The following is a 125,808-nucleotide window of genomic DNA, read 5'->3' on the forward strand; positions in this document are numbered from 1 at the left end:
TAATTTTTTATCACTTTTAAAAATTTTCAAGATTATTTGAGCATTTTGCACATAATACTGAGATCATTTTTTTTTGGGTGAAAATAAAACAATGAAAATTTAAACAAAAATTTTTCAAAAAAAAAAAGAGAAGGGCAAGAAGAGTCTTTATATTTGCATCGCTTACATATGCATCACAAGAAAGACATTCGTATTTGCATCACTTGCATTGGCATTTGTATAAGATATTTGTATTCACACCATAAGAAGAATTTACATTTGCATCATGGCATCTGCATCCTAAGAAAAAATATTTGTAGGGGCATCTACATGAAAAGGACATTGTCATTTGCATTGTGAAAAAAGTCAAATGTATAAGGCATTTGCATTCTAACGTTGGCATTGACATTTGCATCGACATTTCCATTAGCATTATTTGATGATAATAGACATTTGTATTATATTTGCATTTATCAACTTTGTAAGTATTAAAAACAAAAAAAAATGGGGCATGTTTTTAAAGTTTTAAAGTCTCTGTTTAAGAAAAATCGTTCTCAATCAAGATTACAAAGCCTCTGTTTAAAAGGAACCAATTAATCAAGATTTCAAAGCCTCTGTTTAGAGGGAACCATCTTCAAAAAAGACTTTTAGAGTCTCAAAATATCTGATTAGGCGAAAGCCATGTTTTAAAAGATTTTTAAATTTTTAAAATTTCATTGCCTCTGATTATGAGGAGCATTCAAAGATTTTGAGATTTGTAAGACTTTTGGGCATAATCTCTAAAAACTTCCAGGCATAACTTTCAAGACCTCCGGGCATAAATTCGATTCACGGTGTTATCCAAATAGATTTTTTATCTTTTGACTTGTGGAGTTATTCCAATTGATTCTGTAAGACCTCCGAACATGATTTTGTAAGACCTTTGGGTATAATCTCTAAGACCTCCAGGCACAACTTTCAAGACCTACGAGCATAAATTCGATTCGTGGTATTATCCCGATCGATTCTTTATCTTTTGACTTGTGGTGTTATTTCGATCGATTCTGTAAGACCTCCGGGCATGATTCTGTAAGACTTCCAAGCATAATCTCTAAGACCTCCAGGCATAACTTTCAAGATTTTTAGGCATAAATTCGAGTCACAGTGTTATCCTGATCGATTTTTTATCTTTTGACTTATGGTGTTATTCCAATTGATTCTATAAGACCTCCGAACATGATTCTGTAATACTTTCGGGCATAATCTCTAAGACCTTCGGGTATAACTTTCAAGACCTCTGGGCATAAATTCGATTCATGATGTTATCCTGATCAATTCTTTATTTTTTGACTTGTGGTGTTATTCCAATCGATTCTGTAAGACCTCCGGACATGATTCTGTAAGACCTCCAGGCATAACTTTAAAGACCTCCGGGCATAAATTCGATTCGCGGTGTTATCTCGATTGATTCTTTATCTTTTGACTTGTGGTGTTATCCCAATCGATTCTATAAGACCTCCGGGCATGATTTCTAAGACCTCCAGGCATAAATTCAATTCACGGTGTTATTTCGATTGATTCTTTATCTTTTGACTTATGATGTTATCCTAATCGATTATGTAAGACCTTCAGGCATGATTTCTAAGACCTCCATACATAAATTCGATTCGCGATATTATCCCGATCGATTCTTTATCTTTTGACTTGTGATGTTATCCCAGTTGATTCTGTAAGACCTTCGGGCATGATTCTGTAAGACCTCCAGGCATGATTTCTAAGACCTCCGGGTATAAATTCGATTCGTGGTGTTATCTCGATCGATTCTTTATCTTTCGACTTGTGGTGTTATCTCAGTCGATTCTATAAGACCTTCGGGCATGCTGTCTAAGACTTTCGGGCATAAATTTGATTCGTGATGTTATCTTGATCGATTTTTTATTTTTCAACTTACGGTATTATCCCAATCAATTCTGTAAGACCTCCGAGCATGATTTGTAAGACCTTCGGACATAAATTCGATTCGCGATATTATCTCAATCGATTCATTATTTTTCGACTTGAGGTGTCATCTCAATCGTTTTGTGTTTTTAAAAAAAAAAACGATTTGCTTTCGGACAAAATCATTGTCTTTGTCTTTGCCCTATTCTTGATTCTCGATAATATGCAAAGAGGGGCAGCTGTAGACATCGATTTTGTCCGAGTCTACTATTTTCATTTCATTATAATATTATTATTAATAATAATATTAATAATAATAATAATTTAATAAAAAATAAAATAAAATAATTATTAATAAACAAAAAAACAAAAAAAAATAGAAAAACAGAAAGTAAGGTGGCTGGCGCTACTGTCGCCCCCGACCAGCCACCCTACAGCCCTTTGACCAGCCTCTTGTCTACCCACGCTCACCAACCTACAGCCACCCTACAGCGACCTTGGAGTTCTTTAAAATCCTCAGCCCATCTCCCCTTTAACTCTCGGACCCCCCTCTCAAGAAAAAAGAAAGCCTTCGAGCAGACCCCTCTCGAAAAACCTTCAAACAGAACCTCGAAACCTTCAAGCCTCTTCCTTCAACAACCTCAAACACCACACCAAACCCATACCCAAACAGAAACGCAAAAAACAAAGAAAAACAGTCCTTCCCGTAAAGAGGAACCTCAGCACCGAGCTCCCTACAAGAACAAAAAAAATCAGATCAACCTTCGTTTTACAAAAAAAAAATTGAAAACAGTAAACTCAAAAAAGTTCAAACCCCGATCTATGACGATCGGGGCTTGTCCTCATAAAAAAGAAATCGGATCTGAACTTAAGAGGCCGAGAGGAGCATCGCAATGAATTTTGGTAATTTTTCGACAACCGACAACCACCGATAATGACCGTCGAAGGTGACCTAGACGGCGATCGATGCGGTAGTCCAACCATCGGACAACGAGAGCCCGGATCTCTCCCCCAGAGCTCTCTCTCTCTCTCTCTCTCTCTCTCTCTTTTTGAAACAAAAAATAATTAACCAAAAAAAAATCTTGAGTTATATATATGAAAGCTAAACTCAAAACGACGTCGTTTAGGGAAAGACCCAAAACAATGTCGTTTTAATCGAGGAAGATTCGTGCATGGACCCGGATCTCACTCGAGACTCGTGCAACCCGAACCGTCAACCCGCTTCAGCCAACCTTGAACCAGTCCAGACAAACCACCAGTGAATCGGTCTGAGCCATTGGACTGCCCGAACAGCAGCTTGAACCGTCGAACCGGTCCAAACCAGCATTGACTGGTCTGATTTAGGTAAAAAAGTTTTTTTTTTTAATTTTTTGAATTTTTTTATATTATTATTTTTGTTATTTTGAGTTTGTTTTATTTATTCTTACATGATAAATTTCTAAATTTGTTAGAATAAATGTCTCATTGTTTTAATAATAATAAAAATAAAAACGATTAAAAATATATATTAAAAATGTTCAAAAAAATATTTATTATTATTATTATTTTTCCTGCCTAGATGTTGGAAAATTATTATTAATAAATTTTCATAAAAAATAAATATATGAGAAATTATTGATTAATTTTTAAAAATAATAAAATCAAACTTGCTTCAAAAATTCGCCTAAATGTTGGAGATTTTTAGATATGTTCGTATTTTTTTAAAAAACGAAACCTTAAGCACTAATTCTTAATTTTCAAAATCCTAGGTTTCTAAAACCCTTAAAATCCAAAATCTCCTAAAATCCAAAATCCTAAAATTCGAAACCCCTAAAATTCAAAACCCCCCAAAATCTGAAATTTCAAACCTTTAAACTTTTAAATCCAAACCTCAAAATCCAAAATCCCTAAAATCCAAACCCTTAAATCAAAACCCCAAACCTCAAAATTCAAACCGTAAAATCTCCAAACTCTAAAATCAAAACTCTAAACCTTCCATAGTCTAAAATTCAAGCTTTAAAACCCTCTAAACCTTAAAACCAAACCTTCAAAACATCTATTCAAGCCCTTACTCAAAACCTCCTAAAAATCCTAAGGACACGTGTGAAAATTTCATTTAAAGCAATTTGTTCCCAAATACCGCCTAGATGATGGGGTATTTAAGAAATTTTACTCCGTTAAGTCTTTTCACATAATTTCTTAATTCGCTTTAATAATAAGATTAATAAATAAAAAGTGAAACAATAAATTAGGATCTTAAATATAAACAGTAGCACCTAAGCTCTGTCTAGATGTTGGAGAGTCGGGGTGGCCCTATTATACTTAAGAATCCAACTTTTAAATTGCATCTCATCCTGCATAACATTCATTGACATACATACGTTAGCATGTTATTATCATTATTTATTTGCGCTATTCTATCTTTAATTTTTATTTACTACTTGGTGATAAAATATTTTATAATAAAAAAGAATAATACATTTTAAAAAAAAATTGATATTATAAAATAAAATAAAAATAACATTCCAAAAGAAATAATTCTGGGTACTTTGCCTAGATGTTGGAAAGTTGCTAACAATTATTTTCTATAAAAATTGTTATTTCATTTTAAGGATTATTGTGTTAAATCTTAAGCGAAAAGAGTTATTTTAAATTCTGTCTAGATGTTGAAGAATTTTAAGATAATTCTTTAACTTAAAGATTTTTTCAATATTTCTAAATAAATATTTTAGCAAAATTTTATTTTTCCAAATGAAGGGAATTAGTATTAAATTTCAAATTAAAACTATTTTTATCCAACATCGAAAATAGCGCGTAATTAAATGGTATCAATTTATGGGCGTTGTGGGGGTGCTAATCCTTTCCTACACATAACCGACTCCTGGATCCAACCTGGTTTTTCGTAGATCAAAATTTATCTTTTTGATAAACTTTAAACTCGTTTTTATAGTTTTATTAAAAGGATAAACTTTTGGGTGGCCAATCACACCCTAACAAAGATTGGTGGTGACTCCTCCTTTTTATTTTTCTTGATTTTAAAATTTGTCTGGCGATCCCAAAACCGTTACGATAATCCCTTCTCAGCTTCCTACAGTGCACTTGGATATGTCCTTTTTCACCATAATAATAACATTCTATATCACTGTAATCTCTATCTCTTAACTTAGATCTCCCTCTTGATCCATCAATCCTCTTTTGAGTCCTCTCTTGATCAAAACCCTCTACAACTAGTGTACTCCATCCAGGTAATGAGTTATATGCTCCCATAAACCTTTCGTTCTCACGTAATAAGGTAGTCACATCATCCAACTTTAAAGTAGACCTACCCACCAACAAAGTTTGAACTAAATACTTATAAGACTTAAGTAAAGATGATAGCAAAATTAAAGCCTTTTTCTTCATCTTTTAACTCATCAACAGAAATTACCAATAATTGAGAAATCAATTTATTAAGCTCATTCAGATGATTATGAAGACTCATACCTTCTTTCATCTTTAGAAAATACAGATCCATCTTTAAACATAATCTATTAGTAAATGACTTTGAAGTATAAATACCTTCAAGTTTATCTTACAAACTCTTCAGAGTACTTTCAGTCAATACATTATACTTTACCTCTAGAGCTAGCATCAATCTAATAGTACTAATAGCTTTCTTCTTAATCATATTTCAATTACTATCAGACATTCCCTCAGGCTTACTACTTTTTAATGCCTGATCCAACCCTTGTTGTACTAACAAATCTTGAATCATACTTTACCATAACATAAAATTACTATTTCCATCAAATAACGAAATCTTAAACTTAGGTATAGGCATACTAAACATGCATTCTTTAGACATCTTTAAACACTGCTTCATAATCATTGTAGCTACAACTTGGTATATACCTTATATGATGAACCGTCCTAACAATCCCATTATGAGATCTAAGACGAACACTCCCAATGTCTTGAATCTGTACTTTTCATTGTTGGCAACCACAATATCCTCATACTACTCATTTTCATCCAACTCCATAAAGTAACTCTTATCATTGTAAATATGAACTATAGCAGTTGAATCTAAAACTCAACCTTTATCACATTTTAAAGTTTGAGTCTCATCCACACAAGTCGTTAAAATGACATTATCATCATTAGACACAATGGCAACAGGATCACTCTTTTCTTCATTTGATTTCTTCTCATCATTTACCTTTTTGAAAGTAGCCATATCCATTCTCAGCTTCCTGCAGTGCACTTGGATATGTCTTTTTTCACCACAATAATAACATTCTATATCATTGTAATCTCTATCTCTTGACTCAGATCTCTCTCTTGATCCATCAATCTTCTTTTGAGTCCTTTCTTGATCAAAATCTTCTACAGCTAGTGTACTCCCTCCATATGATGAGTTATGTACTCTCATAAACCTTTTGTTCTCACATAACAAGACAGTTACATTATCCAACTTCAAAATAGACTTACCCACCAACAAAGTCTAAACTAAAGACCTATAAGACTTGAGCAAAGATTATAGCAAAATTAAAGCCTTCTCTTTATTTTTTAACTCATCAATAAAAATTGCTAACAATTGAAAAACCAATCTATTAAACTCTTTCAGATGATTATAAAGCCTCGTACCTTCTTCTATCTTTAGAAACTATATATCCATCTTCAAACATAATCTATTAGTCAACGACTTCGAAGTATAAATACCTTCAAGTTTATCTCATAAACTCTTCAGAATACTCTCAGTTAATATATTGTACTTTACCTCTGGAGCTAGTGCCAATCTAATAGTACTAACAGCTTTCTTTTGAATCCTATTCTAATTACCATCAAACATTCCCTCAGGCTTACTACTCTCTAATGCCTGATCCAACCCTTGTTGTACTAACAAATCTTGAATCGTACTTTTTCATAACATAAAATTACTCTTTTCATCAAATAACGAAATCCCAAACTTAGGTATAGGTATACTAAACATACCTTCTTCAGACATCTTTAAACACTGCTTCATAATCTTTGTAGCTACAACTTGGTACATACCTTACATGACGAAACGTCCTAACAACACCATTGTGAGATCTATGGCGAACACTTTTAATGCTTTAAATCTGTACCTTTTTATTATTGGCAACCACAATATCTCCATACTTCTCATTTTCATCCAACTGCATAAAGTAACTCTTATCATTGCAAACATGAACTATAACAGTTGAATCTAGAATCAAACCTTTATCACCTTTCAAAGTTTGAGTCTTATCCACACAAGTCATCAAAATGACATCATCATCATTAGACATAATAGCAATAGTATCACTCTTTTCTTCATCTAATTTCTTTTTATCATTCACTATTTTGAAAGCAGCCATATCCCTTCTCAACTTCCTGCAGCGTACTTGGATATGTCTTTTTTTACCACAATAATAATACTCTATATCACTGTAATCTTTATCTTTTGACTTAGATCTCTCTTTTGATCCATCAATCCTCTTTTGAGTCCTCTCCTGATCAAAACCCTCTACAGCTAGTGTACTCCTTCCAGGTGATGAGTTCTATGCTCCCATAAACCTTTCATTTTCACGTAACAAGACAGTCACATTATCCAACTTTAAAGTAGACCTACCCACCAACAAAGTTTGAACTAAAAGTCTATAAGACTTGAGCAAAGATGATAGCAAAATTAAAGCCTTCTCTTTATCTTTTAACTCATCAATAGAAATTACCAACAATTGAGAAACCAATCTATTAAACTCATTCAGATGATTATGAAGACTCATACCTTTTTTTATCTTCAAAGAATACAGATCCATCTTCAAACATAATCTATTAGTCAATGACTTCGAAGTATAAATACCTTCAAGTTTATCCCATAAATTCTTCAGAGTACTCTCAGTTAACACATTATACTTTACCTCTAGAGCTAGCGCCAATCTAATAATACTAACAGCTTTCTTTTGAATCCTATTCCAATTACCATCAGACATTCACTCAGGCTTACTACTCTCTAATGCCTGATCTAACTTTTATTGTACTAACAGATCTTGAATTATACTTTGCCATAACATAAATTACTCTTTCCATCAAATAACAGAATCTCAAACTTAGGTATAGGCATATTAGACATACCCTCTTCAGACATTTTTAAACACTGCTTCATGATCTCTTAGGCCCATGAACCTTAAACCTTGAACTTCGCTCTGATATCACTTGTTGGAGATCATACAGCTCTGATACCACTTGTTGGGAAATTAACACCCACACAGCTCTGATACCACTTGTTGAAAAATTAACACCCACATGTAAAATCCTCACATAAAATAGCAAACTTAAATCAAGAATGAGAACACACAAATATATTTGTTTCGGCCCAACTCAAAATGGTCTACTTCAAACTTAATCCACTATCAAATAAATATTTACAATTGAGAGACTTTTAGAATGAGAAAAGTCTCCAAAAACTCATTACTCAAAACTTAACCCAAACCCAATTACACCTTTTTAATAGCCTACTCACCTAGCTATTGTCTAACTATCTAAAGCACCCAAACCAAAACTAGAACATCTTATTTATAAGGGTGAAATCCCTTATACATTTACTAAACTCTCGATGTGTGATACAAGACAAACTCAAAGCTCTTATAACTTTCGATGTGAGATTATGAGATTCAAGATAAATCCCAACAATTCTATCAGAAGAACTATCCATCTAATGATCAATTGTGGCCAACAAAGCCATAAGAAAAATGATGTTGCAGAATATTTGTAAACAATTTAACCTAGTTGAAATATGATATGAAGTATCACAAAATCCTTGCAATGCATGCAGATGGCTCGAAAGTGGTGCATAAGATAACCATATCAATTTACACAAAACCTAGTAAACCGACTACATTACCTAGATATAGCATAAACCTTTGCTTGAATTACATACTTGCTAATCACAATGACAGGAAAAAAGGTTATACTAATTAAGATTTATTTTTAGATAAAAAAATAACTCTTTTCTGAGAAAAATAAATGATAAATTTTATAATACTATTTATACATACATACACAAACATAAGTGCAGGAAATAAACTCATATACGAGATAACAAAATAAACAAAAAGAAAAAAAATACATTGATATACTACATATAGAATAACTTAGGAAATAAGAAACAATTTCCATTGGCCTGTTGGGCTGCTCTCATGCGGTAAAAGTGTAAGAGATCTTAGATTCGAGCCATAGTTGTCGGTGAACCAAAAGAAATTGCAGTGACCATCCTTCAACGCTAGATATGCATCCAATATCCATGTGTAGGGGACATGGACATGGTTTGACTTTTCAAGCATTATAATTTTTATGGTACAGCTTTATGCAGAATGGACAATGACTAAGTCATAACCAGCATCCTACGACTATAATTATGGGTTCTCTGATCAATCCTCCACCACTCAAACCAATGACACAACAATATCCTACAACTAAAACGGTTCCTTTCTAGAATTCATCATATAGAAAAAGGAATAGGCAACATGCTGCTATTAAATATCCTATAAAACCTTGAAACGGATCACCTATAAGGAATAAACAGCATCCTAGAATTAAAATGCTAATTTTGACATCCGATAAGCAAAACTCATGAATGTCATTAAAAGGAAAACTGAAAATAGATTGATAACTATAATTGCTAAATAAGTTGGTGCTAGATTTGATTCATTGAAGCATATAGCAAGAAACGCAAGAAGTGTCTGAAGAGCAGTCCTGAAACTACGAGGAAAAGGTTTAAAGAGGTTCAATGTTAGGAAAAACGCTACTATGAAGACAGCAGAGGTTGGAATGTAGAAATAAAGAAAACTAATTTCATCCATGACTGACTTCCGAGGTACTTTTTTGTTCATTTCCTTTATTGGTGTGGAATTTGAGGAACTGTCTCCCTGCCAAACATTACCACAGGCGGGCTAACACTGGCTTGATAGGTTGTTGTTAAAAGCAGTCCTAGAATTACTAGTAAAGCATTGCGGACCTCAATTGATATATTATCCATGTCATGAAAAATTACGGTCGATGCCTTTGTCACATACTGGAAAAATTGTTTCTGCAATTTATACTTAATTGTTGAAACTCTTGGAATAAAGCAACCATGCAGAATTCTAATGCTTTCTCTATTATTAATTAAGTTGTTGTGCAATATCCAGTGCCGTTGAACCAGCCTGATTGGTCGCATGTTTGTCAGCCTTGCATTTCATTAGTAGTTTGAGCATCTATTTAATCAAGAGTTTGATGAGATTATACAATCTAAAAAGAATCTATTTCTTTTGCTAAAACCACTATTAATTAGAGCAGATGAGCAGAACCTCATGTAGATTATCTCGAGCAGCTATGTGCAAGGCAGTGTCCCCATTCCTATCTTTCTGATTCACCACATCCTCACCATAGTCAGTCTTATTAAGCATTCCGCATGGGAGTTTGAGAGCTTCTAAGTCTTTGTTTTGTGTTGCAATGTGTAAAGCAGTCTGGTTCATAGTTGTCACATCTCGGATGCATTCGGGACAAGCCTCCAGAAATCTAGCTATGAGATCAAGGTTGCGTTCTCTAGTTATTGCATAGTGCAAAGGAGTCTCACCCTGCTTCCCTTTGACACGGACCAGACCTTTATCATTTTCCAGGTAAAGTAGCACTAGCTCTTTATGCGCTTTCTCCACTGCAAGATGAATGGGGCTTAAGCCTTGTTGGTTTAGTTTCCTAGCAAATGATGTCTTCAAGCTCATTATCTCCATTGCAAGCTCAATGCACCGTTCACCTGCAGCTATGGGTAATGGAGTGTCGATAAACTAAACCTTGTCAATTCGCTCAAAACATTTCCATCTTCCTGCATTAATCTATAAAATTAACTAACATTTCCTTCCCCAGCAGCCTTTCTCAAGCTCATCCATGGCAAGAGGACCAAATGACAATAGGATGAGGAAAATTGAAACGGTTTAAGGCCAATTACAACAATTAATTTAAACATTATAAAAACAGAATAACCAGAATATATCAATTGAGGACTGCAATTTAATTGAAGGCGCACAGTAACTTTCTATTGCACTTAACTTGTTGGGCTGGAATTGGGGTCAACATCACTTTCTAAACCAACGTCCATAATCCAAATTTAATGTTTCAATCTTTTTCATCAATGGAAAACCAACAAGTTGACTGTAGATAATCTCTCTTTCTTAGAAATTTTTTAAAGACTGTTGTTTATTTATTTGGATTATAAAATTATCTAAGGCAATAATATTATAATTTTCATTTGGACGTCATTGACCTCATCTTGTTAATAATTCAATACCCAATGGGTAAGAGTCACTTTCCTATAATTTAAAATAATTAGAATGAAGAGTTGATAGTTTGCTTTTCGTTTTCATTCAAAAGGACTGAGTTTGTAACAGCTTTCTTTCATAATTGTTGGAATCGCAAGATTCGGGATAATTCCTTCTAATCAACACAATGAAAGATGTTAAAATTCTAAAGAATAACTACTAATTTGACTAAACATCAAACTGACAGAATTTTATAATTTTAAAGAAATTTCCAAAGATTAGTTGCAGGGCTAGCAAATTTTCTAAATGATGAAGATGGATACCTTATAGGATTTAAATCAATGAGACAACAGGATGCTACATTAAACCATTTCACGATCGAGAAATTTAAGGAAAGGTTTCAAGACATGTATTTTTTTAAGGTTTTATTTGTTTCACTGTTTAATTATTTGGTATGCAAAAAAATTTCTAAAGATAAATTTCAAAAATACAATCAAGCTCAGTGATTAATTATATTTTGCATCCACTAAAATTCACTAGCTTAATAACATAATTATTTGATTAGGCTAAAGAAACTTTGCAGAAGATTATTTTATGTTTTGTTTTATGTATAGAATGTTTTTCAAAGGGATTGTGTTATTAGAGCTTGAGGAACCTTTGGTTCCTAAAGTTTTAAAAATTTTAACATATGTATTTATTGGTCTCAAATTAAAATCGTCTTTTTATATTTTTATAATTAATTTTATGGATTATTACAATTAAAGGGAGTTAGAATTATATTACTATTTGTTTATTTGCTGTATCAAGTAATAATTACTTTAAAAAATTTTAAATTAAGGGATTTGTCACAGATTTTAACTCACAATCATTTGAACTAAATAAAATCAAATTAATTTTTCAGTTTTCTCAATAACACTTTAATTTCCAACAAAATATCAATTTTTTTTATTTCTTTCTAGCTTACTTCAATTCCCATTTTCATATGATTTTTTTTTTAATTTTTTTTCAGATATTTATCTAATACTATCCTACAATCCTTTTTTCAAAATAAAAATAACATTCGAACCTCTTTAAAAAAAAATCATAATTTTTAATCTCAAATTTTAAACTTTAGTTTTTAAAATTATATTTATTTTTCTTGTTTTGATAGAAAATTATTATTTAACTATTGATTTATTTATACTCTTTTATTTCAATTTTTAATTATCAAAAAAAAAAATTCAATAAGTCATTGAAAGACTATATATTTAGTAATTCTACTATTAATTAGAAAGTGTTATTCTTAAAATTTTTAATACTATCATAGTAATATGTTTATTTTTACAATTTTATGTGCTTGTTTATTTTTTATTAGTATATTTTATGTGCTTGTTTATTTTTTATTAGTATATTTTATGTGCTTGATTATTTTTTGTTAGTATATATATGTGATAAAAATCTTATAAAAATAAAATAAAATATTATTAATTGACTTCCTCAAAAATAAATGTCAAGATCCATTGATCCGCTACTGCTTATCCTATCTGATTTATGTTAATGGAAGAAATATTGAGGGCAGTCAGTTGTCTAAAATAAAATGGGAAAGTTTTGAGACACCTGGATCAGGATGAGTGTGCTGCTGCTCCATTACATATAGCTGCAGCTGCAGGGCACACAGATTTTGTAATGGAGATTATGAACTTAAAAGTTAAAACCATCACTTTCTAGGAAGCTGAACCACGATGGCTTTAGCCCTATTCACCTGGCCTTGCAAAATGGGGTTCTTGGATTTAATTTCTCAGAATAAGACAGTATTTTTGTTGATCTAAATGGTTTAAGCACAAGATGAACTTGAAAGAATAAAGTATAAATCTTTTCTTCTTTTACTTTTCCTTTTTTCCTTTTCTTTTTTTTTTAATTATGAAATTAATCAACTTTTTAAAATAACAAAATATAAAAGAAACGTAAATCATACATGTCAAATTTTAATTAAGACAAGATGCTAATGGCATGAGTAAAGGGAAAGTAAAGAATTTAAGAAAGCAAATTTTTTTTTCAACCTTTGAAGATTAATCTTAATATTGAAAATTTTCAAGATGCTCAATCAAAAAAAAAAAAAAGAGCAATCTGCTTTTTCCTATTTATTTATTATTTTTAAATATATGTATAAATAAATACCAAAAGAATGGAATAACTTAGAAGTGAGGAAATTTGGAGCATCTAAAGGCTACCCATTAAAAGTAAAAAAAAAAAAAAAAAATTATACTCTCATATTTTATTTTTAATGTAATTACTTTCTCTTTTCTCACAAGATTGGTATAAATAATAAAGAGTCATATTCTTATGGAGGATAACACGCTTGTGTTTGTTCATCTAAATAATTCAAGCAAACATAAAGTAAAATTCTTTTCTTTTTCTTTTTCTTTTTCTTTTGCTTTTCCTCTTTTTTACTTTTTTTTTTTTATTTTCCTTTTATTTCTTCGTTCCAAGGTGATAATCTATCCATACTTATTTGTTTTTATTAAATATAAGTGAAAGATTAGTTACTATTTTTATAATAAAAATAAAAATTATCTATGTCAAAGATCTATATAGAATATATAGAAATTGCTTGATTTTGTTTTATAAAATATATTTTTAAAAGTAATCATTTTCATTATACTATTAACCATGACAAATTTTGAAATTAGAGACATTAACATTGCAATTGTGTTCCAACTCATACTTTTTAATTTTGACAATTAAAATATTAATATATTAATTGTTTGGAGCATGTTTATAATTAATTTTAATTTAGACACCATGGGAAACATGGTGGTAACTTAATTTTAAAAAAAAAAAAAAAAACACGATGAATGTTAAGATAAATCTTGATATAGATTGGAAAGTGAATAAATCTCTCCCATTTATAATTGATTGTTATTTTTTTAAAGTAGAAAAATATATATATCCTAAAGAGAAAGAAAAGAATCCAATAAACAATTTTTCATTCTCATCTAGTGGAACAATATAAATATTTTAACCATAGGCTTAGCTTCCGTTAACCCATTTTGCTTCTTAATTACCCGCAAACTTTACATAGAAACACAAAAAGATAGCAGAAATGGAGCTTCAACATTTTAGCCATAAACATCCACTGGTGTTCGTTGAAGAGCGGAGCCATGAAAGTGACAAGGTATATTGCTCAGGATGTGGGGAGTTGGTGATTGGTCCAAGCTTCAGTTGTACCGAATGCGGGTTTTACCTTGACAAGCAGTGCGCTGAGGTACCCCGTGAGATGAATCACCCGTTCCATCGCAATCACAGTCTTAATCTTCTAGTAAGTGCACCTTATAAAGATGGGGCTTTTATTTGTGATTTCTGCGACAAAATGGGTGAGAGGTTTGTTTATCATTGTTCTTGTGGATTAGACTTTCATATCAAATGTGCTTTGCTTTCATATAACATTGCTGAAAAAAGAATTGCAGAGTTTCAACATATTCCCCGTATAGATCCATTGATCTCTACGGAAAATCAAATTGAAACACTCAAAAAAGCTAAGTGTTTTGCCTGCTGGAAGCCATTACTAGAGCCTGTATACTTTTCTCCTGATTGTGGCTTTTACCTACATGCAAAATGCGCTGATCTATCAGCAGAAGTCAATCACCTATTGCACCATCAGCATCCTCTCATTTTACAATTTAACAGTCAACGTCTGTCTTGCAACTTATGCCAAGAAATCCAAAGTCGGGGGCTTGTTTACTGTTGTTCACTTTGCATGTTCATCCTTCATATTGAGTGTGCTGCAATACCTACTCAAATCAATAATCCTTTCCACCGCAAACATCCTCTTATTCTTCAGTTTAAACATGACGGTGATCTCCCCTGCCAGATATGTCAAGAAACCAAACATAAGCAAATCCTTTATTGTTGTTTAGTTTGCAAGTTTGCTCTTCACATTGAGTGTGCATCACCACCACCAGTTATTGAAGATAAAAATCATCCGCACCCTTTCATCTTGTTTTGGAGACATTTCTCATTCATTTGTGATGCGTGTGGCATGCCAGGGAATCATGTATCCTACATTTGTTCTACATGTGGCCTTCTAGTCCATAACAAATGCATTTCATTGCCACGCACCCTCAAACACCCAATGCATCCTGAACACCCCATTTCCCACACCTATTTCCTTGGGCAGTATGAGGTTGAATCATGGGAATGCAGAATTTGCCATCTAGAGGATGTGAATTCAAAGCATGGAGGCTACTACTGTTCTGATTGCAATTATATTTCCCATGTGAATTGTGCAATAGAAGATTATAATTGGTATGAAATTGATGAGTCTGAAAGAGATGAGAATCTTGAAGAAAATTCAGCATTATTGCTACCATATTCTATTGTTAAGGAGACCAAAGATGGAGAAAATGTGGTAGCCGCAGAGATAAAACATTTTACCCATGAGCACAATTTAGTTTTAAGCAATGACATCAAGGATGATAAATGTTGTGACGGTTGCGTGCTAACCATCTTTACTTCTTATTACTATTGTCCTCAATGTGATTTTTGTCTTCACAAAGGTTGTGCTGAATTACCTAGGAAGAAGCATCTTTGGTTTGACCCGCACCCAAAGCTTCATCCACTTACTTTAGGTGGCATTTTTCGATGTGATTTGTGTGATTATGAAACTAGTGGTTTTGCCTACACCTGTGATAAATGCGACAGTAGTTTTTGTATTAAATGTGCTCCAGTCTCCGACGTTGCCAGATGTGAAGGACATAAACACCCCCTCTTTTTTTATGGCAAGTATGAAGGATTGTGCAATGCTTGTGGTGATTCTATAAATAACGCACACAGATGTAAGAGTTGCAATTTTAATTTGGATGACATTTGTCTGACATTGCCACTTATAGCTCAACACAAGTATGATGAGCATCCTTTGAAACTCACATATCATGATAATAACAACTACTCAGAATGTGATTATTGTGACATTTGTGAGGAAGAAAGAAACCCAAGTCATTGGTTTTATCATTGTGCAATTTGTAACAATTCGGCTCATCCCAAATGCGTCCTTGGAAAATACTCATTTATCAAGCTCGGGAGCATTTACAAAGAGGGAGATCATACACACCCTATCACTTTTGTCCAGAAAGTTCATTATTATCCAGAATGCCATAAATGCAATAAGCCCTGCCTTGATCTGGCTCTTGAATGTAAAACGTTTGGATGCAGCTATATTGTTCACTGGAAGTGTATAAAACCTGATTCACTTAAAGAAGAGGAAGAAGAAGATGAAGAGGAAGAAAAAGAGGAAGATGAGGAAGAAGAATAATGTTGTCCAAGGAAGGATGAGACCAAAAAATATTGCTTTTACTGGTTGATTCTAAACTATTTGCAGTTATCTGTAATAATTTGTGTCATATATTGTTTGATTATAAGGCTTGATAGAAGTACATATATCTAATGTAATTGGAATTAATTTAAGATATTTCTATCTCATAATTGAATATTGCAAGAATATTTTATAATTGATTTTGTTAGGCTAAAAAGTCTCAATCCAATTATATCAGCTGAAGCGAATCAAATAATCAATCAATCACACAAAAAATAATAATTTAATATTGTTCAACCCAATCAATCTATGTTTATGGATGAGAAATAAGATCTACTAGTTGTAAAGAATTACAAATATACATCAAATCAACTACTCAACAATAAATATCCATAGGCCTTCTCAATCTCCTCTAATCCACTCACATTTATCATACTTATGTGAACTTTTTCAGTCTCCTCTAATCCACTTATAAATATTTAACCACTCAACAATCAATACCCATAGACCCTCTCAATCTCCTTTAATCCTATGGAGTATTCTCAACTCAAACAAATACATACTCATATACACCATTTCCACATAAACAAACACATGCCTATAGTACGTACTCATTCATATATCATATCTATGTGAACTCTTTCAGTCTTCTCTAGTCCACTCACATTTATCACACTCTCAGTCTCCTTTAGTTCACTTACAAATATTCAAACATATACATCCATAAGACATAAATCTTCAATAGTCTTAGGAGGTGTCTACCCATAAAACCCTACAACTCTATTAAATATTTTACTCATACTTAACTCTACAGATACTTCACCTATTTATAACTATCTAATAAGAATTTTTCAAAAATTTTTTTCCTCTTAAAATTTTTTATTCTGCAAATCAAACTTATTTATTAAAAATTCAATCAAACTTACATATTAAAAATTCCTTTCATTTAAAAGTTCAATCAAAATTATCTATTAAAAATCCCTTGCCTATTAAAAATCCCTTCATATTAAAAGTTCAATCAAATTTATCTATTAAAAATAAAATTTAACTATTAAAAATGTATTTCTTTTTATCCTTTTCTTTTTACGAATGTTCTTATCCATTAAACAATATCCAACAAATCTCATTTAATCAAACTTACCTATTAAAAATTATCTATACGAATGTTCTTATCATTAAACAATATCCAACAAATCTAGTATCCTACAAATCCCATAATCCCGCAAATCCAATATCCAACAAATCTCGTAATCCCGCAATAAACAGCGCAAATCCAATATCCGACAAGTCTCGTAATCCCGCAATAAACAGCTATCATAGTCCTCTTGGTTTACCTATCTCAATAAAGTCTATGATTGGTTCGAAAAATGCCTCGAGATTCAGGCGATTGCAGATGATATAACTAGTAAATATGTTCCTCATGTTAACATATTTTATTGTCTGGGAGGAATTACGCTTACTTGTTTTTTGGTACAAGTAGCTACAAGATTTGCTATGACTTTTTACTATCGTCCAACCGTTACTGAGGCTTTTACTTCTGTTCAATACATAATGACTGAAGCTAACTTTGGTTGGTTAATCCGATCAGTTCATCGATGGTCGGCAAGTATGATGATCTTAATGATGATTCTGCACGTATTTCGTGTCTATCTCACTGGTGATTTTAAAAAACCTCGCGAATTGACTTGGATTACAGGCGTGGTTCTGGCTGTGTTGACTGCATCTTTTGGTGTAACAGGTTATTCCTTACCTTGGGACCAAATTGGTTATTGGGTAATCAAAATCGTAACAGGCGTTCCGAAAGCTATTCCGATAATAGGATCGCCTTTGGTAGAGTTCCGGAAGCTATTCCGATAATAGGATCACCTTTGGTAGAGTTATTGCATGGAAGTGCTAGTGTGGGACAATCCACTTTGATCCGTTTTTATAGTTTACACACTTTTGTATTACCCCTTCTTACTGCTGTATTTATGTTAATGCATTTCCTAATGATACGTAAACAAGGCATTTCTGGTCCTTTATAGACCATAGCTATATTATAACCAATCATTTATCTTATTACTTGCGAATCATTTTTCTTATTATTTGGGGGAGGAACAATAGTATTTCATTGCTACAAACATGGATTGTTGAAAAAAAAAAAATAAGACATGTATTTGGATATTTCCTTTTTAACTTCACAATATTCTATTATTTATTTGATATGACATGAATAGTTGAAGAAAATTCCCCGAAGAAAAAATGGATTATGGGAGTGTGACTTGAACTATTGATTGGGCCATGCGAAAATATGCCTTTATCTACTCCGTTACATTGGAATTCACAACTAAATGTGTCTTTGTTCCAACCACCGTTACATTGGAATTCACAACTAAATGTGTCTTTGTTCCAACCACCGTGTAAGCCCCATACAAAAGATAGGCTGGTTCGTCGCCTAACGATGTCGTGTATGAACAGGGCTCCTACATTCATTTCTTCTGCATCGACCCAATTTATTTTTATTATACTATCGGAGTGAAACAAGAGATCTAAAGAGATCTAAAGAAGCCGACATGTCCCGTAATCCCGGAATAAACAGCCATCACAACATACACACATGCTGGTAAGGGCACAGCAATTCTTCCTTTCACACTCACCGCACAACTTGGGCATTACCACGCCATTTGCGCTTTTAGATATAGAAGTTGGTTGGAGTGTACTTTTATTTTCTTAGCAATGTGGGATTGTGCTTTTATTTTCCTGAGATCTTTTAAAAGTAGCTGTTTCTGGCTGTATTCCATACGTTTTTTCCTTCTCTTTTTGAAGGATTGCTTCACGAAATTAATACTTTAATACCTGATTGTTGGCCTATTCTATGATGAAATTAGATGTTTTGAACCAAGTCTGCACCAAAACATTATTATTTGTCCTGGTCCACAGGCTACTCCTTCGCATTCAATCTTTAAAATATTCAATCAAGCTAGGCAATTTTCATAACAACATATAGTAACTTTTACGATCTATTTGCAAGAACAATTTTTAGTACACAACCTATAGATTTGTCATGAATTTTGCATTTTTTTGTCGAAAATTGGACAAAAACTACCCATAATTTCTCTTACATATATTAATATCATATAACTCATCACTTTACAAATTCAAGACTCCATTTGGGAGACGAATAGGAAGGCTCCCACCGCACCAGATGCGTTTTACGGCTAGAACCTTTGTCTAAATCATACCTCCCAAGTGAAGATAAATACTCAATACCATAAACATAGAAAAATAGAGTACTGAAAGACACCATTTAGCATCTCTTACAAAGTACTAATACTAGCTATGGACGTGAGACATTTGCCCTCTTCCCAAGGAAGACATCAGTAAGCACAGTCTTCGACTGCAACGATGCCTCGAGCAATTTCACAGCCTGACAGAGCAGCAAAACAAAATTTCAATTCTGTTACCATCAGCAAACTCTAGTTCACTTGAAAATGTAAAGCAGTTAACCAGGAATAAAGGGTGCTTAGTGCTTACCTCATCCATGCCAATTTTGATCGTTTTCTCTTCAAGTGCACCAACGTTTTTGACATTGAACCTGTTGAGCAAAGCTATGCTGGAAATAGTTGACATTGGCTTCACCATAAGATCATCCATGACCGTATATGTAACCACTCCTTTCACAAAACCTCCCTCAGCATCGGATGATGAAGTTGAAGATGAAGACGAAAATTTTTTCTCTGTCTCAACAAGTTTTACCTGGTTGTACATTGTACTACGACAAATAGGACAAATAGCCCCCGGATCCTCTGCAATATAAGAGAGAGAGCCATAGCAGTTACACCTGTAAAAACCTTTGTGCTTTGAATCTTTCGACGACTCAATATTAGGCAACAACTGAGGCAAGTTTGTTGCGCCAGAGGTTAAAAGTTTAGGCTTCAACAGGTCGTCCTTGTCCTGAAATGGTTGCATGTAAACATCACTCAAGGTTTCAATGCTTTGATAAAGGTTTCCAAGGGAGCCCACCATGCCTTCCTTGTTAAGGAGTCTTACAATAGTGCCAACAGGCAATGACATTATGTTGAAAAGGAAATCAACAAAGTCCTTAACAGCTTCCGCAAACAAAACTCTTTGGCCTCCCACATCAACCAGAAGCTTCAGGCTCATTTGAGTGGCTGCCATTGATACAGAGTCCAGTTCCGAGCTTAGATAAGTAGGATCAGTGAATAGATTCTCTGGTATGCTGAATGTGTCAGAGCTGTTGTTTGCCCTTCTGCTCATAACATTTTATCTTTGAGTGTGGAGAATATCTAAGCTTAAATAGATAAATGGTTGCTTATCATTCAAGGACCTTAGAATTGAAAAAAAAAAAAAAAAACTAAAACTAAAATCTAAAAGTTGGGTGAATTACTCTTTATGATCACTTGAAATGAGACAGATGAGATTTGAATTCTAATTGAAAATCATTTTTAAACAAGATTGTACGAACCAACTAAACTAAGCTTCATAAGTTTCATTACCATGTGCTCTTTCACTATGTAACATGCAAAAAGAAAAGGATTTCCCAGTACGTTCGTTTCCACGATTCTGAATTCCTATAGGTTCTTGAATAAATGGCATTTAAATTTAAAAAGGAAAAGGATTACTTGGTAAGTACAGTACCCTCAATTCAATCTCTTGGCACGTCTTGAACCAAAGGGTATTTTCAATTTTCTTTACCATATCTCCTATGCATAACTTAACCAGACTGTCGATTACCTTCAAAATAAAGAAATCAAAGTAATATTAAATTTTAGACCCAAGATTGAAGTTAAGAAGGTTTCAATTATATAGGTTAAAACATGGACAATCAATTTGTTTTGGACAGACATGTACCAAAGCTCTTTTTTCTTTTTTTTTACAAAAAAAAACCACTTGAAGATAAGGTTAAAAGGTTGCAAGTGTCAAGATTTGAAATATGATCAATGAATTTGTTATTGACTGTATTTGCAAAATGGTAAGGATTTTGATCAGTGCCTGATTGCTAGGATCTTTTAGATAATTAGACTTAAAAACTCATTAAAGACCAAAAAAAAAAAACTCATAAAAGAGGAAGATTACTATGTGCTGCTATTCCACCGCTCTATTTGCTCATGTACAAATTCTGGCCATGTCAACTTTACTTCAAAGAAAAAGGAACCCAAATTTGAGTAAAGGTTATGTTCACCTTGCAAAAAGGAAAAGGGTTTAAAATACATCTCTTCCACGGCCCTCTCTATTGGTTAATTCTTGAATGAATGCCCTTTAACTTTAAAAAAAGAAAAAGATATCTATAGATCATAATTCACTCCTTTGCTTAGGGGGATCTTGAAAGAATGCTATTTCCAATTTTCTTTATGTTTCCAAGTAATTATATATCTCCTATATATAAGCACAATACCTTCAGTATCAGGAAATCCAACGACTGCTTATGCTCAAGAGCTTTGAGGATTTGAAAGAGGTCCCAGTTATACAATTTGCACTGACATGCTTGAAAGTTCAATTTACAAATTAAATATATCAATTGGAGAGCATGACATATCATTTGCAGCCTAATGGGAAAATTGCAGGAACACCAGACCAATTCTCAATCTGATACTATATAATTTCCATGTTTTCGATGTTTGTTAATTTGATACTTTGGTTTCCCGTCTTCAGTGTTCAAGTTGCATGAACCCAAGGATAGGAATATAAAAAGCCTTTGAGGCTTAGAAACAGGTACCAGTTAAAGCTTAAAAGTCATAGATTTGGGCTGTCATATTTGAATCAGGCTTGATGAATGCTATATATATGAAGCAAACAACGAAGCAACTGATATTTGGGATCAACGATCCGCACTCCTCCAATAAGCCAAAAGATTTTAGTAGTAAATAGGTTCAGATATGGGAGGTCTCTAAAACCACCATTATTACATAACAAAAGGCTCAGGGCAATTCTCGCACAAACTGCTTAAGTTTGAGCAGAAATCAATAAGCATCCACTACTACACTGAGACTCACTGAAAATCAATCAGCTTTTCCTAAATCGCGATTGAAAGCACTGCACTAGAATTGCTAGTGCTAACATCACTTTGGCCCGCCTTCTTCCCGAGGAACACGTCGATGAGCACAGTCTTGGACTGCAAAGATGCCTTTAGCAATTTCACACGCTAGAGCAGAAAAGCAAGCCAATGTTTTCTTATCATCAATGAAAGAGTGCCACATTCTTAAGGTTTTCTCTTTTCATGTAGAAACTAACATCTCAAAGTACTTAAAATTAAGGCAGCAAAAGAAATGGGGTAATTTCTCACCTCATTCGTTCCTATATCAATCACTTTCTCTTTAAGAATCCCTACATCCTTGATATTGAACTTGTTGAGTAAAGTGAGACAAGAAATAGTTGACATAAGCCTTACGGCCAGATCATCCTTGATCATGTAAGTAATAACCCCTTTGACATAAGCTCCCTCATGCGAGGATGAAGCCTTCTTTGTTGGTGGATTAACAACGGTTGCGATTTGGCTCATAATATTGTTGCAGGAAGGACAAATGGATTTCGAATCGTTTGCCACATAGATACCACAGCTGCCACGATTGCAACTATTGACACACATATAAAGGTTGGTGGATGTTGATGATTGAATGATTGGCAACAGGGGAGGCACATTTGCATCATGGTTGGAAACCGTAGACTTCAAAAGGGTGTCTTTATTCTCCATTGGCTGCAGGTTGGTGGATGTTGATGATTGAATGACTGGCAACAAGGAAGGCCCATTTGCATCATGGTTGGAAACCGTAGACTTCAAAAGGGTGTCTTCATTCTCCATTGGCAGCATGTAAGTATCACGAAGATTTTCAAGGCTCTCGTAAAGGCTTCCAAGGCACCCAACCATGTTTTCTTTGGTAAGAAGCCCTAATACAGTGCCAACAGGCAATGACAGAATGTTGAACAGAAAACCAACAAAATCTTTCCCAGCTTCTGCAAACAGGACTCTTTGGCTTGTTGAATCTACCAGAAGCTTCAAGCTAACAATGGTGGGAGCCATGAATGGAACACTGTTGTAAGAAGTAGGAGTTTCACAGATCTTTACTACAATTACTGTCTTGTTAAATTTTGTGGAGTCTGTGCTCTATATTGAAAACAACCAATGGCACAGATACAGCTGAAGTGAGTTGCAAGGGATTCTTTCCATTACTTTCAAGTCTCCTATATTTCTTTTTTCTTTTTTTTTTTAAATGAGATCACGGCCTGTGATAAGAAAGTGATTGCGAGCATTAATATTTGAATTCCAGAGCTATTGGATGACATCTTTTTACGCAACTGCATGAACCATTGAACTATTACGACAAGTGGAATAATTTTTAGATTACTTAGCTATACTATAGCCTAATATTTTTAACTTTTCTATTTTCTTTTTCCTGATTTTGATTTGGGGAAGAGAAATTCGAAACCTGCTCAAAGAGCAGATGATAAATTAACCAACCAATGTGCAAACTTTTCAATCATCTTTCCCTGAAGAGATCTGCTACCTCCAATAGCAGGAAATCAAAACATTGTTTAGACCCCAAGAACGAGGTTATAAGTAATGGTTCGAGGATTTATACAAGTGGACTCACATGCTTGTAATTTAATTTACAAAAACAAAACAAGTTAACAACAGAACCCATTATTTTTATCAATCGGAGAGACACAATTGCAAGAACACCAGACCACTTCTCAGTTTGATACTTGCTGGTTTCAATGTTTAAAATGTGATATTTCAATGCTGTTTTGCAAATAATGAAATATTTTGAAAGTATAAATCTAGAAGAATTCAGTGAATAGGTTTTGGCTTCAAAGGACTCTAAAACCAGAAAAGGATGGATAACAAGTTTCCCCAATTACATAACAAAAGGCTCAAAGCAAGTCTGTCTGAACTGCTAAAGTATGAACTTTGAAGTTTGAAAATAGACCAACAAGCATCTACTCCTACACTAAGATTTTACTGTCTGCAAATCTAAATCAAACCATCATTTACTAAATCACATCTGCAATAGCAGTAAGCACCTCCTTGACATTTAACCTGTTGAACAAATTGCATTATTAAGTTTCAAGTTAACATCGGTGGAAGCCATGACTAGAAACATAATAGTATATTAAAAAAATGCGGCTTATGTTTCTTAATAGTTTAGAGAAAAAAGTTTCTTAATAGTTTAGAGAAAAAAATCAAAGATTATAGAGAAATGAATATGACCAAGATAAATTCTTTGGTAAACAGCCCTCTAAAAATAACCAAAATTCTTTGACTCAAATAGAAAGGCCGTTCAACGAGAAACAGCCCTCCAAAAATAAGAAACAGCGCTCCAAAAAAAAGCATACGCCGCTGAGAGCAACGAACACACGGTATTTTTTAGTAAAAGGCGAAAGAATAGTTCGCTCTCTGTTCACTATACGGCTCCATGCTCCTTGAATTTGATTTGTAGTTGCGATTTTGTTTATAGAAGTTGCTTGACGTTCACTTGTTTGTCTTTTAGAAATGCGGGATTCTGTTTCTGCCCTTAGCTCTTGCAGTTCACTATTCTACCAAGCCACACATTTTTCGATCACATTTCCTCTCACCGTTCATGCTTTTATTTTATAAAATATGGTACCTTTGAACTTGTAGCATTTTTTTTTTCTTCCTTATTGAAGCATTTCTTCCTCGAGTCATCATTTTCACCATTGAGCTTGAATGTGATGAAAAGGGTTGTTGAAAACCCTGCCTGCCGGCTTAGCCAAGTTCAAATCCTTATAAAATATAGTACCTTTTTCAAACAACAATGTAGAAAATTTAAACGCTAGGTTTTCCTTCCTTTTTACATTAGACAACCAACGAATTTAGGCTATGAAAAAATCGTAAAGATGTGCTTATTTTTGCCAACAGCTGTGTGATCTATTGATTAAGTGATAAACTTAATTTCAATTAATAATCAGAATTTAAATCCTCGAGTGTAAAATAAAAAATAAATTATTAGGCTATGGCAATCTTGTAAAAGGATCAAGACCAAACATAGCCAAGTTCAATTCCTCAGACTGATGGGCAAATATAAAACTCATAAATGGCAGAATGATATCATCTATAAGCAAAAGCGAGGAAGAAATCTATCCAGCTTTGGAATCCAGCATTTGCCTTTGAAAGTTCATGTTAGCACCTGTCTCTACAGAAAGTTTTCAATTTAACAGTTATGGGAATTAGGGAAAAAAGAAAAAAGTAACCCACAGAAGGGAAATTACGGTGTATCTATTTTGGCTGGAACTAGCCTTCAGAACTTGATTCTACTAACACTGAATATACAGTAACAGTGTGCGAAACAAATGATTATCGGTTATGATGGTGTTATGGTGCTGTAGAACCAGGTGAACTGCCACATGTCCAATGGTCTTTTCCAAAAGCAAGTACCTGCATACATCATACACTGTGAAACAAGCTATATCACAAAGATGAGAAAAATATACAAGTAAAATTTTCAGCTCATTGTACAATGACTAAACTAAACTGAAAATTCACTGAACTTCTCAGTCCAAACAGAAATCTAAGAAAGAAAACCACCATCCTAAATTGAGCCAAAACCTTGAAAATGATGGTGGTCAAAAGGCACTGGGCCATAATGGGCAAGAATCTCAATTTTTCAATGTTCAAAATTACATGCTTTTGCATCCATGGTGAATTTTTAAACATCTCTAAAGCATGGCTCCATAGGCAACATGTTCTGACTGACATCTTGCTCGTATCCTCTTCATGTACCATAACTGAAGTCTAATTAACAAGACACCTGGAAGTGAACTTTACAAGGACAACTTCCAGCTGAATAACATCCAAAGTAATGAGTAATCCAGAAAAGAAACATGCGAAAGACTAGCACAGCCAAATCAAAATAGTTGCGCGCATAGGTGTTATTCATGCTTTCATGTTAACAATGGGAGGGATATGCAAAAGTTTAGCTCTCAAGTAAACGCTGAAAAAGATGGGAAGGGAGAGAAAACAGAACAAGTTCCTGTGGTAATAAATTTTAATTAACATGTGGCATATGAAAAGATACCATGCTATGTTCTTTTCAAAAGAAATATTTTGATATTCTATCAGAACTATCCATCTAATGATCAATTGTGGCCAATAAAGCCATAAGAAAAACAATGTTGCAGAATATTTGCAAACAAGTTAAGAGTAGTTGAAATATGATATGGAGTGTCTTAAAATCCTTGCAATGCATGCAGATGGCCGGAAAGTGGTGCATAAGATAACCATACCAATCTGCACAAAAGCTACTAAACCGACTACATCACCCAGATATAGCATAAACCTTTCCTGGAATTACATACTGCCAGTCAGAAATGACAGGAAAAAAGGTTAACTACCTCCTTGGTTTTGCCATGGAAAATAAACTTCATGCCTGAAATTCCAGAGCTAATAAGCCATTTGAAGAAACAGGAAGATGATCTATAAACTATTGGCTTGCAGATCTCTCCTTATTTGCAGTAGAGCTACAATGTCCTCAGCAAAGCAAGAAATTCTGTTGGTTCTTCATCTTCTATGACAATCTGTTCATAATCATTATCCAAGATACATATTAGAAAGTTAAAAGGCACTACAGTTTATTTTCATCTCTTCTGCAGGCTGAATGCAAGAGAACATAACAAAATCAAACAGAATGTGCTGCAAAAGAGAGTTCACAGACAAATCTTATAAATTTCTCTCGTAGAGGTAAATAAGCATTCCACCTCTAGAAAAGCATCCAGAGAAAGACAAGTGGACACCTCAAACTTACCGTGGTATAAGAATAACTTGATCCTTTAATTTGATAGCAAATCAATTCCCCTCATACTATGAAATGGGTCTAATACTTGCCTAAACCGATAATCTAATAGACAGCCCAGCCCTTTAGTTAAAGTCACCAGAAGAATGGAAGTACTGGAATAGAACCAAAGTAGTACCTCTTTAAAAATCAGTTCCTTGACACACCCTAACCCCCTCCCTGCCCTCTTTCTATGGTATGAGGTTATCAGCAAATCAAACATAGATGTAGTTTCTATTTTTAAACAATAAATAAATAAAATTTTAAAAAGATAAGAATTAAGGTATGATATTCCCTAAAAATCTGATGTGCAACTTAAAGGCCTTCCAGTTTCATAATTATAAAACATCATTCTCATCTTTTCCCTCACACAAATGGTTCAAAAACATAGAAATAAGTATGAATTAGATATACAATTGTTGGTGCTTCAATCTTCTCAAAGGATTCAAAATCTTAAATCAGAAGCAAACATGACATAAAATATATGACATAAATCTGTACATAAACATGTAAAAATGACAAGAAGCAGCAAATAATATAATGCCAAAACTCCAAGCATTAATCCGTACCTTAACAGGGGTATCCTTTGGCAGACCCAATTGAGTTAGAACATCATAACCAACTTGGTTCCAGTCAATCTCTTCTCTATTCCCTATCACACTGCTGCTATCTAACTGAACCAAGCTTTTGACATGATGAAAAGACCTTCCTATCCAAAAATATAGAATCCTATCTTTGTTTTTGCCTATAGCCGTAGTAGGAGAAAAAATTGCAAATGCAGATTTTGAATCTAGATCACTTCTATTAAATTTGGTCATCCTCTCTATACTGGGCCAGCGACATACTAAAGGTTGAACTACACCATGACATGCTGGAATGCTTTCCTCCATCCTACTCAGAACAGCAGACACAAAACCATCCCGGGCACAATGATTTCTCTGAGGTTCACAACAACTATTAACAAAAGTACATTCCTTATCATATGAGTCAGCTATTCTACCTGCAGATATCTTCAAATCGGAACCTTGAGTCAAAATATCCCCTCCATTTCCAACACCACGTTTGGAATCAAAGACAATTTCAATATCCGACTCGCATGATGAGCTAATATTATCATTAATCCTGACTCCATCTGGCTTGACAAGAAAAAATGATGGACCATTTGTTACTCTTACATTATCCTTCATCCCTGGCAGCTTGAGTGACTTTGACAAAGTGCCTCGACGTTCCGCAAGGGAAAGTGAAACCTTTTTAAGGGGTGAATATCCAGTGTGAGAAAAAGGTTGAGAAGTGAGGTTGACACTGACAATTTCTGTGCTACGAGATTTGGGCTGAGAAGAAGTTTGAGATGAAACTAGAGACAAGTTAGAAAAGTTAGACAAAGTTGAAGAAACTGGAAGAGAACAGGAAACAGCTGAGGGTGAATCCAAAGAGGATTCAGAGAAGTACTTTGAACAAGTACTGGAATCAGAAGCTAGAGAATCAGGAGAGAGATAAGGAGGTGAGGAAGACGAAGATGAAGAGGTTGACGTTGATGACGGTGATGATGCATGAATTATCATCATGGAATCTGAATAAAACCTGGAGAGCAATATCTTTGGTGCTGAGACAAACTCCTTCATTACACCAGAGGCAAACTTACGTCTAAGCATGCTCCAACTGCTTTCTCTTGCAGGAAGGCGGGTTTCATGTTCATTCTCTGATGAAGCAAATGGAGGGACAAAACCTCCCTTTATAGCCTTCAAGAAAATCTCAAAATCAACATTATATGTATCCACTGTCCTCTCACCAGGGCAAATCTTGATTGCTGACTCCCCTAGCTCAACTTTATTTCTAGATTTATCCATCAAAGGTAAAAGGTTTGAAAAAGCATCCCAAAAATCAGCCGGTTCTTCTCCTTCCTTTATCATAATTATACGCCCCTGCACTCTCTCATAGCGAACAATCTGACAAACAGCACCTCGTGCATCCCTTTCCATGATAGATTCACAGTTTTTACCGATCCAAATATATATTGCATAAGGTATATGAACAATAAATGCACCTCTAGAATCCAGCACAGAAGGAGACGGATCATTCAGCATTTTAGGGACTAGATGCAAAGGATCATATGGTGAGTGAGGTGCAATTCTATACATCCTCAATAAGGAACTGGGGCTCAAAGGGAATGCATGTACCCTCTTTTGGCACTGTAACAACTGGCAAGCAAAACCCATATTCGGATCTGCAATTCCTCTGGCAGCCTTTACATACTGAAAGGCATCATCAAAACTCTGCCCCTCTCTCCACATAAGATACGCTATCACCAATGATGTGGACCTTGATACCCCCTGGCAGCAATGAACAAAAACCCTTCCACCCTGTTCCCTAACATCCTCAAAGTAATCAAAAACATCATAAAGTATACTAGTAATATCCTCTGATGGACTATCTTGCAACCATAAAGTTCTGTACACAAAATCAGCCTTGAAATACTCCGGACAAACAAAGCCCACACAATTTAAAACATGAGTAATCCCATTTTGTTTCAGTATTTCTCTGTCCCTTGCAACAGCATCTCCACCAAAACATATATGCTCTGCCACTTTTGAGCACTCTTTATCAAAGAAAGCAATCTTATCTCTCTTTAGAAGCCTGCCATTCTTATCATTATTCCGCTGAATTGATGATAAATCAAGCTTTAACCTCTCACCACTCTTGTTACCACTTGGGGTAGGTGGCTGTGGCCACTCACCAAGATCATCAGAACCAGCCATCGGCCACTCATCCAAACTCCTCCGTGCAATCGACAATGGCTGCAAAGGCGGCAAACATGACCTGGCCTTACAATTCTGTTGCGAGCGCGGGGTTAAAGGAGGAGGAGGAGGAGGAGGAAACCGGCGGGTTTGTCCAATATTGGTACCATCATTACCATTAGGATCTTCACCTAGATCTTCTTCCTCAGTTTCACGAATTTGGCCACTCGTTCGGGAAGAGGACCATGAAGCTGAACGCCAAAACATTTTCCTAGAACCAGAAAGCTGGCATGATGGAGCCCTAGGGTTAATGGGAGCATCCTCTTTGCCCACCATACCCACTTCAAAATATCACCTTTAGTAAAATCGCAAAACAAACACAAAGCTCCAACAAAACCCTACTACTGATTCACCATACTGCCACCATTACAAATATCACAATAAACTAATCAAACAAATATAACCCAAGTCCAAAAATCTAATTAAAACCCTAACTTTTCACCAGCTTCACCGTTTTCACCATGCCTACTTTCAACCCCTCGACATAAATCTTAATGCAAAACCTGGAACCATTAAAAAAAATTCCAACTTGGAAACAAAAAACCTTACTTGAAACGACAAGTGGACATGGAAAGAGAGAACTAACCCAAAAAATGTGAAGAAATCAAAAACCATGTCAGATCAAGCATGAGGAACAAGTAAAGTCACTGCAAATACACAAATTAAAGAGAAATCAAAATCCCATCTTATTAAAATTTAAAAAAAAAAAAAGAGCTCAATACAAGGCAAATTAATTAAACTGAAACAAAAAATGGAAAACCCAATCTGTAAATCTATATGGGTAACTTAGGGAAAAAAAAAAAACAAAAGTGTTTTAAAATCAGTAAAGAAAAACAGAAAAATCTTAAATTAGAAAGAGAGATAAGAGAGATTTGGGACTCACATGGAAGGTAAAGGAAGAAAAAGAAGCCATGGAAAGAGTGAAGCTGAAGAGAGAGAGGGAGGGAAAATGATAAAAATGAAAAGACGGGGAATGAAAGGAGAGGTGAAGAAGGGTGGTAGCAGTCTTTTTCAATAATTTTGCTTTCTTTATTTATTTGACTGAGAGAGAGAGAGAGAAAAGTGAGTATGTGAAGGCATGTGAATCTTTCAACATCTGCCCATTTTGATAATTTTTCTCCACAAACTAAAGAGCTGGTTAAAAAAGAAAAAGAAAATAAGCTCGACTCTGTGTTCAATATTAATAATTTATATATTTAATCAAGTTTAATTCGATTTAAAATTTTGAATCTCAAATTTATTTTAAGTTTGATTCAAATTAAAAAATAAATTTTAAATTTATTCGTTAAATTTAATTTATATAATAAAAAATTTAAAAATATATACTTAAATTTAATTTAATAAAATTATATTTAATTTATATATATTAAAAATAAAAATAAGTTTATTAAAATATATATAATTTTTATGTTTAATTTATATATATATGAATTAATTTTTATATAATTTACATATATATAAAAATAAAAAATGTATATATATAAATTTAGATAAAACTTGAGTTTTAAATTTTTTTCTCAAAATTTTGTTTAAAATTTAAACGAGACTAAAAATTATGTTTAAATTCATTAAATAAAATTTAATTTGTTGTTCAAATTTTTTCAAAATTTGGAAGGATCTTAGAGTTTTGATGGATAATTTGACTCTTAAACAGGATTATTTAAGAACACTTTAAAATTTTAAATTAAAAATTCTAATTTAAAAATTTTAGGTTTTGGAAAAGTGGGTAATTTTAAAAAAAGAGAAAAAATTTTATTTGAGCCCAATTTTTTCATTCAAATAAATAAAAAAATATATATGACATGTAAAATTGGTTTATGATTGCAAATAATAATAATAATAATAATAATGCTTTTAATGAAAATTTTGTGATGGCTAAAATCAAATTTTGAAGATTTTTAATGCATTATCTGTTTTTCTTTTTTTAGTCATGGGGCATAACACTTGGAATATAATAAAAATTAATTACTAAGGATTCAAAATCTTCAACAAGACATCTTAAGGTTAGAACTTTAAAAAATTCTAAGATTTGGTCTTTGGGTATTTCTTGATATCAAAGTTCAATTTTTTATTTTATCCTTTTAGGATAAGCTAAAGGCATAAATACATTATACTTTGCAAGTTACTTATGGTGAGAATAAAATTGTCTTTGAACAAATCTAGCTCAATAATTTAGATATTAAATCAAAAAAAAAAAAACAATTTTGCAGTCAAGAAAAAAAATTTGAATTCTATATTTTTGTATATTTAGATAATCAAGTTGTAGATATTTCAAATTGAGGAATTTATTGGATTTAATTAGATTTTGCTACATTTTTACCAAAAAGAAATGAACCATGTGTGCTATTAAAATTGTTTCGATAAAATTACTAAACTCACCCTTATTGTTGTTAGTTAATGAGCACTTTTTTTTTTTTTAACAAGGTAAAATAATTCATATTTTTTTATTAATTTCAATTTTTAAAATTTTACACTTAAATTTTGGCTAAATGGTTTAAAACAATATATTTTATTTAAAGAATTGAGTTCAAATTAATTTTTTTTAAAAAGAAAATCAACAATCACATAATTTATTAATAACACTATATTTTTAATTTTTGTTATTCAAATTCAAATATTATAGTTTCAAATTAAAAAAAAAATTGATAAATCTTTATTTATACTCCATATAAGATTCAAGACTTGAAGCTGGCTCCTTCAAGCAAGTTTTTCTTTTTTTGCCTAAATTTCTTGATTCATTCAAAAGGGAGAACCTTTAAACTTTGGGTTTACTTTAAATCTAGGAAGAACCAACAAGGTTCATAATTTACCATAGTGACAGATTCAAGTTTTTATTTATTTATTTATAATAAATTTATAAATTTTTTGATAAATTAGTTAATTTTGTTAATAAAAATAATATTTTATTATTAAATTTTCATATTTTTCAATATTTAAAATTATCGAAAAAATTTTAGGAGATGGCCAAAAATTTTTTCATTCAAATTTTTTTAATTTCAATATTGAAAAGCATTCATAAACATTTTTTTTATAAAAAGTGGATTTACCCCTAATTGATGGTCATCAAAAACAAACCAAAAGGTCAACTGTTAGCACATGTGGGGTGGAATTCAAACAAATGATTGACAGAAACATAGACTTACAAGTAAACAAGTCTTATTCTCATTATTCTTTGTTGTTTTTATTACAGGTTTTTCTGAATTATTTTACAAGTTAATTCAAGCTAGAATTCAGTTGGATATAGCAATTCAACCTTAAAATCTGTTTTTATTAAGGTATCCTATGTTTTCTTCTAGCAACACATTTACATTTGATTATGACAAGGAAAACTTTGTTTGAAAACCTTATTAATTAGCATTACTATTATCAGTCCTAAAATGTTTTGTCACGGGTTTGAAACTTTAGCCTAATAATTGTATATTTGAATCTCAAATATGTGTGAGTGTGCATGTGTGCGAGCTGTGACAGTATTATAAAGTTAGGTTTTGTAAAGAATTTTATGAGAAGGAAACCAATCAATCCAAATTTTTGGATTGCAATCAAGATTTTGGTTTTTGGCTATGATATGCAAAATTGAGATGACAAGCATGCAGTATTCTTTGCATGATTTGGTTTTGACCTATCAGGCCTTTTTTTTTTTTCGGTGCAGTCATGAAGAGTTGGTGAAGTATCATTTTCACATTTTTCTGGCAGAAACTATGGAAATAAAAAATAAAAAATAAAAAAAAACTATGGAAATCAAAGTTGCTGGTGCAATGGAGAAGACAAGGTTAAGCCATACCTGCTGTAGCCTACTGTTCAGACATTTGAAGTTAGGTCATTGATTGACTCATAGCACTGGTGTGATAAATACTTGGAAGTGTGACTATATTTATATATATATATATATATACGAAGAATAATTACAAATGTGAATAATTAAAGTAATTAATTTGCCATTGCTTATTAGTTTAGGTGTTTAAAGAGTTCAATTTTTTTTAAATGAAATTTTAATTTCGAATATTGTGAATAAAAAAATTAGATGTAAGGAGAATTTATTTCTCTTATAAGATTTGATTATGTTCGATTTATCAAAATCTAAAATAGCTACTAAACGTCAAGAGTCTTAGACAAAAAATAATAATAATAACTAATATGATAAATTGTGATAATCCAGCAATTACAAATCAAAGTGAGGGGAATCATGAATAGTTATCAGCTTCATTTTTGTTTTTCAAGGAATAAAGGGGTTGAAATTTCATTGAGAATTAATCCCTTTGAACCATCATCTGGAATGACCCCAGAAATCCTGCCAGGAAGTTAGTGAAGCAAAAGTTTTGCTCGATTAGAGGCAAAGCCGTCTGAATCAGTTTATGGAGCATGCATGCTTATGAATCAGGACTCAGAGTCTCTTTGCTGTTTCAAGTTTTTTTTTTTTTTTTCAAGCAACTGTGTCTTTTGATCTTACTTTCTTTAGTCAAATCCGACACTCAACAGCCAGTGTTTGGAATTCGAAGAAACTACAGACTTACAAACATAAAGCCAAGTCTAAATCTGCATCAATTTTCATTGTCTTGGGTAGGTTTTTCTAAATTATTGAACTAGTTAGATAAAGATGGAATTGGCTTGAAGTAACAATGAATGATTGGCTCAACTGATAAAAATATATATTTTTCTTTTTTTTGTTTGAATTTGAATCAACTTGTTATGAATTCCTTAAATCCATGGTAAATAAGTCTACTTATACTTAGATCGGCTTGAAAAATATGCATCCGGCAGAATCTAAAAATCTTCTACCATCTTCTACCGGTTAAAGAAATTGACTTGAAGATAAACCTAACGATTTGTAAATTTATATTATATAAAATATTAAATTTTGTATATTTATATTATATTTTATATAAAAATTATGTATTATAATTTATATTAATATAAAATTATAAAATATAAAATTTTTATTTTATTAAATATATATAATTATTATTATAATTTTAAATTATATTATATTTATATTTTATTTTTATATTATATTTATCTCATATTATCATATTATATTTTAAACTATCATATATATATATATATATATATATATATACTTAAAAGTAAAATTTCATACCTGTCATGTCTATAGATTCCTAAGTACCCTTTGTAGGATATGTTTGAAGTTGGCCAAACTTTGCCCGAGTCAAAAAAAAATTGCTAACATTTATTCTACTAGGAGTTGAAAAGTTACTCCATATAATTTAGAAGGGAATCTTCTTTACTATTGGTCAAAGGAAATCCTGTGAAGGGGAAAATTAAGTTTTTGAATGGACATTATAATTAGGGTTGGTAATCCAATCTCAATTCATTGGATTTCAGTTTAATCTAATTTTATAATATCGATTCTTTCTTTTTAAAAATCAAATCTCAGATCAAATAAGATTAAATTTTAAAAAATTGAAATTAAATCAGGATATATATAAATTTTTTATTTTTTATTTAATTTTATATTTATATTTAAAATTAATATTTTGTTAATTTTAGATCAAATTTAATAAATTATAATTTTATGCATATACAAATTAAATATAAAAAATAATATTTTAATATCAAATCAGATTGAATTAAAATATTTATTATATAGAATTGAGATGAATTCAAGATAAAAAATATTCGTACCAACCTAACCCGTTATCATCTCTAATTATAATATACAAGAGCACATGCAAGCAGCTTCACATCAACTATAGCAACCTGACATGTAACAAACAGAAGAGTTGTTACTCATAGCATGATCAAGGACCAGTTGGGGGTGTCGCGCGCGTATTCGTTTGTAACTGGAGCAGTTTGAACCACACGCCTTTTCAATAGGCATCTAAAGTAATGGAACCGAGGCAATGCAAATTAATATTTGGTGCAGATAATAGCCTCCCTCTTGCTCCACAAAAGCTCTATTGGAAGAAAAAATTGGAAGCAATGGCATTATTAAAAAATGAACTAGATGATGAAGATGCATCACTCACCTTTGATCAGTTGTGTTAATTTAAGGGACTAGAATGAAGATGCATCACTCACCTTTGAGTTGTGTCAATGTAAGGAACTAGAATGATTGAATTCTTCTAATACGCAATTTTTTTTCTTAATTTTTTGGATGAAAATTAAAATTTAAATTCAAATATTTTAATTTTAAAATCATATTCATCACTGAGCTAATGGTATATATGATAATACGTAATTTAGTTACTTACCCTAAATGCTTAACTGCATCTAACACAATATTACCTAAAAAGATAAAAATAATATATGCCAAATAGAGCCAAATACCAGGAACTTAATTAGTCATGTTAATGACAGTAATTCAAGCAATTTGGTTACTCTCTCTCCATTTACCTTAATATTTCCTTTGATCTCTTCCTTGCATAAGATAATTATTTTGTGGGATCCATAATCATTTTTCCCATCAAAAGCATTCACATGCACAACAAAAAGAAAGCAGATAGATAATCAAAAGCCATAACTCAAAAGGAAGGGCATTATAGCATACCAAATGCTAGAAATGATTTTCTTTCAATCCACAAAATATATAATAAGACATGTTTATCTAGGCAGATGATTAGAAAAAGGAGCTGCCTTGAAAAGTCATCTTCCAGCACATGTATTTGAAACAAGAGAAAAGTGCCAGATTGTTTTTGTTTGTCTATATCGATAATGTCTGACTTAGAAAAAAAAAAAGTGACATACTCATTGCTACTCTGAGGAACCTCTTAAATGAAATGATTTGACTTTCACTGGGGGTCCTTGAAAACCCCAAGTAATCGCTAATTTATTGGATCCTATGGACGGCCCTATGCTCCTAAGGTCTTCTTTTATAAATTTTATTAAAATTTTAAATCGAATCGCTTTTGTTTTTTTTTTTTTTATATAATTTTTATCGCGTCTTTAACGTTGTTGGGTCTGCTTGAAATGAAAAAGCATGACTCATTTGAGGTTAATGAGTGTTTATTCTTTCTAGTAGCTCAGCCTTCTGATCCCAAGGAAAAGACCTCGAGATGCCAGACCCACCTTAATTGCTGAAAATGCATTCCAAGCCTTTGGACAAACCCCAGGGCCCAACCTACAGATAAAATCAATGTTAAAACTTAAGTTTAAAACTCAACAGTTATGCACCACACACAGTGGATTAAGATTTGCAGAAAAAGCATTGAAGGTTTCTTCCTTGAGATGAAAAGTATTCTATAAATTTATGGAAACTGAAAAACCAGCAGCCTGTTTAAGGCAAGGGAAAGGGAATCTCTTATTCCCTTGTTGGTGAAGAAATAATGGAATCTTTACCTAACAAATACAATGGATTATTATGTTAAACCACTTAGCCACCATAACAAAAAGATAACGTTAATGTTGAATCTTGTCAAGGCATGCACTCAACAAACTAAAGAATTTGATACCATTCTTTGCATTAATACACAAAAATCTTCACATAACTGTTTTTGTGTTACAAAAGTTGCAGAGCTTTAAATTGAATTTGATATTTTTAGCATAACATTTCAAATCCAACTATAATTGTGGGTATTTATACATATGTTCCCTTATAAATTCTTGATTTGAAATAACCATATTGGAAATATATAAAGTTTCTTCCCTTTCCTTTTTCTTTTTTTTTTTTGGTGTTAATGTTCACCAAAAAGAAGTTCGAGCCACAATCGTATCATATCCTTCTCCCTCGGTGAATGTTTGTCTAGCAATATTGAGTTCACTTATTTGAAGGATTTTGCTAATCGATATTTTTTTATACAAAAAAATCATAATTTAAAAATAAGAGAATACTTCTAAAAGTAATATTATATTTCATTCAATGTATCAAAAACTATCAAATTACCTATTTACATACTCTTATCAATAATATCCTAACCAATGCCCATAATAAACTCATTAACAAAACCCTAATTTGATAGTTTTCATAAATGTCATGTTCTATATATGATCATGTAAAGTTTGTCAGAATGATATGAATCAAATTTGATAGATCATATATATATATATTTGCTTAATTTATAAAATTCAATTGTAAAGTGAGTTATTATATCAAGGCTTTTCCAAAACGGTTCAAATATGCCAAAAAGGCCATATGCCATGATCATGTGAAGTTGTGAAAATGATATCAAAGAATCAAACCCTAATATTATGGAAAATCAAAGGCAATAACAAAAAAAAAAAAAAAAAGAAATACATAGGAATCAAGTAATTGTCTAGAAAAGAAAAGCATGGAATGTCAAATTAGCAAGATTGGATTCAATTTTGTGTTTTATTCTTTTTCTTCTTTGCTTTAATTCCCTTGATTATTGGAGGTATGGTGCTTAGTAAAGGTTAATTTGATACCCATAATTACATGTATCTAATAAAAAGGGAAAAAACTCTATATACATATATGATGACGATGATGATGATGTTAATTTTGTTTTCATAAAAAAATTAAAAATTATCATAGGATAAAATGATTATTATTAAAAAGTGAAGTCACATACATTCATATGATAAGTTTTTTTTTTATTTCGTTTTCAAATTCGTCGGGTGGACACAAAACTATTACGACAGGCATGCACTCAACAAACTAAAGAATTTGATATCATTCTTTGCATTAATACCCAAAAATCTTCACATAACTGTTTTTGTGTTACAAAAGTTCCATAGCTTTAAATTGATATTTTTAGCATAACATTTCTATAATTGTGGGTATTTATACATATGTTCTCTTATAAATTCTTGATTTGAAATAACCATATGGGAAATATATAAAGTTTCTTCCCTTTCCCTTTTTCTTTTTTCGTGTTAATATTCACCAAAAAAAAGTTCGAGCCACAATCATATCATATCCTTCTCCTTTGATAAATGTTTGTCTAACAATATTGGGTTTAATTATTTGAAGGATTTTGCTAACCGATGATTTTTTATTAAAAAAAATTATAATTTAAAAATAATAAAATACTTTTAAAAGTAATATTATATTTTATCCAATGCATCAAAAAATATCAAATTACCTATTTACATACTCTTATCAATAATATCCCAACCAATGCCCTTAATGAGCTCATTAACAAAACCCTAATTTGATACTTTTCATAAATATCATGTTCTATATATGATCATGTAAAGTTTATCAGAATGATATGAATCAAATTTGCTAGATCATATATATATATATATATTTGCTTAATTTATAAAATTCAATTGTAAAGTGAGTTATTATATCAAGGCTTTTCCAAAACGGTTCAAATATGCCAAAAAAGGCCATATGCCATGATCATGTGAAGTTGTGAAAATGATATCAAAGAATCAAACCCTAATAGTATGGAAGATCAAAGGAAATAACCAAAAAAAAAAAAGAAAAAGAAATACATAGGAATCAAGTACTTGTCTAGAAAAGCATGGAATATCAAATTAGCAAGATTGGATTCAATTTTGTGTTTTGTTCTTTTTCTTCTTTGCTTTTAATTCCCTTGATTATTGGAGATACGGTGCTTAGTAAAGGTTAATTTGATACCCATAATTATATGTATCTAATAAAAAAAGGAAAAAAAAACACATATATATATATATATATATATGATGATGATGATGTTAATTTTGTTTTCATCTTGACAAAAAAATAAAAAAATAAAAAATTATCATATGATAAAGATGATTATTATTAAAAAGTGAAGTCACATGTTTATATGATAAGTATGTTATTACCTATGGATTATTAATATGTCGAGTCTATGAATTACGTGGTTGGAAGTATCTTTCTTTTTTTTTTCCAAAAAATCCAGGTTAGTTTTTAATTTTGAGTTAATGTAATTAAATTAGTCAAAATTTATTTTCCTGATATATTAACATGTAATCATTTACATATATATAATAAACACTCATTTAAAAGGGTTACTTATATTTGCCAAATATACATGTAAAGATTAAAATACCAATGACGTAGGGATGATTATAATAGTAAATAACTAGATATGTGTTATTATGTTATTCATTTATGTTAGATTCAAATAATTATAAAAAATTAATTGATGGATTTTGATAACAGATTTATTATTTATAATGGATTCATATAAGATATAAATAGTATCTTCTTAATATTTAATATTTAAATTTATTTAAATTTTAATATATAATGATGAATATCTAAATTTGTCAACCGTAAGATTTTATATCTAACTTTAACAAATAATCTGTCTTTGTTATTAATTAAAAATAAACTTGAATTTCAAATATAATGTTTGTTTATCTTATATTTTAACAAAAGAATTAAGTAATAGAATATTTTAATATATTCAATATTTAAATAAATAATATTTGTTTGTTTAAATTGATTCGAATTTATTTAAATAATAATATTATATTTAAATAAATTTAAATATCATGAATAGTAAATGAATTTGGATATTAATATCTAAAAAAATAAAAGCAAATATTGACAGTCATTGCTTTCACTAAATGCATGTTTGATTGTCTAAATTCAAATTTGCTAAAAGATTTTGATAAAAGATTTTGAGAAGATAAATTTTTATAAAGTTACCGGATCCAATTTAAATAAATTTATTTGAATTTATGTGAAAAAATATATCTGAACAAAATTTAAAAACTTTTTACAATAAAAAAAATTAAAATTAAATAAAAAATACCAATTTAAGTACTTGTAGTCAAAGATTATCAGCACACTCAAACTAGTCAAAAATAATCATTGCGAAAATTAAATAAAAAAGAAGTTTCATTGTCTCATTGGTTTAACCATTTCAAATGTCAGTTTCTTTGTTTTGACACTTTTTTCTTCTCCATAAATTTAAAATAAAACAAAAAACAAAGGGTGACAAGAATGAAATTGTTGTGGTCCCAAATTTAAAATTTATTTTCTTTGCCCGTCAAATATAAAAACAATAATTAATTCATTGATTAATCAAAAGTAGGGCCCACTGAGAGTTCCATCGTAGCAAAACAAAAATTTAACGATTGATTAACTTATGGTGTGGTATCTCCCAATGTCAGCAAGACGTGGCATTTTGTTATTGGTTAAAAAGTCATTCATCAACCAATAATCAATTGACAGTTCATCATATTTCTGAGATTATAGGATCGTTAATCGTATACTATCATTTTCAGTGGATAAAACTTGGGCCCACCGAACGAGTTTCATCTGAAGATTACGAAGAATCACGTGGCTAAGGTCACTATACTCCCGAGATTCACTTCCGTGAAATAAGTGATACCTACATTTGATTCCATATCTACCGTCCAAGTGTCCTTTCAAATTCCCACATGTATACCGACCCTCTATATATCTGCCCTTCACTCACACCCAACTTTTGTGGCCTATAAGAGATTTTCACATTCCCGAAATGCCCTAACCTTTCCTTCAAATTTCCAACCTCTACCCCTCAGATTAATTGAATAAAATAAAAGGGGAAAACCAATCTCAAACTTTATTTTTTCCTTAGGAAGGGTGAGCTGAAAAATGCTAGAGACGGTGGCGCGTGAAGCCGACGAAGAGCTGTCACTTTTGCCACATCAGAGCAACGGTGACCGCTCATGGCGGTTGAACTTCGAGGGTTTCCAGTTATCTTCTGAACACAAAGACAAAAAGCCTCCTCGTAGCCTCCATGATTGCCTCGGGGTTTTAGGTAATTTCCACAATTCCTTTTTCTTGTTGGATATCCGTATCCGAGATTTTGTCTATTTAATTTTAATTACCAATATTCTACTCTTTTTTGTGCTTGATTTTGAATTTACTTAAATGGATTTTTTTGTTTGTTTATTGTCTGTGGAGTGCTTTGGGTTTTTGGTAAAAATCACATTTTTATTTTCCCCTTTTGTGTTTTATATTAAAGTTTAAAACTTTTTTTGGTTCATTAGTTTTGTTGGGTATGTGGGATTTATTTATTTAGCTTTAATTGTCAATATTCGATCTTTTGTTATGCTTGGTTGTGAATTTACTGAAATGGTTTTTTTTTTTTTTTTTCAATTTTGATGAAAGTTTACCTTTTTATTTATTCTTTGTGTATGGCTACTATGAGTTTGAGTTATTCTTCAGTTTTTTTAAGCATCAAAACTTTAAAAAATTTAAGGAGAGAAAGATTGTGTTTTTGGGTCTTAAGATTTGAGCTCTAGATTTGTATTATGAGGTAAACTATGGTATGTGATTAAAGGTATGGGAATTCTTGTTTTTTGATGTTGTTTTAATCATGGGGTGTGCTTTATTGTTTGAGGTTTTGAACGGAAGTTATGGTAAAAGCTTGCTAATTTTCTTGATAAAGTGAAAATTGACAGTTAGATTTGCTTTATTTTGAGGTTGATGTTATATGATTTCTTGTTTATTTATGTTTTTTTCTGTGTTGGAAGTTTGCTTTAGTTTAAAGTTTTGCAAGGAAAGTTTGGTAAAATTGCCAGTTTTCTTGATCAAGTGAAGTGAACTTTGTCAGTTGGGTTCTTACTGCCTTTATTTCTTTCCATATATACATATGTAGAGTAGAGATCGCTTATATTAGTGTAAGTTTTACACTTTTTTTTTAATCCTTGGATCAAAATGGCTAAGATCCAAATTCGTCATGAATTTAATTTTGATCCAAAGGTCAAAATCGAGTGTAAAACTTACAAGTGGATCCCCACTCATATATATATATATATATAAGCTGCATGTATATGTGTGTGAATATAAAAGACTTGTTTGTGGAGTTACTTTAACCGTGTATATATTGAATTTATAAAATATTTAGGACTTTGTTTTTTTAGCTCTACTGTGGAAAGACTGGAGATTTTAGCTCTTTAGGATGTATATGGCATTTATATGAATTTTTTCCTTCTGAAATTTGTAAGGCTTCATTTGATTGGTGCATTTGCTTCTTGCTTTTTGCTTTTTCAATAGAGAGTGAAAAGCAAAAAATAAAATATGAACTGAAGACAAGGGACAAATAGCAAAAAGTAAAAAGCAAAAGCACCAACCAAATGGAGCCTAAGCATTTTTGCATTTTCTTTCACCATGCATAAGTTGTGTTGAGCTAACATGTTCTTTACCTTTTTGTGTATGATAGTTTTGCAGTAAGTGGAAAACCAAGTGAGTGGACAAAATCCTTTAGTTGGAATCGGAGATTACATATATAGCATAGAAAAATGCTCTTTGGTGAATGTGCCACAAATGCTGAATTATTCGTCAAATGACACAACAATTGCAAATGAACTAAATGAGTTACAAGAATGCATCTTAATAGTTTTCTTTGATGGTTTCAGGTCCAGAAGATAACGTGGCTGAATACTATCAGCAGCAGGTAGAAATGCTTGAGGGTTTTAGTGAAATGGATGCCTTAGCTGAGCGTGGATTTATTCCTGGAATGTCAAAGGTTTACTGTGATGTCTTGTGTTCTCTCTAGATTATAAAATTTGTGTACTTGAAGAAGTAATAGACTGAACTTTGTTGCTTTGATTGGCAGGAGGAGCAGGAAAAATTGGCTAGAAGTGAGACACTAGCCATTAGAATTTCCAATTTTGCAAATATGGTTCTTTTTGCTGCTAAAGTTTATGCTTCCATCAGAAGTGGCTCATTAGCTATAATTGCATCCACATTAGACTCTCTTCTTGATCTTCTGTCTGGCTTCATCCTATGGTTTACTGCATTCTCCATGTCAACACCAAACCCGTATCAGTACCCAATTGGAAAGAAAAGAATGCAGCCACTGGTCAGTATTCTTGCTATACCTTGTTGTAATAAATTTCCTGATCAGTGTTAGGGCATGATGAACGAAGTAGCATTTCCTAGCTAAGGTGCATCTAACTGCTGTACTTTCATTGTTCATTTTTATCATTTTGTGGACTGATCTTTTCTTCAATACCAATTATTTGGCAAGAAATGTGTTCTGTATTTATACCACAATATTGGCAAACATTGTCAGCTAAATTACCAATCTGCATGTTCTAAGGATAGTTCTAAATCTTTGAGTTCTTTTTTCTATTAATAACAGACATTAATTAATCCATTTGATTACCTATCTCAAGTCACCATGTATATAAGATGTTTATTAAAAAATGTTTAGCAACTTAGATAATTCCTACAAGGGGAGGGTAATACCGCATCTACTGGTTCTGAAGCAGCATTTGATCTGAGTTTGACATACTGAAAGCAAACTCTTGATAATTCATTACTTAACAGTGAACTGAGAGATTATTATCTCCTGTATTATACTGGCAAGAAGCTGGAGTATGAACATATTAGTTGACTTCTATCATATTTAAGCAGGTTTTTTTACCTTAGGCTTAGGATGCATTTTATTTTCTGAAGGCATCCAAGGGTCTTATCTTATAATCAATTCTAGATCTTAGTTGTTGAAGTTACTTCTTTGATAAGCGATAAAACATGATGATATGGTGGATGTTTTGATAATGCCTCTGTAACATTGATTTGGACACATGTAATCTTGCCACGTGAGGATGCTTAATATTAGCATAGACTGAAAGGCTAGTGATTAGATAGGAAACTGGAAATATGCATGCATGTTAGACGTAGGTTTACAGATATATATGCATCATTGTATTTATATTTGTGCATGTTCATATGCATCTTCTGCTGCTGCATAGCCATGGAAGTAAGAGTATTGGTTGGTTTGTCTCTATTTTCATGAAATAAAGTTTCAAAGTTTTATATAAGATGCATTAATGTTGTGAACTGTTGAAATGTAATAACAATCAAAACTTAAAACTGGTAAATTTTCTGCAGGGCATCCTTGTTTTTGCCTCTGTCATGGCAACTCTTGGACTTCAGATAATCTTGGAGTCAGTACGAACATTGGTTTCAGATGTGAGTCAACTTTGATTATGCATAAAGTTCTCTTCTCCATTCAATAGATCTTTTAATATATTTGAAGATGACTGCTTATATGGTTGGAATGACAATGACATGTTTCTTTCTTTTGCCTAGGAGGACGAATTCAACCTGACAAAAGAGCAAGAGAGGTGGGTTGTAGGCATAATGCTTGGAGTGACCTTGGTTAAGCTTTTCCTGGTGTTTTATTGCCGCACGTTCACCAATGAAATTGTTAAAGCTTATGCTCAGGATCATTTCTTTGATGTTATCACAAACATAATCGGCCTTGTTGCTATGCTACTTGCCAATTACATTGACGATTGGATGGACCCTGTTGGAGCTATCATTGTAAGTAAAATCTTATATATACAACAAAAAAATTGATGCTCCGATTGTAGATTTTTGGGAATCAATAATTCACAATCACATTTAACGGAAAAAAAGTTAGCACGAACTTGTGACTTACGATATAATCTTGGATATTGCAGCTGGCGTTGTACACTATCCGCACATGGTCAATGACAGTATTAGAGAATGTGAACTCACTGGTTGGAAGATCAGCTGCTCCAGAATATCTTCAGAAACTAACCTATCTCTGTTGGAACCACCACAAGGCCATAAGACATATCGATACAGTCCGAGCTTACACCTTTGGGTCTCACTACTTTGTGGAGGTTGATATTGTACTCCCAGCAAACATGCCATTGCAAGAAGCTCACGATATCGGAGAATCTCTGCAGGAGAAGCTTGAGCTACTGCCTGAGATTGAGCGTGCTTTTGTTCATCTCGATTATGAATTCAGTCACAAACCTGAACATGCACAAGCACATGCTTTGTAGGCAGCAGCCAGGAGGTATGAAGGTCTGTCTATAATGTTATATTTTTGTTGGTTATTTTTGTTTCTACCAACAAATTCTATGGTTGGAAAATTGAGCCATATGAAAAGACACATATATGTATGTGCATGTAACACGTGACGCACTCGTTCGCATGTATAAAAAGCAACATCTGCACGTATAAAATGCATGTGCAGATATTATTATTCAAATTTCAGATTTCTGCCTAAAATACTTTCCATGGATAATTGAGTTTGCTTCTACGTTCTAATAAGATGCATATTTCCTATGTTCATGGTGGCTTTAGTTTTAGTATCTTCCATTAATAGAGAATGTGCCAAAGAACTCTGCTTACCCCAAAGATAAAATTCTTTTGCCATTTTTTTTCTTGGGTAGATTTCCATTTTTCTTAAGTACTAATAGTTAAGAGATGAGATATACCATTGCACCGACGTTATGTGACTGTGGATGTGTGATAATATGTTTGGTAAATATAAGAAAAAAAAAAAAAGGAATATGAAAATGAAATATACAAGTCCATTTATTTTATTTCTTCTTATTTCACTTCTATTTATTTTATATTAATTACGTGTAAAATATAAAGATTATTATATATAATTCATGTCTAACACCAAGCACAAAATATATATATTTTTATTTTGTCAAATTTATATATAATTTTTATTAAAATTTTAAATAATATATTTTTCATATAATCTTTATATTGTATAAACATATTGTGTTTAAAATTATCAAATTTATTTCATCTTACACACCGACAGAAATTTGCTAAGGTGAATATAAAAAAAAGGTTAGCTGTTTGATTTAAAGAAGATTGGATTGCTATAACATATATCTATAATTTCTTTTAATGAAAAAAATCTAATCTTTGGCACATTCTAGCTGGATCCTGATAAGAAAAAAGAGCAAACAGAAGTAGTCTTCCTGGAATTGACACTTTGTTTGCAACTGAGGAATCAACAGGAAATTTGTATACAATTTTGCCATTTTCACTTAGAATTTGGGGTAAACCTCCAATTGTTTGTACAAAATTCTTTACATTTTTCCTGTGGATGAGTGATTTAGCAGTTCTACATACAGTTTTGATTCTTTTGAAACGACAAGAGTGACAGCTAATCTCTAGCTATAGGAAGATGATCAACAACACGAGTAAAACGTTTGTTGAGGGCATCACTGATGATAACCAAATTTGAAAATTGAAAATTTTAAGATTTGTTATAATTTTTTATGGTATTAGAGTTGTAATGATTGATTCCATATGCCAAATCAATATATTAAGTTCATAAATTTAAAGAATTTGAATTATATATGAAGCAATCAACTACTTCACTGTTGAGTGCATTTTAAATAAAAGAATTGATTATTTTATAACAAATCGATTATCTTATTTTTAAAAATATTTAAAAAATTAAAAATATAAAGAGATAATCAACTATCTTCTTAAGATAATTGAGTACTCTATATGAAAAGTTATCATTTTAAATAATATGAAAATTTTGATTATTCAAATGAATATTTATAATAAAAAAAGTTATTTTTAATTAAAGCAACACAATCTAATAGTCATCATCTTAAAATTCAAACTTTATAAATAGAGATTGATATTAGTTTATTTGATATCTAATTCATTTTTGGAATTACTCTATTCTTTTTCCTATTTTTTTCTCACTTAACGGTAAGTTGTTTTAGCATTGTCTGCTGCACAACAAACCTTGCAAAGACCAGGTTTTTCCATTCCTATTAAAATGTGTTTAGTGGTTTGTTATATTAGTATAAAGCACAAACAAACAATGCTTCATTGTATTTTGAAAGAGTTTCGATTCGCCCTTTTGTATACTATAACACGTTAGGGCGAAATAATTCTTAAGAAAAATGTCAATTGCACTACGTCTTAAAGCCATTTGGTTCGTGATTGGAGGTTCAGAATTGCTCAACCCCAACTACTTAATCAGAAGGCTACAAGGAAGTTCACAAGAAGATCAAGTATCCACAAATTATATCTTATAGTCTTGTAATCAATTAATTTTTCTAACCATTTTCACGTAAACAAGATACAAATATACAAATTGTTAGATCTACTTGTAATCCCCTCTCGGCCAATTATCACCAATCTCCCACGTGGGTCTCCTTGACCCATCCCCTCTGGCCTCCCCCTCTTTCGGTTGCTATACTTTGCTCTTGTGCACCCCCCAAAGTTTGCTCCATCATATTGCACCAGGATCTCATTTCCCTTTATCATCAAATTATACAAGCAAAAAAGAAAGAGTTTGGTTCAGGAAACAAGGATCAGAAGAATCATGGGGGATTCTTCTGCATCATATATTCACATGGTGATTTACACTATATTTGAGATGCTAGCTTGTAGGTTCTATAACTATGAAGTCTATTATTATTACAGTTTAATAGGTGACAAATTTTTGATGTTGTTGACAGGTGCATTATCTGATAGAAAAGTGTTTGATCTTCAACATGACAAAAGAAGAGTGCATGGAAGCACTCTCCAAGCATGCAAACATCAAACCTGTCATCACTTCTACTGGTTGGTTTTCCTTTTCCAACTCCTTCTTTTTCAATCTCCCTCCATGAAAAGAAAGCTGTCATCACTTCTACCATGAGAACTGTTGGATGATTCCAAAAACCCTGCAACAGAAACTGTCTCGGACATGATTTGCAGGTTTTGGCTTGGCTTATATCATGATCTTCAATAAGATTCTGATGCAGCTATAGCCAGTCACGTACATAAAGATATAGAACTTGGTGAATTAGATTTCAAAAGAAACCCTGTCAATTCATTTAGAATTCTGCTTGAGCTGTTCGTGGTTTCATCGTTTCTTCTGATCTTGCCCTATCAACCCAACAAGAAGTCAACCTCTGATCTTATAGCCTAGTAATAAGCTAGACTACAAGTTGAATCTATCAACCAAAGTAGGGTTCTGTTTTCCTTTTGGATTTACAGATCGTCCACTAAGACGACTGCTGGCAATAGGACTCGAATCTAGGCCTTACAAGCGAAGTATTTGAACTTTACCAACTCAACCAACCCCATTACCGTAAGGTTCTGCTTTAACTTTTGCTTTCTCGTATGTACCGTGATCATCTGAGACAACCTTTGATCAAGTTAAGCTGAGTAGCCTCCAGGAGAAATCTTGTCAAATCCAAGTATACATTTTCTGCCTAGGGTCGGCTCTTTTAATGATCCTGAATCACTTTCGAATTTTGATCAACCAAATATTACACCACCACTAAAACTATCAGGGTCTAATCTTGGCCTAAAATTTCAACATTCCTTTACAGAATTACAACTTCCAATCCTTTTATTTCTTCAATCATCAGCTTAGCTTGAATCTGTGCTTGGTTCATTTTTTCATTTACTTTCTCTTGGTTTTTACGTCATATGATCATGGTTAATATGTAACAAGTTAATTGTGTAAAGTTTGGAATGAGCTTGAAAAGGAAAACAAGGAATTCTTTGAAGCCTATGCACAATTTCAAAGCAAAAGACAAGTCAAATGATCTGATCCAGAAGATGGTCTTGATTCCTCTAAAGACACCGATGAATAATATTGCCATGGAAAATGATCTCTCCTTGGTGTTCAACTTGTTAGTTAGCATGTATGTGTCTCAGTGCCATCCTTTGTCTTTGAATAAATTTTTTTTGGTTTTGCTTTGTCGGATGGTATTGGTGGAGTGGCGTATATATGGCTGGTCACAGTCATGAATTTTATACTTCATTAAAGTATGTGAAGGTGATGTTAAGGGTCCTGGAGAAGTCAGTGGTCTGAAAGCATCCAATGCTTATCGGGTCCTTTAATGAATGGGAAGTTTGGTGCAATGACTTAAAACAGGGGCTGGGACAGGGGCTTGCAGTTCGTGGGCTGTGGGAACTGGTAATGGTCAGGGCTAACCCAAGGATTTTGCATCTACTAAACGATTAAAAAATGATCTTATATTTGTTTCTGGTTGGAACCATATCCAGCTTCATATGGTTGAAAATCAACTATTATTTGGAATTGTCATATGAAACATTATCAATACAAGACATGCTCGATACCGACAGTAGCATTGTGAAATGACCTCATCTTTCCATGACTCCACCATCTTTTAGAAGAGGGTTATCCATACAATGACATTTAACTATTGTAAAATATTCTATAAAATCTCTAATGTGATATATAAATTATAAATTTATTGACTAATAAGATATCAATTTTTAATATAATTAATTTCAAATGATAATATATAACGAACAAATAATTATTTAATTTTAAATATCATATTAATTAATACATTATAGTTTCATGTTAGAGATTTTATAAAATTCAAATATCGTAGTGACCTATAATTCAACCACCATTCGTAAAATTAACCCTTTAGAAGAAAATATCTCCCACCAACAAGCACACCCCTCTGATATACATACTCAGAGAAAGAAGAAGAAGAAGAATTGACGCTAATCAGTAATCACAATTTAACCTCAGACCAAAATTTACTAATTGATAATAGCATGTATTCTGGACTACAGATAGATTAAAACATTTATTAGATGACTGGAGCAACCAGTGTTCATCAGGTTTTACATAAGGTCTCACCCACTTCATAGTTCATGCTAAATGATTACATAACCTTAATAGTTTTGAACTAATTCAAGCATTGACCTTAGGCGCCCATCCGGTAATCACGTATTCCCTGGCAGCCTGTGTTTTCACGAAGGACTCCCAAGAGAAAATCGACTGCAAAATAAGATACAAGAAATATATTTGATCATTAGTCAACAGAAAGTTTAATTTAAAGAAAGACGGGGTTGCAAGTAACAAAAAATGATGCACGGTTAAAGAAATAAATGAAAAAGTTATTTTTTATAGAAATGAGTGACAAAAAAATTTAAAACTACGAGCTAATATAAGGCTTAATTTGTTGTTATTGTTGTAGAAAGTCTAATTTTCTTCTATATAGAGTCAATATTAGATGAACACAGGAAAGCAAACAGACATTTAAAGGTACACAAGTAGCAACAAAGAAGAGAGAATGATTCCGAAATTTAGTCAGCGAAAACTTGAAAATATTCATTAATAAGAAAAAAGTCAGGACAAAGATCGCCCCAAATCATTGAGCATCAATCAATTAAAACCATTATGTGAAGCCAAAAATTTATATAGTCAGAATTATGTTCATTTGTAGTGTATATAGTCAGTGAGGTATGATCATACTGCATTACTCCTAATCATGGTGTGTTATGATGCAAAAAGCTTAAAAAATGTGATAAAACAAAGACAAAAACCAATACAAATCAACAAAACAAGCTTCCAAGAAGGAAAAAAAAGCAGTAAATTGCAGAAAAAATGTTGATTGATGGTACAGCTGCAAACCTTCATGTAATTATGGACATGAGTCAAGCTTTCTGGAACAGTCCAATTCTTAAAATGGCCGAGAGCAATCTCAAGATGGTAGAGCTTTGGTCCTAAACCTAAATCAACAGCAGTGATCTTTTCCCCAGCAATGAATGGACCCTGATGCATATTCTAATAAATTAGAATCAACTTACATGGTTGGCATGTCAAATTTATTATCATTTACCTGTCCCTTAAGATGCTCATCCAATGCCTTTAGTTCATCAAGCAAAGCCTGCTCAGATCCATCATTTGCATCCTTGCTCTTCAATAATGTGACGAAAGTTCCAAATATCTTTGATCCACTGCAGTCACACAGTGACGAAAGATTAATAATCAACTGAGAGGTTTCAAGAACAAAATGATTAGTGAACTTTTCTAAGAAATGAAAGGCGAGAGGTAGCATACACAGAGGCAAATTCAGGTGGTGTCTTCAGGGAAGGCTCAGGGTACTTCTCTTCAAGAATTCCAACAATCACATCAGAATCGGGCACCCATTTGTCATCAAACTTCACCACTGGTACCTTTCCTCCTGGACTTATCTCCAAGAACCTAGCAAAATCAAAACAAATGAAAATTCACAAATTTACAGCAACCCATTTGCCTAAACACTCCAAACAACCCATCACCACCAAAAAAAGAATAAAAAAACCACAAAGTTCACAATTTTACGTAGAAGTTTACATGTTTTGTTATCTGATATATACCATTGAGGTTTGTCACTGAGATTGACAAGGTGCATCTTGTAAGAAACCTTCTTTTCCTCCAAAGTAAGAAGAACCCTTTGGCAGAATGGACCTGGAAAACATTAAAAAAGGCAAAAAAAAAAAAAACTTCAATCCAAATTCAAAACCCAGAAACAAAATCACCCAAAAAAAGAAAAAGATGAAATTTAACAAAGACAAGGTGAAAGACAGAGAAAGCATACAGTCTCCAAGAACATCAGGGGCACCAGCAGCAGCCTTGACACAGATCTCCAGAGCCATTTGAGAAAGATTTGGCAATCAAGATTGAACCTTTTTTGGTTTCAGATGCTAATAGTAGTAACTGAAGTGCTTGGGGAAGCAAAGAGCAATAAATAGCATACTGAAAGCAGTATTTGAGCATAGTACTACAAACTCCAAGATTTTAGGAGTGTCGATATTTATGGACCTGATTGATCAAAACATCATGGTCAATAGGCCATGTTGTTTAATTTAAATTGGGGCCAGCAACAATTGTCTATTCTAGCTTTGTAAAAGCTTCTACACCTCGAGAAAGCTCCATACTTTATTCCATCACCTAATGTGAAAATAAAAAGACATCAAATTTTACAACTTTATTACATCAATTGATTTCCACTATTGTTTCTTGTAGATTAAATAATATCATGAAAAAAAAATCTTAAATTTTTTATTGAAAGCAATGATATTAAAAGCAACAAGAAAATTTTCAAATTACCAAAATATCTTAGTTAAAGTTTGAAATTTGTTTGTAAGAAAGGCACAATTGAATGGAAAATAAAAATGGTCCATGCAGAAAGTTAGGTACAATTGTTTCTAATTTTCTAATCGTCATCTTTCCTTCGGAGAATCAATTCTTTTGTCATCATTTTTTCTTATTTCTTGGACAAACACCACACATTTCTCCATTTCCACAATGATAAAAGCCAAAGGCAATGTGGAGGAGCCTTTCATTTCATGGCTTTTTCTAAAGTGGAATAAATATCTCATGTACTGTTTTTTTTCTTTGTAAAATTCCATTAATTATTTTAAAAATATTTCTTGAATTTAAATTTTAAATTTTATATTCAAATTTTAACTCGTGTCGAATCAACTTTGTAAGCTTGACAAGCATTTGATTCATTGACATACTTTCTCTATTTTCGTTTTTCTCATTTTTATTGCTTTCACTCACTAATCATCTTGCCTTCGATACAAAAAATCAAAGCAACCTCTATGATTTGATTGTTCTTTGATGGCATTCTGAATTTAGAAGAGATTAAAATTTATAAAATTAGATTACGAAATACATAAATGTAAGAAATAAAAATAATATGATATTAATAAAGTATATGAAAAAATTATTTTTAATAAAAATGAATAGAAAAAAAATGTTTAATTTTGACTTAATATGAATTTTTTATTTTTTTATATAATCGAGCCTAAAATTATAAAATATAAAGGTTAGTTTGTTATTGTTGTATAATTTTGGTTTTTGTTTAAAAATGGTAATCATATGCAAATATAATCATGGTTTTCCTAATGCCACCAACTTTGCTTCCTCAATGCTTAATTGATAATTAATTTATTCCTTAACATTGGGTGAAAATATTACCCTTTTAATGCTATATATCCTTAAAATATGTTTTTTTTTTTTAAGTAAGAGATGCCTTTTGTTAGTTGAATTTATATAAGCATTAAAATTATATTATAAAAAAAATTCGTTCTTTTTTCATGCAAAGAAAGCATTACATTTTAATCTTAAAATTTTTATTCACTCTATCACACATGCCAAATGAATTTGGTCTTAGCTTTAGTTTGGATTTCACTCAGATGCGGTGTAGTATAATTGAGTTCATTATATTATCAATTAAAATTCAAATATTAATTTTAGTGATATTCATTCAATATAAATTTTTAAAATTTTTTTCACTCATAATTACATTAATTTTTTTGATCATTACTATAATAATTTTTATATTATCTTTAATTTTATCAAAATTAATCTCATCGTTTATCCAAACGTAATTTTAATATTATTTAATAGAAAATAAAAACAAATGTAGGACATACTCGTGCATAAAATATTTAGTTTAAAAATAAGCATATGTAAATCTTTGTTTAAAAGTTTGGTTCGGTTTTTTTCTTCAAAAAAAAAAATTATTATATCCTTAATTAATTGAGAAACGATTCTTTTTGTACCTCTTTTTTTTTTTACTTTTAATATTTTTAAATTAATTTTAAATGAAATTGTTTAATTACTTTTTTTTCTCTTAACATTCCCTTCCGCTTTTAAGTTGTAAATTCAAAAATTTTTTAAAGTTTCGAATTTGCATATCCAATTGTTTAAAATTTTTATAAAATTTTTTTTTCTCAAACCTAAATGTAACTCTTTTAAAAGCTTTCATATATGTATTTTCAATAAATTATATAATTTATTGAAAATGTATATCTAAATGCTTTAACATTAAAATAAAAAAGATAACTAAGTAATTTTAGTTGAAAAAAATTAAAATATATATATAAAGAAAATAATGAAAATGTATTTAGAACCACTCTTAATTGAGTTAAAACTTATGTAATGTACAAAAAATAAAGATCGAAATAGAAATAATATGCTTACAAGTTAAATTTAAAATTTAATTTAATTATTTATACAGTTATCTTCCGAAAATAGCATAAAAAAATTTTATAATTCAAATTTTAACAATCTCTTTTCCTACTAAAAAAATAATTTCAAGTATTTTACTACTATTCTCTCATCTATAACTTATATAGAAACTCATGATTAGAATTGACAATATGAAACATAATAAGGTAATATTACACAAAAATTATATAAATAAAAGAGACTAAAATAATACATTTAAAATTTTAATAAAAATTATAAATAGATTTAATAAAATTAAAAAATATATTATATATTTTTATATTAATATAAATTATTACACATAATTTTTTTATAAAATATAATATAAATATAATATTTTACATGACATAATAATAAAAATTGTTAGATCTATTATTGATTAAAAAAAAACCTTTTACGAACAAATAAAAAAATAAAAATGTTTTTTTTGGCGCGAAATACGCAAAAAACGACAGTTCCTGTTCGCGCGTAGTTTCGAAACAGCAAAACAACGCGAAAACATGTCCCCACTAAAACCTGACTCTTTTTCCCACTTTGTCTTGTTCTTCCTTCTTTCTCCCCCTTCTTCGAATCATCAAATTATTATCTCCAATTTTTTTCTTCCAAATTTAAAACTCTAATTCTTTATTTCTTTGAACTTTCGATTCAATCTCAAAAAGTCCTTCTCCCAGATTTTTTTTTTCCCTTTTAAACCGACCATTATTTGTTTTTTTGGCATGTAAAACTAGGTTTTCTTAAAGTTTTGAACAGCCAACTTGTTCATGTCGGCTTGTCTTTTTCTTTCTTGATTTATAAGCAAGACAAAATGATTTTGATCCCTTATGTTATAATATCCTTTTAATTAATTAATTTAAAAACACTCTGAAATGGAAGTGATTTAGCTGAAAGCTTTGTTGGGCATCTAAACACTCAAAATCAACAGCAGCATTTTCATTCATAAAACTTCTTAGGAAAAAAAAGGTCAGATCTTTTTTTTTTTTTTCCCTTTCTTGGTTCTTGTTTTCTGGGTTTTTCTTGATTTCATTAAGCTTTTGATGTTTGCTTCTTTTTATGTTATAGTTGGATTCTTTTGTTTCCTTTTCAATGCACCACATAATTTTTTTAAATGATTTTTTTTTGTTTCACTGACTATGATTCTTGTTAATCTGATAGTAAATGATTTGATTTTTATGGTAGTGATTGTTCTTTGATAGTAATTGATTGAATTTTATGGTTCTATGTTGGGGGAAGGGGATGTTTTACTATTTGATTTAGTATCAAAATTCTTTCTCTCTCTTTTTTAATGATGGGGTTGCACTTTAGACTTTGTTTTCATGCTTGTTCTGATTATTACTTTGCCAAAAAGAAGTTGTTTTTAATGATTTTGTTTCTTGCATGCCTATTGCTATGAGCCTTACTTTGTTTGCATTTATGAGTCTTCTAGAAACTTTATTTCTGGCTTTATTATATGCCCATATGACTTTAATTTTTGTTTTTGCTATTAAATTTTTAAAATATCAAGTTTGTTTCTCAGTGACTAAATGATTGTTTTCCTTTTCTTTTTTACTCTTCAAAGATGTTTCTAGTGCAAGTTTGTTTCCGAGAAAATTCCTAGTACTTTTCTTTTTCCTTTTTTAGTTGTCATTAGTTGAGGCTGAGCATCCAATATAGTTTATGCATATATGGAAAACTGTTATCACAGTTTCTTTTCTTTTGTAGATTTGAGTTTGTTTATTGAATATTAATGTGGCATTTCCTGGAAGCAGGGAGCTTTTGGATTTGAGTATTTGGTGGCTAGACTTTAGTTGTTGCTGTGGGAGTAGTATAAAGGAATATATGGTAAGTAAATCAGAAGCTATATCCTTCCTTTGAGGAGCTATGAATTTTGGTAGTTGTTTCACTAGTTTGTTTTGCTAGTATGTCAGTTTCAGGTAGATCCATTGAATTCTTTTTCTTTTCTTTGGAACCGACTATCGATATATTTTTGCATTTTGTAGAATGCTATTGAATTATAGGAGTGTTCATTTCAACTAGATGAAGAAATGTCAAAAAACATGGAATCAAAATCTACCACACCAAGTGTCATTGCAAGATTAATGGGTCTTGATGAACTCCCATATCAGCAACCTGTCAAGAAACAGAAGCAGCAAAGAGTGCTTTCAGATAATTATCTACGTAAAGTTGCATCTATAGGTGTTTGGGAGAAGCGGTCATGTGATGAACACCGTTCATTTCGGTTCAGCATGGAAGAGCAAAAGGAGTTCAAGGATGCATTTGAAGTGATAGAATCATTAGAGAGAGACAAGAGTAGAACTGATAGAGAAAATCCTAAATTGCTTCAAAAACTTGAGAATTGTTTTATAAAAGATTCCCATAGGAAATATGGACCTGATAGTACTTGTATGGTTCCTAGATTTCATCTTGAATCAAACAATGAGAGACGTTCTTCCTTTAAGAAAATTGTTGTTTTGAAACCAAAACCTAGAGAGGCAGAGAACACTACTAATTGTCTCTCTTCTCCTAGTTCATGTGAAGGTTCTTATTCAGGCAATAGGAAAGACAAAGGGTTCCTTAGTCATGGAAAAGGAAATTCACATGCTCAAGTTAAGGAGTTGAAGAACTTTTCCAATGGTGTGAAATCCACAGGGCATATATCTATCCTTTCCTGCAAAACTGAAAAGGAAATCATCAGAAAAACAAGGCATAACATAAGTAACATTTCTTTGGAGCCACCAAGTCCAGGATTCAGTGGTGTTCACAGTCTTGCAAAAAAGCCAGAGTTCATGATGGTTTCTTCCCCAAATAACTCTGATTTAAACAACTGGTTCAAGCCCTCATGTTACTACTTAGATGGATCATATGTGTCTCTGGAAGCAAAGAAGCAAATCTCAGAAGGATGGAGGAAGACTAAAGAGTTTCGAGAGAACGGACTCATTATTGGGGGTAGGGGCAGAAGTAGAACACTTGGTGAAATGCTTGCCTTGCCTGAACATGATAAGTGTGCAAACTTTCGTAGTCCTTTAGGCATTAGCAATAGAGATGGATGGAAAAATGGGGGTGTTGGAGACTTAATAAAGTCCAGATCTCCAGCATTTTCTACATCTGTTGAAAATCCTAAAATCAGGACCTATCACAAAGCTTTCCACGATGATTTGTATATGACTATGAGGCCAATGTTTTCTCTTAATTGGTCAAGACTGAAGTCAAGTAAGCATGGTTCCAATGGGAAAGATGATCTGGAACAAAGAAACTCAGGATCCATCTGCAAGAAGTCTCAATCTAGTTTATACCTAGAGTCAGAAAAGAATCACTCACTAGAAGACAAATCTGTTATCCATAATATGTTCATGAACAACCTTGAGAAGCAGGATCCTTCTGATGAAAATTCTATAGTTTCTAAGTCATTAAAGCATGATGTCGTTCACTCTGGTTCTGAAAATAAAATCACCCCAATTGATCAATGGAACGACATCAAGGATGGAAATATGTCTGCAGAGGGTTGTATGGTACCTGAGTCATCAATGTGCACTGCTGCATCACCAAGCATTGCCTCTGATATGGTGGTTATTGTAGAAACTGTGGGTGTTGCCTCTGAATCAACAAGCAGCACAATGTCAGACAAAGATTACAATTCTTCTCTTTGTATCCCTGATGCTTCGAGTCAACAGGTTTGATGCTCCTTCTCCTTTACTTATTAAGTTTCCAATATGTTTTATAGGATTAATACTAGTATTACGTAATACTCAAAAACTTAGACACTATTTTTAATCAAAGTTATATTGAAGCTGATATGTCAAACAACCTGATTGTATCTTAAGTAAAAAGGTGGATGTGCAATACAGTTAATGTGTATGTCCACACTATGTTTTGTCATTGATAAGTAAACTAATTTAAAATTTATAAAGAATTCCTTCTTATATACAGAGACCTTGTGCAGAGAAAATAAAAGGGGTGGGGGAGGTTTCATTTATGTCCAGAAACAAAAGTCTGTTACCTTGAATGAATTGAAGTAATACTAGGGTGCAGGATATGGCATGATTAATCAAAAACGAAATTGATGAATAGTCAAAACGTAATTCTCACTGTGGCAGCTGGGACTTAAGATATCACCTTTCCAAGAATATCAGTTCCTATTAGAAGCCAATCTAATCACCTTTCCAATAATGTCAGTTCATATTAGAAGCCATTCTAACTTTTATATTAGTTTCATTTTTTGTTGACAGAAATATTCATGATTGATCAAACATTGAAGAACACTTCTGTTTATGGTCTATCCTTATTTAGAAATTCCGTTGAGTCCTATCTGGCATCCCACAAGCTTGTTTCATCTTTCAACTAACATTTAATAACTTTCTGTGGATGTGTTTGTTCTCAGAATTTTTCTGCTGCAATTTTGAGCTACAGTTGTATAAAAAAATTGGATTTCATTAAATTTTCACCGTAATCTTGCAGGAAGACATGTCAACGAAAATATCTGAAGAGTGTGGCACAGACCCCGACTTTCTTGTGAACTTGGAGACAGCTTATCAGCCTAGTCCAGTTTCAGTTTTGGAAGCACCATTTGAAGAAGAGAATTTATTGAGCCCTAAATGCTTTCAAAGTGTCACTGATAGCTTACTTGGTTAGTAAGATAGAAGGATTCCTTGACCCTTTGATTCTTTGCCTCACCTTTTATATATCTAAATTCTTTTATGATCTTGTTTTCTAACAGATGTGAGGCGACATCTTGAATTTCTAAAATCAGAATCACTTAAAGGATACTCAGAAGGGCCTGGAATGGTTGTGTCAAGTGATGATGATGATGCTGGTGCAGTAGAAGAGTCTCTGGAGGACTGTGAAGTAAATGAAGATTTAACTAGGTTGTTTGGAGCTGAAGAGAGTAGGGATTTCTCCTATTTGGTTGATATAATGACTGAGGCAGGTTTTCATAGTAGGAACCAGGATATAGGCCTTAATGGATGGCACTCTCCAGAAATCCCAATAAGCCCTTCAGTTTTTGAGAAATTAGAGAAGAAGTATGGTGAACAGATACCTGGGAAGAGGTCAGCAAGGCGGCTACTTTTTGACTGCATAAATTCAGGTTTAATGGAAATTCTCCAACCATGCTTAGGAGAACCCATGTGGACAAAACCTGTTGCAAGAAGGCTTAGCTATAGGCAGAACTTAAAGGAGATTGAGGAAGAACTGTACATGTTCTTGGTTAGCCATGAAAAGGAAGCAAGAAATGACTCATCTGAGAAAGTATTGGGAAAGGATGATGGATGGTTATTCTTAGGATATGAAGTAGAGGTAATTGGTAGAGAAATAGAGAATTCATTGATTGATGAACTGGCAGCAGAGATTGTTAGCCTAGAGAGTTTTTGAAAGATAGTTTTCCCACTTTTTTCCCCTCATGGTTTTGGCAGATATTTATATGCGTCATCAAAACCACCAGTGAGTTTTTTTGTTTTTTTTGCTTTTTTCATTGGTATTTTGCATTAGCTTGTCAGTGAGAAAAAAAGAGAAGTATATAGGAAAATTTTTGATCTAGTGAGGTTTAAACTTTGTTGGTCATGTTAGTTTATTGAGATTGAAAAATACATTACATGGTTCATTCTTTGCATTGGTGTGGAAAGTCAAGATGTGTGGATAGATATGTTAGGCTGATGGCAGATACCATTAGCATTGCCATGCCTGGTATTGTATTCCTGTAAGTTAGTTTCTGAAATTGTTTGGTTCCAAAAAGAAAAAAAATGAAAAAAGATGGGAGATTTTATGTTAATACCATGTTATTTCCATTTTTTTTTCTTTTTCTTTCCCTAGCTCAATGATCAAGATCCTCTATGCAGTTATGTTATCTGTAAATGGTAAAGACATTACATTCTGCTGAACACTTGGATGGATTTCAGATTACCTTCAGGAAATTGATTATCAATGAATTTGATTTCAGATTAACAGAGGTGAAGCAACATATCATGCGTTGCAATCTCTTTTTTTTTATTTTTTAATAGTGAAAAACTGGCTGCAGTTGCAAAGTGGACGTAACTCTCATGTTGAGGGTGAACCACTACAAGTTTGGTGTGTTCCAATTTCATTTTGTATTTGTTTATTATCGCTTTTTGAAAACAGGGCTTTGATCATGAATTTCCAAGATAATTGTTTGTGCACAGCATGATGTCATTGATTTTGTTTCATTTCTTCCTTTGCTTGTTTTCTTCTTTCTCCTGATCTTATTTACAGGATGATAATACGTTCTTTTTGACAAACAGGATGATAATACTTCTATGGTAAATTAAGAAGTTAATCAATTTATGGCAAAATTTTTTGGATAGCCATTGATGACTATGAAGAACCACAGAGTAAAGAATTATATTCTCCCATTTGGTCCATATAAAAGAATATATAAAGTAGGCCGCAACTTAAGAATAGATGCAAGAATTATAAGTGTTGATCTGTCATATTTCATCTTTTAAAAATGATTGCATCAATTAATTGAATTAAGTTTCGGGTTAGGTTGACTGGTTTTTGGTATGAATAATCAACTTCTCTTTCTAGCTGGTTTAATTTTTCAGTTGAAAGCCTTTCTGGTATAAGTGGGAAAGGTTCCATGAAGTGAGCTAAACCATAGGCCACTATTCCAAATATTCCATCTCATCCACTTTCTGTAAAACTTGAAGCAGAACAGTTGAGATCCTAAACTAAACATTAGAAATAGAAAGAGTTCAACAACTCCATTTCTTCGGCTAGCTCCTGCTACAAAACTCAACCTATATATACATACTCTTACATATCCTTCAATCCATCAAGAAAAACACAAGCAAATCATCTTGAATTTCTAGCAGTTTTCCCTTGTCAGAACCATAGGATGGAAGCCTACAAACTCATTTGTATATCTCTCATCTTCACAATTGCATTCTCCACTTCAGCAAGAATGCTTGATGAGCAACCCTCAAACCCGGCCAACGCTGGTGTGACACCTGTCGCTAATGTACCATCATTGTCCACCCCATCAGGAACACTACCTAAACCTAGTGTGGCTGCAGCCACTGGTGCCAATCTTGGTAACCCTGACCCTGACCACACCCTAACCTTCTTCATGCATGACATCCTAGGAGGGTCAAACCCCAGTGCTCTAGCAGTGACTGGTGTTGTCAGCAACCCGGCAATCAATGGTCAACTTCCATTTGCCAAGCCAAATGGTGCAAACCTCCCAGTGAACAATGGAATAAACCAAAACAGTGGTAATACCGGCCTTATAAACAACAATAACGTTCCATTGCTCACTGGCCTTGGTGGCAACACGCAAGCTTTGTTGCAGAACAATGGCAACAACTTGAACAATGGGGCACTAAACTTCCCAATCACAGCTGGAGGCCAACTTCCTTCAGGGTCTACACTCCAAAAGCTCATGTTTGGAACCATGACTGTCATTGATGATGAGCTGACAATAGGGCATGAGCTAGGCTCTGGCTTCCTAGGCAAGGCACAAGGGTTCTATGTGGCTAGTTCAATTGATGGAACCAGTCAAACAATGGCATTTACAGCCATGTTCGAGAGTGGACACTATGCAGACAACCTTAGTTTCTTTGGGGTTCATCGCACTGGCGTATCGGAGTCTCATTTGGCCATCATGGGTGGTACTGGAAAATATGTTAACGCAAAAGGTTTTGCCATTGTTAAGACCATACCGGGGACTAATCAGCAGCAGGAGACTGATGGCTTTGAGACAGTGCTAGAGTTCACTGTTTATGTCACCTATTAGATGTGATTTGAGAGTCAAAAAAATATTGATTTTTAAGTCAAGCTGCCTAGAAAAGAAGTGAAATATGATGTGATTTATTTGGAAAGTTGCACTGTTATGAGTCTGAAAAAGAATGGAAAATTTACAATTTGTTTGTCTAATCTTTCAAAGAGGTTTTTTATCTGCTAACAGCTTACTGTTTTTTGTTTCTCCACTCATTTTCATTTGACTCCTCTCAAGCTCTCATTTTTATCTTTAAAAAATTCAATAAACTTCAGTTTATTCAACAACGAGTTGCTTTCTTTATTATTTTATGATTAATATTGGCAGAAGATACAATAATGGACAATGATGTTCAACTTTAAGGGAGATATGCTGCAAATTAAGGCAGTGAGAAATTGTTAGTATAAAAAAGAACAAAGTGATGATGAATGAACTTGAGACATGGAAACTGATCCATCTGATTCATACCAAGTTTTAAAAGAAAAAAGAAAACAACTCTAATAAACTGATAAATAAAATATTGTTTCATCTCTAACAAAGAGTCAAAATATAAAAAATTGACCAACAATGTTGGTTCAAGTGGCCAAGAGGAGAGTTTGCTCGTCTTTTGGTTGTTTGAGTTCGAATTGGTTAAGAGGCTATAGAAAGCTAATTTCTCATGAATTCATTAAACTTGATATAAATAAACTTACTTGAATCGGTCCTAAGAAAAATTGTACAAGGCGAAACCTAAAAGCCCATGCTGCTTAACAAAAAAAAATCCCCTTCTAATTAATTGATTTCTTACAACTTGAAATTTTTTTATTGATAATCAACTATAAATTGAAAATGCAACAATCAAGAATTCAAATTTGTTGGTTTATCTCATTCTCTATTTGCATTTTTTTCAATAACACTCAAAATTTTTTTGCACAATTGATAGAAAAGAAAATCAATTTTTTTATGAAGAAAAAGAAAAAAAATAATGAAAGAGGAAAGAATATTAGTTATATTCATGTTAGACAAGTGACTCATTGAGATATGTTAGTCCATTACATTACCGTGATTTTTCAGGTCAAAAATTAATTTAGTGCTTATCTTGAATCACCAAATCCATTGCAATCCAAAGAAAAAAAAAAGACTCAAAAGTTTCATTAAAGTTTCAATATTAAATGCTTCAAAGACACATGAAATCCACGCTTAATTGAACTGTTCCACCACACAAATCAAATTGCTAAACCATGAACCACCAGCCACAAGATGATCATCAGTAAGTAAGGTAAACATTGAAATGCAGGATTGTATCTACACCATCTGTTATGTGCTGATCCTCCTGGTGAAGAGTCTCAACCGTGGCATACCCTCTGGCATTCTCGTACTTCCCAGTTCCACCAACCACTGCAATCTGTGACTCCTGCGACACGGTCCTATGAACACCAAAGAAACTAATGGCATCCTCAAGTTCATGACCATGTTCACCTCCATGTAATAGAACAGTCAAAGCAATGGTTTGGCTAGTACCATCCAAAGAGCTAGCCAAGTAGAACCCTTGTGCTTTGCCTAGCACAGCTGACCCCAACTCATGGGCTTCAGTTAGTTCGTCATCTATGACAGTTATGGAGCCAAACATGAGCCTTTGAAGAGAGCCAGGTGGGAGCTGTCCGGCTGTGACAAAAGGTTGGCTGTTCCCATTAAGAACATTGTTGTTGTTTCCAGTGTTTTGTAATATAGCATTGGTTTGGGCACCAGCTAGGCCTGTTAGGAAAGGGACATTGTTGGGGTTAATGAGGTTGTTAATGTTGTTACCATTTAAGAGTGGGGCTCCACCTTGGAGTGGGAAAAGGTCATTGTTGGTCTTTGAGAAAGGGATGCCGCTGATTTCTGAGTTGGCGATGATACCAGTTACCACCCTGGCCGATGGATGGGATCCACCCAAGATGTCATGTATAAAAAAGGATAATACAGGGTCATGTGGGCCAGGTTTTGCCATTGTGGCACTTGTGGCTGAAGCCACTCCTCGCCCAGTTGTCGTTGGTGTGGCTGCGGGTCCGGCTGTTGATGCTGCCACACCAACAACAGGCACTGCAGGAGTAGCTACTGGTCCCTCATCAGCAGCAGGAGCTTCAGGAATTGGTGGATCACCACCATCATCCACCGGGCCACTTGGGTTGACATCAGGAACTTGGCCACTTAGCAAAGTGTTAGGAGTGACCATTGGTGCTGCCAGGTTCGATGGCTGTGGTATGTCATCGACAACTTGTGGTTGAGCTTCCACCTCATCAAGGACTCTTGCAGAGTTGGCACAAGTGAAGATGATGGCGAGGAATAACAGGTAGGGGGTGGCCTTGAATGTTTTGCTTGTGAGTATAGGAGTTTTAGCCATTTGGGTTGTCAAAGAACTTAAGATTGTTTAGCAAAAATAAACAACAAGATGGATTGAAAATTTTTTTTTTATTTTATGTTTTCCGGTATTTGACTTGATGGAGAATTGAGGGATCTTCATGGTTATATATTAGTTTAAAGAGTATGATGAGAAAGTGGATTCGATGATATGGAGTAGTTCCAAGCCCATTTTTGTGGGGGTGTGTTTCGGTTGGACAAACCTAATTCACATGATGATAGGTAGCTATTTGCTACCAAAGAAGAAAATATTATCATAAGATGGTTAGGACACTTGTCCAGATTATTTATAGTTGTTGGATTCTTTTCAATTTTCTGTGTTCTTAGTAAACCTCTTATCGGATTATTCATCTAAACTAAAAAATTCATTCAAAAATTGAGAGAATTTAAATATGAATATAGTTTATTAAATGAATTTAGACTTAAATTAAAGATTCGTTTAAAAAATGGATCGCATAGTAAAACGGGTTAGATTCAAATAGCTAATAAGATTCATATTCAGGCGAAACCAGGTCTAAATAAATTTAAAATTTATTAATATTTTATATGTATTTTAACTAAATTCAATCTAATCCAACTCACGAACAAATTTAATTTAGCGTTTTGTCTCTTTAAATATCTAACCCAACTCATGAACAGATATAGTTCTGAGTTTTGTCTCTTTAAATTATGTTTCCTGGTTGTGAAAGACTTATCATAGTTGGCAAAAAGAGTATGGTTCAAACTTTTTTATGAACAGAGAAAATGGTCTCGGAACTTTGTGTTACCATTGTTTTTTATTGGTTTACTGACCAGCGCCAAAAGTTCTCCAATTGGCTGTTCTGGAGCATTAGTTGTAACCTAGTCATTAACTCCAATTTCCACAATTAACCTAGGTTTGGATTTCATTGTATTTTTGGTATTGTATGATTGAGTTCATTATATCACTAGATGAATCCAAATGTTTTTTTAATAAGATTTATTTCGTATAAATTTTTTATTAAATTTTTTTTTAAAATTATAATTATAATAATTTTTATTATTATTTTTAATCTTACTGAAATCAGTCTCATCATCTATCTAAATAAAATCTTAGTCTAATTGTATATGCCTGACCATCCAAATGAGGGAATTGCCAAATAACAGTCACCAGTCAAGTTATTTGAACCTCCATTTGTTTGATTGTTTGTTTGTTTGTTTGGGTCTTTGGATTTCTAGAAAGTTGAATTTGGAATAGCTAAAATTTGACAATTCATATTCCAAATTAATGAAAATGCTATAAATTAAATTTGTTTGTCATTAAGTTTGAAATTTAAATTACATTTTATAATTCAATTTCTTTAACATATTTCACATTAAAAATAGATAATTTTTGAAGTAAATAACTCAATAAAGAAATGATATAAATTGATCCTAAAGTTTAGTTCAATTAATACATGAAATCACTTTCACAAAATAACATCTAAGAAATTTAGAATTCGAATATCAATATCTGTAATTCCATTAAATAAAATCACTTTTAAAAAAATGTTATTTGATAAATTTAAAATTTGAATTTCAATATTTGTAATTTTTTTTTCAAAATGCAATCTCTTATATAAAAAAAAATTAATTGCAACAATTTGTAACAGACTTTTTTTTTTTTCAATTTAAACACATCCAAGCTTGTATAAATATATATATATATATATATATATATATATATAATCTCAGGCCAACATCAACACTGTCTATAGAAATATGGCACTAATTTTTATTCCATATGTACAATTTACATCAGCTAATTGTAGTATTTGAGAGTGCCTAATCACTGATCTGTTCCTTCTCTTTTGAATATAACAGCTCATCATTTTGATGCTTCAATTCCCTCTCCAACCTCGAATTTCCGGATTTAGTTCTCTGGTTTAACCAGTTGATGATATCTGCAAACACAATCTCAATGTTTTCTGGTGTTTCCCCATATAGCAGGCCATGCCACATTCCAGGATACAGCTTGAATGTCTTGTCTGAACTTGCTGCCACATCATAGAGTTGTTGGCTAACAGCTTTATCTGTCACTTTGTCATCATCTCCGTGGAGAACTAGAAATGGTAATGAAACCTGATAAAAAACATAAATAAATAAAAAGATTGAGTTAATTCTTGTTTATTTGATTTTTTTTTGGGTAAAAAATTGATGGTTTAATATATTTTCAATTTTTAGTATACAAAAGAAGTCGTAGGTTAATGTAGAAAAAAATTTATAAATATTAAATTTTAAATTTATTGAATATCACTTCTTAAAAATATTTACAAAAATCAATTAAATTAAATTTTAATTTATATTTTCTTAAAATTTGCCTGAACCCTATCCGAACGATTTTATGAACAGACTCCCTATTGATATTTTTGTTCCTTTGTTTGTCATAATGAACAAACCTCATTAAGTCTTTGTTCAAGCTCCAAGCTGGTCTTTAGAAGTTCATTGCCTGTGTTCAAACGAGGACGTCCTTTGTAGCAATATGGGTTTGCTCTAACCTGTAAATTAATTAAATTATTGACATTAACAAACATATATATATTTCAATTTCTAAACAAAAAATAAAATAAAATCGCGACAATCATTTTTAAGATATATCTTTGAAATTTTGATTTGAAAGTTTCAAGCTAGAATCTTAAATTAAAAATTCAAATTTTTGTAGAAAAAATACCTGTGCTCTAATCTCAGGCTGTTTAAAAGCAGCATCAATGACATCTTGAACTGGAATTATTCTCCATTCTGGAATAAATTTGCAAAGCTTTTCCAAAACAGTAATAACAAGTGGATGTGGTTTCATTTCATCTGCAATCTGTGGATAAATTAATAACAATAATGTTAATATCCCTATAGTTTGAACCAATCTGGATCAGATCCAGATTAAGAATCTCTTCAGATAATTTTTTTTTTAATTATTTTTGGTCAGACTCATCAGGATTGGATATAGAACATGATAATTGCCAAAATTTTAAGCAAAAATGAGTGCAATAATCAAAGTACCTAAGATAATTTATTCCATTATAACAGCTGTTCAAAGCTGCAAGTAATGCCTTAACTTTTACTCTATTAATATGAACAATCTGTCCAAGGATTTCAAATTTGAGAAAATTAAATAAAACCCATCTAGAAGAATGTAAAATTAAAAATAAAATAATACATGTATCCGTTTCATAATCCTACTTATAAAATTAAAAAATTTCATTATCAGATATCAAAATCAAACTCATAATTAAATTATGTAATTGGCTGAATAATTCATGTTAATTATGTGAGGTAAGACTTGACATTGTAAAGTAATGGCCCAACTTGAAAGTCAGCAGCCATTAATACATGGCAAAGTAAGGTCACTTTACAACAACTGCCGCTAGATGGATAAGGACTTTGATCTTTTTCTCCTCAGATTTCATTTCAATTAAATCACTTTTTTTTTTCTATTCAAGCACAAAAATGTAATTACCTTCACTAAATGTGCCTAAGAATTAAGAATTCCAGTAGTTAATGAAATCTTATCTACCAAATTCCTAAATTGGGGCTCAAGAAAACCATTGGGGAGACTTTATTATAGTTCTAGGATTGAAATTTCAAAACAAAAGACTCACTGTACATAAACAGTAAAGAAAATAATAATAATATAATAATAATAATGGAAAATTGACATTTTTCAAGGCTATCTGCTCCATTTTTACAACCCTGGCATCTTGACTTTTCTGAGAAGAAAAACAAAAGTCACAATTGAAACTTACTACATGACGAATCGTACGTTTATATTACATTAAAATTTATATATTTATATCATATTTTTTAAAAATTACGAATTATAATTTATATTAGAATAAAATTTTAAATTATATATTTGTAGATTTTATTAAATTTATATATAATTATGATTAAAATTTATTTTTTTATCATATTTATATTATTTTACTATATCATATTTTAAATTATCAAATTTAAACTTAATACTTAAATGAAATTTCTTTGTCCTTTACAAAAAGGTTATTAAAACTTTTATTCAAATCTACATGCGTGCGTAATGTAAAAGGCTAGTTACCAAATGTGGTTCCCACATTAAAGGGGGTGAAATAGGACAAAAACCAGGCTTTAAAGAACACAAAAAGATAAAAGAAAGGCACATTACCTTACACATAGGTGCAACCAGGACTGCCCCATCCCAATAGTCTGGCTTTCTTCTGTGTACCAGTAGCAGCACTGCTCCACCCATGGATTCCCCTAACAAAAATCTCATCTTCTTTTTGTTCTCTTTTTTCTCTGAAAATTCCATTGAGAAAACAAGAAAATAAGTCATAATTGGAAAAATAGGATTGAAATTCCATAATTGGAAGGTGAAGGATTTGAGTTTTAACTCTTCTGTCATATTGACATATTATGGAAATAAAAATGGTAGTAATTAAAAAGAAAAAATTTAATATTTACCACATATTTGTGTGAAAAAGTTGGAGCAATCATCAACAACATTGTCAAAACTTGAGATATAGCCTTGCAGCCCTGATGATTTTCCATGGCCTTCATAATCTATTCCATAAACTGCAAATCCTGCTTTCACCAGCCGAATTGCAGTGCCTGAATTAATCAGAATCACATACATCAGAATCCAGATATTCAATTTTTCTCTGTGTTTTTTTTTATTATTATCTGCTTATATATAGAGGAAAAATATAGAACAGGATGTTGAAATATGCTTACTGTTCATGGTGATGCTGCATTCCATGGCATAGCCATGGCAGATGAAGATTAAACCTTTTGGTTCTTTATTCACTGGAATCCATTTGCATGTGAAAAGCTTTAACCCTCGAGAATTCATGATATATTCCTGGAAGATTAAAAAAAAAAGAAAAACAGTTCAGTGAATAAAAACATAATAAACGGATTGAAAAAACTGATAAAAAAAATTGTATGAGCACTAACCTCATCATATCGAACGGTTCCATTTTCAAGATCCTAAAAACATTAAAAACCAAACACAATAATCACAATCCATTAACACAACATGAAACTGATGTCTGATCATGTAAAAAAAGAAGAAGAAAAGATAGGGAGGGAAGAAGAAAATCAGAACAAACCATTTTGTCTTAGTCGAAGTTGGACTAGGAATTACAGAAAGTTATGGCTCAGCTTAGTTACCAAAAACTAAGGGAAGAGAAAGCGTATTGGAAACTGATGTGATAAAAAAATATATATACAAACAAAGCTGAATTTTGATGGGTTTGAGACAATTTTGTGATCAAAGTCTAAGTTATTTATATAATATAAATGGGATTTTAGCTACCCCACTTGGGATTCATGGGTTTCAATCTCTCAAAATCTAATAAACAAATTGTTAATTGAGTTGGAGGGGGAATTATCACAAGAATTCTTTTATCTAAGTTGTGGCTATTTATATATATATTTACATATATATATATATATATATATATATTTAACGGAGAGGAATAGTTTGAAAATAAGAGAATGAATTATCAAAATAAATATTATCTTTTAAATATGATTAAATAAATTAATTGAGTTAAATCGAAAATTTTTTATATATTTTTTTATTATAAAATTGATGTGATTTTGGGGTTGATTTCGGATGGATTTAGTATTCCTTGAAAAGTAAGAAATTGGCTTCAAATTTTATTACTTAAAAAGATAATAACTTGTTGAATTAATTTACAAGAAAGGAATGATGGGAAGACTAAACATTACATCATAGGAAAGATAAATTTGGTTCAAGATTTTTTTATTACTTAAAATAAATTAAATAAATACAAAATAGTAATGTAATAATTGAATTAAATAGTGAAGAGTGAGAATAATGAAGATGTATTGTTGGAAAATTAAGCACAAAAAAATTCTATTTATATGATGTCATTATTTTTTTTTTATTATTGATTATTTATTTTTTAATTGGTATCATAATTCACGTGTTTATAATTATATATGGCAAAGCTAATTTCATATTGATTTCCAATTTGCTAATTATACTCAAATTAATTAGTAGACATTAGTTAAATTTTTTTTTTCTTTTCATGGTGGATAATTAATTACTTATTATACTTCTTATAGTCTTAATTATCTTTTTGGCCAAAAAAAAACTTAATTATCTTAATAATTATTGCAGTTATATATTTTATTTTTGAAGCATATATAATATAATTTTAAAAAATGCTTACTTCTCTAATTTTATCTTTATTATATCATGCTAAATATTTAAATATAATTATCTATTTTAAAAAAATAGAAAATGTAAGATTTTGAATTTGAGTCTAAGTTATATTTTTTTATCCAAATTATAATATAAACTCTACTACCCAAATTTCCTTTTTCTTTCGCAATTTAGAAACAGTAATTCAAGCAATAACATCAATCGTCTCAAAAAAAAAAATCCCAAAACAAAAATTATATTGTACCAATTTGCTTTTAAAGCAAAATTAAACTTTTGATTTATTTTTGGGAAAACTTCACAAACACCCCTTGTAGTTTCTGACTTTCCTACTTATATTTCATGGAATTTTTTTTTTCATTTATAATTTTGTGATCGTTTTTGGTTACCAAAAGGGATAACTTCGTTAAAAATCAAGTGTTTTTAGAGGAAGCAGCTGCACAAACAAGGAAGTTTTCATAGCAGTAAGAGAAATAGCAATTGAATGGGTCCTAAAGACCAAATCATCAAAAAATTTGATTAGAAATTCTTCTAGGATGGCAGCTTTGACCAACCACTACTTCTCAAAGTCTCACATCGATGATGCTGATATATCCCTTTAGAAGTTTCTGCTTCGCCTTTCCTATTCATTTCACCACAATCGTCCATTTTTAAGATTTAATTATAATAATCTTTGAGTCAAAGACGTAAACCTACAGTTTTTTTTTTTTTTTTTGAATTTATAACATTACGAAACGTCAATGAGAGATCATTACGGTTTTAAATCTAAAATTTTTTTATTACTGATAAAAAATTTAGATTGAGATTTTTTGATACATTCAATTTGACATTATTCACGTATACGGCATTGGAATAGACTTCACTTCACATAAAGTGAATGACGAAATGATGAATAAATAGAAAAATAAAAGGAAAATGAATTCAGTCAATCTATATCGATGAGAAATATCGATCTACAATTTTTTTTTTTTCATTACAAAAAATAATTGAAGTAAAAGATGTGAAAGACTCCCATCTCAATCTTATCTCTATGGTACATCTAATTTGTGTCCGATATCAGCTTGTTTGTATTCAGACGCTCACTTTCTGGTACATGTTTGTTTGATTATTTGCTTGGACAAAGAAAAAAAAAAAGTTAAAACTTCACCAATCTTTCAAACACGAATTCAACACGGCAAAATAACTGTAGGGCCTGCTGAGAATTGAGCCGTTTGGCCATATTTTTTTGAATAATTTTATTTGTTTTTTTTTTTTCATGTGAACTTTTATTGGCTTTATATGATTGTCATTTTTTTCTTTTGTTTGTTCATCATTTAAAAAAAAAAAAAAAAAAACTGTAAGCATCCCATTCTCTCTGGGATTAATTTTTTGATTTATTATTTTTTTTAATTGTAAAAAAAATGAAAAAAGAAAAATCAGAAAAGCTTAAGCTGTTTGAGTTTATTTGGGACTATTTCTTTTGAGATTATAAAATTTGGGTTAAAATTATAGTTTGAAGTTGGAATTGAAGTGAAATTAAAACTCTTTTTTATTTAGAGCTCTTATAATTTGAATCCTATAAATATAAACCCATAATCAACAAAAAAAAAAAAAAACTCGATTTGGCAGAAAATATATGCAGCAAAAAAAGAGAAAGAGAGAAAGTACGCGCACAAGACCTTTTTTTTTTAGAAAAAATTTCTGGTAGAAAAAAATTTTTAGGGATTCAGAATTGAGGAAATTAGAATTGGTGTGGCTAGAAACTTTTAGAAGATTGAGAAAGAGATTTGGAAAAAAATTGATAAATTTAGTTTTTTTGTTTTTTCGTTTTTTCGTTTCTGGGTTTCTTGAACTTTCTGATGACCAAGTTCGAGTTTTCCACCAACATTTGGCTAGAATCCACATTTTTTCATCATAATCTAGGTTTTGTCGGGGTTTTCGGCTGGTGTTCATAGAATTTTAAAGATAGAGAGAGAGATAGAGAAAAGAAAGGAAAGAGAGAGTGTGGGTAGGAAAAATATGAGGAAAAGAAGAAAATTGGGCTTTTATTGTTTAAGAAAACGACGTCATTTTGATCATTTACAAATCCTTGCAGATCCGCACATCAACCCTCGAGAGCCATGCACCAACCCGACCCGCAACGCACGACTCGCTTACATCTCTTAGCTTCAGCTGAGCCGAGTCTGAGCTTTGAACCGTGAATCGTAAGCCGTGTTGTTCTTTTTTGCCTTGAGCCGTTATTCTTCAGCTGCCTAAGCCAAGCTATTTTCTTGGTACTTTTTTTGTTTTTCTCATTTATTTTATTTTATTTATGTTTAATTAATTATTTATTTGATTAGTTGTTTTCCATCTATTTTTTATTATTTTATTTATTGGTTATTTATTTATTTATTATTCATTTATCTATAAATATATTTTTTAAAAATTTTTTAAATAAAATAAAAAGAATCTCACCTTATTTATTGGTTTTTTATTTATTTGTTATTCATTTATATGTAAATATTTTTTTAAAAAAAATAAAAAAAATCTTACCAAACATATTGAAAGATTCAAATTGCTAAAAAAAAATATTTTTTTCATATAACAATGAATCTTACAAATATATTGAAAGATTTAAATTTTTAATAAATTGTTTTAATAAAATAAAAAGTCTTACCAATATATTGGAAGCCAATTTAATTTTTAAAATAAGATTTTACCAACATATTGGAGAATCTTATTAATTTTTTTATAAAAAATAAATTTCAAAAAAAAAAAAATTTTTAATAAAGCCTTACCAACATATTGAAAAATTTTATGATTTTTAAATAAAAATTAATTTTTAGAAAATAAATAATTTCTATAAAATCCTATTAACATATTGGAGGGTAATTTCTAGCAGAAAATCTTACCAATATATTGAAGAATATTTTTTGAAAATAAAAAGCATTTTCACAAAGTTAGATTTTGAATTTTTTATGATGGAATAACAATCTCTATGTAAATTTTTAGGTGAAATTTTTTTTCTAAATTTTACTAGCATATTAAAAAATTTAAAAAAGATTTTCAATATCAAGGTTATCACAAAAATGTCAATTATCACAAGTAAAAGTTTTTTACAAAAATTAAATGAATTCAACAATGAAATCTCTTCAAAACATAACAAATAATTTTCTTAAATACTTATGAGGTGAGAGGATGTTTTTGAATTATTATCAATATATTAGAGTAATTTATGAATAATTTTCAATATTAAATTACTTAAGTTTTTTTAGGCTTTCCGATAACATAAAATCAAGCTAGTACCATCTTATAGGTGGGCGATGTGAAAATGTTATAATTTTTTTTTATACATAACTGTACTCTCAAACTTAATTTTGGTTTTGTAAACATAAATCTATTAAGTAATCAATCACATTTAAATAAAAATATTAGTGATGATTTCTCTCCTTAAATCTAATTATACATCTATAAATTTACACGTTATGACAAAAACATATTTTTAATATCATCCTACTTCCATGTTATTGAAAGAAGACGCTTAGGCCTCGTTTAATATTGCGTGTGGGATTTCAAAACGTAGTTTTTAATGCAAAAACAAAGTTAAACACGTTATAATTTGAGTTAAAAACACATTTTCAATCGTTAAAAGTGTGTCAATCGTAAAAGGTAAAGGTAATTGGGAGATATAGTTGTAATTTGAAATTTATAGTTTAGAGACAAAATGATTAAATACCCACTCAAGTATTTATTTTTAACAAAATAGCAATTTTTTTTCTTTCTGACATCATGTCCTTTTTAGATATTTTAATTTTGCACAACAATACTAATCACTCAAAAATCTTAAACCATAAATTTTTATAGCACCTTTCAAATGCATTTTTTTCCTAACCAAGTTTTTTCAAATCACATTAGCAATATTAAACTAAGCCTTAAGCGGTTAATCAAAGCTACAGACTTTATCTTGAAGATCTCGGGTCCAAAATTTGGGATAAATTTTGATAACAATGACTTAAAGAAAATATATGGAACAAAACCTAATAATCTCATACTTCTAAAACATATATCATCACATGATAGCTTGTCCTTGATATTTTTCATGATTTTTTTCTTTAAGACTTCTATAATTTGAAAATGCTCATTTTTTATATGAAGAAATATGAGTAGGATAACATTTGACTGTAGATCATGGTGGTGTCTTTCGTTGGTGTAGTTGATTCTATCATTGACTAATCATTATTTGTTATCATCTATCTTTGAATCCCTAACTATATTTTTTCGTACTTTCTACGTTTAGTTTCTTATATTTTATCTCAAAACTTATGTGCGGTAGGCTTTTCATAGTTAGTTATATTTTGGATTCTTGTTTTGTGTATCTTGATTGCTCTTGGTTATCCTTGAGATTCGGTAACATGTTTTTTATTTATTTATTTATATTTAGGTGATCGTTGATATTCAAATAGGTTTGTATTGGTACTTGGGATTTTATCATTGTTAATCTTGATTAGCTTTGTAACTTTATGATTGCTTTAATAAAATTTAGCTTAGGAAAAAAAAAAAAGAGTAGCAATAGTAATTGCTCCATTTTCATTATCCACTTTTCATTTAATATAAAGATTAAAAAAAAATGGCATCTATTTAGCATTATATATGCAACAACATTTTGACATTTAAAAAATTTATTATTAGTATCCATTTAGATAGACGATAAAATTAATTCTTGTGATATTGAAAACAATAATTAAAGTAAGATTGATTACTGTGATGTAAGTGAGATTGGTTGTTCTGGTATAAGATTAAAATTAATAGTGAAAATATATATTTGAATTAAATATAACGATAGCGATAAATTAAATTATGATGAGAAAAAAAATTATCATTAAGAATATTAGATTAAAATTTATATGTAATAAAAATTTTAAATTATTTAATATTTATAAAATAAATAATTAAGTAATTAATTAACTATTAAACTATTTTTATGATGAATAATAATTTTATTAATAAAAACATTTAAAAAATAATGTTTTTATTATATTAATTAACAAAATTATTTTATAGTTTTAAACAAAAAATTAAAATGAAAAATAATAAATAAAATTATACAAATATTTTTATATCTTCTATATGATTGAAAGGGTAAAAAAATAAAAAAATAAAAAAAAAAGTAATCCAGCGTTGGATCATTGGACTAAAAACCACCGGTGAAAGATTTCGCACCACTCGCACCACAGCTCAAGCATCCAAAATGGAGTCCAGTGCGATTTGCACAAATTTTCATAGGAAACGTTGGGGTACGTTTGAATCCAAATCTAAGTTTTAGTGTCTATTTAATTTCAACGTATTTTCGGTATAATATAATTAAATTTATTATATCATCAGTTAAATTTAAATATTAATTTTAATAAAATTTATTTAATATAAATTTTTTATTTAAAATTTTTTAATCATAATTATAGTAATTTTTTTATATAATAATTGTAATAATTTTTATTATTATTTTTAATCTTATCCTAATTAATTTCACCATTCATTTAAATAAAACACTAATAAAAAGTGAACAAAAGATGAAAAAAGTTTGAAAACGTTAGATGTTTGAAAAATATAAAAAAAATATAGTTTTAAGACATGATATGACCATTATAATGTCAAAATGAACCAAAAATTATTATTACTTTATAAAAATAACCCTCAAATCAATTCAAAATGCCAAATGATAACCACAAAATCAATTCAAAACAAATTCCTTAATAAAATTAATCTAAATTATAATATTAAATAATGTTTGAATTTTAATTTTATTAATATTATTTATTAGTAAATTACTTTATGTTTAATCAAGTTAAATTATAATTTTAAAATTTTTATAAAACTTGCATTATTATTATGGGTGTGTTTAAAAATTAAACCAATATAAAAAACTAAATAATTTTTTAAAAAACCATTAAATACAATATAAAAAATCAAGAATAAAAACTTAATTGTCCTATATATATTTTAATGAATAGTACGTATTATAAATGTTTTTTTATCAAGCCAAGATGTGAAATAAGTACAAACATGCCTTCTCTGTCATGCTGGGCACACCGTGCCCGCATCGTCCAATAATCGTGTATTTGTATTAATACAATATTAAAATTTATATATTTATATTATATTTTATACAATAACAATAAAATATATCTTAAAAAATTTATAAATAAAAAAATTATAATAGTAATAAAATATACTTTAAAAAAATTTTATGTAAATCACATTACATTTATAGTTTTAAATTTGTAGAGAAATTTTTTAGTGATAATTATGATTAAATAAAAAAATTTAAAATTTTAAAATCAGTATAATAAATAATAAAAATAATATTAAAATTTTTTTGCATTTATTTGAAATATAATTGTGATAATTAGAGTTCAAATGAATATAATCATTTTGATAATCTTATTATTTAAATATTTAAGATGAAAATTTTTAAAATTTTAAAATCTTACATAAAATTGCTTATATTTTTAATGTTTTACATAAATTTTTTAAAAATATAATTTTTAAATCAAAATAAAAAAGATTGTTGAAAGATTTAGATAAACTAAATTTTTGTAATTTTTAAACATGTTTGAAACATTTTGATAATTAAATAATTTTTTAAATAAGGTTATTTGATAAACAACTAAAATTATTTATTAAAAAAATAAAATCTATATTTCATATTTTTAATTTTAGAATATATATCTCTAAATTAATTTAATTTTTAATTATAATTTGAATAATTTTGATATTTAAATAAATTTAAAATTATTTAATTTGTAATTAAAAAAATTATCTTATTATTTTAAAAAACTATCTTACATGTCATTTAAAAGAGTTATTCATATAGACTCATATGTGATAAATTTATTTATGTATGTTATTATATAATATATATATATATATATATTATATTAGATTAGATTAGATTTGAAATTAAAAATTTGAATTCAATTCTTTAAATAGCTATAAATAAATTGAAGTCAAACTAAGCCAATATCAAAAGATTTGATAAAACAAACAAACTTGACCTCACCAATTAAAGGCCAATAAATGTATTTAAATGAAAAATTAAGGTCAATGGAAGATATTTTTAGAAAAAAAAAATCTTTTTTACTATTTAAAAAATAATAAAATTTTTTAATGCTTTATTCAAACGTGAATAATGTATTTTTAATTAAATCTATTATTAAACTTTAATGATTTTAAATTAAATATAAGAATAATTTTGATCTAGAAAGAAAATCACTTTGGGCCAAATTTTTCATTCTTTTATGTTTGGAAAAAGAAAAATTAAAAAGTTTGTTTTTATATATTAGTTGTGTAATTTTTTAATTAAACAAATGGGATTAAGGGATATGAATAACAATAAAATAATAATACAATTTAAAATTTTAATAAAAATTATAAATAAAATTAATAAAATTAAAAATATATATTATTTTTTTTATCAACAACGTATAATTTTTATATAAAATATAATAAAAATTTATAACCTTTTAATATTTTACATAACAAAAATATATGAATTACCTTAGCTATCGCTAAACCAATAAAACAACCCCTTTTAGGCCCAAGTAAAATCCATTGATAAAATCCCTATACTTTTTTGATTTAGGGTTTCTTATTAGTCGACAGACAGCGAGAAGCCGCCTTTGCAGTGCGAGCAGAAGAAGCGCAAAAGAAGAAATGGGTAACTGTTCAAAACATATAACTTGCTTATATTTTTCTCACGTATTCTCGTTATTTTTAAAAAAATTGAACATGGGTTGTCCATGTTTTTTATTTTTGTTTCATGTTTTTGTATGTAAATCACAAAAAATAAAAAAACAGCGAGAATCAAGGTCCATGAGTTGAGACAGAAATCAAAAACCGAGCTTTTAGGTCAGTTGAAAGATCTCAAATCTGAACTTGCTGGTCTTCGCGTTGCTAAAGTTACCGGCGGTGCACCTAACAAGCTTTCCAAGATGTAACTCACTTGCTCTTTCTCTCTTTTGGTTTTTTTTATTGGTTTTCTTAAGTGTTAGCTATGGATCTAAACTATATGTTTAATTGGATATATAAAGTGGAATTTGATTTCTTAGTTTGTTTAGAGAAATGGGTATTTATTTGTTTTAACTAAGATTTTGATTGTTTGTTGGTTTTTTTCTTATTTGTTTTTGCTATGTAGTGAAAGTGAATGGTAGAAAGAAAGAATAATTATAATTGATTAATAATGAATAAATGGCTGAAACGAAATATTTCTTCTGATAAATTTGTCCAAATGTGTTTTTAGTAATAAAATTTCAAATAGTAATAGTTTTGAGGGATACAAAGTTAGAAATTGATTTTCTTGAATCAGAAGCTCTATGATTTTACTTTTATAAAGGACAATTATATATGAATTGATGTTTATTTTAGCAATATGCTCTCTTTTTTTTCTTGAATTAGATCTATTGGTAACTCTTTAAGAAGTGAAAAGAAAGTAGCGAAAGTGATTTTGAAATGGTTTGATGGACAAGTTAGGACTTATGTATATGTTGCTTTGCAAATTGTACATTTTGGATTGCTATATGAGGTTCATTTATGGCTTGTTATTTGAATATTTTAGGCTGTATTGATTTGGTTTCTGTGATGTTCTGGTTCTGGATTCATTGGTTTTGGTATGTTGTTCTGAGTCTGGTGTTTGTGTTGATGCAGAAAGGTGGTGAGATTGTCAATTGCTCAGGTGTTGACAGTGGTCTCACAGAAGCAGAAGGCTGCACTGAGGGAGGCATATAAGAAGAAAAAGTTCTTGCCCCTTGATCTGCGTCCCAAGAAGACCAGAGCCATAAGGAGAAGGCTTACCAAGCACCAGGTACTGACGTTCTTTTGATAATGCTGAATGCTATCTTCTACTTTTATCAAACAAGTTATCCCTAAAATCACGCCATTTTGGCTGATATGCTGTTTTTATCCATCATCTTGAATGCCTAGAACTTTGAATGACATGTTTTCAAGACTAATTGAGTAGATGTTACTTCTTTAATGTAAGTAGGAACTGTAAAACTTCCAAATGCTAAGGATGATTGGCCCACAGTGGTGAATACAAATTGAGAAGTAGGGTATTCATGGGCACCCCCAAAGATTGGAAAACGAGAAATTTGAAAGGAAATTCCCTAGACACCTTTGCTGTGAATAAAATTGATAAATCTGTTGACATTATATTATAAGTGGACACCTTCGGAAAAAAAAAATCCTAGATCTGCCATGTTGGCCTGATGGATTTTGTCGCTGATTAAGATATTAATTCCTGTTGTACAAATTTATCTCATTTGAAGCATTTTTATTCACTGTTGGCCCAATGGATACCTTTTAGTCCCTGATTAAGATATTAATCTTTCTTGTACAAGTTTATCTCATTTGAAGCATTTTTATTTGTAGGCTCTAACCCTCCGCTAATACATATTCTTCGGTGAACTCATAATGGTTTAGCTTGTTTCCTATTTGTATAGCTTGTTCTGTTGTACCTGAATATCAGTTATTTTGCTTGCCAGGCATCATTAAAGACTGAAAGGGAGAAGAAGAAGGAAATGTACTTCCCAATGAGGAAGTATGCCATTAAAGTGTAGGTTAAGATCATTCAGACAGTGTCATATTTGTGAAACCCGAGTTGCGATTTTGTTCAGATTTTTATGTTTGTGAACTTTTCTTGTCAAACAAAGATGTTGATCTTTTTGATGTAGTGATAATTAAACGAGGGATTTTTGCATTTGTTGATGAGGTGATGAATGTTAGGTTGAGGTAAGGAATGAAATCACATTAGCTCGAGAAGCCTATCTGCTCCCAATCCAGTAATGATTGAAATTTGTGCGTTCAGATAATTTCATCTGCAGGATGGATAATAAAATGAATTAAATCACACAAAAAAACTCATCAAACTTCCTGTTATTATCAAGATTCTTCTCCAGGATTTAGGTGGGACTGGAATCCCATGGATCGTATTTTTAAAGGGGTAATGTTACGAATGGTTCTTATATTATAATAGAATTTTCAATGTGATATTTAAATTTTAAAAATTTTTAATATGATATTTAAATTATTAATTTTTTAATTAATGTAATATTTGGAAGGTTATTCATTTGTCACATGATATTTTTGGAGTTAAATCATATTAAGAATAAGTATTCGTATTGGTTAATAAATTAATAATTTAAATATATTAAAAAAATTTTAAATTCAAGTATTACATTAAGTATTTTATTATAATTTAGGAGTCAATTTATAATATTAATTTTATTTCAAAAGATTTAAGAATGTCATTAGTGCCCAAGGTCATATAGATTAATGTTTTTGGGACTTTTTTTTTCTTTTACATTAAATTTTCGTCTTTTAAGACCATATTTTTATTTATTTATTTTTTAAAAGTCCTGAAAGGGTAGTAAATGAGGGGAGCCACTTTTGTCAATGCTAAAATAGAGCATTAGCCAACAAATTAATCAAGTCATCATAATTTTCTAAGTCAGATGTAATAGAACAAAAGAAAAAAAAAAAAAAAAACAAGGACTGTGACTCATTTGGATGGCTATTATGTTATTGGAAAATTTTAGCAAGTCATTTTTTTTATTCTAGAAAGAAATAATGGTTTTTCTGTTCAGACTTAATAGTAAAAGTCAATGTTCAATTAACATTGTCTCCATATATGATCACCTTTTTCAACTTATTAAGTTAGACTTTTATTTTAAGTTGGGGAGGCTTGTAAAATTGATTTTTTTTTTTTAATTAGAAGGATTTTTTATTCATTTAGATATTATAATTTATTTATTTATTTTGATAAAAAATATCCTCAAATATTTAAAATTTTATCTAAATCTCTTACTTATTTGAGCTAAATTTAAGTTATACTGGCAAGATTTAAGTAGAACTTTTTAAAAGTAAAATTTTGAAAGTTTTAATTAAAAATATTTAAATAAAAATTTAAACTGAAAACTCAATATCCCGATGATAGCATGTGATTTTTTTTTTATAAGATTACTATATTAATGTAATCATCAAGATAATTTTATTATTAAGGTGATTTTGTCATTCGTAATTTGAAATCACTTTATTTGGTTAACAATAATTAGTTATTATGAATTAAATATTATTGTATTTGGTATTACTAAATCAAATATTATTTTGTTTACAAGTACAAAAATAACCATACATATTGTCATAATTACATGAATTAATAAATTTAATATTATTTAAAGATAATAATTTATAAAATATTAGTAATATTTTATTTATTTTGTAATACAACATAATTAATTATTAAATTAATAAATATATTTATTGATAATTAAATTAATTTTTATAAAATAAATTATATAAAAAGTATTTGAATTAGAAAATAAATCTAATATTAAATTCATAGTAAAATAAAAAAATTAATTTATATATAAAATATTACAAAATAAAAAAAATACAAATTATTTTGAACTTGTGACAATGAATATTAATTTGAAAATATAAAAAATGCTAATATAAAATAATTATAATTTTAAAAGGAAGTAAATATTTAATTCACATATAAAATAGGTAATATTTACTATTATCAATTTTTCTTATCACTTTACTTTAATGACAAAAATTTTTCATCATTTTGAGTAGAGATTACATCACCCTTCAAAGTAGTAATATAATCATTTTTGGTGATCCAATATCACTACCACATAAAATCACTAAGTGCTTATTAAACACAATGATATAATTATCATATGTAGATCAATATAATTTTTAGATTGATCACCCATATCTAGACATATTAATTTATGTATTTATATTGTGTAAAATATTAAAATTCGGGCATTCATATTGTGTTTTATAAAAAAAATTATTCATCTTAATTTGTATAAATACAAAAATATAAAATATATTTTTTTTTATTTTGTTAAACCTATATATAATTATTATAAAATTTTTAAATCATGTTATTTATTTATATTTTTTATATTATCTTTATATCGTGTCAACATATATTACTTTAAATTATTAGATTTACTCGTATCAAATAAACACTTTATAGTTCTCTTAATAATAATACACAGGTTTTAATTTATATTAAAAAAAAATCAAGTCTCTAACCTGATCCAACTACTTTTTATTGGAAAGGTAATGTTTATTTAGATGTTAACTAATTTATTTATTTATTTATTTGTGATTTCACTTGAGTAATTTATTCGGATGCATCATCTTTACTGAAAAAGTAAAAAATAGTAGTTCGAATCTACCTTTTCAAATCAAGAAAAAAACAATTTATGGGGTTCAACATATATTATGTTAACAAATGAGTGGCTTAATTAAGATTCAAATTAAGATTAATGTTGAAAAATAGTAGTATTAAGAAAGATTAATACATAATTAATGTATTGAATATTTTTTGTATTAAAAAATTTGTGAAATTCTAAAAGCTTTTGTCAACAGCCTAAAATTAAAAAAAAAAATACAGATACTAAAATTCAAATTTTAAATTAATTAAATATTATTTTTTAAAATAATTACATGAATCTATTAAATTAATCTCGAAATTTCTTTTAAAATAAGTCCTTTGCCCTCCAAATATGTCATCTCACTAGGTCCCATGACAGTTTAGTCATCCACAATTGATTGCAACACTAATTTTCTTTCAAGAAATTAATTTTTACCCCATTTGAGTCAAATGCATTGTAAATGTGAAGATTAGTGCAACAACGATGACAAATCTCCTTAAAAAAAGGGAAATTATCAAAGTTAGATTTTTTTAATTTTATAAACGAAGTTAAAATGATGACACATATTTATTAATATAAAATATTAAAAAAATTAATATAAAAAATTATACTCATTTATGAAAATAAAAAATTTCATCATCAATATCTCAAATACATTTGATATTTTTTGTAAGATTATCATAATAATATAATCATGAAAATAATCTTATTATCAAGATGATTTTATTACTCGTAATTTTAAATTATTTTATTTTGATAACAATTATTAATTCTTATGAATTAAATATTATTACATTTAATATTACTAAATATCAAATATTATTTTATTTAAAAATATGAAAATAACTACACACATTATAATTGTTACACAAATTAATAATTTTAATATTATTTAAAAATAATAATTTGTAAAATATTAATAATATTTTATTTATTTATGGTAAAATGTAATTAAATTATTAAATTAATAAATATATTTATTGATAGGTAAATTGATTTTTATAATATACATTATATAAAAAAATATTTGAATTAGAAAATGAATCTAATCTATTAAATTCAAAATAAAATAAAAACAAATAATTAAATTATATATAAAATATTAAAAAATAAAACATATAAATTATTATTTACAACTTGTTACAAAAAATATTAGTTTGAAAATATAAAAAATGATAATATAAAATAATTAAAATTTTAAAAGAAAATAAGTTTTCAATTTACATATTAAATGAATAATATTAACTATTATTAATTTTACATATTACTTCACCTTAGTGATAACAATTTTTTATCTTTTTTATAAGAATTACATCACCCTTCAAGGCAATGATATGATTATTTTCAGTGAATCAATATCATTACCATATAAAATCACAAAGTGCTTATCAAACACAGTGATATGATTACCATATGTAGATTAATATAATTTTTAGAGTGATCACCCATATTTAGACTTGACGATTTGTGTATTCGTATTACGTAAAATATTAAAATTAATATATTCGTATCGTATTTTACTCAAAAATTATATATCATAATTCGTATTAATATGAAAATATGAAATATATTTTTTTATTTTGTTAAATTCATATATAATTATTACTAAAATATTAAATCGTGTTACCTTTATATTTTTTATTTTTATCATATTCATATCATATTTTTAATTATTAAATCTATCTATATCAAATACTATCTAATATATAATTTTTAAAAATAAGACTCAAGTTGTAATTAAAAAAAAAAAAAATCAAGTCTCGAACCTCATCCAACTACTTTTATTGTAAAAGTAATGTTCATTTAGATGTTAAATTAAAAAATTTTTGTGATTTTCACTCGAATATTTTATTTAGTTACATCATCTTTACTGAAAAAAAAAAAAAAAGTAAAGTTCGAATCTACCTTTTCAAATCAAGAAAAAAAAATGGGGTTCAACATATATTATGTCAACAAATGAGTGGCTTAATTAAGATTCAAATTAAGATTAATGTTGAAAAATAGTAATAGTAAGAAATATTATTATTCTATGCATAATTAATGCATTGAATGATTTTTTGTATTAAAAAAATTGTGAAATTCTAAGAGCTTTTGTCAACAACCTAAAACAAATTACAGAAAATAAAATTTAAAATTTAAATTAATTAAATATAATTTCTTAAAATAATGACAAGAATCTATTAAATTAATCTCCATTTTTTTTTTTAAATAAGTCCTTCGCCCTCTAAATATGTCATGTCACTAGGTCCCATGAACGGGCTAAAGGGAAGTTCAAGCATTTGACAGTTTAGTCATCCATAATTGATTGCAACACTAATTTTCTTTCAAGAAATTAATTTTACCCCATTTGACTCAAATGCATTGTAAATGTGAAGATTAGTGCAACAACGATGACAAAACTCCTTAAAAAAAAAAAGGAAATTATCAAACACACTTATGTTAGATTTTTTTATTTCATAAATGAAATTAAAATAATAATAATATATGTTTATTAATATATATTTAAAAAATAAAAAAATTTAATTTTAAAAATATGTATTACTATTTTAATCTAGTTTATGAAATTAAAATTTTTTATTATCAGTATATCAAATAATTTCTCTTAAAATATATAATAAAACCACCAACAACAAAAAGGCTAAAGAAATTTCTTCATGATTTTTTTTTGGTAAAAAATTATAGAAAAAAGAAATTATTTTCAAGATTAAGTAGTTGTAGATCTCAATAAAAATTTATATTAAAATTATAAATTATTAATAAAAAATATTAAAATAAAAATAAAAATTTAAATTTTATAAAAAATATTTTATATTTATTATTCAATCAAAGACACGTGATCATGATTTTGTTGCTATTGATTTTCTAAAATGCATGTTTAGAAATATGAAATATGGATACAATTAAATTGAAAAAAAAAAAAATTATCCAAGTATTCTTGAAAGTTGATGACAAATATTTTTCTATGATTCTAGAAAATATATTTTTGCTTGTTCTAAAAAGCAAATGATGCCTTTTATGATTCTAAATTGTCAAATCATAAAAATGAAAAATGACGTTACTCTATCATTTCTTTAAAATTCCACTTTATATTATGATTCAAAATTTAATCATACAAAAATTTATAATTTAATTAATTGGATTTTAATAATCATTTTTAAAAATAATATTCAATAAATTTAAAATTTAAAACTTTTTTTCTTTATCGATTTGAAATTTAAATTTTTATATTTACAACATCCTTTTTTTATAAATTTAAAATTTAAATTTTTATACTTATGATCTCTATTTTTATTATCATATTACAACCCCTTATAAAAAAAAAAAAATTACAAAAACTCATATTATGTTTTTCATGATGCTACTCTATCCATCTACAAAATTAATTTCCACTTTTTATTATGATTCAAAAATTAAATACAAAAACCCATATTTCAAAATTTTTTTTCTAGAATTTGACTGACATAAGTAAGTAATGAAGAAGAAATGGGGAGTAGGTTATATATACAGTTAAAATTAGACATCATTGTCAAAGTCCTTACCCAAATATAACGGCATTGAGGTTCATTTCACTTAAAATAATTAGACAACAATTTGGACTTCCCCATTCATACAAGCCATTACGCAATTGACAATAAATTACATGTGCAAAGGGGAGTTTCATAATAAGTTTACTTCAAGTCACGGATTTAAAGAAAAAGAAAAAATAATAATAATTGTTTTATATTAAGGGTGGTCTTTTTCGAAAAAAGGGTCCCGCTAAAAAGTTTTTTTTTATATTAATTTTTTATTTTTAAAAATATATAAGTTTTTATTAATTAAGATATCAATCTCTTTATAATAAAAAATTAATTAAGGTGCTATTTTTTAAAATTAACTTTAGTAGAGATCTTAATTTTATCCATGTTCCATAAAATATCTATTTTTTTTATGTGGTAGGAAATATGAACGAGTATTATATTGTAAGGATGAAGATGAAGATTGATATAATTTTAAATTTTTTTATCAAGTATGATTATATGAAGACAGAGATGGGTAATATAGTATTCGCCTAAACTCGTATTTATATTTTACATATATATATTTTTATATTTTTTTAAATAAATTTTTATTAAATAATATAAATTATTATTTTAATTAATTAGAACTAATATATATTTATTTTAAAAATATATATTTATAAAAAATTATATAAATGCAGACAATAAAAATAAAGAAAAACTAAAAAAATTATGGGTATGAAAATTACTCATACTTATTAAATACTTATAAAAATAAAAATAAAAACAAATTTAAAATGCTAATTGAATAAAAATACAAAAATAAATATAATATAAAATTTTGAAAATAAAAAAAATATTCTACTAACCTCATGTCCTATATGTTGACGTCATAATGCTTAGGTATACGAATAGAATACCATATACAAAACAAAAAAAAAAGAAAGAAATGGAACAGAAAATCAGAGCCACAAATGTTTACTTGACCAAGATACTGTGTCTCCAACAAGATTAGTGTAGTTCGTGGGTTGTTTAGACTTTAGGGAACAAATCTACGGCGGTCTTTTTAAGGCTTGTTGGTTAGAAGTTTCAAATAATCCACGCCAACCAAATTTAGAGGTTCTTATCACTCACAAAATCGAGGAGTGCTCAAATAAAGTAAAGGAAAATAAAATATAATGTAATTTTAATGGAAATGACTAATTTTTTATATTCCCTCAAATTTTTGTTTTGTCACATTTAAAATATTAAAAATCTGAACAAAAATTTGTAAAAATTCAACATAAAATTGACCTAATAATCTCATACATACATATATATATACATATATTAAAGGTCATTTTAAATTTAATTTTGTTTTAAAAAAATACTATTTATTGAATAAATGTTGAAATATCTTAGAATTGATAGTTTAATCTAAAATTGATATTTTTTCACGAATAGTTTAATAAATCTATATCCATATGGTTAAGTTAAACATATGTTAAGTCTTGAGTTTTTTATAATTTTATTTTTAAATTATATTTTTTTATTTATTATCAATTAATTTTACGTTAAATGTATAACAGAGTTAAGATTTTGTTACGTTATCCTTTATCTTATATCTTTTTTTAGTATATCACATGGTGAGTTATTTTTATTTTTTACTTATACATGATAAATACTTGTTAAATAATGTTATCTTATATCAGTTGTTTTAGAGATATTTTCACCTATTATCAATTATGTTTGAAATTTATTTCTTTTATATAATTTTCATGCTGTAAAAAAAAATTATCTCTTAGAATCAAAATGGTCCTATCATTTATGTTGGGATTTACTTACAAATTTCAAAAATATTTTTTTTAGAATGAAAAATTACGAAAATTGGAGGTTGTAATATGAAATTAAGAATTAAAATAGATACGTTTTATAATTGAATAATTTTGCAGAAAATATAACATTGGAAAAAAAAAAAGAGAAATATTTGGTTGGTATAAATGGGAGTAAACGTATTTTAATATGGGTTTGGAAGACCGGGAAAGGGGTTTTCAATGATATACGGCGTCTCTTTCTTGGTAGCTTCCTGATGGACCTTGACTTCGTTTCATTCTTCAACGAAGTTTACTTTCAATTTGATATCTAGTTATTACAAAAATATTTTTAAAATTTTAGGGATTAAATAATTCAATCTACCTATGACTGAAAAAGAAGAATTGATTTTGTATTAGATTTTTTTAATAAAAAAGTCATAATTTGAAGAAAAAAATTACAAACATTAAAATTTGAATATAAACTTATTAAATATTATATTTTAAAATAATTGTGTGAATCAAATTAAAATTTTAACTTATAATATTCAATAACGAATAATTTAATTTTAGGTTTGAATTCAAATTTTATTAGATGTGAACTTTGTACAACTATACGATGATTTGTTGGTTATTGATTTTACTTGTTTATTAATTTTTTTTTTCATGATGTATATTGAATATTATTTTGTTATAATTTTAACTTTTACATATACATATAATTTTATCAAAGAAAAACTATTCCCTCTCTTCACATTAACCTTTTCGGATGTGTTTAGTGACAAGGAAAAGGTTTTAGGATCTTGAAATCTTAAGTTTAAGTTTTATTATATATAAATTTAATTGTTCAGTTAAATTATAATTTATTAATTGATTATTTGGTGATGTAATAATTTGATTATTTAGTTAATTATAAAATATAATATTTGATAATGAGTGTAATTTTATAAAAATACTTCAAGTGCTTGAAATTATTGAAATTGTACAATGTAAATATTAAAAGGATTAGGATAATAATGTAATTATTATTGTAATAGTATTTGATAAATCACCGACTAATCCCACTTATAGAGTCTAAAAACTCTACAATGGATGGAATCATTTTTCATTAGAAAAAACTGAATTGCAGGAAAAAAGAACAAGAAATATCTAAGAAAAACTTTATTATAATTCCTCAACATTTTTTTCCAATATTAAAATCCATGAATTCTTGCATTGCTTTCTATGGATATCTGATGATCAGGTCTTTCCTTCTGGAATCTACTTCATTTTGCCATTAAAAGGTCAGTCAATGATTCATTGGTCTAAACATCAATTTTGGAGCTACGTACCTCAAGTGGAAACTTGCTGCTCTTTTCCTCTATATAGTCCCCTCCCCCCATGACAGAAACTTCAAACCAAGATTGATAAACAGCAGCAAAGTCCTCTGCTTCAGCTTCCTTCTATCTTCTGTGAACCCTGGAACGCAAAAATGGTGTTGGCTGAGACTTCAAAGCACAACACTCTTATTGCAAGAAAAGGATTGTCTCCTCTCTTTTTGTCATCCTCTAAAACACCTACCTCTTCTTTTTCATTTCCAAGCTCTCTCACAGTTTCTGAGTCAATGGTGGAAGAGAGCATTCAAAATGCAGAATCAATCATCACAAAATGGGATCGAAACTCTTCATCATTAACCAGAGTTATCCCTCTCTTTCACCGAAACCGAAAAGAGGCCAAAGAGTACCTCAAATGTGTTGGAGACCTGCGTCGATCCATGCATTTTCTTGTTTCTCAAAATTCAGCATCTGATAAGCTCATTCTTGCTCAAAAGCTCATGCAATTGGCCATGAAAAGGCTTGAAATGGAGTTTTATCAGATACTGTCAACGAACCGTGAGCAGCTTGATCCGGAATCGGTTTCAAGTCTGTCCTCTGATGGTTCAGGCAGTTTTTATGATGAGCATGAGCTTTTATCTGAAGATGAAGCTGAGCTGAAAAAGGCTGGTGAGTCAATCACTGAGGTGGAGAGAGTCTCAGCTTTGGCAATGTCAGATTTGAAGGCAATAGCTGAGTGTATGAGCAGTTCTGGTTATGGTAAAGAGTGTGTAAAGATATACAAATTGTTCAGAAAATCAATAGTTGATCAAGGGTTATATCTACTTGGAATTGAAAAGTTCAAGTCTTCTCAAATCAATAAAATGCATTGGGAAACACTAGAGCATACAATAAAGAACTGGCTGAATGCAGTGAAGATTGCTGTAAAAACACTCTTTACTGGAGAAAAAATTCTCTGTGATCATGTGTTTTCAGCATCTGAGACAGTCAGGAAGGCTTGCTTTGCTGAAATAACCACAGAAGGAGCAAAAAATCTATTCAGGTTTCCTGAACTCATTGCCAAGAACAAGAAAGCAACAGAGAGAATTTTCCAGCTAATCAAACTCCATGAAGCAATCTCTGAACTCTTGCCAGAGATAGAAACAATATTCAATGCTGAATTGACTTCAGCTATTAAATTGCAGGCCCTTTCATCACTGCACAAAGTTGGTGAGTCAGTTTGCACTTTACTGACCAACTTCGGATCATCAATCCAGAAGGACTCATCAAAAAGTCTGGTTGCTGGTGGAGGGATTCACCCGCTTACTCGATCTGCAATGAGTTACATTTCTTCCCTGGCAGATTATGGTGAACAGCTCTCTGATATTGTTGCTGACCATCCACTACCAGAAAATTCATCACTTCCAGAATCTTACTTTGAGAATCCTACTTCCATTGACAGTCAAAAACCAGCAGTGTCAGTCCATCTTGCTTGGCTTATATTGGTGCTTTTATGCAAGCTTGACAGGAAAGCTGAGCTATATAAAGATGTCTCTCTGTCATATCTTTTCCTAGCAAACAACCTTCAGTTCATCATTGATCAGGTTCATAAAAGTAACCTGAAGTACCTCCTAGGTGAGCAGTGGGTGTCTAGACATACAAAGAAAATTATACAATATGCTTTGAGCTATGAATCAATGGCCTGGAATAAGGTATTCTCATCTCTCCCTCAAAGGACTTCGTCGGTACTATCACCTGAAGCAGCGAAAGACTGCTTTCAGAGGTTTAATGCTGCTTTTGAAGAAGCATATATGAAACAGATATTGTGGATTGTACCAGATGGGAAGTTGAGGGATGAACTGAAGGTGTCGATAGCTAGGAAACTTGGACCAGCATATAGAGAATTCTATGAAACATACTTGGTGACATTGAGTGAGGAGAAAAACTTGGAGGTGTTAGTAAGGATTGCGCCTGATGACTTGGGAAATTACTTGTCAGATCTTTTCCATGGAACTCCATTTTCATCGAGTTCTTTGTTATCATCGCCTCATTCACGAGGCTGCCTTCCCTGGTGAAAGATACAGTTCAAGGTTACATTACAAACTGTGATCCAATGGCTGGTATACAAAATCAGATAGAATCCCTTTGCTTCCTGTTCTAAATGTTTTTAAATGTTCCATAGTTAAAAGGAGTCAGCTACTTCTGTCTGCAAGTGTCTGTAGAGAAAACATAAAATAAATAATAACTTTGCATTTAATCTTCTGTTTTGCAAGTGTCCAAATGTTGAAACAACATTCTTTTATACATCCTGGTTGAATGGAAGGAAGAAAAATACGAGAAAAAGAAAAGAAAATGAGATACAAGTCTAAAGCCTGTACCTAGGATCATATAAACTAGATTCATGAAGAAGAAAATGAGAAGCTACCAAAATACCATCAGCTATGGTGGTCGACAGGTTGAGGAATGGGTTGCCAACCTGCACATATTTGAAGGACATGTTTCAAAGAATCTGAGGGTGCTTCCATTGTCCATGTTTGATAATATTCACTTGGATGGAATACACTTGTTTCACCAATGCCTGTTAGTAAGCATGGTTGTGCACCATCCAGAAACAAGTCTCCTTCAGATCTTATTAAGCCAGACCTTGCCTCTTCCCTGTCGGCTGCCTATATATCCAGCCGAAAGCAACATGCCAAACAAATCATGTTAATTGCCAGCAACTCTTCTCCTTTTTGAACTTGAAACAATACAAAAACAAAACCAAACATGCAAATCAAAGTGGAAAAGGGTTCACTTGAAAAGCAACTACATCTCAACACAGTTTTTATTCCACCCGTAAGATGCACTGAATGAGTCCTACTCCATATTTTGGTATAATTGCAGGCAAAAGGAAAATGAATCGCAGAGCTGCATGATGCCTAACATCTTTCCTAGAAGTGTAGCAGATGATTTAGCAGTCAACATTATAGATTGCCACTTCTGTTCATAATCGTAAAGAAAATTTTTTTTCCCTTTTTATAATAGTTATATTTGCTGTTTGCTTTGTGGTACACATTTTGAACAGCTGATAGTGATCGAACAGACAGTGCTATATCAGAAAAAGTTTATTTAGGAAGCATCACCTCAACAATGAGATGGCTTCCAAGAAAAAAGATAGTTGCTACTTGCTATTCTGATCTCTGCTCTACAAGAGGCTTGAAGATTACATTGTAAGACGAACAATATTGGCTTGTCTCAACCAGCCGCACTCCCCATTGGTGACAAAAGCAAAACGAAACATAGCAAAGTTATTTATCTAATCTCATAAGCTCACTAGAATGAAGTATTAACTATCACAATCCTTTTAGCTGATCTGATTGCTTATCCAAATTGGGGCATCCCATTAGGCATTTCACTCGAGCAAGGTGCTTAACCTCCAAACAGGATCCTACACAACCATCAAACCTTACTAGTGACAATCCCTTAATTTAGAACTAATAATGCAGCTCTTGATAGTAGGAGCTAGGAGATCTGATATACATCTTCTTAAGATTTGGATAACTATATTGTTGTATGGACTGGCAGACAGCACAAAAGAAACCTCACATTCCTTCATAGCAACGAGAAAGTACTTCCCTGACAATTTTCAGATGACACAATATCGGGAAGTACATAGGCTATAAATTGTCTAGAAATTACAGTGTTAATCCTTATGATGGGAAAATAAATACCACCAAATTAGGATGGATCTAAAGGAGAGAAACATGAATAAAACGATAAACTAGTAGGGCAATTCATATGACTACTGAATAAACTTTAAACAGCTAAATTCTGATTCCTGATAATAGCTACAGATTGCAATGGTTGAAAACTGGAAATGGCCAACGACATTCCCATAGAACAATTGACAATGTAATAGCCATCCATCCTAATGGTTTTGTTTAGTAAAAGATGGTTACCTTCTCGGTATAAAATTCGAAAGTTTTTTTCTTCTTTCCAGCTTCATATATGTTGCATTCGGAGTATATCTGATTAACAACAAACATACACAATCGAAAAAAAAAATCTGTAGTTTATATATGGAAAATGAAAGTATGCATTGGTATGCTTAATTTTCTTAAGAAAGACACCTCTACCTGAGCTTCTACACTTGCACAAACAGCATAAACGTCCCAGTGTTTGGTGTAGTTGTTGTACAAATGTACCTTCCCAAATCGAAGACGAGGATGCCTTTGCCGAGTTCCATCAAAAAAGCAATGGTGAATAGTCACTCTAATGCACCTATCCCCCACATGAGAAGGGTCTGCTCCAATAAGCATTGTCTTGTCGTGTTGAGCAAAGTAACATCTAGGGACACCAGAATTGCAGAAACAAAATTAAAACCATCAATACCCAGTTTCACTGATTATTACTCTGTTCATTCAAAGACCATTTCAAAGAATCTCTTGTAGGAGCCAACATTGAAGAAATAAAATGACAAATAAAATCAACCAAAAGTCAGAATTCAACATCAAACTCAATCTCATTCCAATGATTATTAGTTACTCAGTTAAGAATAAGATCATTTCAAAGGCTCCCTCAGGTAACAAAAATGCAGAAAAAAAAAAAAAAACCCATTAAAACCTGGAATTCTTTTTTTTGTACAAAAAAGTTTAGGATGAGGGGAGGCTTCCGTAGAGCAGACCACAGGCCTCAAAGATGACTTACATTAGATTCACGGATCACTCACCAAGGGAGACTGCTGGTAGCGGGATTCAAATCTAAACCTTACAAGAGAAGTATTCGAACCTTACCCAATCAAATCAAAACTTGGAATTCAACCATTTACATTCAATCTGATTTCACAAAATTTACACAGCCTATTAATTCTAACTTCTTAGACCATTTCCAATATCCCTTGGGGGAGGGGGGAATTGCAGAAAACAAAAACAAACCCAGAATTTAATCTTCACATTCAATCCCATTTCTTCAATGATAATTATATAACTCAATTCAAATCAAACCGACACCATATCAATCATAATTACAAAAATAAAAAACCTTAAGCCAACAAAAAATTAAAAAAAAAAAACAAAATTTACCTAGAAACAGTGATGTCAGTGCTTCCTCGGGTAATATCAATCAACCCATCATCATAATCTTTAAAACTACACCTATCAATCCAAATATGCTTTGAATTGGGTTTGATTTGAATCCCATCAACATCATGTCCTCTTCCTCCTTCAAACTCCATATTACAAACAATCACATTTTCACATTCCTTTAACCTTAACCCTTTTCCTGTCAGCTTCACCCTTTCACCTCGTCCATCTATTGTCTTGTGAGAACCCACGTTTAAGTACGATGAAAGTTGGATTACACCCGACACTTTGAACACGATCCAACCTGGTCCAGGTCTCCGGCAGGCTTCTCGGAGAGAACCCGGACCGTCATCTACAAGAAATCATATGTGAAAGCAAAATTTGATGAAAATTAATGTAATTTGAGAAAAAAAATTAAAGAAAGTTTTAGGGTGAACGCACCGGCTAAAGTGGTGACGGGAAAGAGAGGACCGTGGAGACCGCCGATGGCAAACCGGCCGAAGCCCTCGGCTTGACCGGCTATTGCTCTTAGGGTACTGTCCACGTCGGCGTACGGAAGCGATCCCATCTTGTTCTGCTTCTTCTAGATTTGTTTAACGTTGTCGTTTTAAGAGTTTTGGTGTCCGAGGTGGTTTGTGAAGTCGTTACTTTCCGTTACAAAAGGGCGTGTTTGTTGGAAATTCATTTTGACGGGGTTGCATAGGGCCGTGTTTGGATTATTTAGACAGGTAAAAAATAGACAAAATTAGGATTTAGATTTTTTATTTGTTTTAAAAATATATTAAGGTAGAAGCGTTCATAAATCAAACTTAGAAAGCTCAAGACGAGCTTAAAAATCTTGTCCAAACTTCAAAAATAAATATTTTAAATGAGCTCATGATAAAATAAAATTTTCGTTTTATTATCAAATCAAAATCGATAAAAATAGGAATATTTACTTTTTTTTTAATTATCTGAACATAAAAAATGATATAAATATTAAAAAAATAGATAAAAATATTATTTTTTATAAAAATAAATTATGTAAAAAAATTTAAAATTACAACATAACATAATTATTTCAATTATTTTTATTCAAAAATCAACAAAATTAAAAATATAATAACAAAAATTTTAATAAAATTGAAGAAAAACAATGATAAAATTCAATATTTATAAATTATAAATGCTGCAACAAGGTAAAATAAATGCTTCCTTTAATATATCAAAATATCAAAGTCAAAACCAATAAAAGTAGCCAACATACACAAAAACCACAGGCTAAAACCACGCATTTGAGAATTCAATGTGCCATATCTAATCAATAGGTAAGCAGAAAAACAATATCCATAGGAGCATCTACATTTTTTTTCTCTCTAGTTATTCAAGATTTCTAATTATCAGCTGCAATCTTATTACAAAAAAAATAGTTGGTGCATTTGAGCTTAATTTAATAGATTTATATAATTATTTTTAAAAGATAATATTTAGTAGATTTATAATTTAAATTTTAACACTTGCAATATTTTATCCTATCCTCAAGATACAACCTCTTTCGCACTAATAAAAAAAAAAAAAGAAAGGATAATCAATATTAAAATTTGAATTTTAAATTTACTAGATATTATCTCTTAAGGGTATATTTAACAATTTGTATATTCATGTCATGTAAAATACTAATAATTTATGTATTTATATCGTTTTTTATATAAAAATTACGTGTCATAATTTATGTCGATATGAAAATATAAAATATATATTTTTTGTTTATCAAACCGTGTCACTTTCATATATTTTTTCATATCATTTCTGTGTTATATTATTATAAAATATTTTAAATTATCAAAACTATTTAAAGATAACTGCATAAACTAATTAATCTCAACTTGAGTTCAAAATTGTAGTTTTTGGTTGAACACATAATTTTATGCAAAAATAGTAGTACTACTATTTACTTGTAATTTCATTTTTTTTCTTTGTTTAATATCAAATTTAAGGTTCCATTTAAGTCACTATTTATATACCTATTATCTCATATCTATCAAAGATGTCTACCAACTTTTTTGTTAAACTTTTTCTATTTATAAAAAATTATTTTATAAAGAAAAATCCAGCAATTAATATTTCTTAGTTAATCTAATCATTGAATTGAAAAAAAAAATTATCTTTCAAGTTTAATTCAACAAGGGCCCTTAAAATGTGATATTTACAAATGCTTGGATTCCTATTTCATTTTTCCCTTGGATTAACCTTATGTTAGGTTAATGTTCATTATTTTTTAAGTATATTAGTATTTTCTTTCTAATTAATCTTTCATGTTTCAAATTATTAGATTATAATAAGAGTTTGACCTAATTTAATTTATTAACATATAATATTGGGTCGATGTGAAAGAGTGTATTTTTAAAATCGTTTAATGAAAAAAATTAATTAAATAAAAAAAACTTAAACTCATGATTGTATTATTCAAAAAAATATTTATCAAATCCAATATTAAAAGGAAAGTTGCTCAATTAAAGCCAATATTTATTCTTAATAATATAATTGATTATAGCTATTTATTATGGAGTTGTAATGATATTTCATTCACATGTAATTACATGACCATAATATTTTAATGAATTAACATATAAAATTGGGTCGATGTGAAAGAGTGTATTTTTAAAATCATTTAATGAAAAAAATTAATTAAATAAAAAAATTTAAACTCATGATTGTATTATTCAAAAAAATATTTATCAAATCCAATATTAAAAGGAAAGTTGCTCAATTAAAGCCAATATTTATTCTTAATAATATAATTGATTATAGCTATTTATTATGGAGTTGTAATGATATTTCATTCACATGTAATTACATGACCATAATATTTTAATGATTTTTGTAAGACTTAATATAAATGATTTGAAACATGAAACAGTTGTAGGGTATTTATTGTCTCCAAACTTAGGTTATTTTAAAGAAACAGATTTTAGAAAAAATCAAATAATAAAAAATATTTTTCATTTACTTATCTAAATAATAAAAAATTTTACTCTTAAGAAAATAAGGCAAATTTTACACAAATTTTCTATTCCCTTTTTCTTTTCTTTCCTTCCAAACACCCATTTTCCAGTTGCCCTGTCCTTTGTCCGTATGCTTCGGTCTTAATGCAAGTGTCCTACTGTACTAAAACGTACTAAATGCTAATGCCATTTCCGCGCTAGAAGAGCAAAATTCTATCTTCCTCGCCTAGATAGATAAAAGAGCAATCTATTATATCCTCGATTCATATATTTATATAATATAAAATATTAATAATTTATGTATCTGTATTTTACATAAAAATTTCATTTTACAATTCATATTACACATAAAACATGAAATATAATTTTTATTCTTGTTAAACCCATAAATGATTTTTGTTAAATCTTTGTGTATCTCTTTTATATTGTGTCGCTTGATGTAAATAGAAAAAAATTGAAAATTAAGTATAAATAGAGGCAATGTTTCATGTATCAGAGTCAAATATTATTGTACAAGCTCAAAAAAAGAAAAAAAAAATCACAGCACTTAATTCTTTCTCTTTGTCAATGGAGCTCTTCATGACAATATGTCTATTACTTCTTTACTGCATCATGTTCTTCATTTGTACGTTGGTTTTACAAATGAGAAATCAATGCTGCTATATTTTTGCCTATGGGTGTTGTAAGGCTCCTGATGACAGGAAACTTGACACTGAAACCTGTGGGAAACTCATATTGAGGAACAAAAATCTTGGTATGGAAGAGTACAGGTTTCTGCTGCAAGCTATGATAAATGCAGGCACTGGCGAAGAAGCTTATGGCCCAAGAAATGTCATTGCTGGCACAGAAGAATCTGCCAACCTTTCTGATGCACTTTCAGAGATCGATGATGTTGTCTTCGGCACTCTTGGCAGGCTCTTTGCTAAAACAGGAGTTTGACCATCAGACATTGATGTGCTTGTTGTCACTGTCTCAATGATCTCTTCAGCACCGTCTTTACCGGCTCGACTGATCAAACGTAACAAGATGAGGGAAGACATTAAGGTCTTCAACCTGTCTGGAATGGGTTGTTGTGCAAGTGTTATGGCTGTTGATCTTGTCCAGCATCTGTTCAAGACATACAAGAATGCATTTGCAGTTATTGTGAGTTCAGAATCATTGAGTCCAAATTGGTATTGTGGCAAACAGAGATCCATGATGCTCCCCAATATCCTGTTCCGGTTGGGAGGGTGCTCCTTACTCTTGACAAACAAAAGATCTTTAAGGCATCAAGCCATGTTGAAGCTGAAACATTCGGTTCGAATCCATGCCGGCTCAAGTGATGAAACATATGGAAGCTGCACTAGAATTGAAGATGCACAAGGGTACTGTGGTTTCTTCCTCACCAAAAGCTTGCCAAAGGCTGCTGCTAAAGCTGTAACCATGAATCTCCGAGTTTTAGTATCGAAATGTTAACTCTAAGGTGTTGGGCTAAAAGCCTCCAATCCAATCACACTAACAGAAGCAAAATCAAACAATAAATCAAACACAACAATTTAACGTGATTCGATTTAATCAGCTTACGTCCACGGATGAGAAACAAGATCCACTAGTTGTGGAGAATTATAAACATACATTAAATCATCAACCTCACTCAACAATCAATACTCATAAGACACTCTCAATCTCCTCTAGTCCTATGGAGTATTCTCAACTCAAACAAATACAAATCCAAACCTTTGTGCACCCTTTCAACATAACCAAACACATACCCATATGCTCTCATACATCATATTTATGTGGACCCTCTCAGTCTCCTCTAGTCCACTCACAAACAAATATATACACCCATAAGATGTAGAGCCCTAATACTCCTATGGGGTGTCTATCCCATAAAACCTTACAACTCTCTTACATTTTTTTCTCATCCCTAATCTTGTAAAAACTTCACCTATTTATAACAATACAAACTTGCTCATTAAGAATCCTTCTCCTTTTAGAATTCTTCTCTTGTACGTTAAACTTGCTTATTAAGAATCTTTTTTCTTTTAGAATTCTTCTTTTGCAAGTCAAACTTACCTATTAAGAATTTTTTTTCTCTTAGAATTTTTTTTTTGTAAGTCTTCTTGTCCATCAAGCAATATCTGACAAATTTCAAATAAATCTTTTATAGTATTTGAGTTATTATTCCCAATAATCTCTACCTTGACTCAAATTCCATCAATCATTTGTCTTCATGCTAGATATGCTTAGCTCAACCTACAATGAAAGTCTCACACTCATCTTTTTTTGTGTGTCTTCACGCTTCATACAAACCAATCCTCAATCTTCAAAATTTAAACTCGAACTCTTCTCTTGAATCGAGCTCTTTTGGACTTGCTTCTTCCTATGTCTCAAACCATGCACTTGCCACATCTTAAACCTTTAGCTCTTCCACGTCTCGAACCTTCGACTTTTTCCACATCTTGAATCTTCAACTCTTCTCATGTTTCGAACCTTCAGCTCTGATACTATTTGTAGGAAACACCACAGCTCTGATATCATTTGTTGGGCTAAAAGCTTCCAATCCAATCATACCAGCGGAAGCAAAATCAATCTTGAATCTTCAACTCTTCTCATGTTTCGAACCTTCAGCTCTGATACTATTTGTAGGAAACATCACAGCTCTGATATCATTTGTTGGGCTAAAAGCTTCCAATCCAATCATACCAGCGGAAGCAAAATCAAATAATAAATCAAACACGCAAGAGACAATAATTTAACGTGGTTCGGTCCAACTAACCTACATCCACGGATGAGAAACAAGATCCACTAGTTGTAGAGAATTATAAACATACATCAAATCATCAACCTCACTCAACAATCAATACTCATAAGACACTTTCAATTTACTCTAGTTCTATGGAATATTCTCAACCCAAACAAACACAAACTCAAACCTTTGTGCACCCTTTCAACATAACCAAACACATACTCATATGCTCCCATACATCATACTTATGTGGACTCTCTTAGTCTCTTCTAGTCCATTCACAAACAAACATACACACTCATAAGATGTAGAGCCCCAATACTCCTATGGGTGTCTATCCCATAAAACCTTACAACTCTCTTACATCTTTTTTTCATCCCTAACCCTGTAGAGACTTCACTTATTTATAATCATACAAACTTGCTCATTAAGAATCCCTTTCTTCTTAGAATTCTTTTCCTGTAAGTTAAACTTGCCTATTAAGAATCCTTTTCCTTTTAGAATTCTTCTCTTGCAAGTCAAACTTACCTATTAAGAATTCTCTTTCTCTTAGAATTTTTCTTTTGCAAGTCTTTTTGTCTATCAAGCAATATCTGACAAATCTCAAATAAATCTCTTATGGTATTTGAGTCATTGTTAAGGGAACTTATTCGCTATGCAATGATATCACTTCGGAGAAGTAATAGCAAAACATCGTCTCCTGAAGCAGCAGCAGCAGCAAGTTTAAATCTGAAATCTGGTGTTGAGCACTTTTGCATTCATCCTGGTGGAAGGGCAATAATTGATGCAATGGGCAGAAGCTTAGGGCTGAACGAACATGATCTTGAGCCAACTCGAATCGCATTTCACCGATTTGGAAACACTTCAGCTGCTGGACTCTGGTATGTCTTAAGTTACATGGAAGCTAAAGAGGCTGAAGACAGGTGACAGAATTTTAATGATCAGTCTTGGAGCAGGTTTCAAGTGTAACAACTGTGTATGGGAAGTAATGAGGGACTCGGAAGATGTCAATGTGTGGGAAGACTGTATAGATCGCTATCCTGTAAAATTGACAGCCAATACTTCTTTCCTGGAGAAATACAGTTGGGTGAATGAGTCCAGGCATGAGCAATAGGTGTGACAGCAAACCAGGATTCTTGGTTTGGAGGTTCGAACAGCTCAGTTAGCTATGTGGACCATTCATCACTTGCCAATTGAGGCCCTACTTAAACTATTGTGTGATAAACTTTCATGGGATCAATTCATCATGTAATATTTACACACAACAGTTTACCAATATGGAAGGAAAAACTGGTCCCTGCTAGTGAAACCAGCATATCTGGGAAATTTGATATTCTCCAAGAAGAGTGTGTTCACTATTTTTCAAATGATTGATTCTACATTCTTTTGTTTTGAAAATATTAATTGAAATAACAGCACTACAGCAGAACTACATGTGAGATATAATTGTTAAAATTAAGTGTGAGAAGTTTTTTTTGTCTTTTTTTTATAGAAAAAGTTTAGGGTGAGAGGAGACTTCACCGTTTCGAGGTCAGGGTAGAGCGCAGGCCTCAGAGAACTTATATTGGATTTACATATCACCCACCAGAAAAGAATATTGACTGCGAAATTCGAACCTTACCAACTCAACCAATTTCGTTTTGGCAATTTACTTGTTATTTTAAAAGGGCAAAACATCACATATATCTACTTAAGAAGGACAGAAGGGTTTCAGGGGCTATGTCAGTCAGCTGCAGTACCATCTTTTGTCCTTTATCTCCAGGATTTTAAACTTTCCATTCAAACTTAAAACCATTACTTAAATTTGCACATTCCTCTCCTTTAGCAGAAACTGTAAACCTTGCTATTCTCACTCTTTTGTTCCCAGGGATGCTGAAAAACTCACGAGGAATCCGCCTCCAGCACTAACATACCTTTGATGTTCATGTAAAATATGTCTGTTAGACTTGTTAAACTTCACAAAATTTTCAATCAGGATACAGTAAAAGTGTGAGTATTTAAAAATCAGGATTCTCCTTAGCATTTTGGATACAGTTTAAGTTAATAATGTTATGTTTCTCAGTTGAACATGACTGGGGAAGCAAAATTTAGTTAATTTTTCCTTGTGTTCAAGGAAAGTTACCAAAAATTGAACCCAGAACTTACCTCAATTTGTTCATGTAATCACTCTTAAGAAGTAGCCTCTAGCAAGTCTGGAATTCTAATCCCATCACTTAAGACCCATTTTCCTATTCCAGGGTCGACCTTTTTTTACCAAAAAAGTTGGATAAAAATTTGCAATATTATCAGAGTTCTAGTGGAAAAATACTGTATCAGGTTTTTGGAAGCCTCAAAAACACCAAGCTGGTAAAATAGGGATTGAGAAGAAAGAACTGGTTTTCTTCCAAAACTATGGGCATATGAAGGTAGCTTGTCAATGTGACAGAGTGGTATACTTTGCCTAACCCTGCAACTTGATTACCTCCAGCTTCCATAGGACCACAGCAGTACCAAAAATGAAAGAAGTTTAAAACTTTCAACCACTCATTCATTAATATTTCATTAAAGGCACCAGACTCTATGACTTCACAGTTACATGGTTTCTTTTCTTTTTGTGTTGTTAACCTTTTCGGAGTATTGATGGAAAGAGGGCTGCAACGGGCATGCAGTGTTTAAACACAATGATGGTCAATGATATGAACTAATCAGCTATTAATCTCTTGAATCCAATATCTTTCAACTTTTTAGAGTAGTGAGAGTTAAAGCTGTTGTAATTGCTCTTAAATGCGACCCTTTTTTTAATAAATTTACAGCTAATCACAACAGGAAATTTTACTAGCCAAGAAGGATAATCATTGTTTATTCATGTGACAAAAACATGGTTCTGTTTCCATTTAGTTTACCAGCAAAAAAGTATTCATATCTTCAGAATTATAGCACTCTTGAGTAATTTGTGAAGCTTCTAATCTCCCCTTCCATCTAACTTCTTTGAAACGACAGATAAGCAAAGTTTTTCATTTGTCATTTTCATTTCTTTTGCTTCCAATCTTGTAGAAATGTGACTGAAGCAGAAACCATGGTGTGCAAAAGGTCAACGACACTATCAAAAACACCGGAAACACAAGACATGAAATTTAAAAAGATTGAATACATTGTCTACTAAACTATATGAGCCAGGCATCGCGAAAATATCAAATTTCACCAGTCTGAGCTGCCTGATATGTAGCATCTTATGTTCAACTAGACTTCGAACCTGAGACCTGTGAGATATCAGCTATTTATGAGTACTTATGTATAAGAACATGTGATAGCATCTATTAAATCTCTTTTTCTTTATGTCACTTAATTTCCGCCTTATCTTTAGCTTCTATTTTCCTTCTTTCTTCTCCTTTTTCTTACAACTGCTAGTTAATTGTATGCAAAATTTATGTGCATGACTTTTCTCTAGCAAGCCATGTGATTGACCCAATGTCAGGTAAGAAAAATGAATAAAGCTAATAATTTTGAAGTAATGGATGTTTAACAACTAATACTTTTTGCTGTCATAGTCAAGTCATTTTGATCTTGAACATGGCTCTTGGTACCATCTCATCAGATAGAGCAAACGACCGTTTGCCTAGTTTATGAAAGCAAAATAGAATTGGCCATTGGCTTTCATGGATGAATTTGAAAGGAAAATTATGTTACTGCTGATATTTAATGTTTAATCTTCCCATTCTAGAAAAAACAGGGAGAGAAATGGATGCTCATCAAGTCTTTCATGTACCAGTCAAATCGGACTCTGCCCTACAAGCAAGTTGCAGAAGTTGCAGCTGTAACCAAGAGATAGGGGTTGTTGAGAATGTTATTGCTTTTAAATGTTGAAATAACATTTTCTTCAATAAAATCTTCAAGTTATATAATGCTATGATCTGGTTCGAGGGTGTTATTGGGTGGAAAAAGTAGGAAAAGGGTACTATAAATAAGGCATGTACCATGACTTCCACAGGCAGAGCTCCCTGAAGATTTTCCTCACTTCTTCTAAATCACTCAATGGAGCTCTTCATAACAATATGTCTTTTAATTGTTTTCTGCGTAATCTCATACTTCTACCAGAGGTTTTTTCAAATGAGAAACCAATGCTGTTATATGTTAGCGTATGAGTGTTACAAGGCGACTGACGACAGAAAGCTTGATACTGAAGCTTGTGTAAGAGTTGTCATGAGGAACAAGAATCTTGGTCTAGACCAATACAGGTTTCTCTTACAGACCATGGTGAATTCAGGTCTTGGTGAAGAAACTTATGGCCCAAGAAATGTCCTTGCTGGCAGAGAAGAAACTCCCACTCTGGAGGATGCTCGGGCAGAGATGGATGAGATTATGTTTGACACACTTGACAAGCTTTTTGCCAAGTCTGGAGTTTCTCCATCCGAGATAGATATACTCATTGTCGATGTGTCACTGTTTGCTCCAGCACCTTCCCTGACAGCTCGGATTATAAACCGATACAAGATGAGGGATGACATTAAAGCCTTCAGCCTCTCCGGAATGGGATGTAGTGCAAGCATGGTAGCTGTTGACCTGGTGCAGCACTTGTTCAAGACATACAAGAATGCATTTGCAATTGTTGTAAGCACAGAAACAATAGGTCCACATTGGTATTGTGGCAAAGAAAAATCCATGATGCTGTCAAACTGCCTGTTTCGATCCGGAGGGTGTTCAGTGCTCTTGACAAACAAAAGATCATTGAAGCATCAAGCTCTGATGAAATTAAGCCATTCAGTACGAACCAATATTAGCTCAAATGATGAAGCATACGGATGCTGCATACAAATTGAAGATGAGCAAGGATATGAGGGTTTTCTTCTCACAAGAAGCCTAACAAAAGCTGCTGCTAAAGCTTTGACAATGAATCTCAAAGTTTTAGTACCCAAAATCTTACCAATAAGAGAACTACTCCGGTTTGCTATAGTATCTTTGTGTAAACGTAAGAGCAAAAGCTCAACACCTGAATCAGCAAGAGCAGGTTTGAATCTGAAGACTGGTATTGAGCATTTCTGTATTCACCCTGGTGGAAGGGCAGTTATTGATGGTCTTGGAAAGAGTTTAGGGCTCAGTGAATATGACCTTGAGCCAGCCAGAATGGCGCTTCACCGCTTTGGAAATACATCAGCTGGTGGCCTGTGGTATGTTCTAGGTTACATGGAAGCCCTGAAGAGGCTGAAGAAGGGTGACAGGATTCTGATGATCAGCCTTGGAGCTGGTTTCATGTGCAACAACTGTGTTTGGGAGGTGATGAAGGATTTGGAAGATGCTAATGTATGGGAAGACTCATTAGATCGTTACCCCATCTCCAGAAATAACCTGGAGAACCCTTTTGCTGAGAAGTATAGCTGGATCAATGATGAGTGTCTAAACTTTGTCAGGGTGAACTAGAATTATCGGCCTTTTCTGCATTTTCTGATTTTTAGATGTTTTAAACTTCCCCCCATTTGTTGCATCAGGTTTTGTTCTTCATGAAGTTGCGATTTTTAAAAACCAAAACAAGCGTGTGAAAGAGGTTGGTGCTCATTTCACATTGTCTACATTTTTGGTATAATAAAGTTTCTGTATTCATTTCATCAAGCAGTCTGTTGTTTCTTGCATGTATTCTAGAAAAAAAAAAAAAAAAAAACTAGTTTAAAAATGAAAGTTCTACTACAAACACATACCCTCTAATGAGCTCTTCCAATCATATCTAATCTGTATTATTCATATTTGTTATACATTGAGATTATTGTGATTTTATATTTAAATTAAATTTTCATGAACAATTGATTTTAGATTAGATATTCAATCTAATATCAAAACTCGGATTCTATTTTATTGTTCTTACATGTAATTTTTTTTTCAAGGAAATGGCCGGAAAATCTTTCCTCCTCCAGCTTTCAGACCATCCCATCCACTAGAACAGAAATCATTTATCATGACAGCACTTCCTCTAGTGCACAATAAATCCACAACATTAAAGTTAATCGATTCATATAAAATATTAATACTTATATATTTATATTGTTTGTATATAAAATTATATGTTATAATTCGTATTAAAATAAAAGTATAAAATATATTTTTTAATTTTATTAAATATATATAATTTTTATTAAAATTTTAAAGTAATATTTAAATAATATTTGAAATCAAATTCAAATTTAAAACATTTTATTTGAAAGCTTCATTAATGTGAAGTCAAGCTCACAAGTTTAGCAGGTCACCCTACCGATTATTTAATAATTAAAAGAAAGTATATAATTGCAGCCCGAAGGGATGATTAATGAATTAGGTAAGAGTGGGCTAAATCCTTATGGCCGCTAAGCTATCATTCTTAGTATTGGCACGAAGAATAAGACACATACCCAAAACCACAAAATAAAATTTAAAAATGATAACGAATTTGGAAAGAATACGACTCAATTTTTTAGATAATAAATAAAATTTTAAATTTTTAAAATTTGAATAAAATTTGAATTGAGGTTTTATGCAATTTTATTCAAATTGAATTTTATTGATTCAATTTAGTTTATTAATTTTTAATTTTTAAATTTTATTTGTATATATTATTTTAACATAATTTTTAATATTTTAAAATAAATTTAAATATAAAATAATTATTTTTATTTTATAAAAAATTAAAATATATACAAAAGTTAATAGAAATATATAATTAGATTTACTTCATCTTTTAAGTTTAATACTTTTCAATTTAAAATTTGATTTAAATTTAATATATATTTAATATTTAATATTTAAATTTAATTCAAATTAAATAAAATAGTTTAATCTAATTTGAATCGAATATTATAATTTTAAATTGATTTTTAATTTTTTTGATTTTTTTTCACCCCCTAATAAGAGGAAAGGAATTACTAGTTTTACTTTTCTTTTGTTACAACAAGTTTCCGATGTAATATAGAAGAAAAAATTATAAATATTAAAATTTAAAAGTATTAAATATTATTTTTTAAAATAATTATATAAATTAATTAAATTAAAATATTTTTAAAATAAAAATTATATTAAATAGATGAATCCATCTCCATCTCCATCTCAATAATGTTCCTTTCATTTTGGCAAGTTTTGACTTTGTCATGATAGTGAGTGAGAGAGAGAAGGTGATCAAAGGAAAAGCCAAAAATTTTTAATGTCTTTGCCTAATTGGAGTATTGGAAAAGCAAGGCCATAAATATTCAAACTTCATAAACTTCAATGCTTGTCTCTAGTTGTTCACCGTATTAAATTGGATTGAATTGAATTTTATTTAAATTATTAAAAATTTATTTAATTTAATGTTAGTATATTAAAATTATTTTTATTTTAATATTTAAATATATTTAAAATTTAAAATTTAAAATTAAATAAAATTAGTTAATTTATTTGATTAAGCACATATAAAAATTTTTATTTAACAAAACTTATGTTATTTTGGGAATACAAAACAAAAGATATCTTTCTATTTTATTTAAGTTATGTAATGTATCTTTCACATTAATATGACCCATTTAAAATTTCTTACAAAGATGGAATCAAATAAATATAAAAAAAAAGAAATCAAAATCCATTAATAGAACAATATTTTGTTTCAATCAAACTTTTAAAAGTTATGTTTGTTTTTATAATAAATTTATTAATTTTAAATATAATGTGATAATAAGATAAAACATATATAAATGATAATTTAAAATTTGAATAAAAATATTATATGCATTTAATAAAAGTAAAAAATATATTTTATATTTAAAATATTTTCATAAATTATATTATTAATAGCTTTTATATTTTATACATAAAAATATAAAAACTAAATGTAATCCATATTTAAAATAACAAAAAATGTTAACAAATCTAATAATCTAAAATATAGTAATGGGCCTAGTGACTAAAAAAGTTTTACGAAGACATAAAAATTTTAATTTTGACTCAATTTTTTTTCGTTACACCTTCCTCTAAACGAAATATATATATATATATATATATATAATATAGTGATAAGATATGAATAAAAAAAATAAAAAAAATAAAATTTGAAATTTTAATAATAATTATATATTAATTTAATAAAATTAAATTTTATTTTTATATTTTTATATAAAGATAAATTATAATATATAATGTTTTTATAAAATATAATATAAATACTTAAATTTTAATATTTTGTACTATTTAAGATGCATGAGCAAAGTCTCCGGTCAGTAAGCGCTAATTGCTTACAAGAAAAGCAATTCGGACCAATCCGCTGCTAAGTATTTTTTTCTCTATTAAGAAAAGAAAAAACAAAACAATTTCCAAGCACCTTCCTCCGTCAACCTCTGTATTTCTCAAAGCAATTTCCAAACACCTTCCTATGTCAACCTCTGTCGTTCTCTGTTTTTATTCTTTTCTCCCAACCACAATCTCCTTTCTCTTGTCCTTTTTCTCTTACTGTTTTATAATATAATACTCTCCCCATCTTCCTTCTCTGCTTTGCTTCTGTCTCTTTTTCAACCATGGCCTCGTCTTCAATACCACAAGGTAACACTGTTGACTCTCGTTTGACCCATCTTTCAACCTTCATCATCATTTCTCTTAATTTTGTTTTTCACTTTTTTTTTTTGTCATAAAGGTTGTTCCTTTAAGTTAAAAGTTCACTTTTTGATTCTGGGTATTGATTCTTTCTTCAAAATATTTAATGGGTTCTTCTTAAACTTGGAAATCAGCTTAATTCAGCTGAAAATAATTATTTTTTTTATTGTTTTTTAATTGAAATTTAGCTTAATTTTGTTAGAAATAACGACTCAAATCTCATAAGAGATTTGTTTAAAATTTATTAGATATTGTTTGATGGTTAGAAAACTTGCAAAAAAAAAATTTAAAAAAAAAAAAATTTTAATAGATAAATTTGACTTATAAAAAAAGAATTCTAAAAAGAAAATGATTCATAATAGGTAAATTTGATTTATAATAGAAAAATTTTAAGAGGAAAGAGATTTTTAATGGACAAGATTGTATGGTTATAAATATGTGAAGTCTCTGTAAGGATTAAATATGAAAAAAAAATGTAAGAGAGTTAGTAAGATTCTATGAGATAGACAACTCATAGGAGTATCAGGGCTTTACCTTTTATGAGTGTGCATGTTTGTTTGTGAGTGGACTAGAGGAGACTAAGAGGATTTACATAGGTATGATGTATATGAGCATATGGTTATGTGTTTAGTTATGTTGAAAGAGTGCACTGCATGTTTGTTTGTGAGTGGACTAGAGGAGACTGAAAGGGTCCACATAGGTATGATATATGGGAGCATATGAGTATGTGTTTGGTTATATTGAAAGAGTGCATAAAGGTTTGGGTTTGTGTTTATTTGGGTTGAGAATACTTCATAGGACTAGAGGAAATTGAGAGTGTCTTATGAGTATTGATTGTTGAGTGAGGTTGATGATTTGATGTAAGTTTGTAATTCTCTACAACTAGTAGATCTTGTTTCTTATCCATAGATGTTGGTCAGTTGGACTGAATCACGTTAAATTGCTGTCTCTTGTGTGTTTGATTTATTATTTGATTTCGTTTCCGTTAATGTGATTGGATTGGAGGCTTTTAACCCAACAAATTTTACTCTCTTAAAGAATGTTGCGGAACCTAGATAATTTAGTGCTAGCTATCGAGTTTATCCATTGGAGTTTAACTAAATAGAAAAAAAAAAGAAAAGATGGGACTTTGATAGGAAGTTGTTTTGTGTGTGTGCGTGTGTGTGTAATTATCTGGTAGTTTTAGTTTGAAATTAAGAATTAAGGTGAAGCAATGGAAGGTGGCATCATTTTGTGATTGATTCATCGATAGGAGCCGAAAAATGAAATTTCTTTTTTGGTTGATGGGGTTAGTTGTATCATTTCTGTGAAGGATTATGGAAAAAATTGTGATAGTTTAATAATTATTTTGATTATTTAGGTGGAGAGAGGGATCTGGAGAAAGGACTGGTGACTCCACTACTGATACAGAATTCCCTCATGGAAGCTTCACCAACACCATCACCATCACCATCACCATCACCATCCTCAATTGCATCAACCTCAGGCCTGATCCTATCGAGTTCTGCCAAGCGTATTGATAGGATGGGTATTAGCCTCACCAGTTCCAGTTTCGGCTTCACAGAAGACTCAGCAGCACCATCACCTTCCTCTACAGCAACAGCCCCAGCTCTTGTCTTATCGAATTCTGGCAAGTGGATTGATAGAATGTCCAGTAGCCTCACCTGTTCCAGTTCTGGTACTGCAGCACTCTCAGCAACACCATCACCATCGTCTACAGCAACAACCCCAGCTCTGGTCCTATCGAATTCTGGCAACCGCATTGATCAGGCTTGCAAAAAGAAATATGTGAAGCAGGTAACAGGACGCCATAATGACACTGAGCTGCATTTGGCAGCACAGCGTGGGGATTTGGCTGCTGTAAAGCAGATTCTTGCTGACATTGATTCACAGATGATGAAGACTGCGAGTGGGGAAGATTTTGATATGGAGGTCTCGGAGATACAGGCAAGTGTGGTGAATGAGATGAATGAGTTGGGGGAGACAGCCTTGTTTACTGCTGCAGAGAAAGGGCATCTTGATGTTGTCAAGGAGTTGTTAAAATACTCAAACAAAGAGACTGTTACTAAGAAGAATAAATCCGGGTTTGATCCCTTGCATATTGCTGCGAGCCAAGGGCACCACGGTGATGATCTTGAGCATTTGGTTATGTGATTTTGCTTTTGGTGGTAATTGGTTTTAATTGGTTGGTTGAGTACTTTAATTGTATGTGGGCAGTTATGATCTGAGTTCTTGCAAAGATGACATATAGTAAAAGTACTGGTTCAAGAGGGTGTCAAAGACTGTTGAATAATGTTGACAATTAAGCTATGTTTGATAGCTTGAAAAATGTAGGAGAAACTTTAGAACCAAAAAGAAATGCATTACTTTCACACTAGACTGCCTTTGGTTAATGTCATCTATAATCTATCTCATAGTAAATTCAGTTCCTTTCAGCAAGTTTTTTGTTAATGAAAAAAAAAGGAAGTTACAATTATTTGGGAACAGAAGTTGTTAAAAACATAGGGCTACATATGTTCTCCTGAACCGTATAGGTTCTTTATATGAAAATTGCCGTTGTATAGTTCTTTAGGAACTATATAATTTAAATATAACTGCAATGCTATTTATTATTAACATGCTCATGAAATGTTTAGAGGCGTAAAATTAGTGCCTTACTATTTAACTTCCTCTAGGAATGATCTACCCTCTTACGCTATGTTATCTTCTTGTAGCATTTGTTTTATACACTTTAAACAACTTATTATGATTATAATTTTGTAGGTTGATTATGATGGAGTTATGAACCTAACTAGGTTTTTGATTTGTTCTTTAGATTGTTCAAGACAACAAATTCAATATTGTTGTACTAATGTTATGAATGGGTTATAGCCATGTGATATATGATTAGTTGAGTAAGCAGAATGATGAGGCTCCATCCTTTTTCAACCTTTAGAACAATCTTCCATCATATTCTTCTCATATAACATGGATTATAAATAGTGAATAAATACATGCCTTCATTATTAGTTTGCTTTTATGCCGGCCAGTTGTGGAATTGATGGTCCTATTTCAGTTGTGTTTTATGGATACTAGGCTGGAACAGTCATCCTTATTCTTTCCTTGCAGCTATTGTCCAAGTGCTGCTAGATCATGACCCTAGTCTATGCCAAACTTTTGGGCCATCAAATGCAACCCCTCTTGTCTCTGCAGCTACCAAGGGGCATACGGCAGTAGTCAATGAGCTGCTATCAAGGGATGGTGGCTTGCTAAGGAGTACCAAATCAAATGGGAAAAATGCATTACATCTAACCGCTCGACAGGGGCATGTAGATGTTGTAAAAGCTTTGCTGAGCAAAGATACACTATTGGCAAGAGGAACTGACAAGAAAGGACAGACCGCATTGCACATGGCTGTTAAAGGACAGAGCTGTGAGGTGGTGAAGCTGCTTCTTGAGGCAGATGCTGCTATTGTGATGCTTCCAGACAAGTTTGGGAACACAGCATTACATATAGCCACTAGGAAAAAGAGAGCAGAGGTACAACTATTCTCTCACTCCCTTTTCATTTCTTGCTATAGAGGTAGAGCATATATCTCAATGATGCTGCATATATATTCTTAATCGTTATACATCTTATGAGAATTTTAATAATTTACCCATCGTTTAAATTGTCATGGCAGATTATACAGTAATGCAAGTTTATGTTCGTTAAGACACTTGCACACTTGTGTGCAGCAGTAGCATCCTTGAAATAGTTTTACTAACATGTATGGCATGTTAGAAAGATGAGGTTGAATGTAGAGAGAGATGAGTTTGTCATGTACATAGGCATTCAACTGAAAATTTCAGTTCTAAACATCAATTTCTTTAGTAATGGTCTATAGAAGGTTTATTTTTATACTAATTAGATCATTCTTGGTGGTAAACTGTGATGATATCTGACTGTATGATCTTGTAAGCTAAGCTTTCTATATTATTTATCTATCTGTATGGATCCTCCTTATGTGCCTATGTATTATACAATGGTTTTATTTTTATTTTTTACATGTATCAGCAATTTCCTATATATTTAGTTACATTCCGTACAAAAACAGTTTCCTATTATTGAATCTTCTTCATTCCTTGCAGATAATAAACGAATTGTTGTCCCTTCCTGATACAAATGTCAATGCACTCAACAGAGACCATAAAACAGCCCTTGACATAGCTGAGGGGCTTCCCCCCTCTGCAGAGTCCTCAGATATAAAGAACTGCCTTTCTCGCTATGGTGCGCTCAGAGCTAACGAACTGAATCAACCAAGAGATGAGTTGAGGCAGACAGTGACGCAAATTAAGAAAGATGTCCATACACAGCTTGAACAAACCAAAAGAACCAACAAGAATGTTCATAATATTTCAAAGGAACTTAGAAAACTCCACAGAGAAGGAATCAACAATGCCACCAATTCAGTGACTGTGGTGGCTGTTCTATTTGCAACTGTTGCTTTTGCAGCAATATTTACTGTGCCCGGAGGAGATCTAGATAGTGGAGTTGCTGTGGTGGTAAGCTCTCGTCCTTTCAAAATCTTCTTCATCTTCAATGCCATTGCTCTCTTCACCTCTTTGGCTGTTGTCGTTGTTCAAATTACGTTGGTTAGAGGTGAAACCAAAGCAGAGAAACGGGTAGTGAAAGTGATTAACAAGTTGATGTGGTTGGCTTCTGTCTGTACTTCGGTTGCTTTTATGGCCTCCTCTTATATAGTGGTTAGCAGGAAACATAAGTGGGCTGCAATTTTGGTCACAGTTGTAGGGGGTCTGATAATGGCTGGGGTTCTTGGCACCATGACTTACTATGTGGTGAAATCCAAGAGCACTAGAAGGAAGAGGGGAAAGAGTTCAAGGACTGGATCCAATTCTTGGCATCATTCTGACTTCTCTAATTCAGAAGTTGAAGTTGATAGGATTTATGCCCTCTAATATGCAAATCTATAGCTTCTGGAAAAGGGAAAGGGAAGATGAATGTTAGAAATTAAAAAATTAGACCCAATATGCCAAAGATTAGATTATATAAGAATAATGAATTTTTGGCCTCTGCCTGGTAGTTGGTATATGCACACCCTACCTTCGTAACCATGGTTTACGAGGTACGAGCTATTTGAACTAATATTTCAGGAGGGCCTATTAGTTAAGAAGGAAGAAAGAAGAGTGATGAATGTGGCATTTTGTTGAGTACATATATTAGACTAACATAGGTAGCAGTTCTTGGGTGGCAAAAGGCTTGAGTTTTGGTTCATAACCTGATGTTCATGTTACCAAATGGCAGTGCTTTGTCTATGCTTCTTATTCTTTTCATGTAAGAAATGGAAAGTGATGATTTACACATGCATACAATATCACCTTCTGAAAGAATAGGGATAGGCAAATTAGACTGATTTAGTGAAGTATGCCTGCCATCAGAAGCAAAGTCGGCTGTTCTCGAATCATCTGTGGCACTTGCTTGAATATGACTCAAGGTATCCCGGAGCTAACATTCATAAAAACTGCTTCAGTTCTCATCTGGGATATTGCTCAGCCAGCATTGTCCTAAATCAGCCTGGTTTGATGGATTCAAACCATTCACTTGTTTTAACTTCTCATCGACAACTATTAAGAGCCTAGCCTTGAAATATATGACTGATTAACTTTCTCTGATTAAACTTTATTGCTACTTTCTCTGATTAAACTGTATTGCTGCAAAAACATACTTGTTTTCCTTTAGTTACAACCTCCTGAAATTGAACAAGGACTTCTAGAACCACCATGTTCAAACATGTTTCTTGCTTCCTAGTAAAAGTCTTGCCTTGGTAACTTATAAAACGCTTGTTTTCTAGAATTCCGAATTCAGTTAAGTTGGTTCATGAAATTAGATTTAAAAGAAGACGTTCATCGAGTTTTGGATTTAAATTTTAGTATTTACAATTTATTTATTTTCAGTTTGCCGTCTTTTTTGTACAAAAATAAAGTCTTGCCTTGGAGTAAAATGTTGGATTCTGGTTCTTTCTATGAAATTATTTTCCAGTCAACAAGTCCTATCAGAATCGTAGTATTAGTGGAATTTGTTTCAGTCTTTGGCACGAGTCTTGACTCTTGTAGGAGTCTTCAAGCAGGCCAAAATTTCCTTCTAAAGTTGAAAAAAATAAATCAACTATAACAATAAAATTTGTGAAGCTTTCTAAACTTGGAGCTAATATGATAGACTAGACCTGATAATCTGTATATCTTAGTTGTGTTTATTTTATATTAAATACATATAAAATATAAAAATTTTTATATTATAATTTATGTTAAAACGCTAAACATAAAATATATTTTTTATTTTTATTAATACATATAATTTTTATTAAAATTTTAATTTGGATCTTTTTTTTTTTCATTGAATCATTATGTTATTTTAAAATTATTAGGTGTAGGATGGACTATTAAAAAAAAATGGACTTTTTTTTTTAGTTGCAGGTGAAATTTTATATTCTGTTAAGGAAAAGAATCTTGTGGTTAAGCCCTCAATAACATGTTCATTCATTGGATGCAAAATACAACAAAAGCTAACTTGTGTTCATGAGAGGCAAAAATTTTATTGAATCAATGAATTGTGGCTATTAAGAACAACTTCATCCCACCATTTGTTCACCTTTTTGCCTATTGAAAACTTTACTCAATTTCCCATCATTTCTCATCAAATTTTCCACTTCGCAAATTTAATTGGGCTTTTAACAATGGATACAGAGTATTATGCCTTAGCCCAAAAATTTTTCAAATGCAAAAAAAAAAAAAAAAAAAAAAAAGAAAAATCTAACCCAAAGAAGTTCCACCAGTTAAAATTTATGGCCTCAAATATTTTTATATAAAAAAGGAAATTAATTAATTAAATCTTAAAAAAAAAAAGAAAAACACAGAATCGATTTCTTATCCGACGGAGAGGTCTGAACTGAGGTGAACAACAAAACAACCACCGAAAATGTCGGCAGCGCTTCCTCCTACAGCTTCATCTACCAAACTACCAACAACTTCCTTACCATTCTCACGCGCACTCCTCCACGTGCTCCCCAAACCCCAATTTTCCTTCACCCCACGCGCCACTCCTGACTCCGACTCATCCTCAACGAAACCCGAATCAGCGTCGTCGTCGTCGTCGTCCTCCTCCTCCTCTTCCACCTCGCCTGACTCCGACCCATTCGAATCCCGCCTCTCCCGAGTTCGCTTCCGTTACCGAAGTGGAACCGGCAAAAAAGCGCAGCTCCGAAAATCAAGGAAATCCGGATCAGTATCCGGATCCACTTCCTCTTCCTCCTCCATCTACCTCCCTCCAGTGCCTTTAAAAGAAGCGATTTCGAATGGGTTAAAAGTGGATTTCGGGTTTAGCCCATACAGCGAGAGAATAAACGGGCGCATCGCTATTCTGGGGTTGACCGCTTTGGTTTTGGTGGAATTGGCTACTGGTAAGAGCGTGATAAGTTATCATACGCCGGCGATTATTTTAATTCAGATTTATTTTGTTGCGGCGGTCGGGGCTTTGTTTGTCAAATATGAGAAAGAAAAAGTTAGTGTTTGGCCACCTCCTCAATCTTCATCACCCAAAACTTGAATTCTTTCAAATTTTTGGGTATGATTTCATTTCCATTTCCTCTTTCCTTTCCTGGGTTTTTCAGTCAATATGAAGTTATGGTAATCTGTAATGTATTGATACTTTTATTGTTGAAGAAAGGGAAATTCACTGAATTGTGAAAGCTATTATTTATTTTATTTATTTCTTTACTTTTTTATGCAAGGGGGGTCGGTACTTTAATCCCACATTAAGATGTTACCAGGATCAGTTATAATATATAAGTTGAGGCTTAAATCCATGCTTGTAGTGTAATTTTTATGTGATAAAATCGTGAAACTTTCGCATCAGAGCGAAAAATATCTTGAAGGTTGATTATGGATCTCTACATTTATTGGATGGAAAAAATAATGCAAGTGCTATAATTTGAATCTCGGATATGCTGGAAATCATATTCATGCATAAACTACCTGAACTAAGTCCAGGTTTCTTGGTTTATAATACTTTAATGAAACTTGAAGAAAGAGAGAAAGGTCAATGAAAACTTTATTAATTATTATGCATAATTTTGTATTGAATTTTTATAGTTTTTTTGGAGAATAATGTTTATATCATTGACTAAAAATGAGGAGTTTGTTGTAAACTTTTCTTTTTTCTTTACTTAGGTGTACATTGTGGTTTATTATGAGTGTTTATTGCGTTTGATTTTTGTGATTGATATCTTTGAATTATTGGAGAGCAAACTATATGTTTTTGAAGGAAATTGTATGTACAAAGTAGAATCTTTTTCCCTATCCATAGGACTAGAGATCAACTATGAAGTACATGATATTTTCTTCTTTGTTCAAAATGGAAACATGATTGATAATACTCCAATGGAGATCATTTGTGGTTTCATAGGATGGAACATGGACAACAAGATGTCGATTTCGAATGAGTTCTTGTTACACCAGGATTTTTAGGTGACCATTCAACTCTTGTTGTAGCGACTTTTCCAGTTGAAGCTTCATCTTTCTGCTTAGTAACAGTTTTCTGATGTACACTCTCATGCGCTTCTGATTTAAGAGGAGTTGCATGCCCTTGTGCAGAAGGATCCTTAATTGAAGATGATTGTGATTTGTGTGGATCATAGCAATTTGTGGAGTCCTGTTGTGTGTTGCTTGTGTTTGAAGGTTTTGTCATAGGATTCGCTTGCTTGGGAGGCTCACCTTGTAAGCAATCCAATGGCTGTTGCTGGAGATGCTTGGAATTTTGAGGACTTGCAGTATTATCATCTTCTGAAACATGTCTTTCTGAAGGAGCTGTAACAGGAGCTGGCTCTTGGTGTGATCGATGGGAACTTTGATTACTCTCTCCAGGAGGATGATTGTTTTTTGGAGGGGGAGCCGAAATTGGAGATTGCTGTTGTTTGGAAGGATTGGAACTTTGGTTACGTGGCTGAGGTTGTTCTTGCAGAGAAGTTGCCCCAGTCAACAACTGCTGCTGTGGCGGATGGTAGGTATTTTGAGTGTCTGTAAGGTGATCACCCTTTGAAGAATGTTCCTGTGAAGTAGAAACCTTAGTTGAAGACTGTTGTTGCTGGAAACCAGGATAGGACCTCTGATGATTCAGAAGAGTCTCATCTTTTGGAGGACATCCTTGTGGAGATTTAACCAAAGCCTGTTGTTGGGAATGGCTGGAAATTCGACTACTCTCCTTAGTATCACTGTCTTTTAAAGGCAAAGGAGCCCCTTTAATTATCTGTGGTACCTGCTGCTGGATCTGGTTCTCACCGCTCATCTGCATCAATGGTGAATCCTCCTCACTGAAATCTTCATCTTGGTTGTTGTTGCTACTCAAGTGCACCTGTCGATGAGTGTCCTTTGGAGCAGAACCTTGATGAAAATTACTCATCTTTTACATCTTCAGGAGGTATTTTTCTGTTCCTTTCTGCAATTCTTGGGTTGGTTTTCCTGCATTTTTGTTGAACCTGAAGGTTTTGACAGCATTAGCTTACTGTTGACGCAAGTTTATAAAAAAGGCCAATAAAAATATTATAGTGTCATAGCTTGAAGGAAGGGAGCAAGAATAAACCTAACAAAGGAGTGAGACCGAAGAATATAAGATTCATGTTTTAGTTTAGTATTGCTGTTGCGATTAAAGAGAGTTTTTATTATTGCGGATAAAAAAAGTTTGGATAAAAAGAAATGCATTTAAAAATGTTATGAAAAATAAAATGAGTTAAGAATTTTAAGCATTTAGTATCATCATGAAAAGATGCTGTGACGGATTGAAATTTTAAAAAAAGGGTAAAAGAAATTATGGTTAATTGTAAAAGCTTATTTATAAATAGTTTTTTTGGTTTGGATGTAGAAACTCGTATCTAATTTGCGAAATATTGTTTGTTTTGATCTAAAGATTTTATGGTTTTATTCTACAAAAGGTTTTTTGTAAGTTTGAATTTAATTATCTATTGATATATTATAACAAATTTTCAAAATCTCTTAGACATAAAATTGGAGTATCACATTGGATTTGCAAATTGAGTTCGAGTTTTTTAAATAAAAATTTTTATTTATTTTTATTTTTTAACGTTAAGATTAAAGCAATAGCAACTTTTGAATGCAAAAATCCCTTACTTTCAACCTCAATGTTAAACTAACCTTATTCTCTTAGATTGCTTCTTTGTTTGAGCTCCAATCATTCCCAATGAAAGCTCTTCTTTCAACCTTTAATTTCTTATCTTTGATCTGTGCTGGAAAGTAATAGTGGGACACAGAAGTTGCCGCCAACATTACCCAACAAAGTCCCATAACCTGATATTATATAATATTATATAAGATAACGTTTATTATTGGAAAATCAAGAGTGAGATCCAAGTTTTAAGAAAGAGAGATGGTAAATGCAATTTCATTTTTTTTTTCTTTTGCATCGTAATTTTTTTAAAAAATTTTTTCATAAGTAAAATTGTTTAATTATTTTTATCATAATTTTTTAGAGTTTTATAAATTTTTAAAAATGAATTTTTAAAAAATTATATAATTTTACTGGATTTTTAAAAAGGTATAAATTTTTTTCGAAAATAAATTTTCAGAAAAATCATATGGTTTTCCTAAAATTCATTTCTGGAAGGTGAAATAATGAAAATTTTACTTAAAATGTTTCTTAAATTTTCACTATCCCATTTTTTGAAAATATATTTTCAAAAAGATTTATAATATTTTGATAAATCATTTTTAAAAATTTATATTTTTTTGAAAATTTATTTTCAAAAAGGTTTATGACTTTTGAGAAATTCATTTTCGAAAATTTGTATAAAGAAGAGAGAATAATTAAATAATTTTACTTAAAAAAAAAATGTTGAAATGCGTAAAGAAAAGGGTGAAGTGCATTTAACATCTTTCTTTATAAATTCGCAACTGATATCTTCTTTCAAAAAGGAATTTGTTTTTATTTCTTGAGGTGTTTATTGTAGTTCATGAATGAGGTTTTTGTTTATCAAATCGTATAAAGGAAGGAAAAACAGTTGCCGGGAATTGAATTTAAAATCTGTTGGATTTAATTTTAAAAATAATTGTATAAATAAATTGATTGAAGTTTCGGTTTAATTTCTTTAATATTTATTGAACATGAAGGATTTGACATTGGCCCTTAAGCATAAGGAAATATTTTAGAGTCATTGCTTCAAGTAAAGGATCAAGAACAAACCCACCAGATTGTCCTGAATCAAAGAATAAAATCAAGCAATTAACTTCATCAATAAGCTTATATTGGACACTTCCTCAAACAACAGCTGTGGCATTTCAACAAATTAATATTCCGTTTCCGAGATTGATGTTAAAAAAGATAATGTTCTGGAACTACCAGGTTCTGCCATTCGGGTTCAAATCGAGCTTCGAATCACTAATTTTTAAGTCAAGCAAAACTTGAGTTTGATAGTGTTTCAACTCGATTAGATTATATTTCTAAATTAATCGGTAAAATTGAGTGTAAAATACTAAAATTTCCCATCAAAATTTCTTCCACAGATTACTTCTGTTTGAGCTCTAATCATTTGCAATAAAATCTTTTTTTTTTTTTCAAGCTTTAATATTTAGGCTTTTGAAGTGGAGAGCAGTAGTTGGACACAGTGAAGATGCCAAATGGAAGCAAAGACAACATACATTAATGTAAGTAAAATGCTAACTGGCTTGGTTGGTGGCTTTCAAGTTTTCCCTGGTTCTCTTAAAAGCTTATATCAGGATTTTCTTTCAACATTTAGCTTCCATGAACATCATTAAAGATGGAAATCCAACGCCACAAATATGAAATATTTCATTCCATGAACAAAGCTATATTAACATGGAGAGCTAGGCTGATGAAGGGAAACATGAAAAATAAACTATTTCAACGTTGAAAATGCATGCTTTTGTACCAAGTAATTTCAGTACTTTTTGAGAGGTGATCAATTGGGGTTTCAGAAAATGCTACAACAGGAACAACCACCACCAGAAGAAGGCTCAGAAGGCTGCGGTGGCTGCGGTCGTTTATGCAAGACAATCGGGGTTGCAGCTGGTGTCTCTTTGTTTTCACTTGAATCCTGTGTTTGAGCATGGCGCTCTGGATGTGCTGTATCAGCTTGTTCTCTCGATGAAATTTGAACCTCAGATTTGTTGGATGATCCCTCGATCAACTTCATTGGTTGACGAGGGTTATTGCCACTTGAAAATTGCTGATGCTTTTGGTCTTGGGAACTCAACTGCTTCTGTTTAGAATCTCCATCTTTGTAGCCATCACCTTCATCTCTGGAGGGTTGATCTTGATCAACATCCTTTGCAATATTAGACCCTTTTGAAGAATGACTCATCCTTTACCCCTCCTGGAAGTCTCCTACTTAGTTCTTTCTCTACTTGTTGATTCGATTTTTGTCTTTCAATTTCTAGAAGGAAAGAATTTTAAAGAAGGTTTTGAACTGGTTTGATTTATGGAGGATAAGGTAAGGTTGGAGGAAGTAGACATATATTGCTTACCATAAACGCAGTTTAGAAAAGAAAAAAAAAAGACATATAGAAACAATATTCCACTCCTGAATTCTGCAGTCTCCCAAGCTCAGCAATTAGAATATCACAGGTTAATTTATACCTAAATAAAAGTATTTCGAATATAAAATTTGATTTAATCGATTCGTATAATCAATTTTAAAAATGAGCACTTAACAAATTTAATATTTAAAATTTAATATTTGCAAATATTTCGTTTTTTACGCTACAAACAGTTCAACTTTTTATTTCTTATAATAAAATATTGGTGGCCATATTAAAGATGGGGAATCTTGATTGATAGCAGAACCTGGCAATTGATGAGTTTGTTCAAATCTTATCAATTACAAGAAAGCTTTTTCCCTCCCCAGGCAAGAATTTTCTTGTCAGGTACTCTGGGAAGCTGAAACGAAGACAGGTAATCAAATATCAAGCTAGTTATATATATATATATATATTTGAATTTATCAAAATGGAACATTAATTATTAAAATTAAACGTTCAATATTATACTGTGATCACAGTATTCTACTAAGATCACAGGTTTTTGGCAGGGTCTCTTTTCCTGATAAATGGAAAGAAGAAACAATTGGCTAGAAACAAAAATTTCAAAGTATACTAATTAAAGTAGAGTTATTGAAGAGAGAGGTAGGGGGAAGTGAGACATTTTTTTTGTCCATAAAAGTTTAGAACTATAAGAAATTACTCATTTTCAAAATGAAGGTAAGCCGCTAACTCATCCTTTAAGACTTTTCGGACGTATAAATCATCTATTAATAAAAGGTTTTGAGAATTCAAACCATGATACTTTACATCCAGATTTTAAATTTTAACCAATTGTGTCAACCCCATGTCTCACCTCATCATATAAAAAAGAGGTGAGATGTATTTTTATATGATGATTGATGCATAAAAGACATTTACAAAATGATTTTGTTTAATTTCTTCTCCAATTTTAAAGTAACTAAACAAATTGATGATGGTTAAAGAAATACGGTGACTGGTGGTATTGAAAAGTAGAACTTGGAGCTTGGTCCACTGGATTTTGACCCCAGGCTTGTTAGGGTGGTTCCTTGCATCCCTTGGTGAGTAAATCTTCTCATAAACCAGGAAACCCTTGCCAATAATTAGTACGGAATGATGCTTGCTATGGTCTGGTGCCCCTTTCTTGGCCAAAAGTGTAAAATCAATGGCCTTGTAGTAATAGAAACATATCTTACTCCTTAAAGCAAACCATACTTCAATTCCAAAATGTTTCCATTCATTTATATATAGAAATACATAAGAATTATAATTCTATATTCTATATTTTTTTGGTGCATAAATACTGGAAATCGCTTACATTATTTAAGCATTAAGCCTTGTAAGATTCAATATGTCTTCTTGTAATGTTAAAAGTTCGACATTCTTCTAATAGATTACAAAATTTTGAATGAAAATTTTCTTTTTGAGTGATCAAATCAATAGAATCTACTTAAAAATTTGATCAATTCGATTATCCAGTTAATTTAGTTTGTGTGAGAGACCAAAAAATTCGAAAATTTGGATCATTAGTTTTAATCAAGGTTTTTGAAATACCCAATGAATAAAAAAAAAATACATATAATTAAGAGAATAATATACAAGAGCTAGCAGAACATATGTATCTACAAAGCAAAGAATTTGTTGCAATGAATCTGCCATAAACATAATTAAAGGATGCTCCAAAGAGTGATCAGCCTCAACTTTAAGGTACCATTATCAGAAACAACAGCAAAATATTTTCTCTAACAAACCTTTCTTCCGACGAGGTTCCAGCTTAGACGGTGAAGTCGGAGGTCGAGGTGGTGGGTACCCTTCTGGAACTGGAAGAGAATCCCGTGACGATGCAGCGCCTTCAGGTGGCTGTAGCTGACGATGTGGTTTTTGCTGATAGCCATTGGTCTGATCTGCTGACATAGGCTGTTGTGTTGGTGGGTACCCTTCTGGAACTGGAAGAGGCTCCCGTGACGATGCAGCACCTTCAGGTGGCTGTGGCTGTCGATATGGTTTTTGCTGATAGCCATTGTTGTGATCTGCTGACATAGGCTGTTGTGTTGGTTCATTGTTGGTCTGTAAAAGATGCTTTTCTCCATGGTCTGGTAAATCAGATGCTGTGGGAGTAGGGTTCTGTGGAGGATCCATGTGGTTTTCAACTGAGCCTTTTGAGGGAATCAGCTTTTGCTGGGTTTTGCTTGAACTTTCACTTGGTGAAGGATCCTGGATTGACGTCACCTGTTTATGGAATTGGTTGCGACTATGATGATTATCTTTGGGATGATATCCTTGTGAAAGGACTCCCGGAGCTGGCTGCTGTTGGTGAGGTTGATAGTGGGAACTTTGAGAACCTGGAAGACTAGAATGTTGATTGTGAGGATATCCTGATGAAGAAGAAACCCCCAGTTGAATGCTTTGAGGATTATTGTTTTGTGGAAGAATATGCCCTTGTGGAAGAACCCTCACTGGAGATGCTTGCTGTTGCCGCTGTTGCTTCTGCTGCTGCTTCTGGTGGTGGCTCTTGCCCCTTGGAGGACCCTCACCATCGTAGCCACCAACTGGTTTCCCTGACTGTGGATAACCATCCTGTGAAGGAGACCCTTGAGGAGGAGAATAGCTCATTTCTTTCCCCTGGAAGTTTCCTGTTTCTCACTTCTATTGTTGATCTGGTTTAATCAACAAGGCTTTGGTATAGTTTCAGGAGTGCAGCTCAATGAGATTTGTATAGCTTAGCTTACTAAAAAAGTAGTTTCATATTTTAGTGCAAATTCTTTATAAAGTTCCCCAAATCCTCTGTCTTTTGTTATCCAATTGCCATTGCTTCAAGTAAAGAAGCAAGAATAAACGCAATTATCACCTTGGAGACTTTATTTGATAAAAAAGATGTTAATTTAATGATTAAATAATAATATTTTAAAATAATTATAAATTTTAATAATTAAATTAATAAAATTTTCAAGATTTACTTGGCTTCTGGTTTATCAAGATTCCCACTCAATTGCTTACATCAATTGTTTTTACATCAGCTAGCTTAACCGCACCAGAATCTATCCTCCATTGTTATACTCAAAATACTAATTTCATAGCCTTTTTTTCTCCCACTTTCGGTTAGCACCAAACCTACTAAAAATGAAACATTTGGCAATTGGCATTGACAAGCAAGCAACATTGTTTATTCCAAAAGCACCATAACATACTCCAAAAGTTTATTATTGAGACCTGTTATTATGTTATGTTTCATATCATACATGGTTTTAGACATGATACGAATAATTTTGACATGAATAGGACATAAATAGTTAACTAACGTGAATAACCTAAACATAAAATTGATATGTTTATTATACGTGTTATACGTGATACGATATGACTAATACAATTAAAATTAATTATTTAACACAATTCAAGTAATACGACACGACACGATTAACATAATTCAATACAATTAATCTATTTATTTAAACAAAAAAATCATTTAAATTAGTATTTAAATAAAAAATTATTTAAAAATAAAAATTTTATAATTTATTTAAACATAATAAATATGATTATTAATTTATTTAAGAAATAAATTAAAATTATTTGTATAGTTTGTATATTATATATGCTTGCATGAACAATATTGTATCTTAAACGTGTCTTAAGCGTGTCATCACTGTTTGATACGAACATAACATGAATAATATTGTATCTTAATCGTGTTGACATGATTAAGATATGAAACATAATTACACTAAACCTATACATAATTTTTTTGGTATCATTTTCGTGTCGTGTCATCGTGTCATGTTCAAAATTAGCAGATCTAAAAATTAACAAAAAAGCATCATCACTATATAAATCATTAATTAATTTTTTTATTTGAGATTATTTAAATTTAAGGATTAATAACATGCGTGGTTCCTAAATTATATGCCAAATTCTATATTGGTCCCTTAACTTTAAAAAGTTATAATTAAGTCCTCAATTACCCAAATGTGTGTCAATGTGGTCCCTCCGTCAACTGAACCATTTAAATTAATAGTAAATCCTATGTGGCATGACACATAATCTAAAGAACTTGTATGACATGGAATTTTTTGAATGCCAACTCAGGAAATAAAAAAAAAAGAAATTTTAATGTTTTACTTAAAAGAATTAAACATTTAAAGAAAAGAAACTAGTTAGATATTGTAAAAGTTTCAAGTGCTGAAGAAAAAAAGGGAGCTAAGGTTTGAAAAGGAGGAGCTATGAGTGTTGAAGAGGAAAACAAAAGGAGTTTGAAAAGAAAAAGCTCGAGGTTTAAAGTAAGGAACCCATTAAAAGTTGAAAGAGAAAGCCAATGGTTGAAAGAGAGAAGCTATAGGTTACCATATGAAAGATATAGGCTTGTTACCTATTTTCATTATGGTCAACAAGCTCGAATTAGGACATCATAGACTGACATTAACCCAAGCCATCGATTTTTCAATTATAACAACTATGGGGTAAGCACACAATATTTTATTTTTTTGAAATGGGTAATTTTATAGAT

The 125,808-nt window shown here is 31.0% G+C and overlaps 14 protein-coding genes, 1 non-coding gene and 5 pseudogenes across 36 annotated transcripts; 11 read left to right on the forward strand and 9 right to left on the reverse strand.

The window, feature by feature from the left end:
- Positions 1–9,754: 9,754 nt before the first annotated feature.
- On the reverse strand, positions 9,755–10,840 carry LOC149515752 (ankyrin repeat-containing protein BDA1-like; annotated as a pseudogene).
- A 3,309-nt stretch (positions 10,841–14,149) lies between these two features.
- On the forward strand, positions 14,150–16,613 carry LOC111296685 (uncharacterized). Its single transcript, XM_022891112.2, has one exon. It carries the CDS (start codon positions 14,236–14,238, stop codon positions 16,441–16,443), a length of 2,208 nt encoding a protein of 735 aa, XP_022746847.2. The 5' UTR covers positions 14,150–14,235; the 3' UTR covers positions 16,444–16,613.
- Positions 16,614–19,527: 2,914 nt separating this feature from the next.
- Positions 19,528–20,714, reverse strand: LOC111297882 (uncharacterized). Its single transcript, XM_022892470.2, has 2 exons — positions 19,957–20,714; positions 19,528–19,849 (listed from the first exon to the last, which is right to left on the reverse strand). The coding sequence occupies exons 1-2, from the start codon at positions 20,698–20,700 to the stop codon at positions 19,760–19,762; spliced, it is 834 nt and encodes a 277-aa protein (XP_022748205.2). The 5' UTR covers positions 20,701–20,714; the 3' UTR covers positions 19,528–19,759.
- Positions 20,715–22,530: 1,816 nt separating this feature from the next.
- LOC111297630 (uncharacterized) lies at positions 22,531–23,596 on the reverse strand. The gene has a single exon (XM_089740675.1). It carries the CDS (start codon positions 23,459–23,461, stop codon positions 22,670–22,672), a length of 792 nt encoding a protein of 263 aa, XP_089596801.1. The 5' UTR covers positions 23,462–23,596; the 3' UTR covers positions 22,531–22,669.
- Positions 23,597–24,731: 1,135 nt separating this feature from the next.
- LOC149515753 (U5 spliceosomal RNA) lies at positions 24,732–24,852 on the reverse strand. Its single transcript, XR_016326411.1, has one exon. It is a non-coding gene; the product is annotated as a U5 spliceosomal RNA (small nuclear RNA).
- Positions 24,853–25,334: 482 nt separating this feature from the next.
- LOC111296249 (protein-tyrosine-phosphatase MKP1-like) lies at positions 25,335–31,100 on the reverse strand. 2 transcript variants are annotated; one of them, XM_022890447.2, is made up of 5 exons: positions 30,906–31,100; positions 30,609–30,669; positions 27,797–30,525; positions 26,791–26,973; positions 25,335–25,834 (listed from the first exon to the last, which is right to left on the reverse strand). In XM_022890447.2, the coding sequence occupies exons 3-4, from the start codon at positions 30,296–30,298 to the stop codon at positions 26,917–26,919; spliced, it is 2,559 nt and encodes an 852-aa protein (XP_022746182.2). In that variant the 5' UTR covers positions 30,299–30,525; positions 30,609–30,669; positions 30,906–31,100; the 3' UTR covers positions 25,335–25,834; positions 26,791–26,916. The 2 variants fall into 2 exon arrangements, with proteins under 2 accessions (XP_022746182.2, XP_089596800.1); XM_089740674.1 differs by having other exon boundaries at positions 27,797–30,669; positions 30,906–31,045.
- A 10,358-nt stretch (positions 31,101–41,458) lies between these two features.
- On the forward strand, positions 41,459–45,861 carry LOC111296885 (metal tolerance protein 11). Of its 2 annotated transcripts, XM_089740677.1 has the most exons (7): positions 41,459–41,643; positions 43,051–43,073; positions 43,247–43,356; positions 43,447–43,692; positions 44,727–44,807; positions 44,928–45,161; positions 45,302–45,861. In XM_089740677.1, exons 3-7 carry the CDS (start codon positions 43,291–43,293, stop codon positions 45,650–45,652), a joined length of 978 nt encoding a protein of 325 aa, XP_089596803.1. In that variant the 5' UTR covers positions 41,459–41,643; positions 43,051–43,073; positions 43,247–43,290; the 3' UTR covers positions 45,653–45,861. The 2 variants fall into 2 exon arrangements, with proteins under 2 accessions (XP_089596803.1, XP_022747095.2); XM_022891360.2 differs by lacking the exon at positions 43,051–43,073.
- A 1,681-nt stretch (positions 45,862–47,542) lies between these two features.
- LOC111297045 (uncharacterized) lies at positions 47,543–49,719 on the forward strand. The gene is made up of 3 exons (XM_089741790.1): positions 47,543–47,653; positions 48,104–48,209; positions 49,104–49,719. The coding sequence occupies exons 1-3, from the start codon at positions 47,543–47,545 to the stop codon at positions 49,181–49,183; spliced, it is 297 nt and encodes a 98-aa protein (XP_089597916.1). The 3' UTR covers positions 49,184–49,719.
- Positions 49,720–50,128: 409 nt separating this feature from the next.
- Positions 50,129–52,172, reverse strand: LOC111296873 (glutathione S-transferase DHAR2-like). Its single transcript, XM_022891346.2, has 6 exons — positions 51,986–52,172; positions 51,765–51,855; positions 51,466–51,609; positions 51,245–51,362; positions 51,037–51,177; positions 50,129–50,400 (listed from the first exon to the last, which is right to left on the reverse strand). Exons 1-6 carry the CDS (start codon positions 52,041–52,043, stop codon positions 50,314–50,316), a joined length of 639 nt encoding a protein of 212 aa, XP_022747081.2. The 5' UTR covers positions 52,044–52,172; the 3' UTR covers positions 50,129–50,313.
- Positions 52,173–54,951: 2,779 nt separating this feature from the next.
- LOC111296117 (uncharacterized) lies at positions 54,952–60,533 on the forward strand. 3 transcript variants are annotated; one of them, XM_089740678.1, is made up of 5 exons: positions 55,303–55,367; positions 56,152–56,226; positions 56,385–58,055; positions 58,840–59,008; positions 59,099–60,533. In XM_089740678.1, the coding sequence occupies exons 3-5, from the start codon at positions 56,430–56,432 to the stop codon at positions 59,749–59,751; spliced, it is 2,448 nt and encodes an 815-aa protein (XP_089596804.1). In that variant the 5' UTR covers positions 55,303–55,367; positions 56,152–56,226; positions 56,385–56,429; the 3' UTR covers positions 59,752–60,533. The 3 variants fall into 3 exon arrangements, with proteins under 3 accessions (XP_022745921.2, XP_089596804.1, XP_022745922.2); XM_022890186.2 differs by having other exon boundaries at positions 54,952–55,368; positions 56,154–58,055; XM_022890187.2 differs by lacking the exon at positions 55,303–55,367 and having other exon boundaries at positions 56,104–56,226.
- A 549-nt stretch (positions 60,534–61,082) lies between these two features.
- LOC111296118 (dirigent protein 25 pseudogene) lies at positions 61,083–62,268 on the forward strand (annotated as a pseudogene).
- A 951-nt stretch (positions 62,269–63,219) lies between these two features.
- Positions 63,220–64,704, reverse strand: LOC111297076 (dirigent protein 9 pseudogene; annotated as a pseudogene).
- Positions 64,705–66,141: 1,437 nt separating this feature from the next.
- Positions 66,142–69,882, reverse strand: LOC111296902 (caffeoylshikimate esterase-like). The gene is made up of 8 exons (XM_022891383.2): positions 69,565–69,882; positions 69,410–69,442; positions 69,188–69,314; positions 68,918–69,064; positions 68,622–68,752; positions 67,158–67,295; positions 66,886–66,984; positions 66,142–66,568 (listed from the first exon to the last, which is right to left on the reverse strand). Exons 1-8 carry the CDS (start codon positions 69,565–69,567, stop codon positions 66,272–66,274), a joined length of 975 nt encoding a protein of 324 aa, XP_022747118.2. The 5' UTR covers positions 69,568–69,882; the 3' UTR covers positions 66,142–66,271.
- Positions 69,883–78,179: 8,297 nt separating this feature from the next.
- On the forward strand, positions 78,180–80,355 carry LOC111296276 (large ribosomal subunit protein uL29-like). Its single transcript, XM_022890480.2, has 4 exons — positions 78,180–78,318; positions 78,459–78,594; positions 79,305–79,461; positions 80,141–80,355. Exons 1-4 carry the CDS (start codon positions 78,315–78,317, stop codon positions 80,213–80,215), a joined length of 372 nt encoding a protein of 123 aa, XP_022746215.2. The 5' UTR covers positions 78,180–78,314; the 3' UTR covers positions 80,216–80,355.
- An 8,912-nt stretch (positions 80,356–89,267) lies between these two features.
- LOC111297088 (Pectin lyase-like superfamily protein) lies at positions 89,268–95,280 on the reverse strand. Of its 8 annotated transcripts, XR_016325940.1 has the most exons (7): positions 94,915–95,274; positions 94,474–94,825; positions 93,529–93,739; positions 93,352–93,420; positions 91,847–92,079; positions 91,333–91,629; positions 89,268–90,859 (listed from the first exon to the last, which is right to left on the reverse strand). XR_016325940.1 is itself a non-coding variant. In XM_089740683.1 (6 exons), the coding sequence occupies exons 1-6, from the start codon at positions 95,039–95,041 to the stop codon at positions 91,610–91,612; spliced, it is 969 nt and encodes a 322-aa protein (XP_089596809.1). In that variant the 5' UTR covers positions 95,042–95,276; the 3' UTR covers positions 89,268–91,609. The 8 variants fall into 8 exon arrangements, 6 of the variants coding, with proteins under 6 accessions (XP_089596809.1, XP_089596807.1, XP_089596806.1 ...); XM_089740683.1 differs by having other exon boundaries at positions 89,268–91,629; positions 91,890–92,079; positions 94,915–95,276; XM_089740681.1 differs by having other exon boundaries at positions 89,268–91,481.
- Positions 89,593–91,488, forward strand: LOC111297631 (exocyst complex component EXO70H1 pseudogene; annotated as a pseudogene).
- A 2,658-nt stretch (positions 95,281–97,938) lies between the features above and the next one.
- On the forward strand, positions 97,939–101,765 carry LOC111297153 (3-ketoacyl-CoA synthase 19-like; annotated as a pseudogene).
- A 1,277-nt stretch (positions 101,766–103,042) lies between these two features.
- On the forward strand, positions 103,043–105,850 carry LOC111297163 (3-ketoacyl-CoA synthase 19-like). The gene has a single exon (XM_022891799.2). The coding sequence runs from the start codon at positions 104,200–104,202 to the stop codon at positions 105,580–105,582; it is 1,383 nt and encodes a 460-aa protein (XP_022747534.2). The 5' UTR covers positions 103,043–104,199; the 3' UTR covers positions 105,583–105,850.
- A 2,797-nt stretch (positions 105,851–108,647) lies between these two features.
- On the forward strand, positions 108,648–114,576 carry LOC111296510 (ankyrin repeat-containing protein ITN1-like). The gene is made up of 4 exons (XM_022890860.2): positions 108,648–108,693; positions 110,105–110,869; positions 111,853–112,262; positions 112,854–114,576. The coding sequence occupies exons 1-4, from the start codon at positions 108,669–108,671 to the stop codon at positions 113,679–113,681; spliced, it is 2,028 nt and encodes a 675-aa protein (XP_022746595.2). The 5' UTR covers positions 108,648–108,668; the 3' UTR covers positions 113,682–114,576.
- A 1,016-nt stretch (positions 114,577–115,592) lies between these two features.
- LOC111297957 (uncharacterized) lies at positions 115,593–121,000 on the forward strand. Of its 11 annotated transcripts, none has more exons than XR_016325950.1 (5): positions 115,593–116,343; positions 117,184–117,777; positions 117,873–118,194; positions 120,347–120,431; positions 120,524–121,000. XR_016325950.1 is itself a non-coding variant. In XM_022892570.2 (2 exons), exon 1 carries the CDS (start codon positions 115,699–115,701, stop codon positions 116,323–116,325), a length of 627 nt encoding a protein of 208 aa, XP_022748305.2. In that variant the 5' UTR covers positions 115,593–115,698; the 3' UTR covers positions 116,326–116,343; positions 117,184–118,404. The 11 variants fall into 11 exon arrangements, 1 of the variants encoding a protein (XP_022748305.2); XR_016325943.1 differs by having other exon boundaries at positions 117,184–117,245; positions 117,349–118,194; XR_016325944.1 differs by having other exon boundaries at positions 117,184–117,245; positions 117,354–118,194.
- Positions 121,001–125,808: the final 4,808 nt, after the last annotated feature.

Source organism: Durio zibethinus, chromosome 12 (genome assembly GCF_047325235.1).
Source record: "Durio zibethinus cultivar Kanyao isolate XHJ-2024 chromosome 12, ASM4732523v1, whole genome shotgun sequence".
Classification (NCBI taxonomy): Eukaryota; Viridiplantae; Streptophyta; class Magnoliopsida; order Malvales; family Malvaceae; genus Durio; species Durio zibethinus.

Bases quoted from the DNA above. Each gene is read 5' to 3' on its own strand.
- LOC111296685 (XM_022891112.2), top strand. From the start codon at position 14,236: ATGGAGCTTCAACATTTTAGCCATAAACATCCACTGGTGTTCGTTGAA.
- LOC111297882 (XM_022892470.2), bottom strand. From the start codon at position 20,700: ATGAGCAGAAGGGCAAACAACAGCTCTGACACATTCAGCATACCAGAG. The intron at 19,850-19,956 runs GTAAGCACTAAG...CTGCTCTGTCAG, and splicing joins TCAAAATTGGCATGGATGAG to GCTGTGAAATTGCTCGAGGC.
- LOC111297630 (XM_089740675.1), bottom strand. From the start codon at position 23,461: ATGGCTCCCACCATTGTTAGCTTGAAGCTTCTGGTAGATTCAACAAGC.
- LOC111296249 (XM_022890447.2), bottom strand. From the start codon at position 30,298: ATGGTGGGCAAAGAGGATGCTCCCATTAACCCTAGGGCTCCATCATGC. The intron at 26,974-27,796 runs GTACGGATTAAT...GATTATGAACAG, and splicing joins CAAAGGATACCCCTGTTAAG to ATTGTCATAGAAGATGAAGA.
- LOC111296885 (XM_022891360.2), top strand. From the start codon at position 41,478: ATGCTAGAGACGGTGGCGCGTGAAGCCGACGAAGAGCTGTCACTTTTG. The intron at 43,693-44,726 runs GTCAGTATTCTT...AATTTTCTGCAG, and splicing joins AGAAAAGAATGCAGCCACTG to GGCATCCTTGTTTTTGCCTC. The intron at 44,808-44,927 runs GTGAGTCAACTT...TCTTTTGCCTAG, and splicing joins TACGAACATTGGTTTCAGAT to GAGGACGAATTCAACCTGAC.
- LOC111297045 (XM_089741790.1), top strand. From the start codon at position 47,543: ATGTCAATTGCACTACGTCTTAAAGCCATTTGGTTCGTGATTGGAGGT. The intron at 47,654-48,103 runs GTATCCACAAAT...TGTTGTTGACAG, and splicing joins GAAGTTCACAAGAAGATCAA to GTGCATTATCTGATAGAAAA. The intron at 48,210-49,103 runs GTTGGTTTTCCT...AATTGTGTAAAG, and splicing joins ACCTGTCATCACTTCTACTG to TTTGGAATGAGCTTGAAAAG.
- LOC111296873 (XM_022891346.2), bottom strand. From the start codon at position 52,043: ATGGCTCTGGAGATCTGTGTCAAGGCTGCTGCTGGTGCCCCTGATGTT. The intron at 51,856-51,985 runs GTATGCTTTCTC...AATGTTTTCCAG, and splicing joins CCCTGATGTTCTTGGAGACT to GTCCATTCTGCCAAAGGGTT. The intron at 51,363-51,465 runs GTATGCTACCTC...GTGTGACTGCAG, and splicing joins CCACCTGAATTTGCCTCTGT to TGGATCAAAGATATTTGGAA.
- LOC111296117 (XM_022890186.2), top strand. From the start codon at position 56,430: ATGTCAAAAAACATGGAATCAAAATCTACCACACCAAGTGTCATTGCA. The intron at 58,056-58,839 runs GTTTGATGCTCC...GTAATCTTGCAG, and splicing joins CTGATGCTTCGAGTCAACAG to GAAGACATGTCAACGAAAAT. The intron at 59,009-59,098 runs GTTAGTAAGATA...GTTTTCTAACAG, and splicing joins TGTCACTGATAGCTTACTTG to ATGTGAGGCGACATCTTGAA.
- LOC111296902 (XM_022891383.2), bottom strand. The intron at 69,315-69,409 runs GTTAGTGCTCAT...TTAATCTTCCAG, and splicing joins GAACCGTTCGATATGATGAG to GAATATATCATGAATTCTCG. The intron at 66,569-66,885 runs GTTTGTTCATTA...GTTTTTTATCAG, and splicing joins TTGAACAAAGACTTAATGAG to GTTTCATTACCATTTCTAGT.
- LOC111296276 (XM_022890480.2), top strand. The intron at 78,595-79,304 runs GTAACTCACTTG...GTGTTGATGCAG, and splicing joins CCTAACAAGCTTTCCAAGAT to AAAGGTGGTGAGATTGTCAA. The intron at 79,462-80,140 runs GTACTGACGTTC...TTTGCTTGCCAG, and splicing joins GAAGGCTTACCAAGCACCAG to GCATCATTAAAGACTGAAAG.
- LOC111297088 (XM_089740681.1), bottom strand. From the start codon at position 95,041: ATGGGATCGCTTCCGTACGCCGACGTGGACAGTACCCTAAGAGCAATA. The intron at 93,740-94,473 runs GTAAATTTTGTT...TGGTGTCCCTAG, and splicing joins ACTGACATCACTGTTTCTAG to ATGTTACTTTGCTCAACACG. The intron at 93,421-93,528 runs GTAGAGGTGTCT...GTTGTTAATCAG, and splicing joins GTGCAAGTGTAGAAGCTCAG to ATATACTCCGAATGCAACAT.
- LOC111297163 (XM_022891799.2), top strand. From the start codon at position 104,200: ATGGAGCTCTTCATAACAATATGTCTTTTAATTGTTTTCTGCGTAATC.
- LOC111296510 (XM_022890860.2), top strand. From the start codon at position 108,669: ATGGCCTCGTCTTCAATACCACAAG. The intron at 108,694-110,104 runs GTAACACTGTTG...TTGATTATTTAG, and splicing joins CTCGTCTTCAATACCACAAG to GTGGAGAGAGGGATCTGGAG. The intron at 112,263-112,853 runs GTACAACTATTC...CATTCCTTGCAG, and splicing joins CTAGGAAAAAGAGAGCAGAG to ATAATAAACGAATTGTTGTC.
- LOC111297957 (XM_022892570.2), top strand. From the start codon at position 115,699: ATGTCGGCAGCGCTTCCTCCTACAGCTTCATCTACCAAACTACCAACA.